The sequence below is a fragment of the Bufo bufo genome, chromosome 5 (genome assembly GCF_905171765.1).
Source record: "Bufo bufo chromosome 5, aBufBuf1.1, whole genome shotgun sequence".
NCBI classification, from domain to species: Eukaryota; Metazoa; Chordata; class Amphibia; order Anura; family Bufonidae; genus Bufo; species Bufo bufo.
Genome location: NC_053393.1, coordinates 382,253,791 through 382,397,969, shown reverse-complemented (window position 1 = coordinate 382,397,969; position 144,179 = coordinate 382,253,791). Strand labels below are relative to the sequence as shown.

Below are 144,179 nucleotides of genomic sequence, written 5' to 3'. Positions count from 1 at the left end.
GAAAGAGTCCCTGTGGGTTTTAAAATTCGCCTGCCTATTGAAGTCTATGGCGGTTCGCCCGGTTCGCCCGTTTGCGAACATTTGCAGAAATTTGCGTTCGCCGTTCGCGAACGGAAAATTTTATGTTTGCGACATCTCTATTTATATGCAGATAGAGTTTTTCAAAGTATTCGAGATCGCACAAATCGCCACTATTGATTCGAATATTTTAGCACAATACATACAACTTCACCTTTAATCAGGTCTGACAACATAATACTGATTGTTGAACTTAGTATTGTTGGGACATAACAGCACTGTTTCTGTAGCATGTATGTATGGACAGCAGAGAAATCTCTCTCACATGCACATTGCACATTTATTTTCCTGCCACACACTATAACCTATACTCTAACACTAACACTAACTATATGGATCAGGGGCGGACATACCTCCTGTGCAGCCGGTTCAGCTGCACAGGGGCCCAGCGTGGGAGGGGGCCCTCCAATTTAGCTGTCTATGCATCTACAGGAATCACAGACAGCTGATTGTAATGGTGAAGCAGAGAGCCGCACGCTTCACCATTCATCATCACACCATCCAGCATGTAGAAGGGGCCCACCTTACTATCTGACTTCAGTCTCAGGACGTACTGCGTCCGTAGCTCTGAGGAGCAGGGCCAGGGCAGCGCATCCTGAGCTGCATCTGCGATTTCCCCCCCCCCCATCCTCCATACAGCTCAGTCCTGCTGTGTAGTGGGTAGCGTCAGCCAGGCCTGTGCTGAGCAACTTCACTGTGTGTAGCTCCGCCTCCCATCTGGTAATGTCAGTAGCTCCGCCCCCTGGTGGTAGCCCCGCCCACATGCGGTCCTCTCCTAGCGCTTCTGGTGCTTAATGTGTGAGGCCTGAAGCAACTTAGGAGGAAGTGAGTGAGGACCGGAGGCTGCCCCAGTGACCACTGTCTCTACCAGACACTGAACTTGACTTGGTATGTTTTTTTTACCCCACCCATCCCACCTGTCCCCCTCTGGCCCTCCTGTGACTGTCCCTTACCCACATAAGGTGAGGCTACATTAACAATGTATTTTGCGGTCCGCGGATCTGCAAGATATGTATGCCGTCCATATGCGATCGATCTGTATATTTTTGCAAACCCATTAACTTAAATGGGTCTGCAGTCTGCATTTTGTAGAGAAATATAGGACATGTCACATTTACCATCTTGTGCAGAATGGACATACAGATGCAGAAAGCACATGGAAGTCATTTGCTTTCCGCATCCGTATGTCTGTTCCGCAAAGGATAGAAAATGTGACATGTCCTATACTGGTCCACAACATGCAGGCTAGTTCATAGGTCTGCAAAAAAATGCAGATGGCACATGGGCGTCATCTGTAATTTGCAGATCATAAAATACATATGGTCTTTGTCGTGTAAATGGGTTAAAAGTGTTGCTCAGACATGCAGGGGGTCATTTATTAAGACCAGTGTTTTAGACACTGGAAGTGGTTCTGCTGATGTTATGAAGAGGCGCCGGCCTCTCCATAACTTCAGCGCATCCAGCGCCAGTGTAAATGCATATCATCCAGACTGAATCCTGACCCGTTCATTTCAAAAGGTCTGTGTGAGGAGGCATATGTCTGGCAATAACTACTGTGAGAGGCACATATCTGGCCATAGTTAATTTGAGGGGCACATATCTGGCCATAACTACTGTGAAGGGGGGACAATATCTGGGCATAGCTACTGTAAAGGAGGAACATATCTGGACATAACTACTGTGAGGGGGTACATATCTGGCCATAACTACTGTTAGGGGGCACATAATCTGGCATAACTACTGTGATGGGGCACATATCTGGCCATAACTACTGTTAGGAGGCACATATCTGGACATAACTATTGTGAGGGGGCACATATCTGGCCATAACTTCTGTTAGGGGGTACATAATCTGGCATAACTACTGTGAAGGGGGCACATATCTGGCCACAACTACTGCTAGGGGGCCCATAATCTGGCATAACTACTGTGAGGGGGCATATATCTGGCCATAACTACTGTGAAGGGCACATATCTGGCCATAACTACTTTTAGGGGGCACATAATCTGGCATAACTACTGTGAGGGGGGCACATATCTGGCCATAACTACTGTTAGGGGGCCCATAATCTGCCATAACTACTGTGAGGGGGCACATATCTGGCATAACTACTGTGAAGGACACATAATCTAGCATAACTACTGTGGTGGGCGTGTATCTGGGCATAACTACTGTGAGGGGCACATATCTGGGCATAATTACTGTGAGGGGGCAGATATCTGGCATAACTACTGGGATGGGGTACATATCTGTCCATAGCTACTGTGGAGGGGGCACATATCTGGCCATAACTACTGTTAGGGGGCACATAATCTGGCATAACTACTGTGAGGGGGGCACATATCTGGCCATAACTACTGTTAGGGGGCACATATCTGGACATAACTATTGTGAGGGGGCACATATCTGGCCATAACTACTGTTAGGGGGCACATAATCTGGCATAACTACTGTGATGGGGCACATATCTGGCCATAACTACTGTTAGTCTCAGGACGTACTGCGTCCGTAGCTCTGAGGAGCAGGGCCAGGGCAGCGCATCCTGAGCTGCATCTGCGACCCCCCCCCCCCCCTCCTCCATACAGCTCAGTCCTGCTGTGTAGTGGGTAGCGTCAGCCAGGCCTGTGCTGAGCCACTTCACTGTGTGTAGCTCCGCCTCCCATCTGGTAATGTCAGTAGCTCCGCCCCCTGGTGGTAGCCCCGCCCACATGCGGTCCTCTCCTAGCGCTTCTGGTGCTTAATGTGTGAGGCCTGAAGCAACTTAGGAGGAAGTGAGTGAGGACCGGAGGCTGCCCCAGTGACCACTGTCTCTACCAGACACTGAACTTGACTTGGTATGTTTTTTTTACCCCACCCATCCCACCTGTCCCCCTCTGGCCCTCCTGTGACTGTCCCTTACCCACATAAGGTGAGGCTACATTAACAATGTATTTTGCGGTCCGCGGATCTGCAAGATATGTATGCCGTCCATATGCGATCGATCTGTATATTTTTGCAAACCCATTAACTTAAATGGGTCTGCAGTCTGCATTTTGTAGAGAAATATAGGACATGTCACATTTACCATCTTGTGCAGAATGGACATACAGATGCAGAAAGCACATGGAAGTCATTTGCTTTCCGCATCCGTATGTCTGTTCCGCAAAGGATAGAAAATGTGACATGTCCTATACTGGTCCACAACATGCAGGCTAGTTCATAGGTCTGCAAAAAAATGCAGATGGCACATGGGCGTCATCTGTAATTTGCAGATCATAAAATACATATGGTCTTTGTCGTGTAAATGGGTTAAAAGTGTTGCTCAGACACTCAGGGGGTCATTTATTAAGACCAGTGTTTTAGACACTGGTCTTAATAACCCCTAAACTGGAAGTGGTTCTGCTGATGTTATGAAGAGGCGCTGGCCTCTCCATAACTTCAGCGCATCCAGCGCCAGTGTAAATGCATATCATCCAGACTGAATCCTGACCCGTTCATTTCAAAAGGTCTGTGTGAGGAGGCATATGTCTGGCAATAACTACTGTGAGAGGCACATATCTGGCCATAGTTAATTTGAGGGGCACATATCTGGCCATAACTACTGTGAAGGGGGGACAATATCTGGGCATAGCTACTGTAAAGGAGGAACATATCTGGACATAACTACTGTGAGGGGGTACATATCTGGCCATAACTACTGTTAGGGGGCACATAATCTGGCATAACTACTGTGATGGGGCACATATCTGGCCATAACTACTGTTAGGAGGCACATATCTGGACATAACTATTGTGAGGGGGCACATATCTGGCCATAACTTCTGTTAGGGGGTACATAATCTGGCATAACTACTGTGAGGGGGGCACATATCTGGCCACAACTACTGCTAGGGGGCCCATAATCTGGCATAACTACTGTGAGGGGGCATATATCTGGCCATAACTACTGTGAAGGGCACATATCTGGCCATAACTACTTTTAGGGGGCACATAATCTGGCATAACTACTGTGAGGGGGGCACATATCTGGCCATAACTACTGTTAGGGGGCCCATAATCTGCCATAACTACTGTGAGGGGGCACATATCTGGCATAACTACTGTGAAGGACACATAATCTAGCATAACTACTGTGGTGGGCGTGTATCTGGGCATAACTACTGTGAGGGGCACATATCTGGGCATAATTACTGTGAGGGGGCAGATATCTGGCATAACTACTGGGATGGGGTACATATCTGTCCATAGCTACTGTGGAGGGGGCACATATCTGGCCATAACTACTGTTAGGGGGCACATAATCTGGCATAACTACTGTGAGGGGGGCACATATCTGGCCATAACTACTGTTAGGGGGCACATATCTGGACATAACTATTGTGAGGGGGCACATATCTGGCCATAACTACTGTTAGGGGGCACATAATCTGGCATAACTACTGTGATGGGGCACATATCTGGCCATAACTACTGTTAGGAGGCACATATCTGGACATAACTATTGTGAGGGGGCACATATCTGGCCATAACTACTGTTAGGGGGTACATAATCTGGCATAACTACTGTGAGGGGGGCACATATCTGGCCACAACTACTGCTAGGGGGCCCATAATCTGGCATAACTACTGTGAGGGGGCATATATCTGGCCATAACTACTGTGAGGGGCACATATCTGGCCATAACTACTTTTAGGGGGCACATAATCTGGCATAACTACTGTGAGGGGGGCACATATCTGGCCATAACTACTGTTAGGGGGCCCATAATCTGCCATAACTACTGTGAGGGGGCACATATCTGGCATAACTACTGTGAAGGACACATAATCTAGCATAACTACTGTGGTGGGCGTGTATCTGGGCATAACTACTGTGAGGGGCACATATCTGGGCATAATTACTGTGAGGGGGCAGATATCTTGCATAACTACTGGGATGGGGTACATATCTGTCCATAGCTACTGTGGAGGGGGCACAATGTGGATATTACTACTGTGTGCTGGCACAAAGGGGCAAAAATTACTATGTAGGAGCATTAAGAGGACATCAATACGCACCACAGTATCTGAAGGGTTTCCCCTATCTTTGATGTGACTGATCACCCCTTCCTCTCCCTGTAGGATTAGGGGAAGATGACAAATTGGGGTCCCTTCTGCTGCCACACCTCATTGTATTAATCTTTACCTATGGCCTATGTTTATTTCTATATGTGTGGTTGGGGGGCCCAGGCACATTCTTTGCACAGGGACCCTCTGCTGCCAATGTCCGCCCCTGATATGGATTATATATCTCAGCTAACTATCTCTGTAACCTACACTACACCCTGCACTGGACCCTCTCAGCTATTCAGCTACACAATTCCCTATTACTATCTAACACTAACTATCTGGAATATTTATATGCGATTTGGAATGTAATTTGAAAAAGCACAGCACAGTATTCAAGCTCCTCTCTCTCTCACATGAAACTCCACAAAATGCCTGCTGGGGACTGTCTTCATTTATATAGTGAAGGGGTAGGCAACTTTTCTATTGGTTGCTAGGGATGTTCTAAGCTGTGACAAAGCCTTCTCATTGGCCCACAAGCTAGAAGAAGGGAGGGATGATCACCTAATGTGTACTGTGTTAAAAAACCAAAAAACAAATATTCGTCATTACGAATATATAGCACTATATTCGAAACATTCGCGAATTCTCGAAGTGCAGATATTTGCGATAAAATTTCATAATACGAATATTTGCGCTCAACACTAATTAAGATTAGAGGTAGATAAATATGCTACCTCACAAAAAAGCATTATTTGTCATGTACTCATTGCCTCATTACAAAGCATAGCAGGCAATTGGAAATCAGCCACAATTCCAGATACCTCTCATATAATCAGGAAAGTGAATACTAATTGCAGATACGAAAAAATGTCATCTAGAAGCAATAACAATTCTAACAAATACTTACGTACTTGGGCACTGTGGACATCTTCAAGTCTTATGTCACAGATGGATTATAGCTCGTAACCTGGAGATTAAAGTACAGGGTTACCCACCAATTATGGTTCCTCTTGTTCTCTTACCTCTGCTGATTTTCTCCTTTTTGTTTTGTAAAATTTTTCTTCTTCCTGTTTATCTTCATTTAATTTTATCCTTTTCCCTTCACATGCATACACAATATCCAATCTTTTAGGGACTGCCTAAGAAGACATAGGTTCCAAATTCTCCTGAAATTGCATATAGACATACAGTTAAGTTATCACTAAGAATAATTAATTAGACTTGTCTTCATGAACCAAATAGTATTGTCAACCTACCAAATCACCAGTCTATTATGTTTACACATCCATATTAGATTTCTTCTTGGACTGTTGGGTCAAGATGAGACAACCAATATAAATGGATTAATATTGTGATCTGATGAGAGTTTCGCTGTAAGGATCTATCATTTCTTTTGCACTGAAAATAAATGGAAATGTTGTATTTTATACTTCTCTTATTGTCAAAACAATAACAATTATTGAGCCAGAAAAGAGAAAAAAGTTATGGTTCCTGAATATGACTTTTATTTAAAAGATTTTATTGTGCAAAAGTATTAACACTATTATGACCAAACTAAGTGACATCCTTCGAGCTCATGCACATGGCCATAGCAGTTTTTGTGGTCTGCAAATGGCAGAGCTGCAAAACACGGATACCGGCCGAGATCCTGGCGCCATTTTTTATTTACTCCTTCAGAAATGTCCTATCCTTGTTCGCAAATTGGACAACAATAGGACACATATTTTTTTGTACGGCTGTGGAATGAACTTGTGGGTGTGAACAGACCACGGATGTGCTGTCCACATCTTTTGCGGCCCCATTGAGATGAATGGGTCCACATCTGCTCTGCAAAAAATGCGGATCGGATGCGGACAAAAACCATGGTTGCGTGCATGAGGCCATAAAGGAGTTGTCCCATGAAAAACATTCTCCAGTTTTCAAACCAGCACCTGGATCTGAATTCTTTTGTAATTGCATGTAATTAAAAATTTTATATAGCCACTGAGTTGTGCAATTAAATGTATCTGTATAGCGCCACCTGCAGTTTGTTTTTCTCTTATGTCTTTGTCCGGCTCACTGAGAAGACCGCACATGCTCAGTTTCATACTTCCTCCTGATCTGTGATAGGGAGAGCATGGACACGCCTCCTGAGCTGCAGCAGAGAATACACTCCCCTTGAGCTGTCAGTTTGATATAAATCTAGCAGAGCAATGAATGTGGAGATCTCTGGACCCATGTGAGGTACAGGGCTGGTTCTAGATTGTCATGTACTAGATTATGCATGATTTTCATTTTTTACATTAATCATGGGATAGCCCCTTTAATATGACAGTTCCCCTTTCAGAAATAAAACTGCAGTGAGAAGTGATGTCGTCATAGCAACCAGGCTATTGTCTACTATTGTGTAATAGGTTCTAGAACACGGACACCTAGAACATATGTGAATTACAAGCAGCTTTTCCTCAGACCACACACTACAGGTGACGCGAACACTTACCTACCGTGTGATTGCGGCAATATTACCAGAAGAGAATTTACTAAACATCTACTCACTAAGACAAAAGGGATCTCTGGAGCTAAGGAGGTAAAGTATAATAAGCGTAATGTACCGTAATATATAATCAGATATTGGGGGAAATGTATTAAGACTAGTGTTTCATATGTTGGTAATAATGTGTATTGCGCTGTAGTGAGATGTGTCAAATTTCTTAGTGCCACCTATAGGGAGCTACCCTATACATCTGGGTCCTAAATATGCATACAGTAGCTCCCCCTAGTGATGGCTACCATTTTTGCGCATTCATTTCAGTGTGTTAGTCGCTGTGACTGGTGAATTCTATAGAAATTACATAGCTGCCAACATAATTTGGGATATGTAAATGCTGCCAGAAAGACGTCCAGGAAACTCCCACAAATCGCTTACTTTGGGATCAATTTTTTACAAACCATGCCCTTTGTCATTGGCTCCACCCCCTTCCTGTCAATTTACTGGGACTGTTGGCAACTAACTTAAAAGTAAAACGTACATTAACTAAACCTTTAGCAGTGTTGGTATTAAATGATTGAAAAATCTCTTTTTTAAAACCATGAAAAAAATCCCCATCTGATTGTACAGGAAAGTTGGTGTTACCATGACAACCAGACCACTCGCTATTGTTTTATAGGTGATTCTAGAACTCTGGTTTACATTTCTCTGGTAACTTTGGGATAACATTTCCATAAATGAGAGATATTCGTTGTTTGATGAAAATTATAAAATGTCTCAATATACTTTCTATAAAAATTCATTGCATTTTTTAAGATCTCTGCTTGCTGTTATCCAGTAGGAACCTTATTGTTTATTTCCAGTGTATGAATACCTGTCCTGGTCATGTGATGGGCACAGGGCTCTATCACCTGTCTATGTATCACATGTATACCAGGACAGATTGTATTTTCTTGAAGTAAACAATGAGTGTGTATTCACACATAGTAATTGATGTCCAGTTTTGCTGGATTTTACAGTTTTTTTTTTGCAATGTAATTGTTGACTTTGTCATTTTTGCGGGTAAAACATATAAAAACATGTGGCTGATTACTGCCTGGCAAAACTACAACCAAACTGCATGCTATTTTTAATGCAGTTCTAACTGCACCTCCACGTAATAGTACAGTTACACCACATAAAGTTTCTGATAAGTGAGGGGGCACGCCTGATACCCACACCTATCTGAAGAACGGGGCCCTGTCTTGCAGTCGCAGTGAATGGAGAGGTGGCCATGCATTTCCTGCTCTCTTCCTTCACTTCTATAAAATAATAATCAGACGTGCTTACTCAGCTAATTTCGACACCCATAGAAGTGAATGGAGGAAGCCATGGATGTGCGGCCGAGACAACATTCACTGTAGCTTCTAGATGTGGCCCTGTTCTTGAAAAAGGTATGTCTCCCAGTGGTGGAATCTGCACATACTGGGCATTTATTGCTTATCTTCTGGATATTTCATGAATTTCTACATGGAAATACTCGTTTAATGTATACCAGAAACCAATCCTTCACATCACCTTTACATTGACTTGGAGGGTCCATCACATTCCTATGTGGTCTCTGTAATTATAACGGGAAGAACAGCTCTGCATGTGTTATGTGACTAGATCCTCACATAGTATTTTATTGTCTATAATGTATTGACTTGTGAGCGTTATATTGTATATATTGGATTTTTGTCTTTGAAGGAAGTGTGAGCTGCTATATAACAATGGCGGACAACGAGCCTCAGAAATCCAGGAAGAGACCCTACTGCTGTCCTGACATACCAGCCAAGAGGCGTCTGATTGACCAAGCACAATCATCCCAGAGACGTCTTGTGCTGTACACCCCATCCAGTGAGCTCCTGAGGTGTCTCGGACTTTTTCTACGTCGGAGATGTTATAAGATCGATCTCTCCCCTACAGATCCTGTAAGATGGCTAAGGAATATTGACAATTATCTCCTTAGTATGGGCTACCAACCCGTAAGTTTCCTGAGCTCAGGCAGTGTCGTCTTCCTCTATATGCTGTGCCGAGACCTCATCTCCCCAGAGGCAGACACCATACAACAGCTTCAAGTGTCCTTCCTTACCTGCTACTTCATCACCCACTGCTACACCGGCAATGAGAATTGGTACCCAGTAACACCATTCCTGGTGGGCTCAAGGATGGCCTTTTGGGACCGATGCTTATCATACATCAGAATTATGAGCCCCAAGATGATGCAGATCAATGCCAACCGCCAGTTTTATAGTGAGACACTCGCTGAGCTGAAAGCTGTAGGAAGATAAGGAACATCCTGTGACCTGCAAGGAGGAAAGAAAATGTACTGGAAAATTAGTGTCCGGAATGTGAAATCTTGTTTTAAGGAGGTATGAACATCTGAGGTCTCCAATTTACTATGAGATTTAATATCAGGATATGAAGGGACTGCATGTCCCCCTCACAAGCCACTCTGGTGCCAATTCTATGACTGAGGAATTTTTACTTTTGGAGTTGATATCTCTTAGAGATTTCAGCATAGGAATGATACTGTATAGCTCTCTGAGCAGACATTGATTTTATTTTCATTTTTTATTGCACCACTGTGCAATGACATAAGTCGTCAGACTGGACTTTCCAATTAATGCATTATTTTTATCTCAGAGCATTTCTTTATATGTAGGTGACGGAGAATCCCAATAAACAAACTACTAACTTTCTAATTAACTTACATTACAAAATTGGCCCCTGTTCCAGTCGCCCAATGACGGTCACCTGACCCTGGAAGCGCTGTTGTGCTCCTATAGTGTTGATCTTTTGTCCACTAGTCACACATCTTCCAGGCTCCTAATCCATGTCCTATTGACAGCACATCACCAATGATGTCCCATTTTGGGTTGGTGCTCTGTGCTGTGTGCAAGATGCATGCGCTGGCCCAGCATACAGAAGCTGGATCCAGACATGTGTAGAGAATAGAAGAATGCTTGTCCTCTTCTACAATAAAGATAGCAGAGAGTGAGAAGAAAGTAGAGAGCGATACCTGGCACAGAACATTGCAGCGTACTCCAGGACATGTCGTTTTTTATATACTGATACACTCTACAACTTCAGAGTCTGAATGTCAACAGACGGTGCATGACAAGAAGGCGGATAGCAATGGAAACATCAATTTCAACAAGTGAAGATTAACATATGGTCTTCTCAACAGAAGAAGAAAGCACCTAGAAGCTTTGCTGAGACCTGAACTATGTCCTATATACACCCAGTGGACTTAGGTTACTTGGGGAATGTTGCTTTTGTAGCATGCTGTATTTTCATTTATTAAACTTAAACAGCGTTTTACCATTTTAATTGTTTCTATTTTCAAGAATTTTAGGTTTTCCGAAGTTCTGAGTAATAAAGATAAGATATTAAAAACCACACACTATATGCTAAATAATGGCTATGTAGTGCAATGATGCAATCATGATAAAGAAGTATTCTTAACAAGACAACAACCCGTTACCTGTATAAAAACTCTCGGGGGTCATTTAATGTGGGTCCGCTTATATTATCAGGGCTGTTCAGATCACCTCCCCTGCAATAACCGCTGTAGTATTATTAGGACTGGACTATCATGACACGAGCGGGGCGAGTCTGCTGGAAAAGCTGTTGTGAGAAAACTCCTGAGAAAAAGTGAATTCTTCAGGATAGCGTTCCCCGGACAAGGGGAATTCATTAAAGGCTGTATGAACTGTCAGACAAACATTATAAATATTAGTGCAAGCAGCATTTTGCAGGAAAAAAAAATGCTACTTTTTTCAATTTTCCACTCCTGTAATTTTTCAAAAAAGTAGGCAGGGCTTAGCAGGAGGTGGCGGGGCCTCCGTCAGGCAGTTACTGCAATGTAATGCCAGCTCTTAGTCGCCAAAGATTTGCTTTCTTTGTCTGAAGATGATGATAATCTTTATTTATATAGCACCAACATATTCTACAGTGCTGTACAAACCAGAGGATACACGTACAAACAAAACTAACCATCAATTGATATAATAGGAGTGAGGGTCCTGCTCAAAAGAGCTTATAATCTACGAGGAAAAAAAGGTAAAAAAAATGCCCCAAATTTATTAGGAAGCCTTCACACATCACATAACAAGACCAGTGTTTGAAATGCCAGTCGTAAAGGGGTTGTCTCACTTTAGCCAACGGCATTTATCATGTAGAGAAAGTAAATACAAGGCACTTTCTAATATATTGTGATTGTCCATAATGATTTCTTTGTTGGGTTGATTCATTTTTCATTACACATTTCTCATTTCCATTGTTACGACCACCCTGCAATCCAGTAGCGGTGGCCCTGCTTGCACACTATAGGTACAAGTGCCAGACTATGGGCACTCCTACGGTCCTGCCACCAGAGGGGCCAGAGCTTTTTCCTATAGTGTGCAAGCATGGCCACCTCTGCTGCATCATCACAGTTTCACAGCACAAATGCATTATTTATAGCAATTGAGAAAACCGCAGCATCTGAATACAGTCCAAGACACTCCATTAGTTCTTATCCATTCAAAGAGCCAGTTCAGGTGGAGAGACAGCGTTCACACAGGCAGTCTGCAGTGTTTTGGAAAGGTCACAACCCCTTTCTCAGGCGTGAGCTGTATTGGTCCTGTAGGATCTTCTATCTTCATTCAGCAGGACCTGCGCTGACGTCACCACGCTCACCATGTGGTGAGCGCGATTACGTCATTGAAGGTCCTTTTGCAGGTCCTGAAAGAAGAAGAAAGAAGACGATGCCGGCTGTGCGATCAAGTGGATAAGGTGAGTTTTCTTTTTTTTTAACCCCTCAATCGACATTTTACTAAGCATTCTGTATTAAGAATGCTATTATTTTCCCTTATAACCATGTTATAAGGGAAAATAATACAGTGAATTTACTTTAATGGAATTTAGGGTTGCTCATCCCTATCATCTCCTAGCAACCATGCATGAAAATCCCACCGCATCCGCATTTGTTTGCGGATGCTTACGATTTTCACGCAGCCCCATTCATTTCTATGGGGCCTGCGTTGCATAAAAAACGTAGAATATAGAACATGCTGCGATTTTCACGCACCGCACTCATCTGCTCAGCCCCATTGAAGTGAATAAGTCCGGATTCAGTGCGGGTGCAATGCATTCACCTCAAACTCGCCCGTGTGAAAGGGGCCTAAGTATTGTTGTGACATCACAGCACTGTGTCTGTAGCATGTATGTAACACATATGTGTGCACAGTAATCCCTATCACACTACCTAACACCCTGCGCTACACTATATCACTAACTCACCTTACACTGACTATCTCCCACTAACTATCTGTATTATATATATATGAGCTAACTAACTATGTAATGTAATTCAATAAGGATCCAGAGGACTCAGCAAAGCACAGAGCACAGTAATAGCACAGTAATAACACTGCTCTCTCTCTCTCAGAACTGCAAAAAACAGCAGAAAATGGCTGCTGGAGAGTTTCTGATATAGTAAGGGGTAGGCAACTTTCCTATTGGTTGCTAGGGATGTTGCTCTGACAAAGATATTGCAGCCTTCTCATTGGCCCACAGGCAAGAAGGGAGGTTACTGATGAAAAAATAAATCTAGAATATTCGCGATTACGAATATATAGCACTATATTCTACATCTTTGCAAATTCTCAAAGTGCCGATATTCGCAATAAAAATTCGCAATCAACACTAATCTGAAATAATTTAAAGGTTTTATATAAGGCAGAAAGATGGTGATTGAAGAATATTTGTTGGTAAGGGATACATACAGTCAGGTTCATAAATATTGGGACATAGACACAATTCTAACATTTTTGGCTCTATACAGCACCACAATGGATTTGAAATGAAACAAACAAGATGTGCTTTAACTGCAGACTGTCAGCTTTAATTTGAGGGTATTTACATCCAAATCAGGTGAACGATGTAGGAATTACAACAGTTTGCATATGTGCCTCCCACTTGTTAAGGGACCAAAAGTAATGGGACAATTGGCTTCTCAGCTGTTCCATGGCCAGGTGTGTGTTATTTCCTCATTATCACAATTACAATGATAAAAGGTCCAGAGTTTATTTCAAGTGTGCTATTTGCATTTGGAATCTGTTGCTGCACACTCTCAAGATGACATCCAAAGAGCTGTCACTATCAGTGAAACAAGCCATCATGAGGCTGAAAAAACAAAACAAACCCATCAGAGAGATAGCAAAAACATTAGGCGTGGCCAAAACAACTGTTTGGAACATTCTTAAAAAGAAGGAACGCATCGGGGAGCTCAGCAACACCAGACCCGGAAGACCACGGAAAACAACTGTGGTGGATGACCGAAGAATTCTTTCCCTGGTGAAGAAAACACCCTTCACAACAGTTGGCCAGATCAAGAACACTCTCCAGGAGGTAGGTGTATGTGTGTCAAAGTCAACAATTAAGAGAAGACTTCACCACAGTGAATACAGAGAGTTCACCACAAGATGTAAACTATTGGTGAGCCTCAAAAACAGGAAGGCCGGATTAGAGTTTGCCAAACGACATCTAAAAAAGCCTTCACAGTTCTGGAACAACATCCTATGGACAGATGAGACCAAGATCAACTTGTACCAGAGTGATGGGAAGAGAAGAGTATGGAGAAAGAAAGTAACTGCTCATGATCCAAAGCATACCATCTCATCAATGAAGCATGGTGGTGGTAGTGTCATGGCGTGGGCATGTATGGCTGCCAATGGAACTGGTTCTCTTGTATTTATTGATGATGTGACTGCTGACAAAAGCAGCAGGGTGAATTCTGAAATGTTTCGGGCAATATTATCTGCTCATATTCAGCCAAATGCTTCAGAACTCATTGGATGGCGCTTCACAGTGCAGATGGACAATGACCCAAAGCCTACTGCAAAAGCAACCAACGAGTTTTTTAAGGGAAAGAAGTGGAATGTTGTGCAATGGCCAAGTCAATCACCTGACCTGAATCCGATTGAGCATGCATTTCACTTGCTGAAGACAAAACTAAAGGGAAAATGCCCCAAGAACAAGCAGGAACTGAAGACAGTTGCAGTAGAGGCCTGGCAGAGCATCAGGGATGAAACCCAGCATCTGGTGATGTCTATGCGTTCCAGACTTCAGGCTGTAATTGACTGCAAAGGATTTGCAACCAAGTATTAAAAAGTGAAAGTTTGATTTATGATTATTATTCTGTCCCATTACTTTTGGTCCCTTAACAAGTGGGAGGCACATATGCAAACTGCTGTCATTCCTACACCGTTCACCTGATTTGGATGTAAATACCCTCACATTAAAGCTGACAGTCTGCAGTTAAAGCACATCTTGTTTGTTTCATTTAAAATCCATTGTGGTGGTGTATAGAGCCAAAAATGTTAGAATTGTGTCCATGTCCCAATATTTATGGACTTGACTGTAGCTGTCTGCTCTGCTGAGGCAAATGTATAGGTGATCAGTTATGGAGGCAGACATGGGCATAGCTATGGGGGGTGCAGAAGTAGCAGTCCCTACCGGACCCAGGAGCCTGAGAGGGCCCAAAGACCCTTGAGACACTGGTATTATAGAAAGCGCATTCTGGTCAAGTTACATCTCTGGCTGGAGGGAAGGGGTTAGGTCAAGAATTTGGCATGGGGGGATTGCCGTTTCAATTTTTGCCTTAGGCAGCATTAAGGCTATGCGCTTCCCTGACCCTGGCTACAAAGCACTGAGGGAACTCTTGCACCAGGGCCCATGAGCCTTTAGCTATGCCCCTGGAGGCAGATATACCATATGTGTAATCTGTCCAGTTGCACAGAGGTCCAGTGGGTTAGCGGTTACATTAAATAATGTTTTATCAGCATTGTTTTTTGTTATTTATTAGCTCAGCAACAGATTTGATGCAGAAATGAGTACAATGGTTCCATGTATCTGAATAAGTCATGCAGAAATACAATCCCATACAGATATATGGAATGGATTGGCACTAGGAGAAATTTTGGCAACAAATCTACTGCATGTAAACTCTTATTGGACAAAGGTTACATTATTTTCCGCTGGGAGAGAATATGTGTAAATACTCTAAACAATATTCAGACATATCCTTTAATTGATTCTGAGATGTGCCTGAAATGCGGATAACAACCCCATGACCACAACTCTTTGGTACAAACATTTTTAATGTTTCTAATTGATTAGCAGTTTAATCTTAAAGGGGTTTCCATGGTTATGACCACCCTGCAATCCATCAGTGGTGGCCATGCTAGCATAATATAGAAAAAAGTACTAACCTATGTGAGGTCCCACAGTCCCAGCCACCAGAGAGGCCAGAGCTTTTTCCTATAGTGTGCCAGCACAGCCACCGCTGATGAATTGCAGGGTGGTCGTAACCATGGAAATGAGCAGCGTGCTGATCCAGGGACTCTGACCCCTTCCTGGCCATACACCAGGGCCAGTGATAGTCTTGTTTGTGCTCACTAGCTAGGTTCCTGGTTCTTTGCTGATTTGGATTGCTCATCTTTTTGACCTCTGCTCGTCCTTTGACCACTCTCTGTCGCTCGTGGTTTGTACTGTGCCATATGGCTCTGACCTCAGCTTGTCTTTTGACCACTCTCTGTCTCTTGTTTTTGTACTGCGTTGCCCTTCTGGTCAGGGCCGATCCTAGGGTCACAGGCGCCTGGGTGCAGAAATATTTCTGGCGCCCCCACATGGGCGTGGTTATCTTACTAACTCCTCCCCTTTACAATGTTTCTATGGCAACAACTTCAGCCCCTAACTTCAGCCCCACCAATTTGCTTTGACAATAACTTAGTCAACGGCTTTGACAAGTCAAAATAAATGTCATGTGCCAGTAGCCAGAGCCCCCCCATATCATGTGCCAGTAGCCAGAGCCCCCCATATCATGTGCCAGTAGCCCCCCTTATGTGCCAGTAGCCCCCCTATGTGCCAGTAGCCCCCCTTATCATGTGCCAGTAGACCCCCTTATCATGTGTCAGTAGCCCCCTTATCATATGCCAGTAGCCCCCCTTATCATGTGCCAGTAGCCCCCCATATCATGTGCCAGTAGCCAGAGCCCCCCCCCTTATCATGTGCCAGTAGCCAGAGCCCCCCCCCCATATCATGTGCCAGTAGCCAGATCCCCCCCATTATCATGTGCCAGTAGCCAGAGTGCCCCCATATCATGTGCCAGTAGCCAGAGTGCCCCCATATCATGTGCCAGTAGCCCCCCATATCATGTGCCAGTAGCCCCCCTTATCATGTGCCAGCCCAGTAGTCCCCCCTTATCATGTGCCAGCCCAGTAGTCCCCCCTTATCATGTGCCAGCCCAGTAGTCCCCCCTTATCATGTGCCAGCCCAGTAGCCCCCCTTATCATGTGCCAGCCCAGCCCAGTAGTCCCCCCTTATGTGCCAGCCCAGTAGCCCCCCTTATGTGCCAGCCCAGTAGCCCCCCTTATCATGTGCCAGCCCAGTAGTCCCCCCTTATCATGTGCCAGCCCAGTAGCCCCCCTTATCATGTGCCAGCCCAGCCCAGTAGTTCCCCCTTATGTGCCAGCCCAGTAGCCCCCCTTATGTGCCAGCCCAGTAGCCCCCCTTATCATGTGCCAGCCCAGTAGTCCCCCCTTATCATGTGCCAGCCCAGTAGCCCCCCTTATCATGTGCCAGCCCAGCCCAGTAGTCCCCCCTTATGTGCCAGCCCAGTAGCCCCCCTTATGTGCCAGCCCAGTAGCCCCCCTTATCATGTGCCAGCCCAGTAGTCCCCCCTTATCATGTGCCAGCCCAGTAGCCCCCCTTATCATGTGCCAGCCCAGCCCAGTAGTCCCCCCTTATGTGCCAGCCCAGTATTGTACCTATATAAAAAAATAAAAAAAAATAATACACTTATACTTACCTCCAGCAATGCGATGCGATGCAGGCCGCCTCTTCCGTCTGTGTCCCTCGCTATACGGCTCAGGCGACGCGATGACGTCATCGCGCCGCCTGCACCGGCCTCTGATAGGCTGCCAGCACTAAACCGGCAGCCTATCAGAGGAACAGGAGGGGACACACCTCTCCCTCCTCTGCCGCAGCACAGGCATCTGTATTGCCGTCCTGAGGACGGCAATACAGATGACTATGGAGATGAGCGCTTCCGCAATGGAGGCGCTCATCTCCTGCTCTGCCCTGCCGCCGGCTGCGGCCGCCCCCACTTGTCACCAGGGCCGCGGCCTTGCGGCACTCAGGCTTGCCGGCCCACCGGGAAATTTCCCGCTATCCCGGCAGGCCAGTCCGGCCCTGCGCTCGGCGCCTTTCGGGTGACAGCGCTGGGGTGCGGGGCACCCACTGCACCCCGTGTAGGATCGGCCCTGCTTCTGGTTCTGATCCGTTTAAATACAACTCTGTCTTTGTGTTGTTTGTCTCTAGGTGTTTGTCTGTCTCTGCACCTTAATGTAGGGACTGTCGACCAGTCGCGGTCTTGCTACCTAGGGCTTGCACTGTAACAGGTAGAAAAAGTGAGCTGGGTTCTAGGTTAGGGCTCACAGTATGTGTCTTCGCCTATCTACAGGCGTTAAATATCCATGCTAGAGTCATCTGAGCTAGATAATATCCTAAAATATATAAACCTGATGTAAAAGGGTGCCGAAGGCACACTCGCTCTCCCATCAGCCGCAGACCTACTGCTTAGCTTCGGGAGCGAGGATCTGTGTTTGACCTCGTTCCCAGGGCGGCTTTGCTAGCTGGGAGGCTCCCTGCTCCTAGGTCTGCCTTGAGCGCCGAGCTGATCACTCGGTGCTCGACTGGTCGGTCTGTCGGTCATGTGACGCTGGCCACGTCACATGACCCTCACTCCCCACTATAAATACAGGCAGCCTGCTGGCCACAGGTTGCCTGTTAATTTAGGTTCCTGGCAGTTGTTGGATACCTGTGTACTTACCTGATCCTGTTCCCTGACCATCCTTTGCCTGCTCCTTCCTGGTATATTGACCTCGGCTTCCACCTGACTATTCTTTGCGGACTCCTTTGGTACTTCTCGACTCTCCTGGTATTTATGACCCCAGCTTCTCCTGACCTTTCTTTGCTTATCCCTCTGTACTGCGTTGTCCTCTTGGTTTTGACCCGGTCCGTTCACTATCCGTTATTTGTCTTGTCTGTCCTTCCCGCACGTATACTAAGTTAGGGACTGCCGTCCAGTTGTCCCCTCTCATCAGGACTCGTGAGGCAAGTAGGCAGGGCCAGGAGTGAGGGTGGAGTGCAGTGGTCACTATCCTCCCCCCTGTGTGTGTGTGTGTGTAAGAGACCGTTACACTTGAGCTAGGACCTATTCTGAAAAGTTCGGCCATTTCTGACCCTAAGCACATGTTTAGGCATATTTTACTTTCATCATTTACAAATGGTCAGTGAGACCAAAATAGCCTACTATTACATGTGCCTATTAGCTACTCACATAAAACTTAACTTTTATTGTGTCTTATACACCTATTGACTGCTAAAAATGTTAAAAATATCAGCTGTGTCACTTGGTTTCTTTGGAATTATTATTTTTGTAACACTTGTAGCGATTATAGGGATGTGACGAGCTGTTTTACAAACTTGCTACTATCATCCTCTTAATCTATCCCTGTTCTACTTGTATTCATCCTTATTGTTCTATCCCTAATACCTAGTGCACACGCGGTCTAAAAAAGAATTAAGCACTGCCCCCCGACATGTTTCACCAGCTGATCTGGCATCTTCAGGGGATTCGGGCAGAATGTGCTTTGTAGGGGCATGGATGGTCGTTTAAATCCTCTGTTATGACCTCATTTAATTCTACCTCGTATCGCTCTCCTTAAAGGGGTTGTCTGGGTTCGGTGATTATTAGTAAATAGGCTGCTTTTTACTAACAGCCTACATATATGTGGGTTCTACCTTTATTTCTTTATTCTGATGCCCCCATTCCTTAGACTGGATTTGCAGACCGGTAGTGTTATTTTTTTTGTTCAGCTGGTGACGTACCGGACTCCTTATTGGTGTGCTAAGCCTTGTCTTCTGCTTAGCAAAGAGCCCGGTGACGTCACCTGCACAGATTGGAGTTCTGGGGCGCTCAAGAAGGCTGTCTTGTAGGAGGGAACTGGCATCGCTAGAGAACTCCCCTCTGTGCCGGTTACATCACCGGGCACAGATGGGCGTTATTCTGGGCTGAAGAAGGTTGATTTGGAGGCAGGGAACGCTGTTTAGCATAGTGCACGCCTCCCATCTGCAGCTGCCATACGCGGAATGCCAAGGAGTGACATCCGCACCCCTCTGTGAACAGTCGGTGCATCATGACTGTACAGATAAGTACTCTGCTGACCGTGTGTTTAAATATCATCGATGCATAGCGCTTCTTGGCACACTGTGTTGAACGGCTTTTGAATACATTCTGGTGGGTGACAATACACCAGTAAAGCCGATTCAACACTTGAGAGCCAGCTTTTTTCAGCATTTTTTGAGTGTAATCCAGGCTATACATATTGCCTTATATCTGGACCTTAACCTTACTGGTGGTTTATTTGATACACTGTACTTTATAAGTGACTTTTGAACAGGTAGTCACTTTATATATTCTTTATGATTGATGAATTAAACCAGTGACCCTGAAACAGGTGGTCACTGGCTAGTTTGAGTCATTTGAACCAGAGTGACTCGAGACCCTTTTACTTGATGTTCTTTTGAGCCTGTGACCCTGAAATAGGTGGTCGCAGGGGGTTTCTTGAGCCTTTTCTGGCAAAGAGACAAGATTTCTGTATACTACTAGTGTGGCTACTTTCTTGATACCTGAGAGCTACCTTTTGCAGAACTTGATACATTGGACTGAATTTGTGACATCTATAATTCAGCCAAATTAGTGACCGATACATTTAAAGGTTGTAGTCCCCTGAAGATTTGCCAACCTTCAAGGAAACGCGTCGGGACATTTTTCTTATCTATTTGGGACCTATTATCGATCCCTGAGCATTAGACCTATATTAAATAACTATCGTGTTGATTATAGGTTGTCTCATATTTTGTTTGTCAGTCTATCCATACTGCCCTCCTTTTTCTGATTTAGATTGCTTTCCCTTAGATACAGGGACCACACTCTATCTCTCGGACAAAGCTGGGCAGTCCATGTTTAGGTAGGGCCATTCAGTGCTAGTGATAGATTATACAGTGTGTTGTGGAGTTAGGATAAGGGACCTCTAGGGCTTGTGACCCAGCAGTGTGTCCCTCTTACTACGCATCCTTTCTTCTCAACCTATCATTATATCTATCCCTTCCTCATTTTTTGGTCCACATTCTTCTCTCTGGATTGGCATAAGCCAGCGGAGAGTTGTATGCAGTATCCTAATTGCACTCAGTTCAGATTTTTTAATCTATATACCAAGGGCCTATTATTTTAAATTTTGATATGATTAAACGTTAAGTATTAATAACGCCTCCCATGTCCTTACAGATGAGGGGGAGGAATGGCAGGAAAAGGAATATTGATTAGAGGGAGTGGTTGGGATTGAGACATCAATCTACAGAGTCGCACTGCCTTGCGGGACCCATAAGGCAGTGCGTCAGGAAATGACATAGAGGGAGCGCTGCAATGTAAACAATACCGAGCGCAGCTTCGGGGACCTGTAGGAGCCCTGGAGGAGTGAAGAAAAACTGGGAACCGTCAGGCGGACCTTATAGATACATTTAACGGTGAATACTAATGTTAGTTAAAAATACTGTGATCCCGGACAACCCCTTTAATGCTAGAATCGGAACCAGTAGAATGAATAACGGGAGCGCTGATTGTAGCTCTCTCGTATCATTCCTCCCTCCTCCTAAGTGACGTGCTGCTTCGCTTTTGCAAGCCCTTCCTCCCCCCGATTGCTGCCCATGATTCGGCACTTATACATAAGAGTGAAATTAGGTCCAAGGCGAGGGGACATACTGTACATAAAAAATTACAACAGGAGGAAACAAAATGCATATATAGACTTAAAAGTCTTACTCCCCTGGGACTAAATGAGTGATTTACGTATGTGTCTTTTCTCTGTCTCTGACAGTCCTTATTCTGTACTATGCTGTTAAATTAATGAAAGGTGAATAGTTCTATCTAACTATAAGGATAAATAACAGTAAAAATAAGGGGCTGTTTTAGTTGACACTTTGGAAAAATAGAGAGCTTCCTACAAATCCTCCTATCTGCAATGATAAACATCAACAATGATAAAATTACTATCTATACTAAAATATGTGTTGGGATCGTTACCAACCAATCAATTAAAATAAAACAATAATTCATGGAGAACAGAAAATCTGAAACAATAATAAAACACAAGAACAATTGTGGGAAATATCATCATTGAATAAGATGTACGACCCAATTATCAATAATATTACCTACAGATTATAGATGAATAAAATGTCAATATGATCACAAATAACAAACCCATGATTGAAAGAAAATAAGTGAGATAAAATATACTGATTAAAAGCTATAAAAATTATTTTTGGAAAAATAAGAGATGATTGATATATTGACATGAAAATATGGGAAACCATAATATAAGCTAAATATAATTAGACTTCCAAACTTCAAAAACAGAGAGATAAAAGAACTAATGTATTGGAATAATGAGAAGTTAATATTTGAGTACAAAAATATAGGTATTCAGAGTGTACATATAATTCATGGTAACATATTTTAACTTAATAGAGAGATATGAATACATTAAGTCTCCCTGTGTAAGAAATACATGTATCCTCAATTATGGGAATATTAACTAAGAGTCTATATATGTCAGTAAAGTATATTCTAAATATGTTTGATCCCAGTTTCCATCGATAATAAATAATAGACAAGTTGAAGGTTTGTCCCTTAGAAATGAGACAAAGTTAAAAGGCATGCGCAGAAGTGACCCTTGATCGCTAATGGTAAAGTATGAGATCGCTGAACAAACCCCTGGAAAAATCTAAGTCCTCTGACATGCGCACGATACATCTAAGCACAGCGAATCATGTGCCGAATCATGCGCAGCAATCGGGGGAGGAAGGGCTTGCAGAAGCGAAGCGGCACGTCACTTAGGAGGAGGGAGGAATGATACGAGAGACCTACAATCAGCGCTCCCGTTATTCATTCTACTGGTTCCGATACTAGCATTTAGGAGAGCGATAGGAGGTAGATTTAAATGAGGTCATAACAGAGGATTTAAAAGACCATCCACGCCCCCACAAAGCACATTCTGCCCGAATCCCCAGATCAGCTGGCGAAACATGTCGGGGGGCAGTGCTTAATCTGTTTTTAGAAATCGTGTGCACTAGGTATTAGGGATAGAACAATAAGGATGAATACAAGTAGCGCAGGGATAGAGTAAGAGTGTTACAATCCTACAGGCTCACCTGAGTCAGAGGATAGCTGGCTGGAGGTGGAGCCCAGTGGCAAGGACCGCAGGCAGGTTGTAGTTGCAGCGTAGTCAGACAGAGGCGTAATCGGTTAGCAGGCGGTGGTTCAGGGCAGGCAGCAGTGAGCGTGGTCAGACAATCCGGATCAGGAACGGTGGAAGCAGGTCAGTTGGTAGGGACAAGCAGAAGAGTAGTCGGGGACAATTCCAAGGTCGGCAGCAGTCAAGTTGGTAGCAGTAGCAGCAGAGGAACAGCAGTAGATGCAGCAGGATCAAGTCCAGAAGAACAATAACCAGCAGGGATCTGGTGCAAGAGGCTGGGCTTATAAAGAGGAAGTAGCAGGTGCAAGGAATCACAGAGATTAACAAGGCAAGGCTGGAACAAGGTAGATCAAAGAGTTCAGTAGAAGGAAATATCCAGAAGGGTTGGTAGTCTAGTGGCTAGAGCTACTGCCTGGGACATGGCTGGTCACTGGTTCGAATCCCGACAGTACTCCCCCCCTTCCAAGGTGACCTCCGGGCACCGCAGATGATGGTTTATCGGGATGTCTTTGGTGGAAAGATTTTACCAGTCTGGGGGCATGGACATTTTCCTCCGGCTCCCAGGAGTTATCCTCGGGGGAATAGCCTTTCCACCCAACAAGATACTGCAGCCTTCCACGGTGGAGTCTGGAGTCAAGGATCTTGGCCACAGTGTATTCCTCCTGGTCTTGTACTCTTACCGGAGGAGGAGGAGGGGGGTGGCGGCCTGGGAAAGTGTTCTCAACATGTGGTTTCAGGAGAGAGCAGTGGAAAACCGGGTGCACTCGGATGGAGTCGGGAAGGTCGAGTCGGAAGGTGACTTCGTTGATTCGAGCCGTGATCCGGAAAGGACCCATGTATTTTTGGCCCAACTTCCGGGAGGGAACCTTTGGGCTTAGGTTTCTGGTGGAGAGCCACACCTTGTCCCCTACCTGGAATTCCGGAGCGGGTTTGCGGTGTTTATCCGCTGCCTGCTTGAAGCGGCTCTGGGCTCGATGTAGATTGTCCCGAATATTTTCCTGTGCCTGTTGTAGACTTGCAAGACGTTCGGCCACAGCTGGGACTGTGGTGGAAATGGGCAAGTGAGGGATGAAGGTTGGGTGTAGGCCGGTGTTAGCGTAGAACGGGCTGTATTGGGTAGAACTGTGCTCCGCATTGTTATAGGCGAACTCGGCCGTAGAGAGGTGGTCCAGCCAGTCGTCCTGCAGATGGGTGACGAAACAGCGCAAATACTGCTCGAGGGTTTGATTCGTTCTCTCGGTCTGCCCATTGGATTGGGGGTGGAACGCAGAAGACAGGTTCACCTTGATCCCAAGGGCTTGACAGAAGTTTCTCCAGAACCTGGAAGTGAACTGTACTCCCCGATCCGAAACAACATCGTCCGGGGCCCCATGTAGCCTAAAAACCTCTCTGAGTACGAGATCGGCCGTCTGTTTGGCGGTAGGTAGGCCCTTGCAGGGGATGAAGTGGGCCATTTTGGTGAGACGGTCGACGACGACCAGAACGGTGTTCATGCCTTTGGAGGGAGGAAGTTCCACAATAAAGTCCATGGAGATTGAACCCCAGGGGCGGGAGGGAACCGGGAGTGGACATAGCAAGCCCACGGGGGAGGAGCGGGGGGTCTTGTTGCGGGCGCACGTCGTGCATGAGGAGACAAACCTCTCGGTATCTTTTCTGTAAGTTGGCCACCAGAAGAAACGGGAGAGGAGCTCCTGGGTCCTTCTGATACCCAGATGGCCGGCCGGTTTGGAATCGTGGTTGAGTTTAAGTACGTCAAGTCGTGCAGATTCTGGTACGTACAACTGCTGATCCCGGTACAACCAGTAGCCACCCTTGAGAGTAAGGTTTACAGCTCCAGGTGGGTAGGTGAGGAGGTGATCGTTCTCATACCCTTCCTTGAGGGAACCCAGAAGTTCCCTCAAGTAGGTGGCTCCTATGATGCTTCTGTCGGGAAGGATACCGGCCGGAGCCTCATTGATCTGAGAGGTTTCAGAGAACATCCTTGAGAGAGCATCCGCTTTGCCGTTCTTCGACCCAGGGCGATAGGAGATAACAAAATTGAATCTGGAGAAAAACAGACTCCATCTGGCCTGTCTGGCGGTGAGTCTCTTGGCGCTGCGGATAAACTCTAGGTTCCGGTGGTCAGTGTATACAGAGATGGGATTATGGGCCCCCTCCAGCAAGTGTCTCCACTCGGTGAAAGCGTCCTTGATTGCCAGCAGTTCCTTATTCCCGATGTCGTAATTCCGTTCAGCGGGGGACATCTGGCGGGAGAAGAAAGCGCAAGGGTGTAGGAGCATCTTTTCCCCTGAACGTTGAGACAGAATTGCGCCCACCGCAGCGTCGGAGGCGTCCACCTCGACCGTAAATGGTAATTCAGGGTTTGGGTGGGCCAGGATCGGGGCAGAGGTGAAGAGGGACTTCAGTTTAGCAAAGGCCTCCTGTGCCTCCGGAGTCCACCCGAAGGGGACAGTCTTTTTTGTTAGTTGAGTGATTGGGGCGATGATTTTTGAAAAGTTCCTGATGAACTTCCGATAAAAGTTTGCAAAACCTACAAACCTCTGGACCTCCTTTTCGTTCTTCGGGGCAGGCCACTCAGTCACGGCCTGGATCTTCCGGGGATCCATACTTAAGCCCTCCGGTGAAATAATATAGCCGAGGAATTGGGTGGAAGTCTGTTCAAATTCGCACTTCTCCAGCTTAATATAGAGAGACTGTTCACGGAGTTTCTGTAGCACCCTGCGGACATGCCCACGATGTTGTTCAGGGTCTTCTGAGAAAATCAAAATATCGTCCAGATATGCTACCACAAATTGGTCAAGCATGTCCCTGAGGACGTCGTTGATAAAATGTTGGAAGGTAGCAGGGGCATTGCAGAGGCCGAAAGGCATGACCAGATACTCAAAGTGACCATAGCGGGTTCGGAAGGCGGTTTTCCACTCGTCCCCCGGGCGAATTCGGACCAGGTTGTAGGCTCCTCGGAGATCGAGCTTAGTGAAGACTTTTGCCGCCCGAAGTCTCTCAAGGAGTTCAGAAATCAGGGGGAGAGGGTACCGGTTCTTCACAGTAACGTTGTTGAGCTTTCGATAATCTATGCAAGGGCGTAGAGAAGAGTCTTTTTTCTCCACGAAGAAGAAAGGGGCCCCTGCAGGGGATGTGGAAGGTCGGATAAAACCTTTTTTTAGATTTTCGTCTAAGTACTCCTTCAGGGCCTTTAGTTCCGGCTCGGAGAGGGAGTATATACTGCCGAAGGGTATTTCGGCTCCAGGTAGCAGCTCAATCGGGCAGTCATAAGGCCGATGCGGGGGCAGTTTGTCTGCATTTCTTTTGTCACAGACATCCTGGAACTCCAGATATTGAGGGGGTAAAAGCTCCTTGGTGGATAGTCCGAATATGGTAGGTTCTTCGGGCGGAGAAGGGACGGATTTACGTAAACAGTTCTGAGAACAAAAGTCCGAGCGGAACCGTATGCAGCGGGCATCCCAGTCCACCGAGGGGTTGTGAGTTTCCAACCAAGGGATGCCTAGGATCACCGGAAACTTAGGGGAGGTGATCAGGGAGAAGTGAATGGTTTCCTGATGATCGGGTTCGACGAGAAGTTGAAGATCAGCGGTCTGGTGCGTAACCGGCCCAGAAGAGAGCGGGGTCCCATCGACGGTTTCCAGATCGATGGGGGCTGCCCTGGTTACCAGTGGTATGTTGTTCTCATGGGCGAAGGTCAAGTCCATGAAATTTCCGCCGGCCCCCGAGTCAAGCATTGCGGAGCAGGGAAGCTGTCGTTCCCCAATGGTGATAAGGATGGGAACAATGAAGTGGGACCCGGTACCTGTAGTGTCCATGGTTTCAGAGGCCAAGGGTGAAATTGTAGCTTGTTGTAATTCCCGTAATTCAGTGACAGCAATGGTTCGGCAAGTCTTATTGGGGCACCTAATAGCGAAGTGCCCTGGCTCGCCACAGTAAAGGCAGAGGCCCGCGGCCAGTCGTCTCTCCTTTTCAGCAGCCGATAGAGTCTTGCGCAGTGTGTCGACCTGCATCGGTTCGGTGGAGGGTTGGTGAGCCGGCTGAGTCATTGGAGTGAAAGGGTACGCGGGCCTGTTATCTAAGGACCAGAGTCTTTCTCTCCTTCTTTCCGCGAGTCTCCGGTCAATTCGGATGCACAGTTGGACGAAGTCATCCAGATCATCTGGGGCGTCTACCCTGGCGAGCTCATCCTTTATAAGTTCGGAGAGTCCGCGGCGAAATTGACTTTTCTGAGCAGCGGGGTTCCAGGTGGTGTCCGTGACCCAGCGGCGGAACTCGGAGGAATACTCGGCTACAGAGCGTCTTCCCTGCCGTAGACTGTGCAGCCTAGCCTCGGCAGTCGCGCAGCGGTTAGGGTCGTCGAAGACTTGGCTCATGGCTGTGGTGAAGTTGTCTAGATTATTTAATAAGAGACTGTGGGACTCCACATATGGGGATGCCCATGCTAGGGCCTCGTCAGTTAGAAGGTTAATGATGAACAGGATCTTCTTTCTGTCCGAGGAAAAGGAGCCCGGCTGCATCTGAAAGTAGATACGGCACTGGTTGAGGAACCCCCGAAACTGGCTCCGATCGCCGTTAAACTTTGACGGGAGAGGCATGCGGGAGTCTGTGACCGCGCTGCGTACGTCCAGTAGTTGACGCTGTAAATCGATAATTTCTCTCTGTTGGCTCTGGATTGCGCCTTGAAGTTGAGTCATTTCCTTTTGGGCAGAGGTGCCAAACTCCTGAAGTTCGGAGACTTGTTTGCGCAGGGTGGCCATCGCGGACTCCATTTTCCGGCTGGTTATTCTGTTACAATCCTACAGGCTCACCTGAGTCAGAGGATAGCTGGCTGGAGGTGGAGCCCAGTGGCAAGGACCGCAGGCAGGTTGTAGTTGCAGCGTAGTCAGACAGAGGCGTAATCGGTTAGCAGGCGGTGGTTCAGGGCAGGCAGCAGTGAGCGTGGTCAGACAATCCGGATCAGGAACGGTGGAAGCAGGTCAGTTGGTAGGGACAAGCAGAAGAGTAGTCGGGGACAATTCCAAGGTCGGCAGCAGTCAAGTTGGTAGCAGTAGCAGCAGAGGAACAGCAGTAGATGCAGCAGGATCAAGTCCAGAAGAACAATAACCAGCAGGGATCTGGTGCAAGAGGCTGGGCTTATAAAGAGGAAGTAGCAGGTGCAAGGAATCACAGAGATTAACAAGGCAAGGCTGGAACAAGGTAGATCAAAGAGTTCAGTAGAAGGAAATATCCAGAAGGGTTGGTAGTCTAGTGGCTAGAGCTACTGCCTGGGACATGGCTGGTCACTGGTTCGAATCCCGACAAAGAGGATGATAGTAGCTGTAATCGCTACGCTACACTGTGTCAGTAGCAGTGTTACAAAAATAATAATTCCAAAGAAACAAAGTGACACAGCTGATATTTGTCACAGCCACTATCTCTGGCTGTGACCTTCCGTCATTGCTTGTTCGGCGCTCCTCGCTGAAGTTCTGTTCCTGTGTCATTTGTGGTTCTTTATGGGTTAACTCCCCTGTGTGCCTATTAGGAGTTAATCCTCTGTCTGCCCAATGGGTGTGGTCTCTTTGCTGCACCCATGGAACCTGTATTTAAGGCTGAGGTTTCCTCAGTTCTGTGTCAGCTCTCCTGGTGTGTGTTGTCTTGTCTTGCCCCTGGTTTGTACTCTCTCTCTCCCATGCTGCTTACCCATGGGATCTGTGTCTGTCTGCCTGTGCTCTGTGGGTTTCCCTACTTGTTCATTTGCGTCCTCTTTCCCGTCCATTTTGATGTCTTCCTTCCTGTCTTTCTGTTATCTGTTCTGTCAGTTATGTTTTAGTTACTTTGTGTTTATTCTGATGTCTGTGTTCAGCAAGCCTTTGCAGCAGAGTGGCATGACAAGGCCATGCAGTTTACTACTGGTGGAGCAAGTCCTTCTCTGCTTATTGCCACTCCTGCTCCCTTGTGTGAACTTCTGCTTGTATTATTAGTTGCCCTGTTTTGTATTCATATGTCTGTGTTCAGCAAGCCTTTGCAGCAGAGTGGCATGACAAGGCCATGCAGTTTACTACTGGTGGAGCAAGTCCTTCTCTGCTTATTGCCACTCCTGCTCCCTTGTGTGAACTCCTGCTTGTATTATTAGTTGCCCTGTTTTGTATTCATATGTCTGTGTTCAGCAAGCCTTTGCAGCAGAGTGGCATGACAAGGCCATGCTGTTTACTACTGGTGGAGCAAGTCCTTCTCTGCTTATTGCCACTCCTGCTCTGTTTTTTATTTGCCTGTATGTTATGTATGCCTATGTGCCGTCGGTACCTTCTGGTACCTGTTGTCCATCCGCTCCTGCTGTCACTGTCTAGTTCACGCTCCTGAGTGGACCCTGGCAACTTCCTGCGGCAAAGCCTAACCTTACCTTCTGAGGCCCTAGTGAAAACCAGGAGTTGCTTAGTCACGCCCCTCTGGAGTATTACTAGACAGTGGTGCAGTGGGGGTTTTTCTCCCACTGTGCTGACGGTACATAGAGCTCATGTTTTGTCTGTGCTGCCTTCCATGTTTTTGTTTGTGCAATAAACTCTTTTGTGTCTGTACTTGATTTCCGTTTATTGCTTGACGACGCGGTGGTCTCTCCTGGGACCTCCAACTCGTGACAATATTTTTAACATTTTTTAGTAGTCAATAGGTGTATAAGACACAATAAAAGTTATGTTTTATGTGAGTAGCTAATAGGCACATGTAATAGAAGGCTCTTTTGGTGTCACTGACCATTTGTAAATAATGAAAGGACCTATTCTGAGGACCTGACAAAATGAGACAGTCCATTTTTCTTTCACAGACCCAAAACATTAATAAAAATAGCTGAAACTCAATGTCACTGTGTTTAGTTTTCACAATCCATTATGGACACTTTTTGGCAGCCTGCAGTATGAATGCTTCTTTACCGGAGCCCTGCATCGGTCCTCCGCATGGTCCTTTAGAGGAGGATGTTTGTGACATTTTAAAATTAATTAATTGTTTAAAATATTGTAAAATCTTATTCAACAAACTGAGAAATCTTGGAGTGAGAAATTGGAAGAATGATCTTTATTCCTTCTGCTGTAACAGACTCCAAATAACAAAGATCTTTTTGTTTTGGATGATTTATGTAACTTTAATCTTCTCTGATCTTGCATGAAGCTTTACAATCCTCAGCCTGAAGTTCTTGGGTGCTTTTAATGAGCAATTTCTTCCAAAGCTGATTTTTTTTCTTCATCAGAGTAAAACTCAGTACCCCTCAGTAGTTCCCATGAGACAAGTACAGCAAGAAGAGCTCAAGGGACAGCTGCTGAGTAGTCACTAGGCCTCTTTAATATATTGCTGCATCATGGCCACTTCTGTTCTCCTTTTGTACCACTGCTCTGTGTTTATCTGGTACTTTTTTCTTGCATATTGTCTTTTAACAGTTAGTTCAACAGAACAACCGGCTGGAGTTTTCTTGTATGGTGGGCCGTGGAAATACTTAACAGTGCTTAATGTGGTAAGTTTTATGTTTCATTAAAATATTGTTATTTAAACCATATAGCATTTGTTTTAAAAGCTATGAACACCTTTGGGGTAATTATTTTATGAATGCATTCTGTTTATCTTGGGCTGAAATAATTTTTCCAAATGGGCTTTACTAAAAATGTCCAACAGTTTGTCTTCTACAACCTTCATTTTTACTGCATCTGTGGACTGTTTCTTCTCCATCTTAGTGAAATCAATCAGAGAGCAGGTTTGGAAGTTCAATGTGTAGCCGTTATCTCTAGCTCCCTAAAGGTGCATTTAGATGGGCTGAGGAGCACTCGATTGTCAGGAAGAAAGTGTTCCTTCCCAATAGTTGGCTGCTTGTTAAGTGAAGGTGAAGTGGTGCATTTAAATGCAGCGATCTCCCCCACAGTATAAGAATGAACAATCGCTGTTGTGATCCATCATCCTCATACAGCTGTATTATTACTGTACAGCAGAGTGTTGTTTAGATCTGCACAATCTGCTGCCCAGGAACGATTATTTACTTGCAAGCACTAATGATCATTTCACCCGATGAACAAGCGTTTTGATCATTCATCGGGTGATCACCTGCACCTTTAGACGATCAGACTATTTGCAGGAAGATTCTTTACTGATAATCTGCCGGACTATCACCCAGTCTAAATCCACCTTAGCACTCATTTAAGATGAAGGCTGCACAAACTGATAAGAAAGCTTAAATGAGTGTCAGAAGTGAAGAGATAAGCTCTTGCAGCAGGGCCCTGACTCCTAGTGTCTTAGTTGTATATTAGCCAATTACTTTTGTTTTGTACACGAACCCTATGAATTTGCTAAGCGCTGCGGAATATGGTGGCGCTATATAAATAAATATTATTATTATTATTATTACTATAGATAGAGCCTCCAGAGCAGCTCTCTGGTGGAATTTAATGACAATGAGAAGCAACAGCCTGCAGCTGCAGTGAAGCTAGAGACTGTAGAAGACAAACTGTTGTACATTTTTAATAAAGTCTAATTGGAAAAATGATTTACAGCTCCAGATAAGCAGAATGCAATAATTAAAAATCGTCCTTAATGGATTAAACCAAACATGGGAGTGGATATAAAAGATAGAAGTATAAGTTTTTTTCTTTTCCTTCCTTTTGGGGTCATTCATATGTATGGCTGGTCTTAAACACAGCATTTTGCAGAAAAATGCCAACCTGAAATAGCTAGTCTCAAAAATGCAGTGATTTGAAAAAATAAAAGTATATCAAGAAATTGCTGATAACACATTACCCTTATACATTAACACAGAGAAAGTACCTCTCCTATAAAAGGGTACCTCTCCTATAAAAGGGTACCACCCATGATGGCAGCTTGTGGTAAATATAATTTGCTTATACAGTAAATGATTTATTTTTTATTCTTCTCATTTAATTACCGGTACTAGCCATAATATACTTTTACATTTTTCACTTTGTCTCATATGAGACATTTGCTTTTAGAAATTTAAATTTCAGTATTTCTTAAGTTCTTTTATTCTCCTTTAAGAAAAAAAAAAAGCTTCAGTATATTTTCCCTCCTGGCATGTGGCATTTTTGCAACACTATTTTAGATGTTCATAAGAAGATTTAGGAATTCCTGTTCAAACATTTTTAGAATCATCTGCCAGTTGTCTGAAGTCAGAAAATATACTATATTCGGGCTGCAACGATTAATCGAAGTTATCGATAATATTCGTTAACGGGATTCGTTGTCAACGAATCCTGTTATCGAATAATCGGCCGATTCGTTGCTATGCGGGGCGGGATCGGGCGGTCAGTGTCCTTAACCAGCAGTAACTTTTACTTCAACTTTAAATCAGCGCATCTTTACTAACTTACAATGAAGCTCCGGTAACAGGCAGAGCGGGCGGCGGCGTTACGTCACTTACTCACGTGACGCGCCTGCTCCGCCTGCTTCATTCATAAAGTGAGCAGAGCAGGCGCGTCACGAGAGTGAGTGACGTTACGTTGCCGCCTGCTCTGCCTGTTACTGGAGCTTCATTGTATTTGTAAGGTAATAAAGATCATAGAGCTGATTTAAAGTTCAAGTAAAAGTTACTACCAGTTAAGGAATAGTCTGAATACTGATGTGGCCGGTGTATTGGGAGATCTGTGGATGGCACTGTTATGGAGGGAATCTGTGGATGGCACTGTTATGGAGGGGATCTGTGGATGGCACTGGTATGGAGGGGATCTGTGAATGGCACTGGTATGGAGGGGATCTGTGGATGGCACTGTTATGGGGAGGGGGATCTGTGCACTGTTATGGAGGGGATCTGTGGATGGCACTGTTATGGAGGGGATCTGTGGATGGCACTGTTATGGAGGGGATCTGTGGATGGCACTGTTATGGGAGGGGGATCTGTGCACTGCTATGGGGAGGGGGATCTGTGGATGGCACTGTTATGGAGGGGATCTGTGGATGTCACTGTTATGGAGGGGATCTGTGGATGGCACTGTTAGGGAGGGAATCTGTGGATGGCACTTTTATGGGGAGGAGGATCTGTGCACTGCTATGGGGAGGGGGGTCTGTGGATGACACATATAGCATACGATGCTATATAGTGTCATCCATAGATCCCCCATAGCAGTGTCATCCACTGATCCCCCTCCCCATAACAGTGCCATCCACAGATCCCCCTCCCCATAACACTGCCATCCACAGATCCCCCTCCCATAACAGTGCCATCCACAGATCCCCTCCATAACAGTGCCATCCACAGATCCCCTCCATAACAGTGCCATCCACAGATCACCTCCAAACCAGTGCCATCCACAGATACCCTCCATAACAGTGCCATCCACAGATCCTCCCCCATAACAGTGTCATCCACAGATCCCCCATAACAGTGTGTCATCCACAGATCCCCCATAACAGTGTGTCATCCACAGATCCCCCATAACAGTGCCATCCACAGATCCCCCATAATAGTGTCATCCACAGATCCCCATAACAGTGTAATCCACAGATCCCCCATAACTTGTCTTTTTTACATTGCAATGCAAAATTTTAATAATTATGTAACTCCTATCTGTGGATGGCACTGTTATGGAGGGGATCCCCCTCCCATAACACTGCCATCCACAGATCCCCCTCCCCATAACAGTGCCATCCACAGATCCCCTCCATAACAGTGCCATCCACAGATCACCTCCATAACAGTGCCATCCACAGATACCCTCCATAACAGTGCCATCCACAGATCCCCCCATAACAGTGTCATCCACAGATCCCCCATAACAGTGTGTCATCCACAGATCCCCCATAACAGTGCCATCTACAGATCACCCCCATAACAGCGCCATCCACAGATCCCCCATAATAGTGTCATCCACAGATCCCCATAACAGTGTAATCCACAGATCCCCCATAACTTGTCTTTTTTACATTGTAATGCAAAATTTAAATAATTATGTAACTCCTAAATTTGTTTTAATATGGCCTTTGAACATAATTTTTCAAGAAAAATCATATAAACCCCTTTTTTTTGTCATTTTGGTGTTTTTCCCGATTAATCGATGAAATTATCGACAACTAATCGATTATTCAAATAATCGTTAGCTGCAGCCCTATACTATATACAGTACTAATTACTACTACTACTTAAAAGGTCAAGATACATTTTTGCATATATTTTGTAAAATATTTTAAATCTAATGCAAATTAACTAAAACGCTGGTCTTAATAAATGACCCCTTATATACATCAGGGAAAATAAGTATTTGATACACTGGCGATTTTGAAAGTTTTCCCACCTACAAATAATGGAGAGGTCTGTAATTATTATCGTAGGTACACTTCAACTGTGACAGAATCTAAGAAAGAAATCCAGAAAATCACATTATATGATTTTAAAATAATTAATTTGCATTTAATTGCATGAAATAAGTGTTAGCCCAGTGGTCCGTGCTGGCGCTGCTGCCCCTACCCGTGGGCATGGCCACCGGGCTCCCTCTTTCGCTCCTGCTGCCATGCATCTGTGCTCCATGCCAGAGTTTACTTCTTGCTGGAGACCTGTACTGTTTGTTAGGGATTGCATAGGTGTGTCTCTCCTCCCTTATGAGGCAGCACGTACACGCCCTCTGTCTCACCAGCCTATGGCTGGATTGCAGGAAGTATTTAAAGGTGCTTCCTACCACAGGAAGATGCCTGAGCAAGTCATGGTCACTAGCTTGTCTAGTTCCAAGTGTGAAGTTGTTTTTCAAGTTCTACTTTTGTGGCGGGCTATTGCCAGTGTCTGGGGTATCCCTTGCCCCTTAGGAGGTTTCTACAAAATATGTCCCTCTTATAGAGAAAGTAATCGTGATGCCAGTTGCAGTTAAGCAATGAGGACATGGAGTCCCCTTTGTAGATGGTAGTGTGGATACCCAGATGTTGGGTTGCCAGAGTGGTGTAAAGTGGCCTACACTCTCTGAAGGTGTTGTATGCACGTGTTACGGTGTTCTTACCTGGATATCCTTGGATCCCAGACGCAAGTCCGAAGCAAGTGCAAAAGGGGGTTGTTGAACTTGGGTGATGAATAAGTTGAATAAATGGAGTCCAGACTTTGCATTAACATTGAACACTTTATTTTGCATAAATGGTAATCCCAACAGTTTCCAAACTTTATTTTGGTCATCAGCAGGTATTTTTCCTTAAGGCGGCATGCAAGGCCTTAGGACATACTCAACCTTGGCTAGACGCAAGGTGCAAATTAGGAGGAGGAGCCCTTTCTCCTACTACTCCAGACACACATAATAGCAGCGGGTCACCCTTAAAGGGTTTCTATCACTTCGTTTCACCTATTTAGCTTTCAGACACTAGCGATCCGCTAGTGTCTGCTTTATCTAACCATCCTAATATAAGAGCTTATTGTCCTGGCGTTTAGCTAAAAAAATAACTTATATAGATATGCAAATGAGCCTCTAGGTGCTATGGGGGCGTTATTAGCACCTAGAGGCTCCGTCTACCTTAACAAACTGCCGCCGCCCAGCGCGTCCCTCCAGCCCGCCCATCTCCTCCGGAATGCGATGCTCCTCGTATTTGGCGCATGCGCAGTGAATGTCTGATCGCTTCCCTGCTCAGACATCTCCACTGCGCCTGTTCCTCGGAGCACTATGACGTCATCGGCGCAGGCGCAGTGGAGATGTCTGAGCAGCGAAGCGATCAGACATTCACTGCGCATGCGCAGAACAGAGACGCGCACGGAGAGGATCGCTTCAGCTGGAGATGGGCGGGCTGGAGGGACGCGCTGGGCGGCGGCAGTTTGTTAAGGTAGACGGAGCCTCTAGGTGCTAATGACGCCCCCATAGCACCTAGAGGCTCATTTGCATATCTATATAAGTTATTTTTTTAGCTAAACGGCAGGACAATAAGCTCTTATATTAGGATGGTTAGATAAAGCAGACACTAGCGGATCGCTAGTGTCTGAAAGCTAAATAGGTGAAACGAAGTGATAGAAACCCTTTAACGGTGTTAGATCTGCTTGGCACATAACCACTTAGTTTTATAATTGTACTCAGAGGCAATCCATAATGAGCAAGGCGATGTTAGATCTGCTTTTGACGTGCCAGCCGTCCTCAGAGGCAGTCCATAATACTAAGCAATACAGTGTGGACTATCTGGTGATCTAAAATAAGTGCAAACATATAATATATCACATTGTTGTACCTGAAAGAGAAATACACAATGGGAAATATTCTTGAACGTTGCTGAAAATGTAAAACGTTAGTGCAAATTTTAATAAGGCACATCTTTAATGCAAGAAAATAGTGCAATAAGGTGATAGAGTCACTTTAGAGTCTCTTCTTTGATGTTTGAAGATAAAGTGCATCACACTGTCATTTTAAGTGCAACTAAAGCATTTTGTAATTCATGGGAACAGCAATGTCACTTTTTGTAATCCAAATGAGGTAATAGAGTCATTTGTAATCCACATAGGGCACAAAGTCACTTGTAATCCACATGGGTGTAAATGTAGCAGCAAAGGTCATGAGAACTGTAAGCAGAGGCTCCCAAATAACCTGAAAAGGGGGAAAAAGAAAGAAAATGGGCACTATCCAGTGCAACTGGGATGTAGATGATAGTTGGGGGGAGTCCTAAGTAATTATGACCATCTAGGTGAGGGCTAAAAACAAGGGGCAACCTGTAAACAAGAAACATATTAAAATACATAGCATATGCCAACAGGCCCTCACACTTCAGGAGTAGTCCACGCGGTGGCTCCCAAAGTCAATGTTGTTTTAAGATGAAGGTGATGAGGCTCCTTAGAAAAAGGACCTCAGGTCCTCTTCGCTGCTGGAGCTGTTGCTGGAAATGGACATCAAGGGGTCTGTCCTGCATCCTGTAATCCAGCTGTGCCTGGCTAGTGGAGCACCACTGCTCTTCTGTGGTGGAACTAGGTAATGACCGGGTGGTCACCTTCCTCATTGCAGCTAACATCCTCTGTTTGTAGGCTGCGGCGGCTCTTTTCATCCCAAAAGGATCCAGCACCTCTGGCTGTAGGGGTTCTAGGAGAAAGTCCTCTTTCTTTGCAGGCAACACTTGGATGGCTGTCCTCTTCATCGCAGCTTCCAACTTCCACGGTAACTGACAGGTAACCACAGTGGGGCTAATGGTCACCGGTGTAGATGATATGCAAGCCTGCGAGGATCCAGGGGTTGGTGATGCAGGTAGGCCAGAGATGAGCAGTGCCGGCTTTAAGCGGGGTTGTTCCCTGAAACGGAGCACGCTGTCCGGTCCCTCCTGCAGGCAGCGTACCCGACCGAGGGACATTGGCTCCTCTGGCCACCCTTCTGGTGTAATGCGAGGTACAAGAGGCCCAATTGGGGAGAAATAGCACCACTACTGCAAAAGGTCCTTGCAGGGACTCCATAGGGGTGAACTCCACTGCATCCCCCTTGTATAGACTGTGGCGGTCTTGTGGGAGGTACGGCCACTTCACCGAGCGCCAATTCACATACAGGTCCCTTCCGGTCTGGTCTTCTTGAATAAACCCTGTACCTCGGTGTATGCTGAACCAGAGTACGGTTCCAACCCGGCGATCCAGTATCGGGTCATGTGGCAGCGATCGGTTCATCAGGCGGAGGACCCAGTCATCGACTGCATTATGGTACTCTTTCACGCTGGTGACGTTGGCTGTCTCTCTCCAGGGCACCATGGGATTGAAAGAGCCAGCTTTCTCGCTCTTCTTGGGTGACTCGCTTCTTCTGGGCGGCGAAGTAGGATCTCCGGCTGCCCCCACCACACCAGCTGGCACGGGGCTTGCGGGCACCTCCTTCCCTGAGCCGTGGACAAATCGGCTGGGGGAGACAAATCTCTTCTAGAGCCTCTTTAAGGTCAGAGAGGTCACTTCTGCTGGGCATCTCTTCTTCAGCAGACTTTGGAGCAATTTCTCCCTGGGGTGGCTTGGTCGCCATCTTGAAGCACTCTTCTTTTGGCAAGATCACTGGAGAAGAAGGAGGGGCTCTTGCTTCAGGGAGCTTATTCTTCCCGCTCGGATGAGGTTCCGCCATGTTGTCTTCTCTGGCACTGGAACAGGCAGGAAATGAATGTGGGACTTCAGAAGCAGAGTTTATCCTTTCCTCTTCCATACAGTGAAGTGGTTCCCTGTAGGCAGGGCTAGGTTCGCGCTTCCAGATGGGGCGTTACTTTCGTTTCTCGCTTCTGGGCATGAAGAATATACTGCGCGATAAGTGTTAAAGATGGCGAATTAACTCTTTGGACGCCGGTCGCTCTGCAGTAAACACATTAAAGTAATTTTTAAAAGCAATTTGTAAATCCAATAGGCTAATAAAGTTGGTAGGCACACAAATCTTGTTGTTTGTATCCTGTTCTCAATAGCACACAGTCCTAACTCTAGTGATGAGCGGCAGGGGAAATATTCGAATTCGCGATATCTCACAAATATTTTGTAGAATATTCGTCACATATTATATTATTATATTATATTCTTGTTTGCGAAATTCGGCAATGTAATTTGTGCATATTGAGCACGCAATACAGGCATGGGTCACTTATGCTACATTTTCAAGCTGGTATAAGTTTCCTGAGACTGGAGAAAATGGTTGGCACAGTAGAACATTACAACTTTATATGCAGATAAAGTGCTCCAATATATTCGCGATTGTGAAAATCGGCAATATAATGATGCACATATTTTTTCGCAATACATGCAACTTGTGACATCACAGCCCTATGTCTGTAGCATGTATGTATGGAGAGCAGAACCTATCAGCTACACTATACACTCACCTAAAGAATTATTAGGAACACCTGTTCTATTTCTCATTAATGCAATTATCTAGTCAACCAATCACATGGCAGTTGCTTCAATGCATTTAGGGGTGTGGTCCTGGTCAAGACAATCTCCTGAACTCCAAACTGAATGTCAGAATGGGAAAGAAAGGGGATTTAAGCAATTTTGAGCGTGCCATGGTTGTTGGTGCCAGACGGGCCGGTCTGAGTATTTTACAATCTGCTCAGTTACTGGGATTTTCACGCACAACCATTTCTAGGGTTTACAAAGAATGGTGTGAAAAGGGAAAAACATCCAGTATGCGGCAGTCCTGTGGGCATAAATGCCTTGTGGATGCTAGAGGTCAGAGGAGAATGGGCCGACTGATTCAAGCTGATAGAAGAGCAACGTTGACTGAAATAACCACTCGTTACAACCGAGGTATGCAGCAAAGCATTTGTGAAGCCACAACACGCACAACCTTGAGGCGGATGAGCTACAACAGCAGAAGACCCCACCGGGTACCACTCATCTCCACTACAAATAGGAAAAAGAGGCTACAATTTGCACGAGCTCACCAAAATTGGACTGTTGAAGACTTACAGTTGTAAACAGAATGAGAACATGTATCCATCCTCTGATGGCTACTTCCAGCAGGATAATGCACCATGTCACAAAGCTCAAATCATTTCAAACTGGTTTCGTGAACATGACAATGAGTTCACTGTACTAAAATGGCCCCCACAGTCACCAGATCTCAACCCAATAGAGCATCTTTGGGATGTGGTGGAACGGGAGCTTCGTGCCCTGGATGTGCATCCCTCAAATCTCCATCAACTGCAAGATGCTATCCTATCAATATGGGCCAACATTTCTAAAGAATGCTATCAGCACCTTGTTGGATCAATGCCACGTAGAATTAAGGCAGTTCTGAAGGCAAAAGGGGGTCCAACACCGTAATAGTATGGTGTTCCTAATAATTCTTTAGGTGAGTGTATATCAATCTAACCTACACTGACTATCTCCGCCTAACTATCTGAATTATATATATTAGTTAACAGTCTAATGTAATACAACAAAGCACAGAGCACAGCAATGACACTGCTGTCTCTTTCATAACTGCAATAAACTTTAGAAAATGGCTGGTGGGGAGGTTCTTATATAGTAAGGGGTAGGCAACTATCCTATTGGTTGCTAGGGACGTTGCTAAGCTCTGACAAAGATATTGCAGCCTTCTCATTGGCCCACAAGCAAGAAGGGAGGTTACTGATGAAAAACAAATCTAGAATATTTGTTTTTACAAATATTTAGCACTATATTCTACATCTTTGCGAATTCTCGAAGTTGCAATATTCGCGATTAATATTCACTATAAGAATATTCACGCTCAACACTATTCTTATCCTGTTCGTTTGACGCCAATTGAATGCAGCGGGGTATTGCCAGCGTCTGGGGTATCCCTTGCGCCTTAGGAGGTTTCTACGAAATATGTCCCTCTTATAGAGCAAGTAATCGTGACGCCAGTTGCAGTTAAGCAACGAGGACATGGAGTCCCCTCTGTAGATGGTAGTGTGGGTACCCAGATGTAAGATTGCCAGAGAGGTGTAGAGTGGCCTACGCTCTCTGAAGGTGTTGTATGCACGTGTCATGGTGCTCCTACCTGGATATCCTTGAATCCCAGATGCAAGTCCGAAGCAAGTGCAAAAGGGGGTTGTTGAACTTGGGTGATGAAAAAGTCAAATAAATGGAGTCCAGACTTTGCATTAACATTGAACACAACTTTTCTTGGCATAAACGGTAATCCCAACAGTTTCCAAACTTTATCTTGGTCATCAGCCTGTATTGGCTTAACTTTGGCAGGCAAAGACTTCTGCAACAATCTCGGTTCTGCTATGCGGTAGCTTTCTTAGCTCTGCTATATCTGTAGCTGGAGTAAATAGGAACTTTTCTCTTGTACTGGAACTTTACTTAGCTGTAGTCTGTCTCTTACTTTAATCCTAGGAACTTCTTCCTGGCTTCCTAGCAGAGCACCGTCAACACACAACCTTTCCGCAGGAGGGGGTAGGCTAGACTGACCTACACTAACTAACTCCTCCCTCTAGAGGGCTGGAATGGAACTAGAAGGTTCTTCTCCAGAGAAACTATCCCTGCACAGATTGCCTCCACCTGCTGGTGAACCAGGCACATTACATGTTAACATTGTTTTATGAGGAAATGAATACATACACACATTGCAGGAAATGACAGTAAATATATATGAGATGACACTTGCTGCACCAACCAAGATAAGATTGTGGGGGTATAAAAGAGGTGGTAATGCCACTCTGGGTCGTTTTGCTGTGTACCGGACCCTGCTTTTGGAATTATCGGATTTTGCCTGTTTGCCGTCTGCCTCTGACTTCAGACTTCATTTACAGACCTTGCTTGATCGCTGCCTGCCCTGACCCCGGACTTCCTGACCACGTACTTCCCTTTGGTTCTTGCAGCGGTATCTCTGACCCCCTGGTCAGCTGCCACTGACTTGGAGACTGCTCTGGAGTAGCACCTGGCAACTACCCTAACGGCCCAAGCCTATCCTCACCATCAGAGGCTCTAGTGAAGACCAGGTAGTTGCTTAGTCATGCCCCTCCAGAGTATAGCCAGTCAGTGGTGCAGTGGGTCCACACCCGCTTGCATAACAGTTTGCTCAGGCCATGGATCCCGCTGATTAAACCCACCAAGCCTCACCGAACTGTGCTGGGAGTTGGCTCAGGAGAGAGAATGTCAGGTTCAGATTCTGTCCTATCTGAGCAATGTGAACATGCGCCTTAATGACCTGTCGCCCACCAACCCTGCACCACCAGTTCCTGCTGCAGCGGTTAACCTGGCACCAGCTCCGTCGACACCCTACGTGCCATGTTCTAGTCCTTGTCTGTCAGCTGTGCCACGCCTTAATGGAGACCCTAAACAGTGTAGGGGATTCATTAATCAGTGCACTCTGCACTCTGAGCTGATGCTGCATCAGTTCATTTATGACCAAGCCAAGGTCACCTTTTTATCGTCGCACCTTACAGGAGAAGCCCTGGCCTGGATCAACCCACTCTGGGAGAGGAGTGACCCAGTCGTTATGAATCTACAGGCCTTCCTAGAGGCTTTCTGTAGGGTGTTTGACGAGCCAGGATGCACCACCTCAGCCACGTCTTCTATACTGCGGTGGCTCCAAGGAAGTCAGTCGTTTACGGACCTTGCTTGATCTCTGCCTGCCCTGACCCCGGACTTCCTGACCACATACTTCCCTTTGGTGCTTGCACTGGTATCTCTGACCCCCTGGTCAGCTGCCACTGACTCAGGGACTGCTCTGGAGTAGAACCTGGCAACTACGGCCCAAGCCTATCTTCACCATCAGAGGCTCTAGTGAAGTTTCTTAGTCATGCCCCTCCAGAGTATAGCCAGTCAGTCCACGCCCGCTTGCATAACAATAAGTATTTGATCACCTACCAACCAGCAAGAATTCTCGCTCTCACAGACCTGTTACTTTTTCTTTAAGAAGCCCTCCTACTCTGCACTCATTACCTGTATTAATTGCACCTGTTTGAACTTGTTACCTGTATAAAAGACACCTGTCCACACACTCATTCAATCACACTCCAACTTCCCCATCATGGCCAAGACCAAAGAACTGTCTGAGGACACCAGGGACAAATCTGTAGCCCTGCACCAGGCTGTGCTACAGGACAATAGGCAAGCAGCTTTGTGAGAAGGCAACAACTGTTGGCACAATTATTAGAAAATGGAAGAAAAATAAGATGACTGCCAATCTTCCTCAGTCTGGGGCTCCATGCAAGATCTCACCTCGTGGGGTAAGGATGATTCTAATAAAGGTCAGGAATCACCCTTGAACTACACAGGAGGACCTGGTCAATGACCTGAAGAGAGCTAGGATCACAGTCTCAAAGATTACCATTAGTAACACACTACACCATCATGGATTAAAATTCTTCAGGGCACGCAAGGTCCACCTGTTCATACCAGCACCTGTCCAGGCCAGTTTGAAGTTCGCCAATGACCAGATGGATGATCCAAAAGAGGCATGGGAGAAGGTCATGTGGTCAGATGAGACCAAAATATAACTTTTTGGTATCATCTCTACTCGCCGTGTTTGGAGGAAGAAAAAGGATGAGTACAACCCCAAGAACACCGTCCCATCCGTGAATCATGGGAGTGGAAACATCATACTTTGGGTGGTGATTTTCTGCAAAGGGGACAGGACGACTGTATCATATTGAAGGGAGGATGGATGGGGCCATGAATCACAAGATTTTGGCCAACAACCTCCTTCCCTCAGTAAGAGCATTGAAGATGGGTTGTTGCTGGGTCTTCCAGCATGACAATGACCCAAAACACCCAGCCAGGGCAACTAAGGAGTCGCTCCATAAAAAGCATTTCAAGGCCCTGGAGTTGCCTAGCCAATCTCCAGACCTGAACCCAATCAAATCTTTGGAGGGAGCTGAAACCCAATGTAGCCCAGTGACAGCCCTGAAACCTGAATGGTCTAGAAAAGATCTGTATGGAGGAATGGGCCAAAATCCCTGCTGCAGTGTGTGCAAACTTGGTCAAGAACTACAGAAAACATCTGACCTCTGTAATTGCAAACAAAGGTTTCTGTACCAAATATTAAGTTCTGTTTTTCTATTGCATCAAATACTTATTTCGTGCAATAAAATGCAAATTAATTATTTAAAAAATCGAAGTGTACCTACGATAAAAATCCATTCTCTCCATTCTTTGTAGGTGGGAAAACTTGCAAAATTGTCAGTGTATCAAATGATTATTTTCCCCACTGTATATATATTGAGATATAGTTTTATGGGAAAAGATTCAGTAACAATTGTAGTTTATTCATTTAAATGTCCACAATTTTGTGCTGAGGAGTCATGTGGGCGGTCTTAACTAACTTCATGAGACAGAGATAGCTGTCAACCAGTAAGTAGAACTACCCACACAATTCTTAACCATAGAAAGAGCAGAGTCTTTTCCCATAAAACTACAGTATCTCACAAAAGTGCGTACACCTCTCGTATTTATGTAAATATTTTATTATATCTTTTCATGGGACAATACTGAAGATATGATACCTTGATGTAATGTAAAGTAGTCAGTGTACAGCTTGTATAACAGTGTAAATTTGGTGTGCCCTCAAAATAACTCAACACACAGCCATTAATGTCTAAACTGCTGGCAACAAAAGTGAGTACACCCCTAAGTGAAAATGTCAAAATTGTGCCCAATTAGCCATTTTTCCTCCTCGGTCTCATGTAACTCATTAGTGTTACAAGGTCTCAGGTGTGAATGGGGAGAAGTTGTGTTAAATTTGGTGTTATCACTCTCACACTCTCTTATACTGGTCACTGGAAGTTCAACATGGCACCTTTGGCAAAGAGCGCTGAGGATCTGAAAAAAAGAATTGTTGCTCCACATAAAGATGGTCTAGGTTATAAGAAGATTGCCAAAACCCTGAAACTGAGCAGCAGCACTGTGGCCAAGACCATACAGCGGTTTAACAAGACAGGTTCCACTGGGAGCAGGTTAAGAGAATTGACCAAAGAAGTTACCGTATTTTTTGCCCTATAAGACGCACCTAGGTTTTAGAGGGGAACAATAAGAAAAAAATATTTTTCATTACACCTCAGGTCAGACCACCATTCAGACCCCCAATGTTAGTCAGACCTCAGCTGATAGCCCCAATAAGACCCCCAATGTTAATAAGACCCCAATAAGACCTCAGATCAGAACCCCAATCAGACCTCAGCTCAGACCCCAATATGAATGACCCCAATTAGACCTCAGATAAGACCCCCATGCTTCTCATCAGCCCCCATTAGCCTCATATTAGCCCCCAGTAGCCTAATTTCATCCCCCAGTAGCCTCATTTCAGCCCCCCAGTAGCCTCATTTCAGCCCCCAGTAGCCTCATTTCAGCCATCAGTAGCCTCAAATCAGCCCCTAGTAGCCTAATTTCAGCCCCCAGTAGCCTAATTTCAGCCCCCAGTAGCCTAATTTCCTCCGGTACCCTAATCGAAGCGCTCATTAGTATTCACCTCATAAAAATGCGTCTTTTGGGAAGAAAAATACGGTAAGTGCACGTGCTCAAGATTATATCCAGAGGTTGTCTTTTCAAAATAGAGGTATGAGTGCTGCCAGAATTGCTGCAGACGTTAAAGGGGTGGGGGGTGGGCTCCGCCTTTTAGTGTTCAGACCATACGCAGCACACTGTATCAAATTGGTCTGCATGGCTGAAGGAAGCCTCTTCTAAAGATGATGCACAAGAAAGCCCACAAACAGTTTACTGAAGACAAGCAGACTAAGGACATGGATTACTGAAACCATGTCCTGTGGTCTGATGAGAACAAGATAAACTTATTTGGTTCAGATGGTGTTAAGCGTGTGTGGTGGCAACCAGGTTAGGAGTACAAAGACAAGTGTGTCTTGCCTACAGTCAAGCATGGTGGTGGGAGTGTCATGGTTTGGGGCTGCATGAGTGCTACCGGCTGTGGAGAGCTACAGTTCATTGAGGGAACCATAAATGCCAACATGTATTGTGACATACTGAGGCAGAGCATGATCCCCCCCCCCTTCGGAAACTGGGCTGCAACATGATAACGACCCCAAGCACACCTTCAAAATGACCACTGTCTTGCTAAAGAAACTGAAAGTAAAGGTGCTGGACTGGCCATGCATGTCTCCAGACCTAAACCCTATTTAGCATCTGTGGAGCATCCTCAAACGGAAGTTGGAAGAGCGCAAGATCTCTAATATTCACCAGCTCCGTGATCTCGTCATGGAGAAAAGAGGATTCCAGTGGCAACCTGTGAAGCTCTAGTTAACTCCATGCTCAAGAGAATTAAGGCAGTGCTGGAAAGTAATGGTGGCTATACAAAATATTGTCACTTTGGGCACAATTTGGCCATTTTCACTTAGGGGTGTTGCCAGCAGTTTAGACATTAATGGCTGTGTGTTGAGTTATTTTGAGGGCACACCAAATTTACACTGTAATACAAGCTGTACACTGACTACTTTACATTGTATCAAAGTGTCTTATCTTCAGTGTTGTCCCATGAAAAGATAGAATAAAATATTTACAAAAATGTGAGGGGTGTACTCACTTTTGTGAGATACTGTATATATCAGCTCAAGTCCTCAGGCTGCCTGCAAATTAAACTGCATTTTCATGGTGACAGGTTCCCTTTAAGCTGGGGCTACATGGCTTGTGACTCAGAAAAGTCGTGTGGTCAGAAACATTTGTGTAACTTGTCTGCAACTTGCTATTACATGACTATTTTAGATCTGTCATTTGGTTGTAAAGGAACAGCCAAGTCATAGAAAAGTTGCATGCAAGTCACATGTCACATTGTGGTCTATGATGGCAAAGTGCATTTTCTTCGATTACCGTGTTGCAATTGCGGCATGTCATGTGTCACACTGCAGCACTATTGTATTCATTAGATGCAGTGTTGTACAATTTCCATCTAGCCCCAACCTAAAGACTAGTGTCTTTTTCTTAGGATAGACAATGCTTGATTTATTGGTGAGGGCCCCAAACTCTGGGATCCCTGCCAATCAGCAAAATGTTAATACAGGCACAGTGACTTATCCATACATTACTGCAGCTTAGTAACACTTCTAGTTGTTGGTCTAAACATCTAGTAGTTGGTCTACATTAAAGGCGTTTCTGAGATATTTTTACTGATAACCTATCCTTTGGATACTACTACTGCGATAGTTCCGGGTGTCAGACCCCCCAATCAGATACTAATAAAGTCATCAGTAAAAAAAAATATCTTGGAAAACCCTTTAAAACAATGTAAAGGTTTTTTTCTAAAAATAAAATTTATGTAATGCCTTATAAAGTACTAGTGTTTGTAAAATATATATATTTTTTTTAGGTTTTGCAGACTTTATTCCATGCTGTCACTTTTCTGACGGATCTGCTTCTTCCAATAAGAGGGATTAAGTTAGTAAAGTGTATTATCTATTGCAGAGACCTTCTCTTCTCGGTTTTGGCTTTTCCAGCAGCAACTGTAAGTTTCAATTGTATAAAATGTAAAGTGGTCTCCATTTAGGATTAGCATCAGTGTCAATCATATTGTAGCTACCAGGGCTTCTATATTGATATCTTGATTTCGCATTGAGAACTTCTTGTTTAAGGACTCATACTTGAAGTTATTGATTAATGCTGAAGCTTTCCACTGACACAACTAAAGATTGGAGCATAGGAGGCTAAAAAAGGAAGGCACAGGTGCCAGCCAAGAATTTTTTTTATAGCTTATATCCTATTGTATCTGAAGAATGAGTTTTCCCTGAAACATATTATATGTTGGACCACTAAAAAACTTTCTTTCATTCTTGGATGGCGCCTGTGTAGTGACTCAGAGGCCATTGCTAAAGATAAGAGTAAGGGTCCATTCACACGTCCGTAAGTGTTCTGCGGATCTGCAAAATACGAACACTGGCAATGTGCATTCCGCAATTTGCGGACCGCACATCGCCGGCACTATAATAGAAAATGCCTAATCTTGTCCGCAATTGCGGACAAGAATAGGACATGTTCTATTTTTTTGCGGAAACGGAAGCATGGATGCGGAAGTGCGGATCCGCAAATGCGGATGCGGACAGCACATTCCAGCCCCATTAAAAATTAATGGGTCTGCACCCGTTCCGCAAAATTGCGGAACAGATGGGGACTAATTTTGCGGACGTGTGAATGGACCCTTATCCTACTGCCCTTGATAGCCAAGTCTGACATCAGTTGTGCCCATTTGCTGTCAGGGTGAGGGGCAGATGGCATGGGAAGTAGGCTCCACAGGTGGTTCAGCCTCAAAGCCTCTAGTGATAACATTTCACACCTTCAGCAACCCGACTGGAAGTAAGCTCCTTGTCACGGCCTATGGTATGCGCTGTGACACTGTTGCCACACTTGCGGTTGCCCTCGGCAACGTGTTGCTGTGAGAGCATGCGGTGGCAGTGTCTCGGCCTTCTGGGTGATTGCAGTGACATGGTTGCCACACATGCTGTTGCCGGTGGTAACGTGTTTTGTATGCTTGTGTGTGCACTTCACCTTTAAGTTGTAGCCTCCCTCTGTCTGGTGCTGTAAGGGTTAACTCCCTGACTGGGTGTGGTCACTTGGCTAATATCTTCTGTGGTTTCCTGGCTGGAGTCAGTTGTACTTCAGCTGTTGTTAGTGCTGGAGCTCTGCTCCAGTCCAGGGTGTTCCATCTGTCCAGTGAGGGCCACCTTTGTGGGCATCAATGTCATCCCGGTGTCTCCTTCCCTTCCTGTCCCTATTTGTATGGAGTGGGCTATGTTCAGGGTGTTTGTATGTCTAGTTTGGTGTTACATGTCTGGTGGTGTTTGGTGTCATGTTTGCTAGACATTCCCCTGTCTCATGTTTATTGCAGCTAAGGGTGTCCTGGGTTCCTGTGTGGTTTGTGGTGTGTGCCGTGTCCTTTTATGTTGGTGTGGACAGCAGCACTTGTGAACGGGTTCCAGTCAGTGTGTCTGTGGCAGGTGTGTTATTGGTTTTGCTTACCTGCCATCTCCTTAAGCTGTATGTGTTCCCCTCTCCTTGCAGCCTGGCCTCAGATAGAGACTCCTGTTCCTCCATGACTGGGATGAACAGGTTGTCTCTTCCCTGCTCCTTGGTGAGGTATTACCAGGGCGACTTAGGGTATCTAGGAATCCTGAGTATGAGCCGTCCTACCATCGAGGTCTGCTCATACGGTGAGGAGTCAGGGAGAGGATTAGGGATGCTGTAGGAGGTGACCTGCTCCCTTATTACTCCTTTTGGCCAGGCTGATTCCCTTTTACCCTTTGACACCACACGGTGGGGGGTTTCCCCCACTCTCCACCGTGACACTCCTTTGACAGGATGACAAGCCTGCAGGGGGGCCTGAGCTGGTTACCTACAAATAAAATCCCTAGACGTCATGGAACTGGGAGATCATAAGGAATTATGAAATTACCGCACATCTTAGCAATACACTGTTTACATCTTCAAGACCCTGGGTCTGAGCCAAACGTTGCCCTACACTTCGCTCGCTTATAGGACCCAGGAAAGGGGATATATGGATAACTCATGGTAGAAGCGCAGCAGCAGCACCGTGTTTGGGCTCTACATGTACCGGGGATCTGTCCGCATCCATTGGCACCAGAACCATCTCACTATGACCCTCTGGTTAGGAGTTAAGACCCATATTGGTTTTTGGATTTATACCTACCTTAACCAAGGAGAGGGGGAGTGGAAGGGGCGTGACCATCCAAGGGTTCAGTGCCCGTGCTGGGCAGTAGCCATGGTCTTACTGTGAAGGGAGGTCATGCCGTGTGTTGTGTTTGGAGAGAGACCTGGGAACCCCGCTGACGTCACTGCCTACCATGTGAATAGAGCATCAAAGTAGTATACCCATATCCGGTAACTGATTTTCATATCATCTGTTAACTGTGACTGTACCATCACCTGTATTGGCACATCTGACCATTGTATATATCCTGTGTGTATTGTGGGGATTTGCTCTGGTAGACAGGGTGTGCGGATGCAGTACAGAGGCAAATTACCCGTTCTTAAATCAAACTTCAGTGTTTATTCACACATAAAGCAAAAACAAAACATCACTTTACAGTCTTGGTGTTAGTTCACACACAATGGAAAGTCCACATAGCAAAAAATTACCTTGTTGGCAGTTCTGCCTCCAGCAGTCCATAGCAGGCTTTTAGGGGGCCCGTTTCCCTTACAGACAGGCCATAGCCCTCCAGAACGGCACAAGCCTCAGATACCAGCACACACACCTCCTGAGCTCCACTGTCAGACTGAGGTAATCCTCCACCTGACAGTGCTGGCTGGTTTTTAGGCTTGGCCTGGATCATGGGGAGTAGTCACCCAGCCAGCACTTTCACTACTCCCAGTAAGAGCCATCCCAGATCAGCTATACAGCCATACTAAGTATTAAGGTGTCAAAGAGCAACTGCTTCTGACACATAAAAACCGCCTCTTACTCTACCGAGGCCAGGAACCTCGGTGACACGTACCTATCATCCACTATGATTCCTTGTACCTTCTTACATCCCTTCACCCTTTGTTCAACCCTTAGAGGGTGAACACTTGCCAGACAGTGTACGCGGGACAGGACATCCCCGTTTCCCTGCAAGCAGCCTGCCCTGTGTTCCACTGAGAACTTGAAGTTCTGTAATAACAAAAACCATCTGGTGACCCGAGCATTCCTCTTTTTGGCCTGGCTCATCCACTTGACTGGGAAGTGGTCGGTCACCAGACGGAACTTTCTCCCAAACAGATAATAGTGGAGAGACTCGAGTGCCTATTTGATGGCCAGGCACTCTCTCTCCACTATACTGTACCTGGTCTTGGCTGGGGTGATTTTGCGGCTCAGGAAAACAATGGGATGTTCCTCCCCATTGATTTCCTGAGAGAGTACAGCTCTGAGGCCTACTTCAGAGGCATTGGTCTGTACCACAAACTCCCTATTGAAGTCGGGCGTCACCAAAACCGGTGACCCACACAGGACGCGGAAAAAGCCTGGTCATTCCAGCGGACCATCACGGACTTCCGTCCCTTCAAGAGCCCTGTCAACGGAGCCGCTAAAGTGAAAAAATGGGGAACGAGCCTCATATAATAGCCCACTATTCACAAAACCGATTTTACTTGCCACGTGGTGACAGGTCGGGGCCAATGCTGAATCGCCTCTATTTTATTCACTTGGGGTTTGATAACTCCACGTCTAATGACGTACCCCGGGTACTTAGTCTCCTCTAACCCTATTGCGCATTTCTTTGGGTTAGAGGTCAGTCCAGCCTTCCTAAGGGAGTCCACTACAGCCTGCACTTTGGGTAGATGACTTTCCCAGTCGGTACTGTGAATGACAATATCGTCCAGGTAAGCCGAAGCGTACCGACAATGTGGATGCAGCACAATGTCCATGAGCCGCTGAAAAGTGGTAGCACCTTGTACTGATACAGCCCATGTAGGCAGTTTTCTCTTTAGCAGCCTCCGTTAAGGGCACCTGCCAGTACCCTTTCGTGAGGTTCACAACAGAAAAATACCGGGCTTGTCCTAACCTCTCGATATGCTCATCCACCCAAGGCATGGGATATGCATTAAATTTGGAAATCTCGTTCAGTTTACGAAAATCATTACAGAACCGGAGTGTCCCGTCCGGCTTGGATATTAGCACTATAGGACTAGCCCACTCACTTTTAGACTCCTCAATGATGTCTAGCCTCAGCATCATCTGCACTTCCTCTGAGATGGCTTGTCGCCGAGCCTCGGGTACCCGGTATGGTTTCACCTGAGGCTCAGTGACAATGTAATGCCGAATTGTGGAAGTGCGTCCAGGGAGATCCGAAAACACATCCGTGTTCCAGCTAATAAACTCCCTGGCCTCCTGAGCCTACTTAGAGGAGAGGCTGTCAGCAATTCTTACTGTGGCAGCCACTTCCCTTGCTTCAGACAAAGGGGCCGAAACCGCTTCCCCTAGAAAATCTGGCCGCGGGCTGTCTTCAGTACAGGTTTCTCTATCTTTCCACGGTTTAAGTAGATTCACATGGTACACCTGCTCCGGCTCTCGCCTCCCTGGCTTGTAATTTACCTCGTAGGGCCCCTGCCACCAGGCCAGGAATTTACTGTTCACGGTCGGCACCAGAACCAAAACCCGATCACCCTGGTTAAAGATCCGGACCCGAGCCTGCCGATTATAGATCCGACTCTGGGCTCGCTGAGCGACCTCCATATGCTCCCTGACAAGAGGCAAAACGGTCTCTATCCGCTGTTGCATCTTGGTAACATACTCAAGGACACTTTTATGCAGAGTGGGTTTCTGTTCCCATGCCTCTTTGGCTACATACAACAAACCACGAGGATGTCTGCCATATATCAATTCGAAGGGCGAAAACCCGGTAGAGGCCTGGGGCACCTCTTGCACAGCGAACATGAGATAGGGCAGAAGAAGGTCCCATTTCTTCCCATCTTTAGACACCACCCTTTTTAACATGGTTTTTAATGTTTTATTAAACCTTTCAACCAGACCATCCATTTGCGGATGGTAAACGAACGTACATAACTGTTTGATATGCAGCAACTTACAGAGCTCCCTCATGACCTTAAACATAAAAGGGATCCCCTGGTCAGTCAGAACCTCTTTAGGTAGCCCCACTCTGGAGAACATTTCCATAAGCTCCTTAGCTATAAGTTTAGCCAACGTATGTCGCAGTGGCACCGCCTCCAGGTACCGAGTGGCGTAATCTAGGACAACCAGGATGTGTTGGTGTCCTCTAGTGGACTCTGGTACTGGGCCTACTAGGTCCATTGCGATTAGCTCAAACGGTACCTCGATGATCGGGAGAGGTACCAAGGGACTGCGGAAAAGGTGCTGGGGGCTAGTTGCCTGGCAGATCGGGCAAGACTTACAGAATTCGTCCACCTCTCTAAACACATTGGGCCAGTAAAACCATTGTAGTATCCGGTCCTGTGTTTTCTGCATTCCCAGATGCCCCCCGAGAACATGTTGGTGGGCTAACTGTAACACGAGTTTGCGATAAGCCTGGGGCACCACTAACTGTTCAATATGTTCACCCCGCAGTTGGTTTACCCGATACAACATATGCTAATGAACCACAAAACAGGGAAACACCGACTCTGCCCCTGATTGTTGTAGTTCACCATCTACTATTAATACATTTCCCCAAGCGAGGGATAGGGTTGGGTTTCGGTGTTGTGCAGTACCAAAATTATCCCCAGAGACATTAAGGTTGGCCAGCTCAGGCCCCGGCGGCAAGTCCTCTACATCTCCCACCATTACATTCAGTGGGGTTGCCCCTCCCTTTTCCACAGAAGTGGCAGTCAACCCCTACCACTGTCCCTTCGGCCTCGGGTTCTCAGGGTTCTGGCCTAACCCTGGAGCCAAGCCACTCTGCTGGGGTTACCCCTGTCTCATAGGTATCAGTCACTCTTGTAGCAGGCCACAGTGCTGGGAAGCCCGGGAAGTCTCTCCCTATTTTATGTTCATACACTGCGTGCAGAATTATTAGGCAAATTAGTATTTTGACCACATCATCCTCTTTATGCATGTTGTCTTACTCCAAGCTGTATAGGCTCGAAAGCCTACTACCAATTAAGCATATTAGGTGATGTGCATCTCTGTAATGAGAAGGGGTGTGGTCTAATGACATCAACATCCTATATTAGGTGTGCATAATTATTAGGCAACTTCCTTTCCTTTGGCAAAATGGGTCAAAAGAAGGACTTGACAGGCTCAGAAAAGTCAAAAATAGTGAGATATCTTGCAGAGAGATGCAGCACTCTTAAAATTGCAAAGCTTCTGAAGCGTGATCATCGAACAATCAAGCGTTTCATTCAAAATAGTCAACAGGGTCGCAAGAAGCGTGTGGAAAAACCAAGGCGCAAAATAACTGCCCATGAACTGAGAAAAGTCAAGCGTGCAGCTGCCAAGATGCCACTTGCCACCAGTTTGGCCATATTTCAGAGCTGCAACATCACTGGAGTGCCCAAAAGCACAAGGTGTGCAATACTCAGAGACATGGCCAAGGTAAGAAAGGCTGAAAGACGACCACCACTGAACAAGACACACAAGCTGAAACGTCAAGACTGGGCCAAGAAATATCTCAAGACTGATTTTTCTAAGGTTTTATGGACTGATGAAATGAGAGTGAGTCTTGATGGGCCAGATGGATGGGCCCGTGGCTGGATTGGTAAAGGGCAGAGAGCTCCAGTCCGACTCAGACGCCAGCAAGGTGGAGGTGGAGTACTGGTTTGGGCTGGTATCATCAAAGATGAGCTTGTGGGGCCTTTTCGGGTTGAGGATGGAGTCAAGCTCAACTCCCAGTCCTACTGCCAGTTTCTGGAAGACACCTTCTTCAAGCAGTGGTACAGGAAGAAGTCTGCATCCTTCAAGAAAAACATGATTTTCATGCAGGACAATGCTCCATCACACGCGTCCAAGTACTCCACAGCGTGGCTGGCAAGAAAGGATATAAAAGAAGAAAATCTTGACATGGCCTCCTTGTTCACCTGATCTGAACCCCATTGAGAACCTGTGGTCCATCATCAAATGTGAGATTTACAAGGAGGGAAAACAGTACACCTCTCTGAACAGTGTCTGGGAGGCTGTGGTTGCTGCTGCACGCAATGTTGATGGTGAACACAACAAAACACTGACAGAATCCATGGATGGCAGGCTTTTAAGTGTCCTTGCAAAGAAAGGTGGCTATATTGGTCACTGATTTGTTTTTGTTTTGTTTTTGAATGTCAGAAATGTATATTTGTGAATGTTGAGATGTTATATTGGTTTCACTGGTAAAAATAAATAATTGAAATGGGTATATATTTGTTTTTTGTTAAGTTGCCTAATAATTATGCACAGTAATAGTCACCTGCACACACAGATATCCCCCTAAAATAGCTAAAACTAAAAACAAACTAAAAACTACTTCCAAAAATATTCAGCTTTGATATGAATGAGTTTTTTGGCTTCATTGAGAACATGGTTGTTGTTCAATAATAAAATTAATCCTCAAAAATACAACTTGCCTAATAATTCTGCAGTCCCTGTAGTGTAAATTTGTGGCAACTGCCACTTTGTGAGTCCACCTTCTGGCCCCTGTGGTTAGAGACACCAGAGCGGTGGGATAGTCTTTTAAGTTTCCATGGATGCACATGACCCCGACTTTCCGGCCAGTATACTCCGTGGACCGTACCAGGGGAGCCCTTACTAGGGACACCAGACTCCCTGAGTCCAGCATAGCCTCCGCTGGAGTGTCTCCCACTTTCACATGGCAAAAGTGGTTTAGAGTTTCTGGGGTACCTGCTGCACACAGCTTCCTGGCATATAATGACTGACCGTAGCCATAGTTAGTATCCATAGGTTCCACCTGATGTGGACAGTCAGCTCTTACATGGCCAGGCTCCTGACACCGCCAGCAGACTATCGGAGCCAGGTTCGTAGGGGGTACATCCCGGGTGGGTTTGGTTGGTACAAGTCGCCGGGTCTGGGATGGAGATTTACGGGTTTTGACTGCCCCCTCCCAAAAGAACCCCCCGTAAGATTCTTAGTAGCCTCATAGCGCTCCACCAGGTCCACCATTTCCACCATTTCCAGGGCATTGCCAGGAGACACCTAGCCGATCCAGTGCTTGAGAGGGGGTGGCAGAGCCCTCTAAATATATCAGCCAATAGTCTATCCAGCATAGCAGTGGGACTCAGCACATCAGGCTGTAGCTACTTTTGCAAGAGGTGGAATAAGTCCTAATACTGGGGTCTCGCAGGCTCTGCCGGCTTAAACCCCCACTGATGTACCCGCTGGGCCCGGACCAACACATTAACCCCCAGTCTTGCCAAAATCTCACCCTTTACTTTTTGGTAGTCGGCCGCTTGATCGTCCGGCAAGTCGAAGTACACACGCTGGGAATCGGATGCCAATAACGAAGCGATGACCTTAGCCCACTGGTCTCGGGGTAGCTTCTCCCTGATGGCCACTTTCTCGTACATCGCCAGGTAGGTTTTGATGTTGTCTGTGGGGGTCATCTTAGGAATCGCGGCACGGACTGCTTTCCGGGCATCATGGACGTTCGGGGATGCTCCTGCTGTCTGCAAAGCCATCACATGTTGTAGCAGCAACTGGTTGGTCTCCTGCTGCTGATTATTAGCCTCGTGTTGGTACAGGTTTGTCTCTCGCTGCTGCAGGTTAGCCTCCATGAGGGCCTTCACAACAGCCTCCATTTTGTTGTGGGGCACTGGTTGTAATGCAGCTGATTTAATGTACGACATACAACCGTGCCTGGAAAAATGCTGAACCCAAAAATATCGGCGCTCACGCCAGCCTCACTGCTCTTGCACGCCTCCTCCACCAATTGTGGGGATTCTCTCTGGTAGACAGGGTGTGCGGACGCAGTACAGAGACAAATTGCCTGTTCTTAAATCAAACTTCCGTGTTTATTCACACATAAAGCAAAAACAAAATGTCACTTTGCAGTCTTGGTGTTAGTTCACACACAATGGAAAGTCCTCATAACAAAAAATCACCTTGTTGGCAGTTCTGCCTCTTGCAGTCCATAGCAGGCTTTTAGGGGGCCCGTTTACCTTACAGATAGGTCTCATCCCTCCAGCACGTCACAAGCCTCAGATCCCAGCACATACCGCCTGAGCTCCACTGTCAGACTGAGATAATCCTCCTCACCTGGCAGTGCTGGCTGGTTTTTAGGCCTGGCCAAACCCGGCCTGGATCATGGGGAGTAGTCACCCAGCCAGCACTTTGACTACTCCCAGTAAGAGCCATCCCAGATCAGCTATACAGCCATACTAAGTATTAAGGTGTCAAACAGTAACTGCTGCTGACACATAAATACCGGCCAGGAACCTCGGTGACACGTACCTATCATCTACGATGATTCCTTGTACCTTCTTACAGTATATAGTGTTGTGTGTAGTGTGACCTTAAGGCGATTAAATATATAATTTAATTTTGCGCTGTTCTTTTGACTCGATACACGAATCCCACAAGTCCATTTCTCGGTATTACATTATATGCTACCCGGCCCGGTTTCTGGCCCGATATAATACCATTATGTGACCGGGCTTATATCTAACAAGGAACTGGTGGCAGTCTACCAGGATGACAGGGCTCTGTTTCACTGGGGCAGTGAAAGGGCTCTCTCAGCTGTCAGGTTTGTGAGCTAATGTTGTGCCATGCCAAAGGTTGCATGGCCCACCCTCTCTCACACCACATGCCTCCCTGTGCCCGTGTGGACAGGGAGTATCTGTGTAGAACTGTGCCAAGCTGACCTTACGTAAGTGTGGGTAGATATAGTACCATGCAAAAAACAATAACGTAACTTATACATCACTGACATATTCTTGAGTACTTTGCCATGTTATATTCACATAGTTCAACAGTTTGTAAATGAGGTGGAGTGGCCACAACAGGGTCCAATGGTAATCTATAGCAACAAATTAGCAGTAAAAGATATCGTTAGTTTGCAAGAGGGGTGCACTTTATTTCAACCCTCTTACAGACAGTATTAGTCTACTGACATTTTTACAACCAATATTTCCCATTAATTTCAGCAAAAATAAAGCAAGCACCCTGTTGCACTGCAGATGCAGACAATGCACAAAGGATTTATGTGCTTCCAATATAGCCACCCAGGGAAATAAATGGCTAACACATTATAGAAAAATACATTATTTTCATCCGGATCAGACTAGCATCTAATCATGAAATAAAATGACATACGTATATGAGACATTCTTTTTAGGGAAATTGAGGCCATAGATAAATAAAAACACTAAGACACAACCATGTAATCTTTTTCTACCTTATTGCACCTCCTTTGAACACATTCCTAACTAATTCAGTCACATTGCACTCAAGATCTTGTGTTGTCACATATCCTGCAAATATTGCATGTGAATAGAACTAAAATGCTCACTTTTAAATACTCCTTTTTATCTTTAACTTTTGGTATTGTGTGATTTGGATGAAACCCGCTCAGGGCTTGGACTCCATACGCTGCTTGGGACTTTAAAGGGGCACTTCCATCAGAAAGGGGTAGTTTTTAATCTCAGTATTTACAAATAAAGAAAAAAAAAAGGTCTGTTTTTCATTTTGGAAGTATTATTGAAAGTTAAATAAATACAAATATTGTCCTCCTGTGGCAGTCAGCACAGAGAGATAAAACTCCAATTTAGATAGGTAATCCGTACTTTAGTTTACTGCTGCTGTGAGGGGGGATGTTATCTGCTAGTATAATAGTATATTAGTAGAATTGGGATGACCGTATGACAGTTCTTTTGTAGTGATGAGCAAGCATGCTCGGCCGAGTACCGGTTCGTCTCGAGCATCGCTATGCTCGGCTCGTGGCGGTACTCGGCCGAATATCACGTGTGCTCGTCGCATTGCTCGAGTCGCCGCTCCGCACGTTTGGGCCTCCTGAAGCATCCAATCAACGTTCAGGTAAGTAATTCCCTCCAGTGTAATGCCATAGCCATGTTAGCTATAAGCCAGGAACACGTGGTACTAGTTTATATAGGAGCCGACGTCCCACGCTCGGATCATTCAGCGTCAGGGAGAGCCGACAGTAGGAATGGACATATAGCGGTTTGCTGAAATTACAACGATTGAACTCCCAAAAAGCTCTTGAAAGACAAAACAGTCCTCTTCAGGACTAAAGTGTGTGTGCAGCAGTGCAGCATTTATTTATTTTTTAACAAGGGTTAAATTCAGCAGTATTAGGGACTGGCGTCTGCAGGAAGGGACAGATAGTGCAGGGCTGGAAAATCGCTGTGTTCAGTACCAAAAAGCTTTCAAAAGAAAGAAATATTACATATCAGAGAGATTTACAGTACACCATCATAAAATATGTTATGGTTATTGTTATTTATGAAATGTTGTTCTTATTTAGGTATAGCACAGATACAGTTAGCAAATTCCAATTCTTTTATCGTCCCCACCTTCCTCAATAAAGCCCCAGACTGCTGAACACCTACCCCTTGCACAAGTGGGAACAGTTGAGGGCCTGTTTATTGTGGCCCGCCTTCTCCCTTTTGCCACCACACTGCCTCTTCCAGCCTGTTGCGGTGCTGTGGATCCCTCCCCCTCTGTCCTGCTGTCCTCACTTGGCTTTCCACCTTCCCAGGTTGGGTCAGTGATGTCATCGTCCCCCATCTCCAAATCCACTTCCTCACTCTGGTCATCCTCCTGACTTGTGCTGACCTAACAAGGCCCTACTTATTGACAACTGTGTCTCATCCCCATCATCCACCAAGTGAAACACTAATTGCCATTCTCCCCTGTCATTTTCTTCTGACTTTGGAGGCTTAAGAGTTTGGGGATCAGTGCATAAGATATCCTCATGTCCCTCTTCAGGGAGGGTCAGCTACAATTTTTTTGGGGGTCAGCTGACATGGTATATTATTTATTATGTTTCAGACTTGGAAGGAAACATAATTTGGTTTCCTTCAGTGGTGAATCTTTCACGCATGTGTTTTTTACAGGATTCTGGTTTTTATATAGTGGCACAGGGGTAAATATTTCAATGTTTTTAAAAAAAATATGTGTCAGGCTTGACTCCATTTTCTCCTCTCTCCTTTGCAGATGCCTTTTCAGGAGATATTAGACCCATTCGCATTTGGGGCCTGGAGGAATTACAATTGTATTCCTTTTTTTCATTGTATGTGCCACTTTCCCTAGATCTTTCTTTGGGGTAGACAATAGAATTCCAAGATAGTCAGATAGCAGCTTGTAATTGTGGTACAGTTCCATAATGTAAAGAGGCAACAAATGCTGACCGCCATTCTCTGCGCTAACTCTGCTATGTGACGTTCTCTGGAACCCAAAGGAACATTAAGAATAGAAATTGGTCATTCTTTCTTGGTAGCCTGTGCTGACCGCCATTCCCTGCTCTAACTCTGCTATGTGACGTTCTCTGGAACCCAAAGGAACATTATGATTAGAAATTGGTCATTCTTTCTTGGTAGCCTGTGCTGACCGGGTCAATTAACTTCCTAGGTGGTCAGATCAGCAGGCCCTTGCTCCTAATGTTTTTGAGGGTCACCAGCAGGACATCAATGATAATTTTTAAAGGGTGTGTATGATGCCCTCCTTTATGTGTAATAAAGGGTGCATTGTAGTGCCAGTTCCTTGTAATTTTTGGCAGCCCTTTCATTTAGTGCATAGGCTTTATGAGTGTAGGAGTCCCACTACCTGAACAATTGTAGCACCATGTGAATGAGGCCCTCCTTTATGTGATATACAGGCTGTATCTCTTCTTCCTTGTAATTTTTGGCAGCACTTACACTGTATATACAATTGAATCTACAGGAAAGAATGTTTCCTAACAATTTTTCCTCTAAAAAGGATTTTTTTTTGTGGGGGCGGGGTTTTGTCGGTTTTTTTCTCAGTCTGTTAAAGTGGCGTACAACTAGGACAACATGGTTCCCAGCAGCGACATTGGTGTCCAAGATGCATCGAGACATGGTCCCCCTGCTGTTCCTGATCGATTTCAGAGGTGTTTCCATCACTTTCAGACCTTTTCCTATGGTCCAGGCACCCTCCCCTCATCCGAGAAGGGGGTGCCTGGTTGTCTCCCATTGACTTCCATTATACTCGGATGCTTGACCGGGCGCACGAATATCGCGATGTGTTCGGACCAAACACTTTGGTGCTCGCTCATAGCACTATTCTTTTGGTCTCTTTAAAGACATAAATAAAAATGCTGCAGTTGCAGTAGACCTTGTTCTGTGGCAGGGATCCTGACCTCAGCTGACAGTGGTCCCAGCATCTCCTGTGCATACACAGTGAGCGCTTGAAGCCGAGGTGTATGCACCTCTGCTCTCTGCACATGTCAGGATCCCGGAGGTGGAACAAGGTCTTCTGCGCCTGCACAAGATTTTGCACTGTCAGGTGCTGACGTTAGGAAGCCAGTGGAGGTCTGTGAGAGCAAGATGAGCCGGCTAGAGGTGATGACTCTGTGACTCGCTTCATCCAGTGATACGCCCCAGTGACTCCCTATGCTACATTTTTATGACATCAGGTACATTTTAAAAGAGGATTTTTCACACCAACACCCTAATTGTGAAATTCAACAAAACCAGTTTCTGAAAGCTGGCAGCTTGAACAGTAGGAACATGTCAATAGTTCAATAGGCCAGTTCTGATGACAGGTTCTCTTTAAATGCTGATCCATTTCTTAATAACTAACACTCTATTGGAGACCTTAAGCTCCAATATAGTAATATTTCTAGTAAAAGAAGATACAGTGGGATGCGAAAGTTTGGGCAACCTTGTTAATCGTCATGATTTTCCTGTATAAATCGTTGGTTGTTATGATAAAAAATGTCAGTTAAATATATCATATAGGAGACACACACAGAGATATTTGAGAAGTGAAATGAAGTTTATTGGATTTACAGAAAGTGTGCTATAATTGTTTAAAAGGCTTCTGTCACCCCACTAAACAGTTTTTTTTTTTTTTGGTTATTTATGCCCTTTTTGTGGTGCATAAATTTGGGCACCACAAAAGAAAAAAGGAAATCAATATTTAGTAGATCCTCCTTTTGCAGAAATTACAGCCTCTAAACGCTTCCTGTAGGTTCCAATGAGAGTCTGGATTCAGGCTGAATGTATTTTGGACCATTCCTCTTTACAAAACATCTTTAGTTTATTCAGGTTTGATGGCTTCCGTGCATGGACAGCTCTCTTTAAGTCACACCACAGATTTTCAATTATATTCAGGTCTGGGGACTGGGATGGCCATTCCAGAACGTTGTACTTGTTCCTCTGCATAAATGCCTTAGTGGATTCTGAGCAGTGTTTAGGGTCGTTGTCTTGTTGAAAGATCCAGCTTCAGCTTTGTCACTGATTCCTGGACATTGGTCTCCAGAATCTGCTGATACTGAGTGGAATCCATGCGTCCCTCAACTTTAACAAGATTCCTAGTCCCTGCACTGGCCACACAGCCCCCAGCATGATGGAACCACCACCATATTTTACTGTAGGTAGCAGGTGTTTTTCTTGGAATGCTGTGTTCTTTTTCCTCCATGCATAACGCCCCTTGTTATGGCCAAATATCTCAATTTTAGTTTCATCAGTCCACAGCACCTTATTCCAAAATGAAGCTGGCTTGTCCAAATGTGCTTTAGCCCACCTCAAGCGGCACTTTTTGTGCTGTGGGCAGAGAAAAGGCTTCCTCTGCATCACTCTCGCTTACAGCATCTCCTTGTGTAAAGTGCGCCGAATGGTTGAACGATGCACAGTGACTCCATCTGCAGCAAGATGATGTTGTAGGTCATTGGTGCTGGTCTGTGGGTTGACTCTGACTGTTCTTACCATTCGTCGCTTCTGTCTATCCGAGATTTTTCTTGGTCTGCCACTTCGAGCCTTAACTTGAACTGAGCCTGTGGTCTTCCATTTCCTCAATATGTTCCTAACTGTGGAAACAGACAGCTGAAATCTCTGAGACAGCTTTCTGTATCCTTCCCCTAAACCATGATGGTGAACAATCTTTGTCTTCAGGTCATTTGAGAGTTGTTTTGAGACCCCCATGTTGCTACTCTTCAGAGAAAATTAAAAGAGGAGGGAAACTTACAATTGACCCCCTTAAATACTCTTTCTCATAATTGGATTCACCTGTGTATGTAGGTCAGGGGTCACTGAGCTTACCAAGCCAATTTGAGTTCCAATAATTAGTTCTAAAGGTTTTGGACTCAATAAAATGACAACAGTGCCCAAATTTATGCACCTGCCTAATTTTGTTTAAACAATTATAGCACACTTTCTGTAAATCCAATAAACTTCATTTCCCTTTTCAAATATCACTGTGTGTGTCTCCTATATGATATATTTAACTGACATTTTTTATCATAACAACCAACGATTTATACAGGAAAATCATGACGATTAACAAGGTTGCCCAAACTTTCGCATCCCACTGTAAAAGATGTGTAGGCTGTGTTTTTTTTTACACATGATATGAAAGAATACCACAAAGTAGTGATCTCCACGCTGTGATTCTCCATCTATTGCAACACTAAGGCCTCTTTCACACGGGCATCCCGGATTTGCTCCGGATGCGTCACGTGTGAATAGCGTAAAACCTGCGCGAGTAGGCACGCAATTGCAGTCAGTTTAGACTGAGATTGCATTCCGATGTTCAGTTTTTTCCGCCCGAGTGCAATGCGTTTTGCACGCGTGTGAGAAAAAGCTGAATGTGGTACCCAGACCCGAACTGGACTGAAGTTCGGGTTTGGGTTAGGTGTTCTATTCATTTTATTATTTTCCCTTATAACAGGTTATGAAGAAAAATAATAGCATTCTTAATACAGAATGCTTAGTAAAATGTGCCTTGAGGGGTTAAAAAAGAAAAGAAAAATTAACTCACCTCATCCACTTGTTCGCGCGGCCGGCATCGTCTCCTTTCTTCTTCTTTTAGGACCTGCAAAAAGACCTTTGATGTCGTAATCGCGCTCACCACATGGTGAGCGCGGTGACGTCAGCGCAGGTCCTGCTGAATGAAGATAGAAGATCCTTCTATCTTCATTCAGCAGGACCTGCGCTGACGTCACCACGCTCACCACATGGTGAGTGCGATTACGTCCTCAAAGGTCCTTTTGCAGGTCCTGAAAGAAGAAAAAAGGAGACGATGCCGGCTGCGCGAACAAGTGGATGAGGTGAGTTAATTTTTTATTTATTTTTTAACCCCTCAAGGCACATTTTAGTAAGCATTCTGTATTAAGAATGCTATTATATTCCTTATAACCATGTTATAAGGGAAAATAATACAGTGATTAGACTTTAATTGGGTTGCTTATCCCTATCATCTCCTAGCAACCATGCATGAAAATAGCACCGCATCTGCACTTGCTTGCGGATGCTTGCGATTTTCACGCAGACCCATTCATTTCTATGGAGCCTGCGTTGCGTGAAAAACGCAGAATAAAGAACATGCTGCGATTTTCACGCAACGCATAAGTGATGCGTGAAAATCACCACCCATCATTTCTATGGAGCCTGCGTTGCGTGAAAAACGCAGAATAAAGAACATGCTGCGATTTTCACGCAACGCATAAGTGATGCGTGAAAATCACCGCCCATCCGCACAGCCCCATTGAAGTGAATGAGTCCGGATTCAGTGCGGGTGCAATGCGTTCACCTCACACATTGCACCCGCACAGAATTCTCGCCCGTGTGAAAGGGGCCTAAGGCCTCTTTTACACGAGCGTGACGGATTAGGTCCGGATGCGTTCAGGGTGCGTTCAGTGAAACTCGCACCATTTTGCAAGCAAGTTCAGTCAGTTTTGTCTGCGATTGTGTTTAGTTGTTCCGTTTTTTTCTGCACGGGTGCAATGTGTTTTGATGCGTTATTCACTCGCGTGATAAAAAACTGAAGGTTTACAAACAACATCTAGCAACCATCAGTGAAAAACACATTACATCCGCACTTGCTTCAGGATGCAATGCGTTTTTCACTGAAGCCCCATTAACTTCTTTGGGGCCAGGGCTGCGTGAAAAACGCAGAATATACAAACCGGATTCCAAAGAAGTTGGGACACTAAAGAAATTGTGAATAAAAACTGAATGCAATGATGTGGAGATGGCAAATGTCAATATTTTATTTGTAATAGAACGTAGATGACAGATCAAACGTTTAATCCGAGTAAATGTATCATTTTGAAGGAAAAATACGTTGATTACAATTTTCACGGTGTCAAAAAATCCCCAAAAAGTTGGGACAAGTAGCAATAAGAGGCTGGAAAAAGTAAATTTGAGCATAACGAAGAGCTGGAAGACCAATTAACACTAATTAGGTCAATTGGCAACATGATTGGATATAAAAAGAGCTTCTCAGAGTGGCAGTGTCTCTCAGAAGCCAAGATGGGTAGAGGATCACCAATTCCCACAATGTTGCGCAGAAAGATAGTGGAGCAATATCAGAAAGGTGTTACCCAGCGAAAAATTGCAAAGACTTTGCATCTATCATCATCAACTGTGCATAACATCATCCGAAGATTCAGAGAATCTGGAACAATCTCTGTGCGTAAGGGTCAAGGCCATAAAACCATACTGGATGCCCGTGATCTCCGGGCCCTTAAACGACACTGCACCACAAACAGGAATGCTACTGTAAAGGAAATCACAGAATGGGCTCAGGAATACTTCCAGAAACCATTGTCAGTGAACACAATCCACCGTGCCATCCACCGTTGCCAGCTGAAACTCTACAGTGCAAAGAAGAAGCCATTTCTAAGCAAGATCCACAAGCTCAGGCGTTTTCACTGGGCCAGGGATCATTTAAAATGGAGTGTGGCAAAATGGAAGACTGTTCTGTGGTCAGACGAGTCACGATTCGAAGTTCTTTTTGGAAATCTGGGACGCCATGTCATCCGGACCAAAGAGGACAAGGACAACCCAAGTTGTTATCAACGCTCAGTTCAGAAGCCTGCATCTCTGATGGTATGGGGTTGCATGAGTGCGTGTGGCATGGGCAGCTTGCATGTCTGGAAAGGCACCATCAATGCAGAAAAATATATTCAGGTTCTAGAACAACATATGCTCCCATCCAGACGTCATCTCTTTCAGGGAAGACCCTGCATTTTTCAACAAGATAATGCCAGACCCCATTCTGCATCAATCACAACATCATGGCTGCGTAGGAAAGGATCCGGGTACTGAAATGGCCAGTCTGCAGTCCAGATCTTTCACCTATAGAGAACATTTGGCGCATCATAAAGAGGAAGGTGCAACAAAGAAGGCCCAAGACGATTGAACAGTTAGAGGCCTGTATTAGACAAGAATGGGAGAGCATTCCTATTTCTAAACTTGAGAAACTGGTCTCCTCGGTCCCCAGACGTCTGTTGAGTGTTGTAAGAAGAAGGGGAGATGCCACACAGTGGTGAAAATGGCCTTGTCCCAACTTTTTGGGGATTTGTTGACACCATGAAATTCTGATTCAACATATTTTTCCCTTAAAATGGTACATTTTCTCAGTTTAAACTTTTGTTCCGTGATTTATGTTCTATTCTGAATAAAATATTAGAAGTTGGCACCTCCACATCATTGCATTCAGTTTTTATTAACGATTTGTATAGTGTCCCAACTTTTTTGGAATCCGGTTTGTAGAACATTCTGTGTTTTTCACGCAACGCAGAACTGATTTGTGAAAAAAAAAGCTCATGTACACAGACCCATTGAAACGAATGGGTCCGGATTCAGTGCGGGTGCTATGCGTTCACGTCACGCATTGCACTCGTGTGGAAAACTCGCCTGTGTGAAAGGGGCCTAACTCCCAGCATCCTCTGTCTGGGCTTTGTGGGATTTTTAAATAGCTGAAAAGTGTTTGGGAATTTTTTAACAGCTCGAGCCACAGGTTGGAGAGCACTGTTCTATTGTAAGTAACCTATATACGCATGTGTTATAAATGAATTGATGTGAATTTTACTGCTGTAAACCTATTCAATTTCTCTCTTTTGTTACAGTTTGTCTTTCTGTCCTTTTGGGCTTTGTATTCCTATGACAGACAGCTGGTTTACCCTGAGGGCCTGGATAAAGTCATTCCTCAATGGCTTAATCATGCTGTGGTAAGAACGATTCAGCATGCCTTATTTTACAATTTCCACCAACTAAAATGGTGTAGGCTAATATGACCACAGTTTGATTTATAATGTTGGTTCAAAGAAGTTCAAAACTTTGGGGATCACTGAACCTTACTAATAATGTCCTGCAGGATCAGGAGCAGACATGAACAATGAGCAGAGGTCTCCTGTGCAAATAGTATACAAGGGCCCCTTATTATCATACAGTTCAACATAGAACACTCCTCTTGTGTCTCCATATCAATGTATCTGAAATTGTAAGCTCTGTTCTTTATATGCAGTGGGTAGCTACTTTTGAGGTGTCATTGACCCTCCAATCTACTGGGCCTTTGTGTAACTGCAATGGTTGCACACATGGTATATCTGTCTCTGACTAGCAGGATATATATATATATATATATATATATATCTGTAATCAACGCAGGCTAAGGTATCAGGCCCTGGCCTAGATGGAAGATAGCCTGAAATTTAAAGGGGTTCTCCGGGAATGATTTAAAATGGCCGCAAGCAAGCAATCAAGACCGCTTGCCTCCACTTGCAGAGCTGCCTACGGGGTTAGGGGGCGAAGCCAAACTACACTACAATACATAGTGATGATGTGATCCTGCCAATGATATGTCATTATGAATGGGTAACCTGACAGGAACGCTCACCAATGTGAAGTATATGCAAGTGAAGCCCAGAGTGTAGTGAGGCCCTCATACCCCTAGGCAGCTGTGCAAGTGGAAGTAACCGGTCCTGCTCACAATGTAGGACAGGTTGCTAGCAGCCATTTTAAATAATTCCTGGTTAACCCCTTTAAGAGGTTTTTTAGAATGAGAAATGTGTTGTTTTTTTTTCAATTATCCAAAAAAAGAGAAAAACACATCCACATGCTATGCATTGATTCTCAGCACAGTTAACATAGCTTCTCAGAGTAATAAATAGTATACAGCCCCCTGACATACATACTGCATGTGAGGGATTGGTATAGGTTTTGATCAAAATGCATAAGTCCACGCCAGGGTTGCCTCCTCGAGTGGGACCTACTCTAATTTGGTGCGGCACCAAGAAGCAACTCCAGCCGCTTCAGCACTGCAGACGGCAGGACCTAGCAGTCAAACAGCACCCCTGCTGCTAGATAAAGCCACCCTGGCACTGGGCCCCACCAACCCGCCAGCATGGCACCACAGGAACAGTGGCAACTATGCAGTACCACACCATGTAAACGGATGTCAAAAGCTCACCTTTCCATGTTCTCTCAGGAACTCCAACGGAGAACTGGTAATTTATTTAACCTTATGCAGTCTCCTCTAATGCCTCATGTATGATGTATGTTATGTAGATTAGGGCTTGGTATACCATTATTTACGCTGAGCAACTATATGAATTGTGCTGAGAAGCAGTAATAGATCAATGCATGGTATGGAGATGTGCGATCCATTCTTTTTTCTCATTTTTTATTTTTTTACCAGGGTCTGTCTCTTTCCCATGGTATCAGCACTCCTTCCATTTGCCCTAAGTGATTTCAATTCCTACTAGGCCTCAGTTTGTAGTTCCTGAGACCACATGAAAAAGTGAGCTTTTGATATCTGTTCACATGGTGCGGTGCTGCATGGTGGCTGTTGTTGTTGGTGCTGTTCCTGTGGATTGGTGCTGCACAGTGCCAAATGGGGGCTAAGTCTGAAACTGCTGTTGGACAACTGGGTCGTTCCACCTGCTGGCGTGGCGTTGCGGCAGTTGCCATATGGTAGCGGCAACCTTGGTGTGGTGAGTGGGCCTATGCATTTTCCTCAAAACATATACTAATGCCTCATGTACATTATGTAGATTAGGGCTTGGTATACTATTATTTATGCTGAGAAGTGATATGAATTGAAGCTAGGAATCCATATAGTCAGGTAGACAGATATACTTAGCTACATTGTGGAAAAATGTATGTTCTTCAACAGGAACATAAATGAAAGCAGTGAACTGGAACGAGAAGTTACTTACATCTGAATGCGCAAGTAATTGTAACTTCCATCTCTTTAATTCCTTCACACTAGATAAACACTGCCACAAATCCAGATTTTTTTATTTATTTATGGAGAGCGCTTGTGTCTATCTTTTATATAAGTATCCATTACCAGGACAAATGAGAACACTTTTCTACAGCAATATTTTCATATTGTGACATTTAGAGAAATCTATTCAAGTGAATAAGTAGTCCTCTGCAAATGGCAGATAAAGTTTTCTAAGACTGTGAATAATCAGCATGTAAAAGAGCAAAGGTCATTGGGATTTTGTACTTAAATAGCCATCCAAATAGTGGAAAAAACTGAGTTATAATGAGAAATATATGACTGTCTATCACAGCACTACATATCCCGTCAACATAAATAATTTACGTAAATACTCTTAAAGGGGTTGTCTGGTTTCAGTAACAAACCAGACAAAACTGGGGAATAGGCTGCAATAAAGGAGTGAAATGTCCTTAGTTAGCGTATCTAGTGCCATCCTTCAGTTCTTCCAGCAGGCCTGGCTGCAGCAGTGACGTTGCATGAACAACACATGACTGCTGCAGCCAATCAATGGCCCAAAAGATGTACCCTTTAAAATGGATGTCTCAAACAGACTTTCTTTTTCCGATTGGTAGAGGGCTAAGAGCATTAAAGGGTTTCTGTCATCAGAAATAACGTTATGTAGCTGACGGACATTAGCGATGCGCTAATGTCAGCAGTACATAACAGTGTGTTTTATAACTCCCTGCCTGACGCTGTTCTCTTAAAATAAAGACTTTTACAATATGCTAATGAGCCCCTAGGTACTACTAGGGCGTTGCCTTAGCACCTAGAGGCTCAGTCTACTCACCCTTTGGCATGCCCAGGTGCTGTTGATTGACTGTCGAGTTCTCCTCATCGTCACGTAAATCCTGCGCCTGCACTGTCCCGTTTAGTATTGTGCGCAGGCGCAGTGAGTGAAGGACGCGCTCCTGCTGCCGGCTTCCTCACTGCGCCTGCGCCGAAGGAAGCCGGCACCAGGAGCGCGTCCTTCACTCTCTGCGCCTGCGCCCAAAACTAAACAGGATGGTAGCAAAGTCTTTATTTTAAGAGAACAGCGGCAGGCAGGGAGTTATAAAGCATACTGTTATGTACTGCTGACATTAGCACATCGCTACATAACGTTATTTCTGATGACAGGAACCCTTTAACTTCTGCCAATTGCTAGAACAAATTTCCACTTAGTTTTTTCCATAAGCCATTATATAATTATCTATTGGGGTAATTTATCAAACTGGTGTAAAGTAGAACTGGCTTAGTTGCCCATACCAACCAATCAGATTCCACCTTTCATTTTCTAAAGGAGCTGTCAAAAATGAAAGGTGGAATCTGATTGGTTGCTATGGGCAACTAAGCCAGTTCTACTTTACACCAGTTTGACAAATTACCCCATATGCGTGCCATTTTTGGGACATTGAACCCTATATGATCTGTGCAGTTTTTAACATGTGGTTTCAATGGAACAGTTTCTATGTACAGTCGTGGCCAAAAGTTTTGAGAATTACATAAATATTGGAAATTGGAAAAGTTGCTGCTTAAGTTTTTATAATAGCAATTTGCATATACTCCAGAATGTTATGAAGAGTGATCAGATGAATTGCATAGTCCTTCTTTGCCATGAAAATTAACTTAATCCAAAAAAAAACTTTCCACTGCATTTCATTGCTGTCATTAAAGGACCTGCTGAGATAATTTCAGTAATCGTCTTGTTAACTCAGGTGAGAATGTTGACGAGCACAAGGCTGGAGATCATTATGTCAGGCTGATTGGGTTAAAATGGCAGACTTGACATGTTAAAAGGAGGGTGATGCTTGAAATCATTGTTCTTCCATTGTTAACCATGGTGACCTGCAAAGAAACGCGTGCAGCCATCATTGCGTTGCATAAAAATGGCTTCACAGGCAAGGATATTGTGGCTACTAAGATTGCACCTCAATCAACAATTTAGAGGATCATCAAGAACTTCAAGGAAAGAGGTTCAATTCTTGTTAAGATGGCTTCAGGGTGTCCAAGAAAGTCCAGCAAGCGACAGGATCGTCTCCTAAAGAGGATTCAGCTGCGGGATCGGAGTGCCACCAGTGCAGAGCTTGCTCAGGAATGGTAGCAGGCAGGTGTGAGCGCATCTGCACGCACAGTGAGGTGAAGACTTTTGGAAGATGGCCTGGTGTCAAGAAGGGCAGCAAAGAAGCCACTTCTCTCCCAAAAAAATATCAGGGACAGATTGATCTTCTGCAGAAAGTTTGGTGAATGGACTGCTGAGGACTGGGGCAAAGTCATATTCTCCGATGAAGCCTCTTTCCGATTGTTTGGGGCATCTGGAAAAAGGCTTGTCCAGAGAAGAAAAGGTGAGCGCTACCATCAGTCCTGTGTCATGCCAACAGTAAAGCATCCTGAGACCATTCATGTGTGGGGTTGCTTCTCATCCAAGGGAGTGGGCTCACTCACAATTTTGCCCAAAAACACAGCCATGAATAAAGAATGGTACCAAAACACCCTCCAACAGCAACTTCTTCCAACAATCCAACAACAGTTTGGTGAAGAACAATGCATTTTCCAGCACGATGGAGCACCGTGCCATAAGGCAAAAGTGATAACTAAGTGTCTCGGGGACCAAAACATTGACATTTTGGGTCCATGGCCTGGAAACTTCCCAGATCTTAATCTCATTGAGAACTTGTGGTCAATCCTCAAGAGGCGAGTGGACAAACAAAAACCCACTAATTCTGACAAACTCCAAGACGTGATTATGAAAGGATGGGTTGCTCTCAGTCAGGAATTGGCCCAGAAGTTGATTGAGAGCATGCCCAGTCGAATTGCAGAGGTCCTGAAAAAGAAGGGCCAACACTGCAAATACTGACTCTTTGCATAAATGTCATGGAATTGTCGATAAAAGCCTTTGAAACGTATGAAGTGCGTGTAATTATATTTCACTACATCACAGAAACAACTGAAACAAAGATCTAAAAGCAGTTTAGCAGCAAACTTTGTGAAAACTAATATTTGTGTCATTCTCAAAACTTTTGGCCACGACTGTAGATTTGATAGAAATATTTCTATTTTTGGCATTTAGGCTTCCTGCACACAACCGTTTTTTTTCCCCGTTTACTTGCCGTTTTTTGCGTTCCGTATACGGTCCGTATACGGAACCATTTATTTCAATGGTTCTGCAAACAAACAGAATATACTCCGTATGCATTCCGTTTCCGTATTTCCGTTTTTCCGTTCCGTTTAAAGATAGAACATGTCCTATTATTGCCTGCAAATCACGTTCCGTGGCTCCATTCAAGTCAATGGGTCCGCAAAAAAACGGAACACATACGGAAATGCATCCGTATGTCTTCCGTTTCCGTTACGTTTTTTGCGGAACCATCTATTGAAAATGTTTTGCCCAGCCCAATTTTTTATGTATGTAATTACTGTATACTGTATATGCCATATGGAAAAACGGAACAGAAACGGAAACACAACGGAAACAAAAAACAGAACAACGGATCTGTGAAAAACGGACCGCAAAACACTGAAAAAGCCATACGGTCGTGTGCAGGAGGCCTTACAATGTGGACAAGTGCCCCTCAGAAATTCATAATCTGATGACTATGGGCAAACAAATGAACATTCCCACTGAGTTTTACAGAGCTATAATATGGCACCCTAGAAATATATAGATCCCTTCTGTACCTTTCATATTGTTTATTTTTTACAAGCATTGTTGGCTTTTGTAAATTTATTACATATGCAACATGCATTTTTCTGCCATTATTTATGCCCCGTAGAGAAGCCTATTGGCAAAATATGAGAAAAACATCATACCTAGCAAAAAAGCAGAAACAAAATCTCCAAACGCCACAAACAAAATCACTTGGTTTGTAGTGCATTTAAGATTTCTCTATAGAGTGTAAAGAAATATCTAGCCAGACAAAAAATGTTCAGAAACAACATAGTTTGCCATGAAAAGTATTTTCGCCAGACTTACTAATCCTGTCTAGTGTTGAGAGCGAATATTCGATTAGCGAATATTAATCGCGAATATTGTAACTTCGCTAATTCGCGAATATTTCAAATATAGTGCAATATATTCGCTATATCGAATATTCGTCAGTTTTTAACATCTGAAAACATGATTCCTCCCTGCTTCTTTCTTGTGGGTCAATGAGCGGCTTAAGCAGGAAGGAATCATGTTTTAATATGGAAAAAAAAATATATATATTCAAAATAATGAAAATATTCGCTATATTGCTATAACTTTGTTTTTTTGAATATTCATCATATTCTAAAACAAGAATATATAGCAATATAGCGAATATTCATAAAATACAAATAACGATTCCGAAGATAAGGAATATAGCGCTATATTCTGTATATTCGTTAATTCTAGCAAGCCAATAGGAAATTTGCCTATGGACAGCTCTACGTTGGATTCGCAATGCGATAATATTACTTTGCCTATTTTTTGCAATTAATAGAATACTGAGTCATTATTCTTTTTATTGCAAAAAATAGGCAAAGTAATATTCTCGCATTGTGAATCCAACTTAGAGCTGTCCATAGGCAACTTTCCTAAGCGCCATTCATTCCATAGCGCTGTACATATGAGAAGAGGTATACATACATAATACAGACAATTGCACTAATCATAATCAAGACGAGTATAGCGCTATATTCGTTATTTTCGTTAATTCTAGATAGCCAACCAATAGGAAAGTTGCTTATACATTTAAACTTGCAATACGCGAATAATTAAATCGCATATTATTTGCGATAAATAGAATAATGAAGAATATTCGATTTCGACGAATTTAATACGAATATTAAATAGAATATTCACGAAATATCGGGAAATCGAATATGGCACCTCCCGCTCATCACTAATCCTGTCTAGTAGTTAGACAGCCTAAACTTACACTAGTCAAGTTAACAACACCTACTAGTAGGCTTACTTTACACCAAAACGTTTCTGCCAAAATTCTCGTGCACAATGTCACATTTTAACCAATGCACCCTATATACTATATACAACTTTGATCCTGGTGGTTTCCGGCATAAATGCCAGCTCTCAGCCAGACAAAATAAATTGTGCATGCACTAAAACACTTGATAATAAATGTGGCGCATGGCATATGAACCAGCACTCTAGAATTCTGGTTCTATTTGATTAGTAAATCTGGTGTTTTTATTTTAAACACTGGCCCAGATGTCACCACATCTAGGCTGGACTAACTAATTACAAAATTACTTATTTTTATGATAGCTAGCTTATAAGCTTATTATAGCTATAGCTTATAAACTGTAAAATTATGAGGACATACCATTTAAGTTACGGTAATTAAACTAATGTGGGAACAAAAAGATATGTATTTGTTCTGATGCAGATTGATAGATATTTTAGATAAAGTCCATACCTGGGTGGCCATGTATGTTCTTGTGTTCTTAGCTGCACTGTAATAGCTGTTGCAAGTAACTGGGGATTTCCTGACTGTTTAGTCACATTGCTTTCCACTGTGCCAGTATTAGGTCTCCGTTCATGAATCAATACTTAAGGTGGTTGTCCAACGAAAAATATTCTACAATTTTAAACCAGCACATAGATCTGAATGCTTTTGTAATTGCATATAAGTAAAAATTATTTAGCATAGACAGTGAGGTATTCAATAAAATGTATCTGTATAGTGCCACCTGCTGTTTTTTTTTTCTTATTATTTCTTTGTCTGACTCACTGAGGTGGCCGCACATGCTCAGTTTCATCTTTTAACTGCCTCCTGAGCTTTGATAGGGAGAGAGCTGCAGCAGAATGGACACGCCCCTGAGCTACAGCAGAAAGGACACTCCATTTGAGCTGCCAGCTTTCCGTTTCCGTTATGCAGGAGAGGACTCGCCTGCATAACGGAAACGGAACGGATCCGTTTTGCAGACCATAGACTTCTATTACGACAGAATGAATAACGGAATGCCTCTAAAGACATTCCGTTATGCATTCCGTCATAGAATTGCGTTACGGTCCGTTGTAACGGAATCTGTAACGCATTTCTGCTTTTACCGCCAAAGTGTGAACGAATTTCAAAATAGGAAATTCGCTCATCTCTAATTGTCATGTACTATATTATGTCTGATTTTCATTTTTTACTTTAGTCATGGGATAACCCCTTTAAAGATGTCCTGTCACCAGGAAATGCAGTGCAATCTGCAGGCAGTCTGTTATAGAGCAGGAGGAGAAGAGCAGATTGATATATAGTTTTGTAGTAAAAGAGTCTGTAAAACATGTAGGTTATACATTTATCCCTCTGGTATTTCTGATTTCATTGTTCACAGGGGAGGGAGGTGTTATGAGTATACACACAGATAATTCTATCAATCACTGATAACACCTCCCCTTGTACAACTAAAGTCAGGAAGAGCAAAGGTTTAAATGTATAAATTACAAGATTTACGGAATCTTTTTCTCTCTCTGTCTCTCTCTCTCTCTATATATCTATAGATATATACGCTGCCTGTCCAAAAAAAAAAGTCGCCACCTGCATTTAACTAAGCAAATAGTTATGAGCCTCCTATTGGATAATTACTGCATGGGCGATTATCTTTCAGCTGGCAACAAGTTATTTAATCCCAACTGGTGCAATGAGTTGCTTCTCATTTCTTAAACAACCATGTCGAAAGACACATCTCGTGGTCGTGGAAAAGATGCTAGTCTGTTTGAGAAGGGTCAAATCATTGGCATGCATTAAGCAGAGAAAACATCTAAGGAGATTGCAGAAACTACTAAAATTGGGTTAAGAACTGTCCAACGCATTATTAAACACTGGAAGGATAGTGGGGACCCATTGTATTCCTGAATGATCGTCATCAGCGATCACTTAAACGTTTGGTGAAATCAAATCAGAGAAAAACAACAGTAGAACTCGGGGCTATGTTTAATGGTGAAAGTAAGAGCATTTCCACACGCACAATGCAAAGGGAACTCACGGGATTGGGACTGAACAGCTGTGTAGCCTTAAGAAAACCACTGATCAGTGAGGCAAACCAGAAAAAAAGGCTTCAATTTGCTAGGGAGCATAAAGATTGGACTCTGGAGCAATGGAAGAAGGTCATGTGGTCTGATGAGTCCAGATTTACCCTGTTCCAGAGTGATGGGTGCATCAGGGTAAGAAGAGAGGCAGATGAAGTGATACACTCATCATGCCTAGTGCCTACTGTACAAGCCTGTGGGGGCAGTGCTATGATCTGGGGTTGCTGCAGTTGGTCAGGTCTGATAGGTTCAGCAACAGTATGTGCTCCAAGAATGAGGTCAGCTGACTACCTGAACATACTGAATGACCAGGTTATTCCATCAATGGATTTTTTCTTCCCTGATGGCACGGGCATATTCCAAGATGACAATGCCAGGATTCATCGGGTTCAAATTGTGAAAGAGTGGTTCAGGGAGAATGAGACATCCTTTTCACACATGGATTGGCCACCAAAGAGTCCAGACCTTAACCCCATTGAGAATCTTTGGGATGTGCTGGAGAAGGCTTTGCGCAGCAGTCAGACTCTACCATCATCAATGCAAGATCTTGGTGAAAAATGAATGCAACACTGGACGTAAATAAATCTTGTGACATTGCAGAAGCTTATCGAAACAATGCCACAGCGTATGCGTATCGTAATCAAAGCTAAAGGCGGTCCAACAAAATATTAGTGTGTGACCTTTTTTTTTTGGTGGCGACTTTTTTTTTGGACAGGCAGTGTATATATAATATATATATATATATATATATATATAGTGAATTGAAAAAGTATTCATACCCATTGAACTTTTCCATATTTTTTCACGTTACACTCACAAACTTAAGTATATTTTATTGGAATTTTATGTGATAGACCAACACAAAGTAGCAAGTATGTGTGAAGTGAACAGAAAATAAATAAAAATCTAAAAAGTGTGTTGTGCGTTTGTATTTAGCCACCTTTACTGTGATACCCCGAAATAAATTCCAGTGTGAACAATTTCCTTCAGAAATCACCTAATTAGTAAATAGAGTCCACCTGTGTGTAATGTATTCTCTGTATAACTACAGCTGTTCTGTGAAGGCCTCAGAGGTTTTTTAGAGAACATAAGTGATCAAACAGCATCATGAAAAGCAAGGAACACACCATACAGGTCATGGATAAAGTTGTGGAGAAGTGTAAAGCAGGGTTAGGTTATAAAAAAAATATCCCAAGCTCTGAACATCTCACGGAGCACTGTTGAATCAGACAAACCTACCAAGCCATGGCCGTCCAACTACAATGGATTGGTTTAGATCAAACAGTATTCATGTGTTAGAATGGCCCAGTCAGAGTCCAGACCTAAATTCCATTGAAAATCTGTGGCAAGACTTGAATTTGCTGTTCACAGATGCTCTCCATCCAAACTGACTGAGATTGAGCTATTTTGCAAAGAAGAATGGGCAAAACCTTCTAGATGTGCAAAGCTGGTAGATACATACCGCAAAAGACTTGCAGCTGTAATTGCACTGAAAGGTGGTTCTACAAGGTATTGACTCAGGGGGGCTAAATATAAATGCACACCACACTTTTCAAATTATTATTTATTAAACATTTTTGAAAACCATGTATTATCCCAATAAAATACATTTAGGTTTGTGGGTGAAATGTGAAAAAATGTGGAAAAGTTCAAGGGGTATGAATACTTTTTCAAAGCTCTATCTATCTAAAATGGAAAATGGCAACGCTGGATAAACATGGAAAAAATAATAGCAGAGGTGCAAGCCAAACTGGACTAGGATTATCGTCCAAATACACAAAAGAAAAAATCAGCAGCTTTCTCATCAAGTAAAAATAAGAGGAAATGTATTCACCCATGTGGATGCGACGTTTCGGCTCAAACACTAGAGCCATTCTCAAGCAACTTGTAAGCATGTGTTCAACATATTTAAACATAAAGTGCATGTGCAAATAATCAATCACTAATAGATATGATTCCATAAAATAAGTGAATTACAAAGTGTACAGAGTGCAGAAAATCAATAGAAATACATAATTGTGTAAGTAAAATTTAATTGATCCATAATTATATTAACACATATGAAAATAAATAATGTGTGTGTGATCTCGTGTTTAATTGATAAAATACATAATTAGTGATGATAAATAACATATGAATGTAATAATAAGTGCCCAATACCAAAGTCTGATGAAACGGTGTGGGACTCACCCTGGGGAAACCCTGGGGTACACAACAAACAATTATACAGTGTTGCAATATTAAAAATGCAAGGTGGCATCCAGGTGGTAGGGAAAACAACTTTTGGTGCTCGTACCACCTCTGGAGATGCTGTAGGATGTTCCTTCATTTTATCCAGATGTCGCCCCTAGAGCCTGGGGAAAGGAGAGAGGTGGATATATTCAATAGGCATGCCCTTATACATCCCTGTATTGTCCTACCAGGTGGCCACTCTGTCCCTGATACCCATCACAGAGTGCCCGTCATTGCTTGCCATAATGCTGCACATATTTGTACTTTGTTCTATTTTTAGGCATACTTTATTTCCTTGCATATTTTTTAGTTCTTAGAAGCAAACTGAAATACACTACTCACAAAAAATTTGGTATATTGGGCTTGTGGGTTGCAATTTTAGGATGATCCTAAAATGCACTCTAACCTTTACAGGTGAACATAATGTGACCTTCTCTAAACTTTTGAATGCACGTGTCCAACTGTTCAATGTTTCAGTACTTTTTGTACAACTTGCTGTTCTCTAACAAGGAGCTTAATGGCGAAATTCACAACAGCTGAATCACCCAATAACTTTCCTGGTTCAAATAGAATTGGTATTTTAACAGTCCACCTCATCATGCTGTTCAAATTTTGACATCATGAGACCAAGAGAACGCCTAACAATTCATCAATAGTACCTCGCCAATGCAAGGATTTAAGCAGGATGTTTTCAGATGGAAGTGGCCACTGAGCTTAGAGAGCAGGTTGCAACAAAGATACAGAGAGACTGAAACAAAAAAGCATATAAGTGGACATCCTTTGGCCACATCCCAGACTGATGACCGCCTCATTGTGAATAATGCCCTGATGAATGCCACACAAATCCACCAACATTTAAAGGAGGAGAGAGCCACCCAAGTGTCACATCAGACCATTCAAATCCATTTACATCAGTGTGGTCTGCATGCTAGACGTCCTGCAAGGGTATCTGACCACAGGCGTCATCGCCTTGCATGGGCCAGGAACAGGAGCGTAGCTAAATACTAATGGGCCCTGGTGCAAGAGTTCAGCTTAAGCCCCCCCTTCCTTCAGTGATTTGTGGCCAGGGGTAGGGAAGCACATAGCCTTTGTGCTGCCTGAGACAAAAATTGAAACGGCACCCCTCATGCCAAATTCTTGACCTAACCCCTTCCCTTCAGCCAGAGGTGTAACTTGACCTGTATGCAGTTTCTATAATGCCAATGTCTTCTTATGTGGCACAAGGGTTTTTGGGCCCCTTCAGGCTCCTGGGAGACTGCTACCTCTGCACCCCCTATAGCTACGCCCCTGGTCAAGGAGCATCTATGCTGGATGAGGGACCATTGGGCCTTAGGGCTGTTCACTGATAAAAGTCGATTCACGCTGAGCAGAAATTATGGCTGCCAATGATGTTGGAGACGTCAAGGAGAGAGCTATGCATCAGGCACTGTTGTCACCAAACGAGCCTTTGGTGGTGGTGGTGTTATAGTGTGGACAGGTGTGTCTAGTCAATACAGAACTGCCCTACACTTTGTGACACTGACAAGTCAATACTACTTGAATAACATCAATAATCCAGTCATTGTGCCTCTGCATGAACAACACAGGCCTAGTTTTATCTTTATGGATGACAATGCACCATCTCATCAAGGTCACATCATTAGGGAATCTATAGAGAAATGGGGAACCGAACTGCATCCAGCGCCCAGGCAAACATTTACCCAGCATACAGATAACATGACCACTGATGAAGGTCCACCGTGACCGAAACGTCTGGTCAGAAATAATCTGTCATTCCTTATTTTCACGGGCATATGGATGGTGCAGAAAACATGAAAAATAATATTAATAAAAAAATTATTTGAATTGCATAACCTACGGACTGAGTGCCTCAAATTCTTATTACATCATTAGGGAATGGCTGCTGGAGACTGGGGTGCCTCAAATGGAGTGGCCGGCACTTTCTCTAAACCTGAATCCCATTGAAAACATATGGAATCAGCTGAGTGGTCATGTAGAGGCTTGTAACTCTGTACCCCAGAACCTCAATGACCTGAGTGGGATGCCATGCCTTAGCAGACAATAAGTCAACTTGTGAACAGCATAAGACGTTGTTGTCAAGCTGTAATTGATGCTGGAGGCTACATGACAAGTTATTGAAACATTATTTTTTTTTGGGGGGGGGGGGGGGTACACCCACTACTGATGTTGGCTTTTGTTTCAATAAATTGTTTGAGATGAGGAAATCACCACTGCATGCTTTTACATAAATGCCATACTTTCAAGATATAATATCACTGTAGCGGGAACTTTTTACGTTTTCCATAAATTTTACCCAAAAGCCAAATATCCCTAACTTTTTGTGAGTAGTGTATATTAATGACATTTTACTGTGAGCATGCATGATACTTTAAGACTTTACTGTACGGTATGTTCCTACTAACCTAGTATAGTTACAAAACAGACTGGTAATGATGAATGTGCAGTGTATGTAGTAGAAACTGTTAGTGTTGAGCGAGCATGCTCGGCTGAACACCAGTTCGGCTCGAGCATCGCTATGCTCGTCACATCGCAAAGTTCGGCCGAACACAGCGTGTGCTCGAGCGCGATGCCCGAGTCAGTGTATATAAATCTAATTTAGCCTCTATTTCTATGCAGAAGATCGCTGTACAGTGAGGGAATCCCTCAGTGTAAGTCCGCGGCTTAGGAGTCCCTGCTCTGACTCCATTTATAGATATGTCCATATATGGAGTCAGTGCTTGGGGACACCCCAGTGTATTTAAATCTAATTCAGCCTATATTTCAGAAATGTTTCTGCCGGGATTCAAACTCACGACCTTTTACATTAGAGGCAAGGCACTTAACTTAACCACTCAGCTATAATAGCTGCATAGCCAGTTACTTAAAAAAATAATAATAATAATATGAGACTTCTACTGTACTGTACTTCTACTGAGACCTATACAATAGAAGTCTCATTTTTATTTATTTATTTTATTTTTTGTGTGCGACTGGCTATGCAGTTATATAGTGTAGTGGTTAAAGTTCTGGGCTGAGATGCAGAAGCTGTGAGTTCAAATCCTGTCACAAACTTTTTCAGGCATTCATAAAAGCCTTTGAAACATATGAAGTGCGTGTAATTATATTTCACTACATCACAGAAACAACTGAAACAAAGATCTAAAAGCAGTTTAGCAGCAAACTTTGTGAAAACTAATATTTTTGTCATTCTCAAAACTTTTGGCCACGACTGTATATATATATATATATATATAGATATTTATTTTTATTTTTTTAAAGTAACTTGCTATGCAGCTATTATAGCTGAGTGGTTAAGTGCCTCGCCTCTAATGTAAAAGGTTGTGAGTTTGAATCCTGGCAGAAACTTTTCTGAAATATAGGCTGAATTAGATTTAAATACACTGGGGTATCCCCAAGCACTGACTCCATATATGAACATAGCTATATATGGAGTCAGAGCAGGGACTCCTAAGCTGAACTAGAGTCCTGACACCCTCCCCTCTTTAGAGCAGCGGGTGCTTGGGGTTCTCCTATTGACTTCCATTGTGCTCAGGTGCTCGGTAGATTACCCGAGCATCGCAAAGTGTTCTACACGAGCACTTTGGTGCTCGATCAACACTAGAAACTGTATATACAGGGAGTAGAATGTGTATTAAAGAAATGCCCACACATCAGTATTAGCAGACACTGACCCTCTTTTGTGCCTGTCAGAGCAGAGTGTTACTGCATGGAGCTGGTGAGCCAAGTTCAGCATCCACTCAATTATCTGTATAAACTATGGCTAGCAGCAGTAACAAACTGAAATGGCCTATCCCAAAGATTATAAAGTGGCTTTAGAATTGGTGTGGGTGTACTTATATCAGTGACTGTAATATACACAAGTCTCACTATCATTTTTGTCACAAACTCAGCGGTGGACTGGCCATAGACCCTACAGGGGAATTTTCCTGTGGGCTGATGCCCAGGGGGACTCCTGAGCCCACCTCATGGCCGCCAGCCGGGTACATAAAGATTTGATGCTTTCAGCATTAATTAATGTAGGAGCATCAGGCACCCCCTGAATTCAACTGTATTGCCATCCTCAGGATGATGAGACAGTTTCATAATGTGTCTAGGTGCAGCAGTTTGTGCTGCACTGTGGTATTTGGTTCTGCTGGGGCAGTATTTTGTACTGCACTGTGATATTTGGTTCTGCTGGAGCGGTATTTTGTGCTGTACTGTGGATTTTGCTGGGGAAGTAAATTGTGCTGCACTGTAGTATTTGCTTCTGCTGGGGCGGTATTTTGTCCTGTACTGTGGTATTTGGTTCTGCTGGGGCAGTATTTTCTGCTATACTGTGGTATTTGCTTCTGCTGGAGCGGTATTTTGTGCTGCACTGTGGAATTTGGTTCTGCTGGGGCAGTATTTTGTACTGCACTGTGATATTTGGTTTTGCTGGAGTGGTATTTTGCTGGGGAAGTATATTGTGCTGCACTGTAGTATTTGCTTCTGCTGGGGTGGTATTTTGTGTTGCACTGTAGTATTTGCTTCTGCTGGGGTGGTATTTTGTGTTGCACTGTGGTATTTTGTTTTGCTGGGGCAGTATTTTGTGCTGTACTGTTGTATTTGGTTCTGCTGGGGTGGTATTTAGTGTTGTAGTACAGTATTGCAGGCCAAGTCTACTTATGTTGTCCCTGTCTACTTGTGTTGACCCACCTTCAACATGGGGCCACTTTTAGTTTTTTTTCCAGGGCCACTTTAAGTTCCCAGCCCACCCCTGCATACTACAGACTTCATGGTTTTTGACATACTAGGCCAAATTTACAATTAAAAACGTGGTCTTTTTTGGTGCAATTTGCACCAAAATACATGATTTGCACTGCATTTATCACTGCTTTACATGCATTTTCTAACTTTTTTATTCCTTGCCTGACAAGGGACATGGCTTCAGTGTTTCTACACTTACGGCCTTCTTTTATTCACCAAAGCTGAGAGAAAATGTAAGAAGAAACTCCAGAAATATCACGAATAAACGTAGATTTGATCATTTGTGTAGTTTTATTGAATCTACAGCTGGTGTTACGTTTCAGCCAAATTAGGCCTTTATCAAACTGGTGCCACTGTGGGAAACAAAGGTAAGAGGATTAGGTTATCAGTGCTCAGTAGGAAGGCTTGCGTCCACACTGTGAGAAAGGTGAGCCGAGAGAAAAGTAGTTCCTGTTCAGGCAGACTTGATTCTTCTATGTGATACATTTACATGGCTGGTATGTAAGACTACTCCTTCCTCTGGCGAGAACAGTTGATTGCTGGGGGTTTTAGGAACAGATTCATAGTGACTTATTGCTGGGGTGGCTGCAATTAGAGAAAAAGTTGTCTTCAAGAGAAAATCTCTTTCCAGAATCTGTGTTCTCCTATAACAATTGAAAACTATAAAAATATTTTCCATCATTATTTCTAGTGTCATCATTGTGTAACTTTAAAGGTCTAGCTGTGTAATAAAAAAATAAAAACGGCTTAGGCTAGTCTTACACCCGCGGCTGTCATCTCCGACAGGCTGTTTCGGCCGAATCGTCCAGACAAAAACAATTGCATGCAGCGTTTTTTGTCCAACTGATTCCCAGCATATTTGCCAGGTAGTGGCCGAATCTCTGCCGGACCCCATTATAGTCAATGGGGTCCAGCGGGCAGGCAGCATGACCACTGAAACCAATCACTCTCAGTAGCAACACCACTGAGGTCATGGTCCTGGCCAGTGATGTCCATGTCTGGTCATCATTAATGGATCAAGAGGAAATGGTGACTGGTATGGGACCTTGTACCATTAGAACGGGACTTGAGATAGAACCGTAAGGTGAGTATGTCATGCGCAGACAACATCTGAAGGGAGTTTGTATGTTTTTCCCGTGTCTGTATAGGTTTCCTCCGGGTACTCCGGTTTCCTCCCACACTCCAAAGACATACTGATAGGGAACTTAGATCGTGAGCCCCGTTGGGGACAGGTTGATGATAATGTTAATAAAGCGCTGTGGAATATGTTAGCGCTATATAAGTGAGCATAATACATAAATGATCAGTGTATTAGCTGAAATAGGTAACAAAGTATCAGTTCATCTGATGCAACATAAATGTGTTTGTTTTTCAGCACACGGCTGTGTTTCCTATCGCAGTCTTAGAAATTCTAACATCTCCACATCGCTATCCTCCGAAGAGAAAGGGACTTGCCCTCTTGGGAATTTGTTCAATATCATATATAAGCTGGTAAGTAAACAGGATGGCTTAAGGGAATGACAGTAAATGGTCTAAGATATAACATTGTGTATGCAGGTTTTCCATCTAGTTCACAGGCGGTGAGCTGTGGCATAGGAAGACATTCACTTTACAGAGTTGCTACGTTTTCTGTATCATGCACCTGTTATAGAATCAAACCGCACATTTACAGCATAATAGCTTACTTAATTCATGGTGTAAATTTAGCTTCGTATATGAAAACTGACAGAGCTGAGATTATTTAAAGCTATGTGACCTATACAGATGCTAATCCTCAACAGCAGCTAAAGGGCAACATGCGAGGTGGCACCCTACAGAATATAACGCACACAATGTTCTTAAATCAGCCAGACATTTTGATTAATGGGTTTGTGTCACTCACACTGCATTCTGGTGACTTGTCTACCTTAATGTTACATTAAAGGCGCGCTGTTTTACCTGTCTAAATAGTGCACTCTTGTGTCACCAGTTTGGCAAGTTTTTAGACTCTAGAAGCAATGTGAATTCACGTTGCTGTCTTGTTGCCTACTGTCGATATAAAATGGTTCTGCAGCACTAAGCACTTGGGCATAATCGGAGGGAAATGATATGGCAGATTACAGGAAAATTACATTTTCCCAGTTTACATGATGCTCATACATCAAGACAGAGGGCAATACATACTGTATAAAAGCATGGTTATGTGATGTGTACCTTATTTGTCAAAAATATCTTGCTATAAAAAATACTTTTGAATTTTATCTTTTATAAGGAAACATTCACATGCACTGAGGGGATAATATTGATACTGGCAAGTGGTATGTCAGTTATTATTAGTGCAGCATTCTCCATACTAGCACATGGCCAGAGGTAAGTCTGACCTGGGGTTGTTTTCTGACTCTTATCAGAAAAAAAAAAAAACAACACAAAACATTATTGGATAACATGAAGCATTGAAAAACTGGTAGGTATTTTCTATGTGTGTTTTATGGCATTAAAGGGACACTTCTATCAGAAAGAGATACAAACCGGATTCCAAAAAAGTTGGGACACTATACAAATCGTGAATAAAAACTGAATGCAATGATGTGGAGGTGCCACCTTCTAATATTTTATTCAGAATAGAACATAAATCACGGAACAAAAGTTTAAACTGAGAAAATGTACCATTTTAAGGGAAAAATATGTTGAATCAGAATTTCATGGTGTCAACAAATCCCAAAAAAGTTGGGACAAGGCCATTTTCACCACTGTGTGGCATCTCCCCTTCTTCTTACAACACTCAACAGATGTCTGGGGACCGAGGAGACCAGTTTCTCAAGTTTAGAAATAGGAATGCTCTCCCATTCTTGTCTAATACAGGCCTCTAACTGTTCAATCGTCTTGGGCCTTCTTTGTTGCACCTTCCTCTTTATGATGCGCCAAATGTTCTCTATAGGTAAAAGATCTGGACTGCAGACTGGCCATTTCAGTACCCGGATCCTTCTCCTACGCAGCCATGATGTTGTGATTGATGCAGAATGTGGTCTGGCATTATCTTGTTGAAAAATGCAGGGTCTTCCCTGAAAGAGATGACGTCTGGATGGGAGCATATGTTGTTCTAGAACCTGAATATATTTTTCTGCATTGATGGTGCCTTTCCAGACATGCAAGCTGCCCATGCCACACGCACTCATGCAACCCCATACCATCAGAGATGCAGGCTTCTGAACTGAGCGTTGATAACAACTTGGGTTGTCCTTGTCCTCTTTGGTCCGGATGACATGGCGTCCCAGATTTCCAAAAAGAACTTCGAATCGTGACTCGTCTGACCACAGAACAGTCTTCCATTTTGCCACACTCCATCTTAAATGATCCCTGGCCCAGTGAAAACGCCTGAGCTTGTGGATCTTGCTTAGAAATGGCTTCTTCTTTGCACTGTAGAGTTTCAGCTGGCAACGGCGGATGGCACGGTGGATTGTGTTCACTGACAATGGTTTCTGGAAGTATTCCTGAGCCCATTCTGTGATTTCCTTTACAGTAGCATTCCTGTTTGTGGTGCAGTGTCATTTAAGGGCCCGGAGATCACGGGCATCCAGTATGGTTTTACGGCCTTGACCCTTACGCACAGAGATTGTTCCAGATTCTCTGAATCTTCGGATGATGTTATGCACAGTTGATGATGATAGATGCAAAGTCTTTGCAATTTTTCGCTGGGTAACACCTTTCTGATATTGCTTCACTATCTTTCTGCGCAACATTGTGGGAATTGGTGATCCTCTACCCATCTTGGCTTCTGAGAGACACTGCCACTCTGAGAAGCTCTTTTTATACCCAATCATGTTGCCAATTGACCTAATTAGTGTTAATTGGTCTTCCAGCTCTTCGTTATGCTCAAATTTACTTTTTCCAGCCTCTTATTGCTACTTGCCCCAACTTTTTGGGGATTTGTTGACACCGTGAAAATTGGAATCAACGTATTTTTCCTTTAAAATGATACATTTACTCGGATTAAACGTTTGATCTGTCATCTATGTTCTATTACAAATAAAATATTGACATTTGCCATCTCCACATCATTGCATTCAGTTTTTATTCACAATTTGTTTAGTGTCCCAACTTTTTTGGAATCCGGTTTGTATTTTAGTTAAACTCGATATTCATAGAAAACATTTTATTATAATTCTTGGCATTTTTTTTTTATTTTGTCTGTACTGTAGTATTAAAATTAAATAAAACAATATTGGCCTGCTGTAGCAGTAATCCCTGAGATAAAAGTTCTCAATGGGAGAACAAAGTACCGTCAGTTTACACCACTGCTGTACAGGGAAGGGTTTATCTGCAGTGTAATCCTCATTCGAATGGTACAGTTAGTTCTATATATATTTGGACAGTGACACAAATTTAGTTTTTTTTTTACCAGTTTACTAAAACATATCCAAGTTATAGTTATATAATGGAAATGGACATAAAGTCCAGACTTTTAGCTTTCATTTGAGGGTATCCACATTAAAATTGGATGAAGGGTTAAGGAGTTTCAGCTCCTTTACATGTGGCACCCTGTTTTTAAAGGGGCCAAAAGTAATTGGACAATTGACTCAAAGGCTGTTTCATGGGCAGGTGTGGGCAATTCCTTCATTATTTCATTCTCAATTAAGCACATAAAAGGCCTGGAGTTGATTTGAGGGGCGGTGCTTGCATTTTTAAGATTTTGCTGAGAAGTAAACATGCGATCAAAGAGCTCCATGCAGGTGAAACAAGCCATCCTTCATCTGCGAAAACAGAAAAAAACAATCCGAGAAATTGCTACACTATTAGGAGTGGCAAAATCTACAGTTTGGTCCATCCTGAGAAAGAAAGAAAGCACTGTTGACCTCAACAATGCAAAAAGACCTGGACGCCCACAGAAGACAACAGTGGTGGATGATTGCAGAATAATTAACATGGTGAGAAGAAACCCATTCACAACAGCCAACCAAGTGAACAACACTCTCCAGGATATAGGCGTATCAATATCCAAATCTACCATAAAGAGAAGACTGCATGAAAGGAAATACTGAGGGTTCACTGCACGGTACAAGCCAATCATAAGCCTCAAGAAAAAGAAGGCTAGATTAGACTTGGTTAAAAAACATCTTAAAAAACCAGTACACGTCTGGAAGAACATTCTTTGGACTAGTGTTGATCGCAAATATTCTAATCGCAAATTTTTATCGCGAATATTGGCACTTCGAGAATTTGCGAATATCTAGAATATAGTGCTATATCTTCGTAATCGCGAATATTCTAGATTTTTTTTCATTAGTACCCATGATCCCTCACTGCTTCTTGCTTGTGGGCCAATGAGAAGGCTGCAATATCTTTGACTTTAGGAGCAGTGTTGATCGCTAATTTTCGTATCGCAAATATTATTGCAAATTTTCCTATTGCCGATTTTCGCAATCAAGAAAATAATGATTGGAGATCACAAATTCTCGAATTTGAAAATATATGACAAATATTTGCCTAAATATTCGTGAAATATCGCTCATCACTGCTTTGGACAGATGAGACCAAGATCAACCTCTACCAGAATGATGGAAAGAAAAAAGTATGGCAAAGGCATTGTACAGCTCATGATCCAAAGCATACCACATGATCTGTAAAACACCGCGGAGGCAGTGTGATGGCTTGGGCATGCATGGCTGCCAGTGGCACTGGGTCCCTAGTGTTTATTGATGATTAGTGATGTCGCGAACATAAAATTTTCAGTTCGCGAACAGCGAACGAGAACTTCCGCAAATGTTCGCGAACTGGCGAACCGGGCGAACCGCCATAGACTTCAATAGACAGGCGAATTTTAAAACCCACAGGGACTCTTTCTGGCCACAATAGTGATGAGAAAGTTGTTTCAAGGGGTCTAACACCTGGACTGTGGCATGCCGGAGGGGGATCTATGGCAAAACTCCCATGGAAAATTACGTAGTGGACGCAGAGTCGGGTTTTAATCCATAAAGGGCATAAATCAACTAACATTCCTAAATTGTTTGGAATAACGTGCTTTAAAACATCCAGTGTGTGTATACGATCAGGTATGATGTTGTATCGATCAGGTAGTGTAAGGGTTACGCCCGCATCACAGACATTGACAGACCAAACTCCCCTTTTAATGCACCGCAAACAGTTCATTTGCACAACCGCAAACTCCCCATTTGCACAAGGTTGGATACCAAGCTAGCCACGTCCCGGTGATGTCATTGAAGGTTTCTTCCTCCACCCAGCCACGTACAACACCAAGGGTCCCCGAAAGGTCAATTGAATTGATTTTTCGAACGGGGAGATGGTTAAAAAAACGCTGGCTCCCTCCCCTTTGTTTTTATCCACGGTGACTGCGTCTGCGCCGTGCAATTTACTGTCACACCCGATATGAGTGGTATTTTCTGTAGTACTATTCTCATCAGTTTAATCCCTCTAACGTCCCCAATCTGGGTGCCATTTATTGAATAGATTTTTCGAACGGGGAGATGGTATCAGTGGTTGGCACTGGCAGTGGGCACACTACAGTCAGTAGAAGCGGGCCTGACACACACTGGCAGCAGGCAAGCAACTGAAATTACACTACAGTGTAAAAATTAAATGCCTTATTTATCGGCAAGCTACTGGGCCAGCCGGTATGAGTGGTTGGCACTGGCAGTGGGCACACTACAGTCAGTGGAAGAGGGCCTGACACACACTGGCAGCAGGCAAGCAACTGAATTTAGACTACTGTCTAAAAATTAAATGCCTTATTTATCGGCAAGCTACTGTGCCACCCGGTATCAGTGGTTGGCACTGGCAGTGGGCACACTACAGTCAGTGGAAGCGGGCCTGACACACACTGGCAGCAGGCAAGCAACTGAATTTAGACTACTGTCTAAAAATTAAATGCCTTATTTATCGGCAAGCTACTGTGCCACCCGGTATCAGTGGTTGGCACTGGCAGTGGGCACACTACAGTCAGTTGAAGTCGGCCTGACACACACTAGCAGCAGGCAAGCAGCTGAAATTACACTAAAGTGTAAAAATTAAATGCCTTTTTTATGCAAAGTCCTGTGCCAGCCGGTATGAGTGGTGGGCACTGGCAGTGGGCACACTACAGTCAGTGGAAGTCAGCCTGACACACACTGGCAGGCAACTAACCTTAGATTAAAGTGTAAAAATTAAGTGCCTATTTTTTAAGCAAAGTCCTGTGCCACTCGGTATGACAGGGGTGGGCACTGGCAGTGGGCACACTACAGTCAGTTGAAGTCGGCCTGACACACACTAGCAGCAGGCAAGCAGCTGAAATTACATTAAAGTGTAAAAATTAAATGCCTTTTTTAAGCAAAGTCCTGTGCCAGCCGGTATGAGTGGTGGGCACTGGCAGTGGGCACACTACAGTCAGTGGAAGTCAGCCTGACACACACTGGCAGGCAACTAACCTTAGATTAAAGTGTAAAAATTAAGTGCCTATTTTTTAAGCAAAGTCCTGTGCCACTCGGTATGACAGGGGTGGGCACTGGCAGTGGGCACACTACAGTCAGTGGAAGTCAGCCTGACACACACTGGCAGGCAACTAACCTTAGATTAAAGTGTAAAAATTAAGTGCCTATTTTTTAAGCAAAGTCCTGTGCCACTCGGTATGACAGGGGTGGGCACTGGCAGTGGGCACACTACAGTCAGTTGAAGTCGGCCTGACACACACTAGCAGCAGGCAAGCAGCTGAAATTACATTAAAGTGTAAAAATTAAATGCCTTTTTTAAGCAAAGTCCTGTGCCAGCCGGTATGAGTGGTGGGCACTGGCAGTGGGCACACTACAGTCAGTGGAAGTCAGCCTGACACACACTGGCAGGCAACTAACCTTAGATTAAAGTGTAAAAATTAAGTGCCTATTTTTTAAGCAAAGTCCTGTGCCACTCGGGATGACAGGGGTGGGCACTGGCAGTGGGCACACTACAGTCAGTTGAAGTCGGCCTGACACACACTGGCAGGCAACTAACCTTAGATTAAAGTGTAAAAATGAAGTGCCTTTTTTTTAAGCAAAGTCCTGTGCCACACGGGATGACAGGGGTGGGCACTGGCAGTGGGCACACTACAGTCAGTTGAAGTCGGCCTGACACACACTAGCAGCAGGCAAGCAGCTGAAATTACACTAAAGTGTAAAAATTAAATGCCTTTTTTATGCAAAGTCCTGTGCCAGCCGGTATGAGTGGTGGGCACTGGCAGTGGGCACACTACAGTCAGTGGAAGTCAGCCTGACACACACTGGCAGGCAACTAACCTTAGATTAAAGTGTAAAAATTAAGTGCCTATTTTTTAAGCAAAGTCCTGTGCCACTCGGTATGACAGGGGTGGGCACTGGCAGTGGGCACACTACAGTCAGTTGAAGTCGGCCTGACACACACTAGCAGCAGGCAAGCAGCTGAAATTACATTAAAGTGTAAAAATTAAATGCCTTTTTTAAGCAAAGTCCTGTGCCAGCCGGTATGAGTGGTGGGCACTGGCAGTGGGCACACTACAGTCAGTGGAAGTCAGCCTGACACACACTGGCAGGCAACTAACCTTAGATTAAAGTGTAAAAATTAAGTGCCTATTTTTTAAGCAAAGTCCTGTGCCACTCGGGATGACAGGGGTGGGCACTGGCAGTGGGCACACTACAGTCAGTTGAAGTCGGCCTGACACACACTGGCAGGCAACTAACCTTAGATTAAAGTGTAAAAATGAAGTGCCTTTTTTTTAAGCAAAGTCCTGTGCCAGCCGGTATGAGTGGTGGGCACTGGCAGTGGGCACACTACAGTCAGTGGAAGTCAGCCTGACACACACTGGCAGGCAACTAACCTTAGATTAAAGTGTAAAAATTAAGTGCCTATTTTTTAAGCAAAGTCCTGTGCCACTCGGGATGACAGGGGTGGGCACTGGCAGTGGGCACACTACAGTCAGTTGAAGTCGGCCTGACACACACTGGCAGGCAACTAACCTTAGATTAAAGTGTAAAAATGAAGTGCCTTTTTTTTAAGCAAAGTCCTGTGCCACACGGGATGACAGGGGTGGGCACTGGCAGTGGGCACACTACAGTCAGTTGAAGTCGGCCTGACACACACTAGCAGCAGGCAAGCAGCTGAAATTACACTAAAGTGTAAAAATTAAATGCCTTTTTTATGCAAAGTCCTGTGCCAGCCGGTATGAGTGGTGGGCACTGGCAGTGGGCACACTACAGTCAGTGGAAGTCAGCCTGACACACACTGGCAGGCAACTAACCTTAGATTAAAGTGTAAAAATTAAGTGCCTTTTTTTAAGCAAAGTCCTGTGCCACACGGAATGACAGGGGTGAGCACTGGCAGTGGGCACACTACAGTCTGTGGGCCTGCAGCTCCTCACACACAGGCAGGCCAGGCAACTGCAATATGTATATAAAGGAAAAAAAAAAAGCAGACTAATGTTGCAGCCCTAAAAAGGGCTTTTTGGGGTGCTGTCAGGACGCTGTCCTTACAGCAGAGATCAGATGAGTCTTTCAGGACTGGAGTGGACACTGAATTCACTAGCCTAGCTATCGATTTCCCAATTAAATCAGCAGCAGTTACAGTCTCCCTCCTCTCACTAAGACTGCAGCTTCAGAATGAATCTAAAATGGATGCTGTGCAGGAGGTGGGAGGGTCTGGGAGGGAGGGTATGCTGCTGATTGGCTGGAATGTGTCTGCTGACTGTGAGGTACAGGGTCAAAGTTTGCTCAATGATGATGTATAGGGGGCGAACCGAACATCGCATGTGTTCGCCCGGCAGAGGCGAACGCGAACAAGCTATGTTCGCCGGGAACTGTTCGCCGTCGGATAGTTCGGGCCATCTCTATTGATGATGTGACACAGGACAAAAGCAGCCAGATACATTCTGGGGTTTTCAGAGACATACTGTGTGCTCAAATCCAGCCAAACTGATTGGTCGGCGTTTCATAATACAGATGGACAATTACCCAAAACATAAAGCCAAAGCAACCCAGAAGTTTATTAACCACCTCAGCCCCCCTAGCTTAAACACCCTTAATGACCAGGCCACTTTTTACACTTCTGACCTACACTACTTTAACCGTTTATTGCTCGGTCATGAAACTTACCACCCAAATGAATTTTACCTCCTTTTCTTCTCACTAATAGAGCTTTCATTTGGTGGTATTTAATTGCTGCTGACATTTTTACTTTTTTTGTTATTAATCGAAATTTAACGATTTTTTTGCAAAAAAATGACATTTTTCACTTTCAGTTGTAAAATTTTGCAAAAAAAACGACATCCATATATATATAAATTTTTCTCTAAATTTATTGTTCTACATGTCTTTGATAAAAAAAAATGTTTGGGTAAAAAAAAAAATGGTTTGGGTAAAAGTTATAGCGTTTACAAACTATGGTACAAAAATGTGAATTTCCGCTTTTTGAAGCAGCTCTGATTTTCTGAGCACCTGTCATGTTTCCTGAGGTTCTACAATGGCCAGACAGTACAAACACCCCACAAATGACCCCATTTCGGAAAGTAGACACCCTAAGGTATTCGCTGATTGGCATAGTGAGTTCATAGAACTTTTTATTTTTTGTCACAAGTTAGCAGAAAATGCTGAATTTTTTCTTTTTATTTATTTTTTCTTACAAAGTCTCATATTCCACTAACTTGTGACAAAAAATAAAAATCTGTAAAAAATGGCCGTTGAAATCCGAAAGGTGCTCTTTGGAATGTGGGCCCCTTTGCCCACCTAGGCTGAAAAAAAGGGTCACATATGTGGTATCTCCGTACTCAGGAGAAGTTGGGCAATGTGTTTTGGGGTGTCATTTTACATATACCCATGCTGGGTGAGAGAAATATCTTGGCAAAAGACAACTTTTCCCATTTTTTTTATACAAAGTTGGCATTTGACCAAGATATTTATCTCACCCAGCATGGGTATATGTAAAATGACACCCCAAAACACATTGCCCAACTTCTCCTGAGTACGGGGATACCAGATGTGTGACACTTTTTTGCAGCCTAGGTGGGAAAAGGGGCCCACATTCCAAAGAGCACCTTTCGGATTTCACCGGCCATTTTTTACAGATTTTGATTTCAAACTACTTACCACACATTTGGGCCCCTAGAATGCCAGGTCAGTATAACTACCCCACAAGTGACCCCATTTTGGAAAGAAGACACCCCAAGGTATTCCGTGAGGGGCATGGCGAGTTCCTAGAATTTTTTATTTTTTGTCACAAGTTAGCGGAAAATGATGATTTTTTATTATTTTTTTCCTTACAAAGTCTCATATTCCACTAACTTGTGACAAAAAATAAAAACTTCCATGAACTCACTATGCCCATCACGAAATACCTTGGGGTGTCTTCTTTCCAAAATGGGGTCACTTGTGGGGTAGTTATACTGCCCTGGAATTCTAGGGGCCCTAATGTGTGGTAAGTAGTTTGAAATCAAAATCTGTAAAAAATGGCCGGTGAAATCCGAAAGGTGCTCTTTGGAATGTGGGCCCCGTTGCCCACCTAGGCTGCAAAAAAGTGTCACACATCTGGTATCCCCGTACTCAGGAGAAGTTGGGCAATGTGTTTTGGGGTGTCATTTTACATATACCCATGCTGGGTGAGATAAATATCTTGGTCAAATGCCAACTTTGTATAAAAAAAATGGTAAAAGTTGTCTTTTGCCAAGATATTTCTCTCACCCAGCATGGGTATATGTAAAAAGACACCCCAAAACACATTGCCCAACTTCTCCTGAGTACAGGGATACCAGATGTGTGACACTTTTTTGCAGCCTAGGTGGGCAAAGGGGCCCACATTCCAAAGAGCACCTTTTGGATTTCACCGGCCATTTTTTACAGATTTTGATTTCAAACCACTTCTCACGCATTCGGCCCCTAGAATGCCAGGGCAGTATAACTACCCCACAAGTGACCCCATTTTGGAAAGAAGACACCCCAAGGTATTTCGTGATGGGCATAGTGAGTTCATGGAAGTTTTTATTTTTTGTCACAAGTTAGTGGAATATGAGACTTTGTAAGGAAAAAAATAATAAAAAATCATCATTTTCCGCTAACTTGTGACAAAAAATATTAAATTCTAGGAACTCGCCATGCCCTTCACGGAATACCTTGGGGTGTCTTCTTTCCAAAATGGGGCCACTTGTGGGGTAGTTATACTGCCCTGGCATTCTAGGGGCCCTAATGTGTGGTAAGTAGGTAAATGACCTGTGAAATCCGAAAGGTGCTCTTTGGAATGTGGGCCCCTTTGCCCACCTAGGCTGCAAAAAATGTGGTATCGCCGTATTCAGGAGAAGTTGGGCAATGTGTTTTGGGGTGTATTTTTACATATACTCATGCTGGGTGAGAGAAATATCTCGGCAAAATACCAAGATTTGACCAAGATATTTATCTCACCCAGCATGGGTATATGTAAAATGACACCTCAAAACACATTTCCCAACTTCTCCTGAGTACGGCGATACCAGATGTTTGACACTTTTTTGCAGCCTAGATGCGCAAAGGGGCCCACATTCCTTTTATAAGGGCATTTTTAGACATTTGGATCCCAGACTTCTTCTCACGCTTTAGGGCCCCTAGAATGCCAGGGCAGTATAAATACCCCACATGTGACCCCATTTTGGAAAGAAGACACCCCAAGGTATTCAATGAGGGGCATGGCGAGTTCATAGAATTTTTTTTTTTTGGGCACAAGTTAGCAGAAATTGATATTTTTATTATTTTTTCTCACAAAGTCTCCCTTTCCGCTAACTTGGGACAAATATTTCAATCTTTCATGGACTCAATATGCCCCTCACGGAATACCTTGGGGTGTCTTCTTTCCGAAATGGGGTCACATGTGGGGTATTTATACTGCCCTGGCATTCTAGGGGCCCTAAAGCGTGAGAAGAAGTCTGGAATATAAATGTCTAAAAATTTTTACGCATTTGGATCCTGTGAGGGGTATGGTGAGTTCATGTGAGATTTTATTTTTTGACACAAATTAGTGGAATATGAGACTTTGTAAGAAAAAAAATAATAATTTCCGCTAACTTGGGCCAAAAAAATGTCTGAATGGAGCCTTACAGGGGGGTGATCAATGACAGGGGGCTGATCAATGACAGGGGGGTGATCAGGGAGTCTATATGGGGTGATCACCCCCCTGTCATTGATCACCCCCCTGTAAGGCTCCATTCAGACGTCCGTATGTGTTTTGCGGATCCGATCCATGTATCAGTGGATCCGTAAAAATCATACGGACATCTGAATGCAGCCTTACAGGGGGGTGATCAATGACAGGGGGGTGATCAATGACAGGGGGGTGATCAGGGAGTCTATATGGGGTGATCACCCCCTGTCATTGATCACCCCCCTATAAGGCTCCATTCAGATGTCCGTATGTGTTTTGCGGATCCGATCCATGTATCAGTGGATCCGTAAAAATCATACGGACGTCTGAATGGAGCCTTACAAGGGGGTGATCAATGACAGGGAAGTGATCGGGGAGTCTATATGGGGTGATCACCCCCCTGTAAGGCTCCATTCAGAGGCCTGTATGTGTTTTGCGGATCCGATCCATGTATCCGTTGATCCGTAAAAAACATACGGACATCTGAATGCAGCCTTACAGGGGGGTGATCAATGACAGGGGGGTTATCAGGGAGTCTATATGGGGTGATCACCCCCGTCATTGATCACCCCCCTGTAAGGCTCCATTCAGACGTCCGTATGCGTTTTGCGGATCCGATCCATGTATCAGTGGATCCGTAAAAATCATACGGACATCTAAATGGAGCCTTACAGGGGGGTGATCAATGACAGGGGGGTGATCAGGGAGTCTATATGGGGTGATCAGGGGTTCATAAGGGGTTAATAAGTGACAGGGGGGGTGTAGTGTAGTGTAGTGGTGTTTGGTGCTACTTTACTGAGCTACCTGTGTCCTCTGGTGGTCGATCCAAACAAAAGGGACCACCAGAGGACCAGGTAGCAGGTATATTAGACGCTGTTATCAAAACAGCGTCTAATATACCTGTTAGGGGTTAAAAAAATCGCATCTCCAGCCTGCCAGCGAACGATCGCCGATGGCAGGCTGGAGATCCACTCGCTTACCTTCCGATCCTGTGAACGCGCGCGCCTGTGTGCGCGCGTTCACAGGAAATCTCGCGTCTCGCGAGATGACGCGTAGATGCATGACTGTGCGCAGGGCTGCCGCCTCCGGAACGCGATCCTGCGTTAGGCGGTCCGGAGGCGGTTAAAGCAAAAAAGTGGAAAATTCTTGAATGGCCGAGTCAGTCACCTGATCTGAACCCAATAGAGCATTTGACTTGTTAAAGACTAGACAGAAAGGCCCACAAACAAACAGCAACTGAAAACCTGTGCAGTAAAGGCCTGGCAGAGCATTAAAAAGGGCGAAACATGGCGTCTGGTGATGTCCATGAGTTCAAGACTTTAGGCAGTCATTGCCAACAAAGGTTTTTCAACCAAGTATTAGAAATTAACATGTTATTTACAATTATTTAATTTGTCCAATTACTTTTGAGCCCCTGACGTGAAGGGATTGAGTTTAAAATGCTTTAGTTCCTCATAGTTTTATGCAATCATTTTGTTAACCCCACTGAATTAAAGCTGAAAGTCTGAACTTCAACAGCATCTGAATTGTTTTGTTCAAAATCCATTGTGGTAATGTACAGTCGTGGCCAAAAGTTTTGAGAATGACACAAATATTAGTTTTCACAAAGTTTGCTGCTAAACTGCTTTTAGATCTTTGTTTCAGTTGTTTCTGTGATGTAGTGAAATATAATTACACGCACTTCATACGTTTTAAAGGCTTTTATCGACAATTACATGACATTTATGCAAAGAGTCAGTATTTGCAGTGTTGGCCCTTCTTTTTCAGGACCTCTGCAATTCGACTGGGCATGCTCTCAATCAACTTCTGGGCCAATTCCTGACTGATAGCAACCCATTCTTCATAATCACTTCTTGGAGTTTGTCAGAATTAGTGGGGTTTTGTTTGTCCACCCGCCTCTTGAGGATTGAACACATTTTCTCAATGGGATTAAGATCTGGGGAGTTTCCAGGCCATGGACCCAAAATGTCAACGTTTTGGTCCCCGAGCCACTTAGTTATCACTTTTGCCTTATGGCACGGTGCTCCATCGTGCTGGAAAATGCATTGTTCTTCACCAAACTGTTGCTGGATTGTTGGAAGAAGTTGCTGTTGGATGGTGTTTTGGTACCATTCTTTATTCATGGCTGTGTTTTTGGGCAAAATTGTGAGTGAGCCCACTCCCTTGGATGAGAAGCAACCCCACACATGAATGGTCTCAGGATGCTTTACTGTTGGCATGACACAGGACTGATGGTAGCGCTCACCTTTTCTTCTCCGGACAAGCCTTTTTCCAGATGCCCCAAACAATCGGAAAGAGGCTTCATTGGAGAATATGACTTTGCCCCAGTCCTCAGCAGTCCATTCACCATACTTTCTGCAGAAGATCGGATTTGGAGAGAAGTGGCTTTTTTGCTGGCCTTCTTGACACCAGGCCATCTTCCAAAAGTCTTCGCCTCACTGTGCGTGCAGATGCGCTCACACCTGCCTGCTGCCATTCCTGAGCAAGCTCTGCACTGGTGGCACTCCGATCCCGCAGCTGAATCCTCTTTAGGAGACGATCCTGGCGCTTGCTGGACTTTCTTGGACGCCCTGAAGCCTTCTTAACAAGATTTGAACCTCTTTCCTTGAAGTTCTTGATGATCCTATAAATTGTTGATTGAGGTGCAATTTTAGTAGCCACAATATCCTTACCTGTGAAGCCATTTTTATGCAAAGCAATGATGGCTGCACGCGTTTCTTTGCAGGTCACCATGGTTAACAATGGAAGAACAATGATTTCAAGCATCACCCTCCTTTTAACATGTCAAGTCTGCCATTTTAACCCAATCAGCCTGACATAATGATCTCCAGCCTTGTGCTCGCAACATTCTCACCTGAGTTAACAAGACGATTACTGAAATGATCTCAGCAGGTCCTTTAATGACAGCAATGAAATGCAGTGGAAACTGGAAAAAAAAATTGGGATTAAGTTAATTTTCATGGCAAAGAAGGACTATGCAATTCATCTGATCACTCTTCATAACATTCTGGAGTATATGCAAATTGCTATTATAAAAATTTAAGCAGCAACTTTTCCAATTTCCAATATTTATGTAATTCTCAAAACTTTTGGCCACGACTGTACAGAACAAAAATTAGAATGTTGTCTCTGTCCAAATATATATGGACCCAACTATAGATGGGGGACTGTAATGACTAACATAATTGGAGCTCTACTGTTCTCTTGTTCGGCCTAGAAAACATTCAGACAGAACAATAATGCATTAATTAGTATAATCTGAGAATACATAACCAGCCCCATTACTAGAAGAGCACAGGGGGAGGTGTGGAGCTGTAATTGAGTCACCAACCCTAACCTCCCTAACCCTAACCTCCCCATGGGCTGAAAAAGAGTGTAAAAGAGGGCATCTGTCAGCTGGCTGACCTGTTACATGTGCGCTTGGCAGCTGAAGGCATCTGTGTTGGTCCCATGTTCATGTGTGCCCGCATTGCTGAGAAAAATGAAGTTTTAGTATATTATTTTATTATGTTCAAATGAGCCTCTAAGAGCAACAGGGGCGTTGTCCTTACACCTAGAGGCTCTGATCTCTCTACACTGCCGCACCCTCTGCATTTTCACAGGGCAGTAGCAGAGACCCGAAACGCTAGGTATAACAGCAACTCCCCCATTGCCCCTAGAGGCTAATTTGCATATAATAAAACTTCAATTTTCTCAGTAATGCGGGCACATATGAACATGGGACCAACACAGATGTCTTCTTCAGCTGCCAAGCGCACATGTAACAGGTCAGCCAGTTTCATAGGTACAAATCTGCTGACAGATGCCCTTTCAGTAAGAGTCTCTGTTATGCTCAAAGTCTAGACGTACTGGCAGTTTTATGGGTTGTGCCACTAATAACATTTATTCCCTATCCCCAGCATGGCATGTATGTTGTCCGTGTTGTATCCGTGGTTTTCATAGATCCATAGACGTTAGGGCACACTTCCATGAAGTCACCACAGACCCAGAGTCAGTGCAAAGACAATGATGTGTGAATATACACATTAAAGTCAAAGGGTTAATGTGTATATTTTTCATGTGCGCTGTCCATGGAGACCATGGACAGCGCACATCTGTGATCCACTGACCTGTCAAAGAGTCCTAAGAATGTTATGAAATGTCACTCAGATATGCCATTCCTTTATGATCCGTGGTTATCCGACTTCTGGGACTCCCACTACCCTTTAAACGAATTGACATAAGGCCAGATTTATCATTAGCTCAAGTCAAAATAATGGAGTGAAATTCACAAATTTTTGCGCAATAGCTAAAACTGCGCAAAAATGTGCGACTTGTATTGGCTCTGCTCTATGCTTGCCAGTTTTCTGAAAGTGGGCGTGTTTTCTTATGTAAATGAATCTCTAGACAGATTTACTATTGCGACTATTTAAAAAGTTGCAAAAACTTGCGCAAAAAATTGCATAAGTTCACTCCAGTGAGGACCATGCTTATCTTATGCGACTTTTTAATAGAACAAGCGACTTTTTCATAAAGACGTGTGACTTTTGTAAAGCCGCTTACTGAAGGATAAACTGCTACCGTCAAACCCCGTTTATCACAGTATTAAAGGACCATTAATAAATCTGATTTAGCCAAAAGTGACTTTGGACATATGTAAAAGTGGAGTAAGATTTAAGTGTAATGATAAATCTGGCCCATAGTCTATATTTTTCAAACCAGCACCTGGATCTGAATCCTTTTGTAATTGCCTGTAATTAGGAATTTAGTGTAGCCAGTGAGCTATTCAATAAAATGTATCTGTATAGCGCCACCTTCTGTTTGTTCTTTTCCTTATTTTTTGTCCGTCTCACTGAGCTGGCCAAATGTACTCGGTTTCTCTCTTCAACCGCCACCAGCCATATGTTCTGTTAGAAGCTGCGGCTTGTCATGTACTATATGATGTCTGATTTTTATTTTTGCAGGAAATGACAACCCAGTTCCTTTCAAGTGATTGGGACAGCGGTGTAGTTCCATGCACGGTGAATGGCTAGGAGCATTGTGCCGTACTGTGCCGTAAAATCCGTGAAATAGCAGCAACGCTTCCTTTGTGATGTATATGGGGGTTCTGGCAGTGGGACGCCAAGCAATTAGAAAGTGATAGCATATATTGATGATCTGCCAACAATTTTTATATTAGGAAAACCCCTGTATGTTTTTTTTTTTTTTATTAATATCTCTATGTAATAAAAACTTTTTTTCTAAAAAACTTTATGAACTGTAGATCAATTAAGACAACAATTCTCAAAGCTAAATGAACTACTGGGGGGGGGGGGGGATATGTCAGTTGGTGTACACCTGTTTGCTGGCATTCAAAAGTTGAAAATTTTTGCGCAAAAGCAATATTTTCTGCAAATATATGTGACTTTGCTATTTTTCTGTTTTGTGCTGTATTTTTGGCATTATCTAGTAAAATCTCTGCTTACAGGTGGCAAATCCACATGCACAAAAATAAAAGTTTTTTCACTGTTTAAAACTCTGATAGATGATATGTTTTCTAAATGGCAAAAAAGATATCTTACAATCTGAAGTGCAGCAGCTGCAATTTAGTGCTTACTCTGACCAATAAGAGAGTCATTATTTTGCTATCAGTTCTCTATGTGTCAGATCAATTTCCTAGTACACATGATAGCAATAATTTTGTGTTCTTAAGAGACTGAACTTTCCCATTTTGGTCATGGAATTGAAGCTGTTCTTCTGCTTTGTATACTGACCGAAATTCTCTAAATACTTAAAGATAGCATTGCACGTTCAAAACCCTTAACCATATAATTACCGTTTAATAAATATATACTGTGGCTTTATGTCACATCAGAATGCACAGTGACATTTCTTCTAATTCAGCTCACAGTAAGGCCCTTTTTCACACGACCGTATGTATTTTGCGGTCCGCAAAAAAACGATCCGCCAAAAAATACGGATGACGTGTGCATTCTGTATTTTGCGGAACGGAACAGCTGGCCCTTCATAGAACAGTACTATCCTTGTCCATAATGGGGACAATAATAGGACATGTTCTATTTTTTTGCGGAATGGAAATACGGAAATGGAATGCACACGGAGTACTTTCCATTTTTTTGCGGACCCATTGAAATGAATGGTTCCGTATACAGTCCGCAAAAAAAAACGGAATGGACACAGAATGAAAATACGTTCGGTGCAAGAGCCCTAATTCATAAAATCGAATAATTTGATTTTAGCAAAATTAACCAAAGAGCAAAATCCTAATAAACAAAGTTAGGCTACATGCACATAAACGTATTCTGTTTCCGTGTCCATTCCGTTTTTTTTGCTGATAGGATGCAGACCTATTCATTTCAATTGGTCCGTAAAAAATGCTGACAGCACACGTGCACAATACGCTACCGTATGTCCGTTCCGTAGCCCCGCAAAAAAATAGAGCATGTCCTTTTCTTGTCAGTTTTGCGGACAAGGATAGGCATTATTACAATGAATCCGCAAAAAAAACGGATCCGCAAAAAAAAAATAACGGATGCCATACGGACGTCATAGTTTTTTTGGCGGATCCGCAATTTGCAGACTGCAAAACACATACGTTCGTGTGCATGTAGCCTTATAGTAATATTTTCTTCTCACTGAATTTGGGCTGCAATACCAAGCACAGCTGCTATAAAATGTACGGCACTGTGCTTGGTATGCTGTGAGGAGGCCGCAGCGCTCACCAGGGCACTGTGGCCTCTACAAACAACTGATTGTGAGTGTGCCAGGTGTTGGACCCTCACCGATTGGGTATTGATAACTTGTCCTCATAATAGGCCATTAAACTTGAACTCCTGGAAAACCCCTTTAAGATTAAATTTGGGCATCTGCTTCTGTCGCATATATACATTGGTCATTACTTGCAAAATCACTGTGTGGGATATAACCGTTGCTGTGCAGAAATCAGAACCCATCTGTGATGGATTATGGATATACCTGTAATAAGGTTTAGCGTATGTGAAAAAAATAAAAAAGTAGAATTTAGTTTTTTTTTCATTACCCCACAAAAAATAAAATAATTAAAAATAACTAAATTAAAAGCTTCCCAAAATTTGTCCTGCAAAAGAAAAGCCTTCACACAGCTTCGTCCAGCTTCGTCCTGCCCTAAACACTAAAATAAGCTCTGGCCATGGTATTTTTTTTGGAGTGGCATTTTTTTAAATACATGTATTACTAGCATTTTTTTTCCCAATGTTTTTTTTTTTTATAGAGAAATCTATGAGAAAATGCCAGAAAAAACACGACATCCAGACCATGCATCAATTTGCTAAAAAGACACTAAAGCCTCATGCACACGGCCGTGGAATACCGGCCTGGATTTCTTCTGAGTGCAGGAGCGCACGGCATCATTGGTTGCTATGACGCCGTGCGCTTCCTGCTGCCGCCGCAGTACAGTGATACACTGGTATAGATCATACCAACCAATGACGCCGTGCGCTCCTGCACTCAGAAGAAATCCAGGCCGGTATCACACGGTCCATGTTCCACGGACGTGTGCATGAGGCTTAAAACATGTAACATCTGGCTACAGCAGACAGAAAAATGCAGCATTTCTGGGATTTTAAGAAAATGGCTTAAGCGCAGGATATGATAGGAAATGGGAAACATTATTTATTTAAATTATTATTATTTAACAATTTTTCTGTACAACTTATTGAGAGAAAAATTTTTATGCACACACTGGCAAACCATAATGAGTCATAAAGATTATAAGTAATGCATGTCTACGGCCTAGAATACTGATATGAACACATTAGTAGCATTTACTGTGAACTGTAATATGAAAGATACTTCCATAATAACCTAATAACCTGCTCCAGCATCATAAAAAATCACAAACATATTTTTTATTTTAAAGGGGTTTTACGAGGAAAGGGATAAGTAATCAGTATGTGATCGATGGTGGTTAAACCCCTGGGACTCCCGCCCATCAGCTGTTTGAGGAGGCCTTGCAGCTCACCAAGCACAGCACTGTACATTGTATAGCGGTTGGGTTTGGTATTGTAGTTTAGCCTTATTTACTTGAATGTGACTTGAGCTGTCCCTAGGCCATGTGTCTGATGAACGTGACATCACTGACCTAGGGTAAGCTGTGCAGACACCCACTCATCAGATATTGATGATCTATCCTGAAGATAGGCCATGAGTTTAAAACACTCAATGGACTGTCCAGGAATGTATGGACATTTGGCAACCTTGGCTTTACAGCCATCACTCCAGTGGTTCCCGCCAGTCCAGCCATCATATGTCTTTTTGACATGACCGCTATTGGTTATTTTTTCTTTTTAATACCTTTTCCTGCATTTAGGCCATAAATCCCAAACAACCCATTCAAGGTGTAAAATGCATACAATCCATGTTCAAGACTATAAGTTTAGTTTACATTTACACCATATATTGTTATATATTTGGTGTTTGCATATGCTGCTGGACACCTAAAACCCAACATATCAAAAGAATGTCCTTTTGGAGGTACACATTTTTAAGCTTTATTGTAAAGTGTAATCAACTGCACTTTTCAGAATAGAAATAGTAATGTGGAGTCGCACTCACCAGATCTTGTGGTCATCCGGAATGCAGCAGCCTGCCTGTAGCCCTAGATCTATAAAGGCTCCTATGTATACAGTCCAATGAATGATGATGGAGGCAGCATGTCCGGTACAAAAATCCCTTTATTGGGAACCGCTCAGGTGAACAAACGTGTACAAAGGTTGTTACGTTTCGGCTACCAGATAGCCTTTATCAAACACAAAGTGTAATCCAAAAGATCCTGTTTAAAAACCCTAAGCCACTCCCACATACACGGCTGTGGCCAATTGCATATTCACTTAATTACTCACTATGTCTCAGGTGTGCATATATGTGCGCATTTACAATATCATGGTGTTCACCCATATAAAACATAAGATCCAGCCAAACACATACCTTCATGATGCACGCTTCTAGCGCGTCCCTTGGCAGCCAGCGCGCATGTCCGGGGAGGAGGGGCCATATGTTCACGTGTCCGTCGCTGGTCACATGATCACAGGCTAACACACCCAAGTGATCGCAGTGACGCCGGAGCTCCTCCCAATCCCCGCCCCGTCAGTACATCGTTGCCAGGGACGCGCAGAAGGCCGCCCGCCCTCATCTCTGCCGTCTATATAGGTATTCCATACAAATGCGCCAGAGATCATAACAGCTGGGGGCCAGTACTTCAATCAAGTGGATCATAAAGCAGTGTTAACTAGAATACAAGACAGTGAACTTCAGTGCATATAAAGTGGATAAACAAAAAACAGTTATCAATTAAAAACACTATACAGACTGCAGATTCTTATGAACGTCACTTGGATCACCTACAAGTTCCCCACATGGAAATCTAGATTTATCCCAAAAGGCTGGAGTGCCCTCATTTCAAAGATCCACTTCAGCTCATTTTTTCGTAGGATCCGATCCCTGTCACCCCCACGTCTCATTTTACCAACTGAATCTATGATTCGGAACCGAAGCTGGTTGACTGAATGTCCATGTTCCACGAAGTGTTTTGCCACAGGCTTGTCCACTTGGGCCCTTCTAATATTGCTTTTGTAGGAATTGATCCGTTCCCGAGCTTCCATTGTGGTCTCACCTATATAGATGAGACCACATGGGCACGTGATCATATGCACTACATCACGTGATCTACATGTGAAAAACTCCTTGATACTGTAGGTTTTGCCACTATAGGGATGGGCAAAGGTATCTCCCTTCACCATGTTGCCACAGTTGCAGCAGCCAAGGCAGGGATAACATCCGAACTTCCTTGGCGCCAGATACCTTTGTCCATCACGCCGGGCCTCCCCAACCTCTGTCTTTACTAACTTGTCACGTAGGTTGGCGCCTCTTTTATACGCCATCATGGGGAAACTCTCAAATTCAACAATCCCGGGTAACCCTTTCTGTAAAATGTGCCACTCCTTGCGTACAATGCGTGCTATGTCTACACTATGGGCTCCATATGTGGATACAAAAGGGATCCGTTTCAGGTCCCTACCTCTCTTCTTCCCTTGAAACGTGGACTCGCGGTCAACAGCCGCCACCTTTTGTGTCATCCTCTCCACTAATTTACGCGGATAACCCCTATCCAGGAATTTCATTCCCCATCTCATCCACTCTTGTCTCAAACATTTCCTCTCCAGACACCACCCGTCTCACCCTCAACAGTTGGCTCCAGGGCAGTGACTCCACCATCCATCGTGGATGGTTGCTTTTCAGTATAGAGACATCCCGTTAAGAAACATACATATATTTTTCTTAACATAGGAGCCTATGGGTGACAGCATATAATAAAGCTACATACGTTGGTTTATGATTGGGACATACTGTATGTTTAGAGATTTTCCTGGTGTACGCGTTGAACATGAACCAGAAACGGTATGTGAGCAACCCTAATGTCTCTGTCTGGTAACAAGTAAAAGAGAGGAACTCCAGCTTAGTCTACTTTCACACTCGCATTTTGGGCGGATCCGTCATGGATCTGCAAAAACGGATCCGTTATAATAATACAACCGCATGCATCCGTCATGAACGGATCCGTTTGTATTCATCTGTAACATAGCCAAGACGGATCCGTCATGAACTCCATTGAAAGCCAATGGGAGATGGATCAGTTTTCTATTGTGCCAGATTGTGTCAGTGAAAACTGATCCGTCCCCACTGACCTACATTGTGTGCCAGGATCCGTTTGGCTCTGTTTCGTCAAGCGGACTGCAAAACGCTGCAGGCATCGTTTTGGTGTCCGCCTCCAGAGCGGAATGGTGACTGAATGGAGGCAAACTGATGCATTCTGAGCGGATCCTTTTCCATACAGAATGCATTAGGGCAAAACTAATCAGTTTTGGACCGCTTGTGAGAGCCCATGATGGATATCACAAACGGAAAGCCAAAACGCCAGTGTGAAAGTAGCCTTACCTAAAATTGTGATTTATTTTGTCAAAGATGTAAAAACCAAATACAGAAGACAAGCAGCGTCAAGAGTTCCTCTCTTTCACATGTTACCATATGCCTTAGAATGATCCAGGCAATTCCGTTCTTCCAAGTGCCCTCAGGTTAGCTGGACTGGTGCTGTTTATTAATGTGTCTGTCTGTACCCGTTCTCTCATGTTTACCATAGAGCCGGACCCACTTTGGTTGTGTTTGCACTGTAATACTCAAATTTTAAAACTGGCCTAGTAGTGCATGCAGTTCTAGTTATTTAAAGTCATTGATTCTGTATTTTCCATTTTCTTCTACCTGTTGACATTTATTCCTAACAAGCAATCGGAGATAGTTCCCACATTGATAATATATTCCAGACTATCTGCAGGTTCCCATAAATAATGGATGAGAAGTCAAGACAAGCCAAGACATTGAAAACCTCAGTGCATCCACTTCTATTCCCTACGATCATTAAAGGGAATCTGTAACCTCCAAAAACCATCCCAAGCCGCCAGTAGTACCTGAGAGTAGCCAGCAGCGTGTTTCCGATGATCGTTTTCTTCCTGAAGGCAGATAAAGTAAAAGCTCAGAAAACGTTCTTTTATCCCGTGCCAGCGTGATTTTCTAGTCATGCTTGAAGTAAAAAGGGGCAGCGGCCTCCTTGCTTCAAGTCAAGGTAACCGCGCCCCCTTCCCTGCCCCTTCGCCTGTGACTGACAGCCGGCTGTTCGGCAAAGCCAGCCGAACTCTAGCGCATAAGTGCTGTCAGTTACAGTGAAGGGGCGGGGAATGGGGCACAGTTTCCTTGACTTGAAGCAAGGAGGCCGCTGCCCCTTTGACTTCAAACATGACTAGAAAATCACTCGGGCAGGGGATAAAAGAACGTTTTCTGAGCTTTTGCTTCATCTGAAGAAAACGCTCGTCGGAAACACGCTGCTGGCTACTCAGGTACTGCTGGCGGCTTGGGATGGTTTTTGGAGGGGACAGGTTCTCTTTAAGGGTTAAATGAAATAAAATGGGAAACAAACAGGATCTTTAACCCCTTAAGGACTTAGGACGTATCGGTACGGCATGGATCCCGAGTCCTTAAGGACCCATGACGTACCGGTACGTCATAACTTGAAATCTGTATTCCGGCGCCCGAGGGGTTAATCGGAACGGGATTTCGGCTGAAATCATTCAGCCGGCATCCCGTAACAATGCAGGGGGGGGTCATTTGACCCCCCCGCATCGGCGATCGCAGAAAACCGCAGGTCAATTCAGACCTGCGGTTTGCTGCGCTTTGTGCAGTTTCTGATCCCCGCGGGCCCTGACCGCGGGGATCAGAAGCTTTAGTGTCCCTAAAATATATATTTTACACCCCCCCCTGCACCCCTGCATGATTTTTTGCCGGCGGGTGGTGCAGGAGGGGAGTTGTGGGCGGTGGGGGCGGTGCGGGAGGCGGGCGGTCCGCCCGCCTCCCTTTGTATAATCGTTGGTCTCTAGTGGGTATACCAGGGTGCCAGCACATTGCTGGCACCCTGGTATAAACGGCTGACATCGATGATGCGATGTCAGCCGTTTAACCCTTTCCATACAGCGGTCCGTACAGACCGCTGTATGGAAAAAGTTAACAGTAAGAGGGAGCTCCCTCCCTCTCCCATCGGGGGGCTGCTGTGCCTTTGCAGCCCCCCGATGGAGAGGGAGAGAGCCCCCAGACAGCCCCCCGAGAGATCCCCTCCTTACCCTTCCCCGTCTGCGAAGTTCTGAGCAGACGGGGAAGGTTCCCATGGCAACAGGACGCCTCTCAGGCATCCTGCTGTCCATGGTGCTGAACAGATCTGTGCTAAAGGCAGAGATCTGTTCAGACAAAGTGTAAGTAAAATACAGTACTGTACAATATATATTGTTCTGTACTGTATTATACAGACATCAGACCCACTGGATCTTCAAGAACCAAGTGGGTCTGGGTCAAAAAAAAAGTGAAAAAAAGTGAAAAAAAAGTAAAAATCCAAAAACACATTTATCACTGATTAAAAATGAAAAAAATAAAATTCCCTACACATGTTTGGTATCGCCGCGTCCGTAGGGACCTGATCTATAAAACGGTCATGTTACTTTCCCCGCACGGTGAACGCCATAAAAATAAAAAAATAAAAACTATTAGGAAATTGAAATTTTGCCCACCTTACTTCCCAAAAAAGGTAATAAAAGTGATCAAAAAAGTCGCATGTACGCCAAAATAGTACCAATCAAACCGTCATCTCATCCCGCAAAAATCATACCCTACCCAAGATAATCGCCCAAAAACTGAAAAAACTATGGCTCTTAGACTATGGAAACACTAAAACATGATTCTTTTGGTTTCAAAAATGAAATCATTGTGTAAAACTTAAATAAATAAATAAAAAGTATACATATTAGGTATTGCCGCGTCCGTATCGACCGGCTCTATAAAAATATCACATGACCTAACCCCTCAGGTGACCACCGTAAAAAAATAAAAATAAAAACGGTGTAAAAAAAGCTATTTTTTGTCATCTTACGTCACAAAAAGTGTAATAGCAAGTGATCAAAAAGTCATATGCACCCCAAAATAGTGCCACTCAAACCGTCATCTCATCCTGCAAAAAATGAGACCCTACTTAAGATAATCGCCCAAAAACTGAAAAAACTATGGCTCTTAGACTATGGAGACACTAAAACATTTTTTTTGTTTTAAAAATGAAATCATTGTGTAAAACTTACATAAATAAAAAAAATGGTATACATATTAGGTATCGCCGCGTCCGTGACAACCTGCTCTATAAAATTACCACATGATCTAACCTGTCAGATGAATGTTGTAAATAACAAAAAAAAAAACGTGCCAAAAAATCTATTTCTTGTTACCTTGCCGCACAAAAAAGTGTAATATAGAGCAACCAAAAATCATATGTACCCTAAACTAGTACCAACAAAACTGCCACCCTATCCCGTAGTTTCTGAAATGGGGTCACTTTTTTGGAGTTTCTACTCTAGGGGTGCATCAGGGGGGCTTCAAATGGGACATGGTGTCAAAAAAAACCAGTCCAGCAAAATCTGCCTTCCAAAAAACCGTATGGCATTCCTTTCCTTCTGCACCCTGCCGTGTGCCCGTACAGCGGTTTACGACCACATATGGGGTGTTTCTGTAAACTACAGAATCAGGGCCATAAATAATGAGTTTTGTTTGGCTGTTAACCCTTGCTTTGTAACTGGAAAAAAAATATTAAAATGGAAAATCTGCCAAAAAAGTGAAATTTTGAAATTGTATCTCTATTTTCCATTAAATCTTGTGCAACACCTAAAGGGTTAACAAAGTTTGTAAAATCAGTTTTGAATACCTTGAGGGGTGTAGTTTCTTAGATGGGGTCACTTTTATGGAGTTTCTACTCTAGGGGTGCATCAGGGGGGCTTCAAATGGGACATGGTGTCAAAAAACCAGTCCAGCAAAATCTGGCTTCCAAAAACCATACGGCGCACCTTTCACTCTGCGCCCTACTGTGTGCCCGTACAGCGGTTTACGACCACATATGGGGTGTTTCTGTAAACTACAGAATCAGGGCCATAAATAATGAGTTTTGTTTGGCTGTTAACCCTTGCTTTGTAACTGGAAAAAAAATATTAAAATGGAAAATCTGCCAAAAAAGTGAAATTTTGAAATTGTATCTCTATTTTCCATTAAATCTTGTGCAACACCTAAAGGGTTAACAAAGTTTGTAAAATCTGTTTTGAATACCTTGAGGGGTGTAGTTTCTTAGATGGGGTCACTTTTATGGAGTTTCTACTCTAGGGGTGCATCAGGGGGGCTTCAAATGGGACATGGTGTCAAAAAACCAGTCCAGCAAAATCTGGCTTCCAAAAACCATACGGCGCACCTTTCACTCTGCGCCCTACTGTGTGCCCGTACAGTAGTTTACGGCCACATATGGGGTGTTTCTGTAAACTACAGAATCAGGGCCATAAATAATGAGTTTTGTTTGGCTGTTAACCCTTGCTTTGTAACTGGAAAAAAAATATTAAAATGGAAAATCTGCCAAAAAAGTGAAATTTTGAAATTGTATCTCTATTTTCCATTAAATCTTGTGCAACACCTAAAGGGTTAACAAAGTTTGTAAAATCAGTTTTGAATACCTTGAGGGGTGTAGTTTCTTAGATGGGGTCACTTTTATGGAGTTTCTACTCTAGGGGTGCATCAGGGGGGCTTCAAATGGGACATGGTGTCAAAAAAACAGTCCAGCAAAATCTGGCTTCCAAAAACCATACGGCGCACCTTTCACTCTGCGCCCCGCTGTGTGCCCGTACAGTAGTTTACGGTCACATATGGGGTGTTTCTGTAAACGGCAGAGTCAGGGCAATAAAGATACAGTCTTGTTTGGCTGTTAACCCTTGCTTTGTTAGTGGAAAAAATGGGTTAAAATGGAAAATTAGGCAAAAAAAAGAAATTCGCAAATTTCATCCCCATTTGCCAATAACTCTTGTGCAACACCTAAAGTGTTAACGAAGTTTGTAAAATCAGTTTTGAATACCTTGAGGGGTGTAGTTTATAGAATGGGGTCATTTTTGGGCGGTTTCTATTATGTAAGCCTCGCAAAGTGACTTCAGACCTGTAGTGGTCCCTAAAAATTGAGTTTTTGTAAATTTCTGAAAAATTTCAAGATTTGCTTCTAAACTTCTAAGCCTTATAACATCCCCAAAAAATAAAATATCAATCCCAAAATGCTACAAACATGAAGTAGACATATGGGGAATGTAAAGTAATCACAATTTTTGGGGGTATTACTATGTATTACTGAAGTAGAGAAACTGAAAGTTTGAAATTTGCTAATTTTTCTAAATTTTTGGTAAATATGGTATTTTTTTATGCAAAAAAAATTAACTTTTTTGACCCAATTTTAGCAGTGTCATGAAGTACAATATGTGACGAAAAAACAATCTCAGAACGGCCTGGATAAGTCAATGCGTTTTAAAGTTATGAGCACTTAAAGTGACACTGGTCAGATTTGCAAAAAATGGCCAAGTCCTTAAGGTGAAATAGGGCTGAGTCCTTAAGGGGTTAATTGGTCTGCGATCCGGCCGTTCCACAAAAAGATAGGACATGTTCTATCTTTTTGCGAAACGGAAGTACGGGACGAAACCCCACGGAAGCAATCCGTAGTGCTTTCGTAGGGTTCTGTTCCGTGCTTCCGTTCCGCACCATTCCGCATCTCCGGATTTGCGGACCCATTGAAGTGAATGGGTCCGCATCCGTGATGCGGAATGCACACAGAATGGTGCCCGTGTATTGCGGATCCGCAAATGCGGTCTGCAATATGGCCACGGAGCGCACACGTTCGTGTGCAAAAGGCCTAACTCTGATCCCAAATATGATGCCTGTGATAGATTCTCCTGATCTACATTTAGGCCTACCAATTAGACAGCATTAGTAAATGTGGGTCAGTTTATATACTGTTTATATACTGATGTGATGTCTTATTTTAGCGTCACGGTTGAAGAGCTTTTACACTCAAATGTCTTTATATAGTAACAGATATATTTATTTTATGTCTTTCAGGGTAATATGGATTTACTTTGCTGATGGGAACTGGGTTTATCCTTTTCTTGGAATACTTTCTCCTTTTGAATTTTTTATATTTTTATTGAGCAGTCAAATATTAGCAGCCTCTGTCTATATTGTTGGAGAAACACTTAACTATGTAGTATGGGGTACGTTTTTACAAAAGAATAGACATAATCAATATTGTTTCCATTCCAATGAATTTATAGATCCAATGTCAAATTATTCATCATTATATTATAGAAAACATAAAGCTTAAGGGTAGGGCTACACGGCGACTCGCAGTCGCAGCATGTGACATGTTGCAGTGCGACGCCATTGACTATTATTATAAAGAATGTCGTGAGTCGACTTTGGTGCAACACATGTCGCAATGTAGTTGTAGCCTTTTTGTTGCATGACTTATTGTCGTGTGACACATGTCGCCATATAACCCTACCCTAAGGCCTCTTTCACACGGGCGTTGCGGGAAAATGTGCGGGTGCGTTGCGGGAACACCCGCGATTTTTTCACAGAAGTTCGGGCTTGGGATCGGTGTTCTGTAGATTGTATTATTTCCCCTTATAACATAGTTATAAGGGAAAATAATAGCATTCTGAATACAGAATGCAAAGTAAAATAGCGCTGGAGGGGTTAAAAAAAATAAAAAATAATTTAACTCACCTTAGTCCACTTGATAGCGCAGCCGGCATCTCCTTCTGTATTCTTTATTTAGGACCTGGGTAAAGGACCTTTGATGACGTTACTCCGGTCATCACATGATCCATCACCATGGTAAAAGATCATGTGACGTACCATGTGATGACCGGAGTGACGTCATCAAAGGTCCTTTACCCAGGTCCTAAAGAAAGAATACAGAAGGAGATGCCGGCTGCGCTATCAAGTGGACTAAGGTGAGTTAAATTATTTTTTAATTTTTTTAACCCCTCCAGTGCTAGTTTACTATCCATTCTGTATTCAGAATGCTACTATTTTCCCTTATAACTATGTTATAAGGGAAAATAATAATAATGATCGGGTCTCCATCCCGATCGTCTCCTAGCAACCGTGCGTGAAAATCGCACCGCACTTGCTTGCTTGCGGATGCTTGTGATTTTCACGCAGCCCCATTCACTTCTATGGGGCCTGCGTTGCGTGAAAAACACAGAATATAGAGCATGCTGCGATTTTCACGGAACGCACAAGTGATGCGTGAAAATCACCGCTCATGTGAACAGCCCCATAGAAATGAATGGGTTGGTATTCAGTGCGGGTGCAATGCGTTCACCTCACGCATCGCATCCGCGCGGAATACTCGCCCATGTGAAAGGGGCCTAAGGGTTGACCATATATGACTTTTGATCACTGCAACTGTCTGCAATAGATTTTTTGGAACCTGCTTATTTCAGGTTTAAGATACAATATTCATTGACACTTCTTACAAACTTTTTTTACTACAGAAAGATAAAATAACATTTGTGGTCCAGTTTGTAGTAGTCGGGGTGTCATTGCACCTACTAGTTAAAGATCTTAAGGCCCCATGCACATGTCCACATCCGTTTTGTGGATACAGTCCTTGTTGCATCTGCATTTTTTTGCAGACCCATTGACTTCAATGAGCCCGCTGTCAGCAGACAAGTTTGCAGAACAGATATATGGATGCGGATAGCACACTGTCTGCATCGGTCCACGACAAAAATGCGGCAGCACACAGACCACATCCGTGATTTGTGGACTGCAAAACGGATATGGTTTTCTGCATGGGGCCTGACTAGCATTTTTACAAAATTTTAGCGCGCAAGGAATGCCACAAAAATGAGATGCAAAAAACAATGGTGGAATTGCAGGCTGTTTCAAGGTCACACCAACATAGAACTTTTTCCAATTTTTCAATACAAGACATGGTAAATTGAATGGTGCCATTAAAAAAATACAACTTGTCCCACAAAATAACAAGCTTTCATATAGATATGTGAACTAAGAAGCAAAAATCGACCTGGTACCACATGAGTAAAAGCCTGATCTACATTTTACACGTGGTTAGTAAAAAATGATTGACAACAATAAGTAGTGGGACATGAGCAAACTCACAGGTAACATTAGGTTCTAGTAATGTCCACAAGATTGGCTGGTGTTGTTTGTACAGCATTATATCAACATATACTTAGGGTACTTTCACACTTGCGTTGTTTGATTCCGGCAGGCAGTTCCGTTGCCTGTATGCAAACGCATGTCATTTTTTCTGACTGATCAGGCATTTTTCAGACTGATCTGGATCCTGATCAGTCAGAAAAATGCCTGATCAGTCAGAAAAATGCATTGCAATACCGGATCCGTTTTTCCAGCGTCATCAGGCAAAACGGATCCGGTATAAAAAAAAAATCTTCTCATTTTTAAAGGTCTGCGCATGCGCAGACCGGAAGGACGGATCCGGCACTAATACATTCCTATGGAAAAAAATGCTGGATCCGGCATTCAGGCAAGCCTTCAGTTTTTTTCGCCGGAGATAAAACCGTAGCATGCTACGGTTTTCTCTTTTGCCTGATCAGTCAAAATGACTGAACTGAAGACATCCTGATGCATCCTGAACGGATTACTCTCCATTCAGAATGCATGGGGATATGCCTGATCAGTTCTTTTCCGGTATAGAGCCCCTGTGACGGAAATCTATGCCGGAAAAGAAAAACGCTAGTGTGAAAGAAGCCTTAGGGCCCTTTCACACTTGCGTTGTCCGGATCCGGCGTGTACTCCATTTGCCGGAATTACACGCCGGATCCGGAAAAACGCAAGTGAACTGAAAGCATTTGAAGACGGATCTGTCTTCAAAATGCGTTCAGTGTTACTATGGCACCCAGGACGCTATTAAAGTCCTGGCTGCCATAGTAGTAGTGGGAAGTGGGGGAGCAGTATACTTACAGTCCGTGCGGCTCCCGGGGCGCTCCAGAATGACGTCAGAGCGCCCCATGCGCATGGATGACGTGATCCATGCGACACGTCATCCATGAGCATGGGGCGCCCTGACGGCACTCTGGAGCACCCGGGGAGCCGCACGGACGGTAAGTATACTGCTCCCCCGCTCCCCACTACACTTTATCATGGCTGCCAGGACTTTAGCGTCTTGGCAGCCATGGTAACCATTCAGAAAAAGCTAAACGTCGGATCCGGCAATGCGCCGAAACGACGTTTAGCTTAAGGCCGGATCCGGATTAATGCCTTTCAATGGGCATTAATTCCGGATCCGGCCTTGCGGCAAGTGTTCAGGATTTTTGGCCGGAGCAAAAAGCGCAGCATGCTGCAGTATTTTCTCCGGCCAAAAAACGTTCCGGTCCTGAACTGAAGACATCCTGATGCATCCTGAACGGATTTCTCTCCATTCAGAATGCATTAGGATAAAACTGATCAGGATTCTTCCGGCATAGAGCCCCGACGACGGAACTCTATGCCGGAAGAAAAGAACGCAAGTGTGAAAGAGCCCTTAGTTAACTAGTTCACTATCATTTGTGCCATTGAAAAGAAATGTTTTGAAATTTCCTACATTTTTGTGTTAACTTTTTCGCCCTATTTATAAGACACCTATCCATAAGACACACCTAGGGGCACATTTTAAGACTGGCGTTAACGGTCTTAATAAAGGCCCTGTGCTGGTGGTGGATCCGCTGAAGTTATGAGGAGGCGCAGGCCTCTCCTTAACTTCGTCGCATCCAGCGCCAGTTCTAAATGTAAGACAGCTCAGACCTCAGATCAGACCCTCAATGTTAATCAGAGCCCCAAACAGATCTCAAATCAGAACGCCAATGTTAATTAGACTGCAGCTCAGACCCCCAAAAAGACTTCAGATCAGACCCCCAATGTTAAGTAAACCCCCAATCAGACCTGAGACCAGACCCCAATGTTAATAAAAAAACCAATCAGACCTCAGATCAGACCCAAATGTTAATCTGAACTCAGACCAGACAAAATAAAAAATCAACTCGTCTCTCCTGTTCCAGACTCTGCCACCGCTCCTCAGTTCCAGTGTACGCCTAAGTTTTCAGAGCACCAGCAGAAGAAGACCAGGGAGCAATGAGTACAGAGCCAGCACAAGGAGCAATGTATTCAAGGTTCCCCGGTCCTCCTGTACTAATGAGCACTACCATAATGAATGCGCTCATTAGTATTTGCCCTATGAGATGCACTGACATTTTCCCTCCACTTTGGGAGGGGGGGGGGGGGCATCTTATAGGGTGAAAAATATGGTAAATAAATGTTAAAGAATGGGTTTTTGTGCATGCCTTGTATGTGGTGGCCAACCTGCTTCCTTCTTCTCTCAGATATACTGTAGCTTTTCTAATGAATTCTACATTTCCCATCGTGTCTGGCTTTGCAGAGTCAGGGATGCTGGAGTCTCACCGCACTGCACTGCTCTGTGTATTGGCAGCCATGACAGATTAGTGACAGCTGCTGTCCTCTCACTGTTTTCCTATGTGATGCAGCTTGAGCCTGTATCCCCTCTCTGCCCTGTCATATCTCTTCTCTGTCAGCTTTTACATACAGCAGACAGGGAGACCATCTCATAGAACTGCACTGGAGATTCAGCACACACAGATAGTACAGACAGTGTGAGTCAGGAAGATTATATAACCACAGTTACCTACTATATATTTGCACTTCAGGTCTTTTAGATAGGGGAGCCATTATATCTTCAATATAATTCAGATATATACAGAACATTGAGGGAGGGGAGAAGCCTGTGAGCTGTCAGGAGGGATTTGATTGGTGATGATATCATCCTGTAGTTCACAGAAAGTCAACCATAGGGGAGGGACCAAGTTCCTGTTTGCACTAGAGCAAGGTGTCAGACTAGAGCAAGCAGTGAGGTCACATGACCAGGTTCCGATAATGAAAAAGTTCAAAATGTATGATATGTATGGATGCAACTGATTTAGGCACCTGGCTTCCCATTACCGAGCCCAGTGGGAGCTACACCATCAGAACCCACAAAGCCACACTCCCGGTGCGCCACGTCCTGCCTCTTCTCCTTGTCCTCTCTCCTCCTATTTGTCCTCCACTCCAACTTCCACTGTGCCATCCTTGCGTTCATCTGGCAAAAGGCAGGCTTCTGTGGCCCAACTGTTCGAACGTAAATAAATTGATGACGTCGGATAACCCTCTTGCCCAACGGCTGACACCAATTGCCCGTCAGACGTCTGATTTGTGACTGCCCGACGCGCTGAAACTCCACCTTGTATATGCTTGATAGGCTGCTCCAGCAGAAATGTGCCGTTAACGACTACCTGTACAAACTTTGCGGCAGGACAGGTTCTGGGGAGCTTCTTAAAGCGGTCGTCCCTAGGTGAGTGTTGGGGTTACCGCGACGTATGCGTTGACAGCACAAGATTAAGATGCACTCCCCCCCCAAAAGTGGAGTAAAAATGTCAGTGCATCTCATAGGGCAAATACTAATGAGTGCATTCATTATGGTAGTGCTTATTAGTACAGGAGGACCGGGGAACCTTGAATACATTGCTCCTTGTACTGGCTCTGTACTCATTGCTCCCTGGTCTTCTTCTGCTGGTGCCGTGAAAACTTAGGCACGCACTGGAACTGAGGAGCGGTGGCAGAGTCTGGAACAGGAGAGATGAGTTGATTTTTTTTATATCATACCAGTTGCAATTAGTTGTTGCAATACCATTTGTTCCTCTGTATAGCTGCGGTATCTCAGCAGAACCGCACACGAATGCTGCACAATACAAATGCACTATATATAAATTATATTATAGTTATATCACACCCCTGCCTAAATCTTTTTTTTTTTTGGGCGGGGGGGGGGGGGCAACTGGTATATCACACCAGTTGAATTTAATTGTCCCAGTAGCGTTTGTCCCTCTGTATAGCTGTGGTATCTCAGCAGAACCACACACAAATGCTGCACATGCAGTATACATACATTATATTACAGGTATATCACACCCCTGCCTCAATCAGTTTTTTTTGGGGGGGGGGGGGCAACTGGTATATCACACCAGTTGCAATTAGTTGTTCCAATACTGTTTGTCCCTCTGTATAGCTGGGGTATCTCAGCAGAACCGCATGCAAATGCTGCACAATACAAATGCACTATATATAAATTATAAGTATATCACACCCCTCCCTCATTCAGTTTTTTTTGGGGGCAACTGGTATATCACAACAGTTGCAATTAGTTGTTCCAATAGCATTTGTGCCTCTGTATAGCTGCAGTATCTCAGCAGAACTGCACACAAATGCTACACAATACAAATGCACTATTATAGTTATATCACACCCCTGCCTAAGGCCTCATGCACACGACCGTTGTGTGCACCCGTGGCCGTTATTCCGTTTCCGGGATTTTCTGCGGACCCATTGACTTTCAATGGGTCCGTTGAAAACTCGGAAAATGCACCGTTTGTCATCCGTGATCCGTGTATCCTATCATCAAAAAAATATGACCTGTCCTATTTTTTGGACGGACAACAGTTCACGGACCCATTCAAGTCAATGGGTCCGTGAAAAAACACGGATGAACACAAGATTGGCATCCGTGTCTGTGATCCGTGTCCGTAGGCTACTTTCATACAGACGGATCCGAAGATCCGTCTGCATAAAAGCTTTTTCAGAGCTGAGTTTTCACTTAGTGAAAACTCTAATCCGACAGTATATTCTAACACAGAGGCGTTCCCATAGTGATGGGGACTCTTCTAGTTAGAATATACTACGAACTGTGTACATGACTGCCCCCTGCTGCCTGGCAGCACCCGATCTCTTACAGGGGGCTGTGATCCGCACAATTAACCCCTCAGGTGCCGCACCTGAAGGGGTTAATTGTGCGTATCATAGCCCCCTGTAAGAGATCAGGGGCTGCCACGCAACAGGGGGCAGACCCCCCTCCCTCCCCAGTTTTCATTTCATTGGTGGCCAGTGCGGCCCTCCCCGCCCCCCCCCTCCCTTTATTGTATTATCATTGGTAGCCAGTGTGCGCCCCCCCGTCCCCCCCTCCCTCCCTCTATTGTATTATCATTGGTAGCCAGTGTGCGGCCCCCCCGGTCCCCCCTCCCTCCCTTTATTGTATTATCATTGGTAGCCAGTGTGCGGCCCCCCCTCCCTCTATTGTATTAATATGATTGGTGGCCAGTGTGGCCCCCCCCGGACCCCCTCCCTCCCTTTATTGTATTATCATTGGTAGCCAGTGTGCGGCCCCCCCGGCCCCCCTCCCTCCCTCTATTGTATTATCATTGGTGGCCAGTGTGTGCCCCCCCCGGCCCCCCCTCTATTGTATTAATATCATTGGTGGCCAGTGTGCGGCCTCCCCTCTCCCCCCCGATCATTGGTGGCAGCGGAGAGTTCCGATCGGAGTCCCAGTTTAATTGCTGGGGCTCCGATCGGTAACCATGGCAACCAGGACGCTACTGCAGTCCTGGTTGCCATGGTTACTTAGCAATATTAGAAGCATCATACTTACCTGCTGCGCTGTCTATGACCGGCCGGGAGCTCCTCCTACTGGTAAGTGACAGATCATTAAGCAATGCGCCGCACAGACCTGTCACTTACCAGTAGGAGGAGCTCCCGGCCGGTCACAGACAGCGCAGCAGGTAAGTATGATGCTTCTAATATTGCTAAGTAACCATGGCAACCAGGACTGCAGTAGCGTCCTGGTTGCCATGTTTACCGATCGGAGCCCCAGCGATTAAACTGGGACTCCGATCGGAACTCTCCGCTGCCACCAATGATCGGGGGGGGGGAGAGGGGAGGCCGCACACTGGCCACCAATGATATTAATACAATAAAGGGGGGCCGGGGGGGTGCACACTGGCCACCAATGATAATACAATAGAGGGAGGGAGGGGGGGCCGGGGGGGGCCGCACACTGGCCACCAATGATAATACAATAGAGGGAGGGAGGGGGGGCGCACACTGGCCACCAATAATAATACAATAGAGGGAGGGAGGGGGGGCCGGGGGGGCCGCACACTGGCCACCAATGATAATACAATAGAGGGATGGAGGGGGGGCCGGGGGGGCACACACTGGCCACCAATGATAATACAATAGAGGGAGGGAGTGGGGGCCGGGGGGGGCCGCACACTGGCCACCAATGATATTCAAACTGGGGAGGGAGGGGGGTCTGCCCCCTGCTGCCTGGCAGCCCCTGATCTCTTACAGGGGGCTATGATATGCACAATTAACCCCTTCAGGTTTGGCACCTGATGGGTTAATTGTGCTGATCACAGCCCCCTGTGAGAGATCAGGTGCTGCCAGGCAGCAGGGGGCAGTCATGTACACAGTTCGTAGGATATTCTAACTTGAAGCGTCCCCATCACCATGGGAACGCCTCTGTGTTAGAATATACTGTCGGATATGAGTTTCACAATCTAACTCAAATCCGATGGTATATTCTAACATAGAGGCGTTCCCATGGTGATGGGGACGCTTCAAGTTAAAATATACCATCGGATTGGAGAAAACTCCGATCCTATGGTATATTAACTCCTGACTTTACATTGAAAGTCAATGGGGGACGGATCCGTTTGCAATTGCACCATATTGTGTCAAGGTCAAACGGATGCGTCCACATTGACTTGCATTGTAAGTCAGGACGGATCCGTTTGGCTCCGCACAGCCAGGCGGACACCAAAACAACATTTTTTTCATGTCCGTGGATCCTCCAGAAATCAAGGAAGACCCACGGATGAAAAAACGGTCACGGATCACGGACCAACGAAACCCCGTTTTGCGGACCGTGAAAAAATACTGTTGTGTGCATGAGGCCTAAATCTGTTTTTTTGGGGGGCAACTGGTATATCACACCAGTTGAAATTAGTTGTTCCAGTAGCGTTTGTCCCTCTATATAGCTGTGGTATCTCAATAGAACCACACACAAATGCTGCACAATACAAATGCGCTATATATAAATTATATTATAGGTATATCACACTCCTGCCTAAATCTGTTTTTTTGGGGGGCAACTGGTATATCACACCAGTTGAAATTAGTTGTTCCAATAGTGTTTGTCCCTCTGTGTAGCTGCGATATCCCAGCAGAACTGCACACAAATGCTGCACATGCACTATATATAAATTATATTATAAGTATATCACACCCATCCCTCAATTCAGTTTTTTTGGGGGGCAAATGGTATATCACAACAGTTGCAATTAGTTGTTCCAATAGCGTTTGTCCCTCTGTATAGCTGCGGTATCTCAGCAGAACCGCACGCAAACGCTGAACAATACAAATGCACTATATATAAATTAGATTATAGGTATATCACACCCCTGCCTCAATCAGTTTTTTTGGGGGGCAACTGTTATATCACAACAGTTGCAATTAGTTGTTCCAATAGCATTTGTCCCTCTGTATAGCTGCGGTATCTCAGCAGAACCGCACACCAATGCTGCACAATACAAATGCACTATAATATACTTTCTATGTTAGAAAGTATATTATAATTATATCACACCCCTCAGTATGTCACACCTATCAATAGCACACCTAGCCCAGTCCTTAAAAGGACTTTTGTGGCCCTATTAGCTAGCGATTGGTGTCTCTAGCAGTCTGTCCCTGCTACACACAGCAACCTCTCCCTACACTGGCAAAATACTGAATGTAAAATGGCGGCCAGATGGGGTTTATTTATTGGGTAGGGGGTGTGTCCATGTGCTGAAAGGTCTCATTTGGCTGTCCTGTCCCATCTGATGAATATTTCATGGGTCAAAGTTTGGCACCATGCAAAAGAATATGGCGCCGGCGGACATAGCTATATGTTCGCCTGTTCGGCAAACCGCGAACGAGCAAAGTTCGTCGCAAAACGACCACCGGGCAAACCGCAAGGCCATCTCTAGTGCAGACGACTAGAGTGTGCAAGTGATTGAATATGGGGAAAAAAGGTAAGGTCTTAGTCAAACATGACCCCAAGACAGCTTCGTGCAAACCCTTTAAGCTACAGTTGGGGCAGATCAAACAAAGAAAACAGGCAAGGAAAGAAATAGAAGAATTGAGACAAGTGAGCAACTCAAATTGTTGTGTAGCATTTTATGTAGTACAGAGTTCCCTCTAAGATCCCTAAATTTCATGATATGAGTCACAATGTTCCTCTCCTGTACCAACAGTAAAGCACCTGTGGCCCCTTTCTTACAAATGATGGCGGTAATGGGTTATGCAGTTCACAGCTTTGACACTCTGTCCTTTAAGAAGGATGGAGTATGATGGTTACTAAAGTAATACTACATTGTAATAGTAGTTTTTTCTTCTCTCTAAGCAGGTGAAGTACAGAATATGAAAATTAAAATGTAACCCTCCACAAGTCAAGCCCTCCAGGGAGAGAAGAGAACGGACGTGTTAACATATCCCTTTTTTGTAATGTATAGTTTAGTAGCAATCAGTCATAACTGACAGCATGTGAAATTGGTCTATTAAAGAACAAAGAAACAGTCAAAGCATAAGCCCAGTCCATCAATTCCATGGAAAACTACTATATTCTGTGCTTTGTGAATTCATTATTCTCATTTACAAATGTATTTAACTAAAAAGACTTTCCTATGTGGCTACAGCCATCTGCCCCAGAAAATATAAACTAGAGTCAAGTACTTATATAGATCACTTTTCAAACATGTATAGACTATTGGGGTCATTTATCAAACTGGTGTAAATTAGAACTGGCTTAGTTGCCCATAGCAACTAATCAGCTTCCAACTTTCATTTTCAAAAATGAAAGGTGGAATTTGATTGGTTGCTATGGGCAACTAAGACAGTTCCAATTTGCACCAGTTTGACCCCATATATTCAAAACCCATAAGTTGCTATTTTCAATTGTGTAAGGAATTGATGAAATTTTGAATATATCCAACTAAGGTGTTTGAAGCAAGAATTAAAGGCTATGTATACCTTTAGTGGTAATTTTTATTATTGCAGTGTACTCATTTTGAGCTAAAATAATTTTTTTAATTGGTCTTACTCTTTAGTAAAAATGATGAGCTGTTTACCCTGCACAGCTTTGAGTTTATCTACTAGCACGATCTGTATTTTCTCTCTGCTCTGTCAGGTAGGGAGCTGACAGGCTTTTTATCTCTGCTCTCTGATCTTATAAACACTCTTTAAAGCTCAATACTTATCTTACTGATAAGAATGTGGCTTAAATAAGTAAGGCATTGTTCACACGTCAGTTATTTGATCAGTTATTTCCATCAGTTTTTGTGAGCCAAAACCAGGAGTGGAGGCTACACAGAGATAAGATATAATGAAAAGATCTGCAACTGTACTGTTTTTGACCCGCATCTGGTTTTGGCTCACAATAACTGATGGAAATAACTAATAAAAAACTGACGTGTGAACAAGACCTAATTATGACCTTTTAGTAATGGTTATAAGATGACCGGCACAAAGTGAAAGTGAAAGTACCATTCACACAGCTAGAAAAACTGCAACCCTTTGTGACAGAATGGCTCAATATTTTTAATAAAAAACAAATGGAAAAAAAAAAGATTTTTAGCCCTAAAGGAGTAAAATGCAAAATTTGTCCCCGAAGGTGTGCATAGACTTTAAGTGGTGGAAAGTACTATTACACCTTGCTGCACTGACTGGGGATCCAAATTGCCATTATACAGCTCAGTAATTCCAGCAAACCGTTCTTGTTATTGGGGTGCAAGTGTTGTTTGATACAGCCATTAATAAGGTTTAATACAAGGAAATATTTCTACGTCTTATTTGGCCTTGTGCGGTGCAGTTATATGTTCTAATGCATTTTTTGGCTTGTATTAGTGAGGGGAAAAAAGGCTCATTAGTCGAGTTGAGCGAACACCTGGATGTTCGGGTTCGAGAAGTTCGGCCGAACTTCCCAGAAATGTTCGGGTTCGGGATCCGAACACGACCCGAACTTCCTCCCGAACCCGAACCCCATTGAAGTCAATGGGGACCCGAACTTTTGGGCACTAAAAAGGCTGTAAAACAGCCCAGGAAAGAGCTAGAGGGCTGCAAAAGGCAGCAACATGTAGGTAAATCCCCTGCAAACAAATGTGGATAGGGAAATGAATTAAAATTAAAATTAAAAAAATTAAAATTAACCAATATCAATTGGACAGAGGTCCCATAGCAGAGAATCTGGCTTCACGTCAGCAGAGAATCAGTCTTCATGCCATAGCAGAGAATCTGGCTTCACGTCACCCACCACTGTAACAGTCCATTGTCATATATTTAGGCCCCGGCACCCAGACAGAGGAGAGAGGTCCCGTAACAGAGAATCTGGCCTTATGTCAGCACAGAATCAGTCTTCATGTCATAGCAGAGAATCAGGCTTCACGTCACCCACCACTGGAACAGGCCACTGTCACATATTTAGGCCCAGGCACTCAGGCAGAGGAGAGAGGTCCCGTAACAGAGAATCTGGCCTTATGTCAGCGCAGAATCAGTCTTCATGTCATAGCAGAGAATCAGGCTTCACGTCACCCACCACTGGAACAGGCCACTGTCACATATTTAGGCCCCGGCACCCAGACAGAGGAGAGAGGTCCCGTAACAGAGAATCTGGCCTTATGTCAGCACAGAATCAGTCTTCATGTCATAGCAGAGAATCAGGCTTCACGTCACCCACCACTGGAACAGGCCACTGTCACATATTTAGGCCCAGGCACCCAGGCAGAGGAGAGAGGTCCCGTAACAGAGAATCTGGCCTTATGTCAGCACAGAATCAGTCTTCATGTCATAGCAGAGAATCAGGCTTCACATCACCCACCACTGGAACAGGCCACTGTCACATATTTAGGCCCAGGCACCCAGGCAGAGGAGAGAGGTTCCGTAACAGAGAATCTGGCCTTATGTCAGCGCAGAATCAATCTTTATGTCATAGCAGAGAATCAGGCTTCACGTCACCCACCACTGGAACAGGCCACTGTCACATATTTAGGCCCAGGCACTCAGGCAGAGGAGAGAGGTCCCGTAACAGAGAATCTGGCCTTATGTCAGCGCAGAATCAGTCTTCATGTCATAGCAGAGAATCAGGCTTCACGTCACCCACCACTGGAACAGGCCACTGTCACATATTTAGGCCCCGGCACCCAGACAGAGGAGAAAGGTCCCGTAACAGAGAATCTGGCCTTATGTCAGCACAGAATCAGTCTTCATGTCATAGCAGAGAATCAGGCTTCACGTCACCCACCACTGGAACAGGCCACTGTCACATATTTAGGCCCAGGCACCCAGGCAGAGGAGAGAGGTCCCGTAACAGAGAATCTGGCCTTATGTCAGCGCAGAATCAGTCTTCATGTCATAGCAGAGAATCAGGCTTCACGTCACCCACCACTGGAACAGGCCACTGTCACATATTTAGGCCCAGGCACCCAGGCAGAGGAGAGAGGTCCCGTAACAGAGAATCTGGCCTTATGTCAGCGCAGAATCAGTCTTCATGTCATAGCAGAGAATCAGGCTTCACGTCACCCACCACTGGAACAGGCCACTGTCACACATTTAGGCCTCGGCACCCAGACAGAGGAGAGGTTCATTCAACTTTGGGTTGCCCCGCAATATAATGGTAAAATGAAAATAAAAACAGGATTGAATGAGGAAGTGCCCTGGAGTAGAATAATATATTGTTAAGGGGAGTGTCACGGCCATGGCTATGACCGTGACTCCTGAACCGCATGCGGTTGTCAGCGGTTTTCTTTGGTTGTCAATCACAGGTGAGGGCTGTGGTATTTGCCTCACCTGTGGTTGCCGCTGGCAACAGTATGTATGTGGCAGCGTAGCAGTCTGAGCTGTGCCATTGCAGCTGGCTATGTTGTGCATGCGGTTTTGTGTGATGTGTGTATGTGTGCACTTGCTTTTTATGTTATTGTGTGCACGTCCCCTTTAAGTGGTGTTTTCCCTTCCCTGGTGTTGGAAGGGTTAATCTCCTTCCTAGTGTGTGTGTGCACTGGGTGTGTCCGACTGTGGGGTGTGGCTTCTTGGCCTATAAAGCCTCACTGCTTTTGCAGGTCTGCAGGTTGCTTCAGCCATGCTTAGCTGAAAGCAGCCTCCTGTCTTTACTACCTGCCAGTAAGAGCCACCCCTGTGGTCATAACCATAATGTCTCATTAAGTTTATTTCTAGTTATGTGTGATGTCCGTTTGATGTTTTTCATGTGATTTTGTGCAGCTATGGATCTGGGTCCCTGTTACTATTGAGATATTTGAATTTATTTCATTTAAAATAAATTATGTTAACTACTACTGGATGAATGAACAGCGGCTGCATGCAATGAATGGGAAAGTCAAGCTTTCATTTCAAAAGTAACTAGATACTAATGACTTTACTTTGCCAAATTATGTCTAATGAGCATCGACATACGATGAAAATGGCTGCAGTGTAATGACCATTGACTTTGTTCTTCATACAAAGCTAGTAATTGCCTGAGTTTGGGCCTGGAATAATATGGTTGTCCAAACACATTAATACCTACATTTCCAATTGACACTGGCATTTTCTTCCCTGTGAGTTTTTTTAAGTGTCACTCTAATTACTATGCTTTCTTGATGACATATTTCATTGTGATGTGCATGCCATAACCCCTGTTAATAAAGATAAAAAGATGCCACAGCTTGCCTTGTCTCCAAGTTCATCCACTGGGTCCTCTCTGGTCAATAATATGAGCATAAAAATTACATTACAGAATAACTAACAAGAAACACGCGTCTATTCTGAACTTCTAAAGTCACAGATTTTTTTTACAACCATGTACAGTGGGTATTTTTAGCGATGAGTCGTACATGTGGCATAAAATAGAAGTCATTCTGAATGAATTTCCCACCCACAGACAGTGAGCTTCTGGATGGGAAACTGGTTGCACATTTTTATTAATACACATTAACAAAGGAACTGAAAAATATTCTAACTAAAAGCCCAGCAGGAAGGTAACATATAATTATCTTTTCTTCATGTGCAAAACACACAATACAAAAAGATTAACACCATTAGATACTGTTTAATAATGTACATCTGTTAAGATAAACAAGCTATGGATACACTGTAGTCAATGATCTGGATAAGTGGAGATTAAATGAACTCCAGTAAATAGTCCTCATTCATGGAATTTATTTTATTTATTTCTCTTGCTTATATAGCACTGACACATTCCACAGCACTTAGACAGACATTTTCATTTACATGCTGTCCCCAGTGACTCACAATCTAAATTGTCTAACAGGATGTCTTTTGGAGTATGGGAGGAAACCCATGAAATCTCTTTGTCAGATTTCAACTCAGGACCCCATTGCTAGGCCACTGAGCCACCATACTGCAATTCACAAGGAGAGTGGGTGAAAGATTTTGAGAAAGTGGACCTCAAAAGATGGGCCCATGAATGACAGTCCTGTAGTATATATTGAGGGGGGCGCCTCTTTTAGACTGAGCAATGCCCATCTGCCTGGGGCTTCTGAGCAGAGTATAAATGTAGCTGGTTCCTACACACTCCTGAAAATTGTAGGCTTAGGCAAGTCCAAGAGAGGCGGTATACTAGTGTTAGGGACCCATCTGCGGAAACCACCTTGACGCCTGGTAGATGGGCCCGACACACGTTAGATCAAAAATATGCACAAAGAGCTTCTATTTTTCCATTTATAGTAGGCATAATACTACTTTAATTTAGAATGATCCCCATTTCTCAGCTCTATTGTTTGCATGTGAAATTTTGTGCAGCCATTTTTTTTTATCAACCATGTTTGCTTGATGGATATGCACCTGTGACTATGTATATGAATGTGCTAGTCTAAATTTTCTTCGTATTTATTGAGGGTAGCGCCTCTTTTAGATTGAGCAACGCCCATCTGCCTGGGGCTTCTGAGCAGAGTATAAATGTAGCTGGTTCCTACACTGCCCTGAAAATTTGTAGGCTTAGGTAAGTCCAAGAGAGGCGGTATATTAGTGTTAGAGACTAGAGTTGAGCGGACACCTGGATGTTCGGGTTCGGCAGGTTCGGCCGAACTTGAAAAATAAGTTGGGGTTCGGGACCCGAACTTGACCCCGAACCCGAACCCCATTGAAGTCAATGGGGACCCGAACTTTTGGGCACTAAAATGGCTGTAAAATAGTCCTGGAAAGGGCTAGAGGGCTGCAAAAGGCATCAAAATGTGCTTAAGAGCATGGCAACTGTTCTACAAACAAATGTGGATAGGGAAATGACTTAAAATAACATAAAATACAGAAAAATTTCAAATAACAATCTGGATCTAGGAGTAGGAGGTTGAGGAGGCGGTGGATGTGGCGGTGTAGGTTGACGTGGCGGTGTAGGTGGAAGCGGAGGTGAAGGAGGAATAGGTAGCCAACACTGATTTGTGTGTTTTTTTAATTTTTTTTATTGGGGTATCCCCCAAAATATTGGGACATATAACAAAATAAAACAAAGAATAAGTGCACTTGAGTACAAGAATGGATGGTTGAGGCTGGTATAAATGTCTATTCTGCACAAGGTACGGACAAGTACTGTGGGATCCATGCCTGGTTCATTTTAATAAACATAAACTTGTCCACATTGGCTGCGGCCTGTGCAAATGCACTCTGCCGTGCTAAACACACGTTCACACTATACACTGGCTGCAGGGCAGGTCAGCACCTCCAAGGCTGACAAAACTTTTCCACATTTTGGCCATGCTAACCCTGCCTTCTCAGGTGCTGGTGGTGCTGGTGGTGCCCCAGCTGCGTTGGAGACCTCTTCCTCCTCATCTGCCTTCGCCTTGTGCTTCCACTGTGCCCCCGCTGTCAGGTGGGAATGCTATCATCAGCGTGCGCTTGTAGTCGCGCATCTTCCGATCAGTAACAGATGTTTTCACTAAATTTAGTTCCCTGTCAGCAATGCAGAGCAGGGGTTCATTCACGGCAAAAGTGGGTTCTTGTCACCCAGCAATAGAACAGAGGATTTTGAGAGATTTAGGCCCCTGTCACCCAGGCACAGCACGGGTTCATTCACGGCAAAAGGGGGTTCTTGTCACCCAGCAATACAACAGAGGATTTTGAGAGATTTAGGCCCCTGTCACCCAGGCACAGCAGGGGTTTGTATACGCCAAAAATGGTAAAATGTCACCCGACAATTGAAAATAAGATTTTTTTCAATTTAGGGCATTAAAATTGGCACTTTTTAAAATTAAAATGGCTCTAAAATAGTCCTTGAAAAGGCTAGAGGGATGTAAAGGGCAGTAAAATGTGTTTAAGAGCATGGCAACTGCTCTGCAAACAAATGTGGATAGGGAAATAACTTAAAATGAAATAAAATAACAAAAAATTACAAATTATTAACCTGCAACTCAGAGAAGGTTGAGGAGGCGGTGAATATGGTGTTGTAGGTGGAGGCAGCAATGGAGGAGGAGGAGGTAGCCAACAATGTTTTTTTTAAATTTTTTATTGGGGTAGGTAACCCCCAAAATATTGGGAGAAAAAAAAAAAAAAGAATCATTGCACTTGACTTGAGTACAAGAATGTATGTTTGATGGTGGTATAAATGGCTATTCTGCACAAGGTACAGACAAGTCTTGTGGGATCCAAGCCTGGTTCATTTTAATGAACGTGAGCTTGTCCACGTTGGCTGTGGGCAGGCGGCTGCGTCTGTCTGTAATGATGCCTCCTGCCGTGCTAAATACACGTTCAGAGAGTACACTGGCTGCAGGGCAGGCCAGCACCTCCAAGGCATACAGGGCAAGCTCTGGCCATGTGGACAATTTGGAGACCCAGAAGTTGAATGGGGCAGAACCATCAGTCAGTATGTGTAGTCGTGTGCACAGGTACTGTTCCACCATGTTGTTCAAATGCTGCCTCCTGCTAACACGCTCCATATCAGCAGTTGGGGCCGGTTGTTGCGGCGAGGTGACAAAGATTTTCCACATGTCGGCCATGCTAACTCTGCCTTCTGAGGTGCTGGCGCTGACACAGCTGTGTTGGCGACCTCTTCCTCCTCCCCTGCCTTCGCCTTGTGCTTCCACTTGTCCCCCGGCGTCAGTCGGGAATGCTCTCAGGAGCGCGTCTACCAGCGTGCGCCTGTAGTCGCGCATCTTCCGATCACGCTCCAGTGAGTAAATTAAGGACGGCACATTGTCTTTGTAACGGGGATCCAGCAGGGTGGCCACCCAGTAGTCAGCACACGTTAAAATGTGGAAAACTCTGCAGTCATTGCGCAGGCACTGCAGCATGTAGTTGCTCATGTGTGCCAGGCTGCCCAGAGGTAAGGACAAGCTGTCCTCTGTGGGAGGCGTATCGTCTGCGTCCTCCGTATCCCCCCAGCCACGCACCAGTGGTGGGCCCGAGCTGCGTTGGATGCCACCCCGCTGTGAACATGCTTCATCCCCATCCTCCTCCTCATCCTCCTCCTCCTCGTCCTCCAGTAGTGGGCCCTGGCTGGCCAAATTTGTACCTGGCCTCTGCTGTTGCAAAAATCCTCTTTCTTAGGCACTTCTAAAAGACTGCCTGAAAGTGTTAGAGATGACCCCTCTTCCTCCTCCTCGTCCTAGGCCACATCCTCTTCCACCATCGCCAAGTGTTTTCTCAAGGAGACATAGAAGTGGCCACTGGCCATGTTGGTGGAGTACTCGAAACAGCGCAACAGGGCACACAGGTCTCGCATGGAAGCCCAGTCATTGGTGGTGAAGTGGTGTTGTTCCGCAGTACGACTCACCCGTGCGTGCTGCAGCTGAAACTCCACTATGGCCTGCTGCTGCTCGCACAGTCTCTCCAGCATGTGCAAGGTGGAGTTTCACTTGGTGGGCACGTCGCATATGAGGCGGTGAGTGGGAAGGCCGAAGTTACGCTGTAGAGCAGACAGCCGAGCGGCGGTAGGATGAGAACGCCGGAAGCGCGCACAGACGGCCCGCACTTTATGCAGCAGCTCTGACATGTCGGGGTAGTTGTGAAGGAATTTTTGCACCACTAAATTCAGCACATGCGCCAGGCAAGGGATGTGCGTCAAACCGGCTAGTCCTAGAGCTGCAACGAGATTTCGCCCATTATCGCACACCACCAGGCCGGGCTTGAGGCTCACTGGCAGCAACCACTCGTCGGTCTGTTGTTCTATACCCCACCACAACTCCTGCGCGGTGTGGGGCCTGTCCCCCAAACACATTAGTTTCAGAACGGCCTGCTGACGTTTACCCCTGGCTGTGCTGAAGTTGGTGGTGAAGGTCTGTCACTGACCGGATGAGGAGGTGGTAGAAGAGGAGGAGGAAGCCGAGTAGGAAGAGGAGGCAACAGGAGGCAAAGAATGATGCCCTGCGATCCTTGGTGGCGGAAGGACATGCGCCAAACAGCTCTCCGCCTGGGGCCCAGCCGCCACTACATTTACCCAGTGTGCAGTTAGGGAGATATAGCATCCCTGGCCGTGCTTACTGGTCCACGTATCTGTGGTTAGGTGGACCTTGCCACAGATGGCGTTGCGCAGTGCACACTTGATTTTATCTGATACTTGGTTGTGCAGGGAGGGCACGGCTCTCCTGGAGAAGTAGTGGCGGCTGGGAACAACATACTGTGGGACAGCAAGCGACATGAGCTGTTTAAAGCTGTCCGTCTCCCCCAGCCTGAATGACAGCATTTCAAAGGCCAGTAGTTTAGAAATGCTGGCATTCAGGGCCAGGGATCGAGGGTGGCTAGGTGGGAATTTACGCTTTCTCTCAAAGGTTTGTGAGATGGAGAGCTGACTGCTTCCGTGTGACATGGTGGAGATGCTTGGTGACGGAGGTGGTGCTGTTGGTGGCACATCCTCTGTTTGCTGGGCGGCAGGTGCCAACGTTCCTCCAGAGGCGGAGGAAGAGGCCGAGGCAGCAGCAGAAGAGGGAGCAGGAGTGGCCTGAGCCCTTTCTTGGTTTTCAAGGTGCTTACTCCACTGCAGCCCGTGTCTCGCATGCAGGTGCCTGGTCATGCAGGTTGTGCTAAGGTTCAGAATGTTAATGCCTCGCTTCAGGCTCTGATGGCACAGCGTGCAAACCACTCGGATCTTGTCGTCAGCACATTGTGTGAAGAAGTGCCATGCCAGGGAACTCCTTGAAGCTGCCTTTGGTGTGCTCAGTCCCTGTTGACGGTGGCCAATTGCTAAAATAAGTGCCACAAATAGATAAATGTTGTAGATGACTGCAATTAGTTATCTGGCAAGTAAACATATATTTTAGGTACATAACACCACTTTTACCATATAATGATGTATTTTATAACACTGAATTGTTTGTAACCACTCACGTTTGATGTACAATTTCTTCAAGTCTCTGTGGTGAGTCTGGGTCTTAGGTCGGATAGATGTGTTTGGTGAAAATTCCCTTTTCGATCCGTGGACCTTAATTGTAGGCTCGTCCGCTGTAGAAACTATCCAAAAGGTTATGGGGGGGAGGAATAATATCCCTATTCGTTCTATAAAGCCCTGCCTAAAAGCGGAGAGGTCTCCCACCTAAATGCGGAAAAATCACCCCGTAGAGAGCGACCCCACTTATCGGTGGCTGACCCTAGATAAAACTTGCCCTAAATTAATAACTCCCAGTTAATGTGTAAATATAGCTTAATAGCTATTAACTGGATAGCTTTCTGGTGCTCCGACTGGTGATAAGCAGTCCAGAACAATGTCTGGAGTCTGCTCCCTAATATACCCATAATAATTAGACAAAAGTTCACACATATGTGTAACTTACTTTCGTCCATAGCGTGCGTTCCACCTCCATGCCGTGGAGCCGGAAGTTTGTCACCCGGCACATCCGCCGGTATCCACCGTGGACCGCACTGACGGCAGAGGTCTGCGTCCAGAAGTGCATCCAGCGGAAATGCGTATATACGATGATATCGGTGGAACGCAGGTGGAACACATATCAATGCGCAGGCGCTAGGAAACATATTCGGCGCCTGTACCGCTCACTCAAACACGATTCAACATAGCTCCCCTGCGCATGCGCACATAGAGTTTTTGTCTACCCGTACTAGTATTCGGCTACCATTTATGATATTGAAAAGCTGGAAAGAATATATATATATATATATATATATATATATATATATACTAAACAATCACTAACCACTGGATTATAAACGATAGTTTGTAATTAACCACCCAGATTCAAGCTGGTTTTAATGATTATTCAGGACCCAAAATTATTATCAGGGTAGATTGTACAGTATATTAGGGTATATTAGAATGGAATTTCAGCGGTCTTTGTACATATATAAAGGGGAAAAAGTGATTCAAGGGAGAGGCTTATTGGTTTCTAAAAATCACGATACGCCCTATCTGGATACCTTTCTTCACCTATGATTTGATTAATATTGTTCGACCTTTTTCAGTCTGATACATTTATTTTATTTTCTGGCAGGTCTAGATGTACTTTATACACAATGTAATTTACTCACAGATATATGGATGCAGCAAACAATCAGATGAAACATCCGAAAGATAATATCTCATTGAGGCCCAGTGGGCTCACAGTTACACAAAACCTCAGTGATTTTTCATTTCCTTCATGGAAATGTATATGTCTGGAGATAGTTGTGTCTCTTTTATTTCTTATGTCTCCTAGATGGTCCCCAATCCTTCTTAACTCAGTTTTAGTTTTTCCCACATACTGAAGTGTGCATGTGCAGGTACACAAATACCTGTTGTTTTACAGTTTGCAAAATCTCTGATAGTATAAGTTTTATTGGTCGTGTTACTAGTGAAGGTTTTAGTTTGGCAGATGTAGGGGCAGGCTATACAGGATCCACATCTGAAGGTGCCAAGAGGTCTTCTATCCAACCACGTACCTGATTTTTTGATGGGTGTATAGTGGCTATGGATAAAACTATCTCCTAGCAACCTTCCTCTTCTATACGTAATGGCCGGATATGTAGGGAGAATATCCCTCACATCAGGGTCCAAATGTAGCATTTCCCAATATTTTTGTAAAATGTATCTGACTTCCCTATTGCAGTTATCGAAAGTTCCCACTATTCGAAGCATGGGGTCTATTTCCTGTAATTCAAAGAACGGGGGCACATCAGGGTTGAGGAAAGAGTGCCGGCACACAGTATATAATGCACAATGCGATTCAAAAAAAGAAAAAGAATAACGAGTTAAAAGCCGCACATCTAAAAATTGTATCAAATTTATTTAAAGCAACAGACACGACAAGTGACAAGTTAAAATTATTGTATACAATATATCAGGGCCATGTGAATCAATTACACATGCCACACTGACTCACCACAAAAGCATGGACATACCCCCACATGAATGGATGTATAACAGTTTAAAGTGAATGAAATCCATCAACAAAGTAGAAAGCTATAATACTTATCATTCAAAGTAGCAAAGTGGGGGGGTGCGTGGCGGTTAGGAAAAGGACCCAACGCGTATCGCCAGGCTCTGCTGGCTTCCTCAGGGGTGCCTGTGCCTAAATGGCACATAAACTAGTATATATGCACATGGTAACTAAATGACAATCATTTTTACCTGTGTCAGAAGGCGTTCCCATGGAGTGTGAGGGCGGCAAACCCACACTAGTGTGGGAGGAGGGAGGGAGATGAAAAGAGGGGGGAGGGAAAAAGGAGGCTCAATACCCTCTGTAGAGGGTCGATATGGCGGCCAGTGAACGTCCAATAACAGGGACCAGAAGTGACGTCCACCTAGCAGATCCCACGCTTCCCGGGCTCCTGACAACGGGAGCGGCAGGACGCGCAGGCCAGAGTCACCATGACAACAAGAGGACGCCAAAACTGGAACAGGAAGTGACGTCCGCGCATGCGCATTACCGAGCCGGCGCGTCCTGCGTTCCAAATACCGGAAACAGCAGGGCGCGCAGGCTCAGAAAGCACACACTGCGTGCCACACATCGGGAACCATATTACAGAAATGAAGCGCAATTGTGTGCGCATAGAGCCAGCCCTGTGGGGACGGGACAAAGCAAGGAAAAGAAAAGGGGAACAATCAATGGATAAGGACGTCTAACATATATGAACAATGCCTTGAGCCCGGAGGGGACTCAAAACACTATATCATTGCATGATTTAATATACTTAAAGGGAACCTGTCACCGGGATTTTGTGTATAGCGCTGAGGACATGGGTTGCTAGATGGCCGCTAGCACATCCGCAATATCCAGTCCCCATAGCTCTGTGTGCTTTTATTGTGTAAAAAAATTATTTTATACATATGCAAATTAACCAGGAGATGAGTCCTGTCCCTGACTCATCTCACATACAGGACTCATCTCAGGTTAATTTGCATATGTATCAAATCTGTTTATTTACACAATAAAAGCACACAGAGCTGTGGGGACTGGGTATTGTGGATGTGCTAGCGGCCATCTAGCAACCCATGTCCTCAGCTCTATACACAAAATCCTGGTGACAGGTTCCCTTTAAAGACTACCAAATTACATATATAGTAAAAAGCAAAGAAAAGAAAAATAATAAGAAAGTTATGAAGGATGTATATATAAGTAAAAAGACATGTATAAGGGGTGCAAGAAATATATATAAATAACAATCCATTTATAAATGATGTATGAGAAGTGGATTGCAAAGAAGTGACAAAAATTGATTATGTGCTTATGAAGCTACATAAGTTGTGCCCCTTACCAAATGGTTTAATCAGTAACCCTATTTATGTGCGCTAATCAATTATTTTTATTGTGTACTAGTGGTTTGATGTGATTAACTAATATGTCTATTTTACATTAATATATCCTTTTCCCAATGTTTATTACTTTTTATTTTGTTTTTGATATATGTTTATGTTTTTTCTCTTCTTCCATTATATTTATATATATTTATATTATGTTTTGTTTTTATTTTTATATTTATTATTTTACTTATTATTTTTTATTTTTTATATTTTTTATATATTTTTATATATATTTTTTGTTGTTTTTTACTTTTTATTGTTTATATTTTATTATCCTATGTTTTGTATTTTTCTTTATTGTATATTTTTTATATTTTATATATAAATCTTTTTATTTCACATTATTTAAGTTTTTATTATTATTCTTATTGTTAATAATATTTTTTGTTATTTTTTGTTATATTTTTAAATCATTAAATAATATATGTATATAAAAAAAAGGAGGGGGGAGGGGAGGGGGAAAGAGAAGAGGGAGGGAAGAAAGGAAAATAAAAACAGGGGGCTTTGTCCCATCACCCACAGGGAACCCAAATAGGAACCGAAAAAAGGAAAAATAGATATTGCACATAAAGAGAATATATAAATATACACTCACCTAAAGAATTATTAGGAACACCATACTAATACGGTGTTGGACCCCCTTTTGCCTTCAGAACTGCCTTAATTCTACGTAGCATTGATTCAACAAGGTGCTGATAGCATTCTTTAGAAATGTTGGCCCATATTGATAGGATAGCATCTTGCAGTTGATGGAGATTTGAGGGATGCACATCCAGGGCACGAAGCTCCCGTTCCACCACATCCCAAAGATGCTCTATTGGGTTGAGATCTGGTGACTGTGGGGGCCATTTTAGTACAGTGAACTCATTATCATGTTCAAGAAACCAATTTGAAATGATTTGAGCTTTGTGACATGGTGCATTATCTTGCTGGAAGTAGCCATCAGAGGATGGATACATGTTCTCATTCTGTTTACGCCAAATTCGGACTCTACCATTTGAATGTCTCAACAGAAATCGAGACTCATCAGAACAGGCAACATTTTTCCAGTCTTCAACAGTCCAATTTTGGTGAGCTCGTGCAAATTGTAGACTCTTTTTCCTATTTGTAGTGGAGATGAGTGGTACCCGGTGGGGTCTTCTGCTGTTGTAGCTCATCCGCCTCAAGGTTGTGCATGTTGTGGCTTCACAAATGCTTTGCTGCATACCTCGGTTGTAACGAGTGGTTATTTCAGGCAACGTTGCTCTTCTATCAGCTTGAATCAGTCGGCCCATTCTCCTCTGACCTCTAGCATCCACATGGCATTTTTGCCCACAGGACTGCCGCATACTGGATGTTTTTCCCTTTTCACACCATTCTTTGTAAACCCTAGAAATGGTTGTGCGTGAAAATCCCAGTAACTGAGCAGATTGTGAAATACTCAGACCGGCCCGTCTGGCACCAACAACCATGCCACGCTCAAAATTGCTTAAATCCCCTTTCTTTCCCATTCTGACATTCAGTTTGGAGTTCAGGAGATTGTCTTGACCAGGACCACACCCCTAAATGCATTGAAGCAACTGCCATGTGATTGGTTGACTAGATAATTGCATTAATGAGAAATAGAACAGGTGTTCCTAATATTTCTTTAGGTGAGTGTATATATAGAAAAATTGTGCATGTTGCACTGAATCGGTAAGTCCAGGGAAAGACCAAGGAAAAATATGCAAAAAGCAAACATAATGAGTCCTTCACTGTATATCCAGATAAGGAATCCAAAACGGCAGTCCAGGATGTTCTTTATATTCTATGCCGGGCTGTTCCAGGTGAAGAAGGGAGAAAGGATATTCCAACAGTACCCAACATGTGCAAAACAGAAAAACGGAAGGTATATAAGTCTAAGAGAGAAAAATAGAAAACAAAAATGTGTGTAAATAAACCATTATTTGGCATAAAAACCTGTGAATAAAAGTTCCTCGTTAAGACCCTTTGGGGACAAGCTGTCCAAATTATAAATCCATCGGGATTCAGCTTTAAGCAAACATTGTGTCATGTGTGTGCCCTTGATATTGTAATGGACCATTTCTAAGCCCACCACCTGCAAACCATTGTACTTACCACCATGGTGATCCAAGAAATGTGTAGCCACAGAAGTGAGAGGTTTCTCCTTTTCAGCCCTGTCCCGTGCAGCCAAAGTGATGTTAGACATGTGTTGCTGGATCCGTTTCCGCAACTCCTGTGAAGTTTGCCCCACATATATCTTCTTACATGGGCAAATGATTCCATATATGGTGTTCCTAGTGCGACAATTGACGTAATGTTTGAAGCGTATACAGTCCTCACCATTCAAAAAGTTGTCTTTGCCCAACATGGATGGGCAAACATTGCATTGACCACACGGGTGTGTGTCCTTTAATTTGACACCTCTGTTCAACCCCCGTGTAAAGCGCTGGAAATAGCTCCGTACGAGTTGATCTTTTAGAGAGGGTGCCTTCCGTGCAATAATCTTTGGTTTGTTCTCCACATAGGGCGTCAACCTTTGATCGGACGTGAGCAGAAACCAGTGATTCTCCAAGATCTTATAGAGTGCTGTCCACTGGTTGTTGTAGAGGGTGATGAGATGTATCTTACCATCCCTAGTCTTGGGCCTAGAAGTGAACAACTGAGTTCGATCCGAGCTCTTGGCATCCTCATAGGCACGGGAAACAATTTTCTTGGGGTAGCCCCTGTTTTGAAACCGTGATGACAACTCTGCTGAGGCTGCCCTGAAGTCGGTCAGATGTGTACAATTACGTCGTAATCTGAGAAATTGACCTTTCGGTATTCCATTTCTCATATGTGCCGGATGAAAACTTTGATAATGTAACAGACTGTTTGTAGCAGTGCTTTTTCGGAAGAGGGAAGTGACAATCCGTTCATTCTCGTGCGTAATTTCAAATCCAGAAAGTCGACTGTATCCTCCGAAATGATATAATTTAAGCGGATATTCAAGTTATTGTCATTTAATGTGTCAATGAATTGGACACAAGTCTCCCTGGAACCCTGGCAAAAAAACAGAATGTCATCGATATAACGGAACCAGCCCACCACACACCCACGGAAGAGCGGCGACGGGTACACGCACGACTCCTCCCACCAACCCAAGGGGTCTATTTCCTGTTTTCTCCCCTTTTAGGAGATCAATAAATCCGTTCTTTCTGCATTTTCAGCGGATTAAAAGGCTGTGTGAAGGGGTCGATCTGGGTATCCTCTCTGACTAAATCTACTTTTTAGGTCTCTGGCCTGATCATAAAAGTCATTTTTGGTTGTACAATTTCTGTGAATACGGAGGTATTGCCCCTTTGGAATGCCACATTTGGAATGCCACTTTGGCATGCCACATTAGTAGGGTGATGACTCATCCATCTTAGCAAATTGTTGGTTGCCGTGGGTTTCCTATATGTTTTAGTTTTAATAATACCATCAGTTAGAGTAATGTACAAATTCAAAAATGCCAGGCCTTTATCACTTATCTCAGACGTAAAGTGCATGCCAATCTGGTTGTTGTTTAGATCATCCAGAAAAGCAGAGAATAGTTTTCTGGGGCCGCCCAGAATATCAATATATCATCGATATAGTGGCCCCAGAAAACTACCCTCGACGTCCAGACACTTTCTTCGGTGAATACCACCGTATCCTCCCACCAGCCCAGGAACAAATTAGCATATGTGGGGGCACTGATGCTCCCCATTGCTGTGCCCCTGAGCTGGTGGAAGAATTTGGAGTCATATAAAAAATAGTTGTGTTGTAGGACAAAATCCATAAGTTTGAGTACCAAACGATTGTGTGCTGTAAATTGAGTACCCCTACTTTTCAAGAAATGATTCACTGCACACAGGCCCAAATCGTGGGGAATATTACTGTAGAGCGCCTCTACATCTATGGATGCCAATAAGACACCCTCTTCAAGATGTAATCTGTCAATTTTAGTTAGTAGGTCAGAGGTATCTCTAATGTATGATGGTCTTAAAATCTTATCAATGTATATGCTTACATTCTGTGTTAGAGAATTTATCCCTGCCGGTGGGAATGCTACCAGCAGCGCGTCTACCAGCGTGCGCTTGTACTCGCGCATCTTACGATCATGCTCCAGTGACGGAATTAAGGACGGTACATTGTCCTTGTAATGGGGATCCAGCAGAGTGGCCACCCAGTAACCAGCACAAGTTAGAATGTGGCCAACTCGGCGGTCGTTGCGGAGAGACTGCAGCATTAATCGCTCATGTGTGCCAGGCTGCCCAGAGGCAACGACAAGCTGTCCTCTGTGGGAGGTGTATAGTCTGTGTCCTCTGTATCCCCCCAGCTACGCACCAGTGATGGCCATGAGCAGGTTTTGGTGCCACCCTGCTGTGAACATGGTTCCTCCTCCTCCATCTCCTCCTCCTCATCCTCCACCTCCTCATCCTCCAGAACTGTGCCCTGGCTGGACAATTGTGTACCTGGCGTTTGTGGGTGCAGGAACCCACCCTCGGAGCCACTTGTGAATGACTGCCCTGAAACCTTTGGAAATGAACTCTCTTCCTCCTCCGCCTCCTGTGCCACATCCTCTTCCTTTCATCCCCCGAAGCGTTATTTCAAGGAGGTGTAGAAGTGGGATAGTAACGCTGAGAACGGCGTCATCGGCACTGGCCATGTTGGTGGAGTACTCGAAACAGCGCAACAAGGCACACAGGTCTCGCATGGAGGCCCACTCATTGGTGGTGAAGTGGTGCTGTGCCGCAGAGCAACTCACCCATGCGTGCTAAAGCTGAAACTCCACTATCGCCTGCTGCTGCTCGCACAGTCTGGCAGTTGTAACCGCCAATAGTCAACAATTAATTTCACTGAGGGTAAGGCAGTATCGGTGTCATAAAGATGAAAAATTTCTTGAGGTTATACAATTACTTCACAGTCACAAAAAAAATTAATTTGTCAACCAACAATGTAACTGCAGTATTGACTAGTTGAATTTGACTGTGACAAATGCAGCAGAGGCCCAAATGTACTGTCTTTCCCAAAGTGGGTGTTTTTTTAAAACCAGAATATAACAGCAGTATCTAACGCTTGCATTGGACTGTCAGAAATGCAGCAAAGGCCGCAAATGTATTATTTTGCCCCAAATGTTTTTATTTTTTTAACCCAGTACATAATTGCAGTATTTAAAACTTGTATTTCACTGTGACAAATGCAGCAAAGGCCCCAGATGTAGGGTCTTGCAAAATATTGGTGTTTTTTTAAAACCCAGTATATAATTGCAGTATTTAAATCTTGTATTTCACTGTGACAAATGCAGCAAAGGCCCCAGATGTAGGCTTGAAGAAGCGGAGCGAAACGTGCGCCTGGGTGCGCTCACAGCTGACTAGAGGTTTGATCCCCGGTTTGTACATTTCCTAGGTATTTCACTGTCCTTTTTTTCCCTTTTAGCTGCCTGTTATTTATGCATCCACAGATGCTTTTCCTTTGGGACCCTATGTGGATGTTTATATATAAGGCATCTGGGTATATGGGGTAGCTTCCTGGAGATTACTGGTATACCTTTGCTTTTACTCTTTTGAGATTTTCTTGTATTGAGCAAGATAAGTTGTGGGGATCTCATACCTTGTTTGCCAGCAGGTAAGCTACTTGTCGCAGCACCTACCTGCATTGCTGCTATGCTTTTTTATTTATTTTTTGATTCATGAGTTGTTGTAATTATTCATTACCTAATAAAGTTTTCATATTATCTATATGTGTGTCCCTACGTTTTATTTTTGGTGTTTCATGTGATGTCATGCATTTTTCCAACAGATTGTTGGTTTAATAGGTTGTACTGTCAGAAATGCAAATGTTGGCGTAGGTTACTGTGGGTGGAATTGTGTGTATAATTTCTGATAATTCATTTCTGAAATGCCAGACAACCTATATTATACGGTCTTTCATTCAAACAAGTTTGATCTTCTTGTTCTTGTCACTACTGTGACTGATCCAGACAGGTCTGGGAGGAGAAGGTCGCAGCGACTTGCTACTCGCGATAGCTTGTGAGTTTGCTCCGTGGTTCAGGGTATGTCATCCGGGTTTTGCCTTGTGAACCTTTTTGTCCTGACTGGGAGTTTGTAGGCATCCTTCTCAGGTGAGTCCTGTCTGCCACTCCCAGATACTATATTAGTTTCAGTTTCACTTGCAGTCATTGCCAGATATAGTCCTTACTTCCAGTGCTATTCTGACCTTTGAAGGAGATCGTTTGACGGTGTTCCTGTGGAGCTCTTGTCCGGCGTGGACTGTCATGTTTGGGATCGCCTTCTCTGCTCGTGACTGGATAAGTCTATCTCTGCTGTTCATTGTTTGTTTGTTGCTGTCTTCCCCTGTTGTTCTCCTAGACGTGAGTGATGGTGACTAGTGCTCCCATCGGCCTTTCCCCAGTCTAGTCTTGTTAGGGTGACTGAGGGTTTAGGCATCCTGCTCGCCGCACGGGTTCACACCCCGTCTAGGGTATCAGGGCAGACAGGTGCCAGCTTAGGGTTAGTCAGGGGTGGCCATTCGTAGATAAGGGTCCCCCTTCCCCTCCGTGTGTTGCGACACGACTGCTGCTGGGATAGCGGCCGTGACAGTATATCTGGCCTTTAAAAAAAATATTAAAAAGTGACAATTCTTTTTTTTTTTGCTTGCTGTTTTGCTTTGTATTTTTTCTGTTCCACTATGGATCCGGTTACGGTTTTGGCGAAACAATTACAGGGGTTATCCCTTGAAGTGGCAGGATTAAAAGCAACAGTGCTGCAGCAGCAGCAGAAATCCTTGGGTTCCACCGTTGCTACGGGAAACCAAGGTACTCCTGAGCAAAAAGTGGCTTTACCTGATAGGTTCTCAGGAGGGAGAGACCAATTTGTAACCTTCAGAGAAGCTTGCAAATTGTTCTTCAGGTTACGCCCTAGATCCTCCAACGGTGAGGAACAACGGGTGGGCATTGTAATTTCTCTCCTGCAAGGAGATCCGCAGGCTTGGTCTTTCTCCCTACCATCAGACTCTCCGGCCTTACGATCAGTGGAGGAGTTTCTTGAAGCCCTGGGTCTCGTATATGATGACCCGGACAGGGTCTCACTGGCTGAGTCTAAGCTACGTAGACTTCGGCAAGAGAACCGGTCTGCTGAACTATATTGTTCCGAATTCCGTAGGTGGGCTACTGATACATTATGGAACGACTTGGCCCTTAGGAGTCAGTTCTGCCAGGGGTTGTCTGAAAAATTCAAAGACGCGCTGGCGGTATACGAGGTCCCTGGGTCTCTTGAGGCTGCTATGTCTCTGTCCATAAGAATCGACAGACGACTCAGGGAGAGACTATTAAATTTTACGGAGGCCTCTATAGGGCAGGGATCGGTTTGTTATGATCCAGTCGAACCAATGCAAATAGGGGGCACCACTAGACGGGTGAATCCTCCTAAGTTCCGCCGTAGGTCAGAGGTTTGTTTTCGTTGTGGGGGGAGGGGTCATTTTGTAAAGGTTTGTCCCTCAGAACCCAAGAGACCACAAACAAAGGAGCCGCCGGAAAACTAGAGTTCCCAGATTGTGCGAGGGATAACAGTCGGGGCGTATTCATTTCCTCCATACGCATGTCTCAGTTTTTGTTGTCCGCTACCGTTGAGGCTGGCAATAAGACTGAGATCTGTTCCGTCTTTTTGGACAGTGGGGCGGGGGTCAACTTGGTGGATTCACGGTTTGCTCAGGCTCTGGGTTTTACTCCGGAACCGGTACGCAGAACTATTCCTGTTTTTGCCATCGACTCCTCCCCTCTTACTCAGAGAGAGTTAACTCAGATCATCCATAATATCCATCTGCAGGTAGGGGACCTCCATAAAGAGCATATCTCTTGTTATGTCCTAGTCGGTCTTCCGGCTCCTATGGTATTGGGGCTTCCCTGGCTGGTGACTCACAATCCAGTGGTGGATTGGCAGGCCGGGGAGATTGTGGAGTGGAGTGAACATTGTAAGGACAACGGCTTGAGTAGTAGGTGCTCTACACTCTCTTCAACATCTTTACCTGCCTTTCTGTCAGATTTTATGGATGTGTTCTCTGAGAAGGGTTGTCAGGGGTTACCACCTCATCGTCCATATGATTGCCCGATTAATCTATTACCTGGGGCCAAACTACCTAAAACCCGGTTATACAATCTTTCCGGCCCGGAGAGGAAGGCTATACAATGCATAGCCTTCGGGCAGGAACCTGGGGATAGCCGTTTCATGTTTGTCTTTGTATGTCATTATATGTAAAACATGCAGCTCATTCCTCTTATCACAAGCACAAGCCGAGGACTGCTTGATTTAAAGTAAGGGGGAATGTAACATCCCAAAGTTATGTTAAGAAACTCTTTTACTCCGCTACAGCCTGTTAAGTGCATCTGCATTGTCATCCAGTGTAATTTAACATCATATCCTCACAAATGTGCATTTTCTAAGCCTGTTACATGTATATTGCTGTAATTTCCATGTACACCAGCAGGTGGCAGCAATGTGTTTAGCAGGGCCTTAGTAACAGTTTAGTATATCTAGACTGGAATAGTTTGTTCCAGTTTACTTCCCTCTCTTTGAGCAGAGTGGGCTCGCCCATGTCCTGCCTCATGGGGTGGGGAAGGAAGTTTAGTGAGTGTGCCAGCCACCCCGGCTAGGGGAAGGCTGTGCTGGTAGGAGCTCCCAGTTCTAGGGATCCCAACCCAGGATCGTGTCTCGGCTGAGACCAAAGATCACCATTCCCAGTCTGAACCTTCAGCCTCAGCTGATGACAAGCAAGCAGCCACCTCCAAAACTCCAGGAAGAACCATACCCTGTGAGCATAACTGTGAGTACCATCCAGAGACCAGGAGAAGCCAAATTCCTCCTCAGCTAGTCAGTCCCATACACAGCAGAAGATAGACAGAGCAGAAGACAGATTCCTGCCATATTCTCCAGGCACATGATAGGAGCAGAAGAGATATTGATCCCTGCCATACATTGCCAATACCTGCTGGGACCCAAGACTATTTCTGCATCTCGTATGGATTAATGCTGCCTCCAGTAAAGACAAGTTGAATTATATTCCAAGTCTGGATCTCATTCATTACTACCAAGTTCCTCAATTACTCCTACGGGCAACACACTCATTTATTGCAAGTGAGCCAGGATCCAGGAGTCCAGCCGTACCAAGGTAGGAGACACCGTTGACACTATTACTACTGCTACACAGAGACATTACACCACTCTGGCATAGGGCCCTGAG

At 44.2% G+C, this 144,179-nt stretch overlaps 1 protein-coding gene across 1 annotated transcript; it reads left to right on the top strand.

Annotated features, from left to right (window-relative positions):
- The first annotated feature begins 30,293 nt into the window (after nucleotides 1–30,293).
- On the top strand, nucleotides 30,294–121,701 carry LOC121002102 (androgen dependent TFPI regulating protein). Its single transcript, XM_040433408.1, has 6 exons — nucleotides 30,294–30,446; nucleotides 46,603–46,737; nucleotides 65,708–65,809; nucleotides 83,199–83,314; nucleotides 111,404–111,555; nucleotides 121,644–121,701. The coding sequence occupies exons 1-6, from the start codon at nucleotides 30,294–30,296 to the stop codon at nucleotides 121,673–121,675; spliced, it is 690 nt and encodes a 229-aa protein (XP_040289342.1). The 3' UTR covers nucleotides 121,676–121,701.
- The last annotated feature ends 22,478 nt before the right edge of the window (nucleotides 121,702–144,179 follow it).

Coding starts and splice junctions, on each gene's coding strand:
- LOC121002102 (XM_040433408.1), top strand. CDS start 30,294: ATGGCCACTTCTGTTCTCCTTTTGTACCACTGCTCTGTGTTTATCTGG. Junction 65,810..83,198: donor AATGGCTTAATCATGCTGTG/GTAAGAACGATT, acceptor TTTGTTTTTCAG/CACACGGCTGTGTTTCCTAT. Junction 83,315..111,403: donor TCAATATCATATATAAGCTG/GTAAGTAAACAG, acceptor TATGTCTTTCAG/GGTAATATGGATTTACTTTG.